Source organism: Saccopteryx leptura, chromosome 4 (assembly GCF_036850995.1).
Source record: "Saccopteryx leptura isolate mSacLep1 chromosome 4, mSacLep1_pri_phased_curated, whole genome shotgun sequence".
Classification (NCBI taxonomy): domain Eukaryota; kingdom Metazoa; phylum Chordata; class Mammalia; order Chiroptera; family Emballonuridae; genus Saccopteryx; species Saccopteryx leptura.
The window spans coordinates 164,190,526-164,334,704 of NC_089506.1; positions in this window are offsets into that span (position 1 = coordinate 164,190,526).

A 144,179-nucleotide genomic window follows, 5' to 3' on the forward strand; every position below is an offset into this window, starting at 1 on the left:
TCTGTTGTCTTTTGCATCTATGACAATGTACCTGATAACATGCCTTTGGAATGTAAGGGTCATCTTTTTCCTTCAGGCCAGACATCCAGAAGGAGCTAACAGACCCCCTCCCTCATTGTTATTGTCATGTGAACCATTAACTGTTAACTGTCTTGTTCCCGTCCATGTAAAAGAAGTTTCAGCACATACAATTTTACTTTTTATCCAATCCCAGAGATTTTCCTGTTTTGCCTTCTCTCACCTCCCTAATCTATCACCAATCAATTTCAAGTAATCCCTTTACGTCTTCCCCTTTGATTCTGATGTATAAAATAAGTAGTGAAACCGCTATTTTCTGAGCAATTTCTCAGTCCATTGAGACTTCCCAACAATTGTCAACAGTTTGGCTCAAATAAATTCATAAAAAATTCTTACATGTTTAGAAGTTGTTTTACATTGACATAGATGTTTGATGGTATCTTACTGTTATTTTAATTGCTATTTCCCCAATGATAGATGATGCGGAGAATTTTTTGTTGCAAAATACTCTAATATTTCTAATCTCTCTTCCTTTCTGTTCCTATCTATCTGTCTCTCTGTCTCTGTTACAAAAAATAAAATTACATAAATAAAAATAATAAAAATTAAAAAGTGTACTTGTAGCAATATTTACCCCAAAATAGTAAAATTTTTGACCCTACAAGTTCTCCAGAAAGCCCTTGTCAATGGGAACCTAGCAGAGAGATTTTAAGGCAGGCCACTAAAAAAAGGATATTGGTTCCTTCAGCTTCCCAAACTAAATTACTTCAAACCTTCAGCAACAGTTCTGAATCTAGCTCATTACTAATAAAGGTAGATAATTCTAATGTTATATTATACTCTGTATGAAATAGATTTTCTTGAAAAATTTAATAAATGCTTTTCTCTCATGAAAAGACCTTCTAGACATCTTTAACTTAACACATTTGTTCTAACAGTTATCTTAAAGTCACTTAAATTTAGATACTCCTGTTATATTATTTAATCTAAGCTGAATGTTAACATAAGTAGAATATTTGAGAAATGTGATGAAACGAGTTATAAGTCATATGTATCACCATAATAATTTCTCATTTTGGAGGATTTCACATAATATCAAGCACTGTCTTCACTTGCAATATCTTAGAACAGATACATTTATTGACAAAATCCTACTTCATCAGGGACATGACCACCACTCTAGATGCCATTTTTTACCAGATTCTGTGTCAACTTTTCTCTTCCCTGAATCTCTCTAACTGAGGTACAGTCCTATGAGGGAGAGAAGAATTAGGTTTTGGAGTCCATAACCACGTAATAGGTCATGGTATCCCATTAGTACACACACATCATGTGCACATAAGTAAGTGTATGGATAATCAAAAGTTTTAAAATTCTTTATAATGATGACCCCATTAACATTCCATTTGAAGTTATCTTTATTTCTAATAAATTTTTAAATATTTTTTATTTCTCATTTTTCTTATTTTCTTATACTAGTCTTGCTTAATGTACTAAATGTTTGCTTCAGGTGCCCATTGCACCAAGCAGCCTGAATAAAACATTAGTAATGAACGTATGATTATAATTACTGATGACTAGGTATTCTGAGGATGGTAAGAGGAGAAATCTCCCAATCTCATAACATGCTGTTCAGGCTGTCATTCATCTAAATGTTCAAGTGTGAAATGAACTGTGAATAAGAACATGGTAACCCAAAAAGGAAATATTAAGGCCATGCCCTCTTTTCCTTTGCCAAAGTCAACAATCACTTGACCCCTGGAAGGAAAGTCATTTCAGTCAACCAGCACCCCAAGGTGTTCTTGAGTGTTCCACATGCATTTACTACTTTAAACCTGGAAACATTTGAGGTTATTCTGTTTTTGCCATTTTTTAGTAGTGCTACTGAAGAGTAACAGTGTTATGTAATGCTAAGAATTCATTCTTCAGAACCCATCTGCCTGGGTTTGAATCCCAGTTCCAAAATTTACTGGTTGTAGGACCTCTCTGGGCTTCCATATCTTCATTTTAACATTGGGATGATAATCACAAACACTTAAAGCATTGCCAAAAACATAGCAAGCATCTAGACAAGATAGGTAATACTGGAGTGAGCGAAGGGGGAAGTGGTAAGAACTTAGGCCTTTGAAGTAGGTTAGGGCCACATCATGCAGAGCTCTGCTATGGAGTTTGGATTTTTTCTAAATATGATATGAAACCATGGCAGATTGCAGGGTTAAATTAGATTATATATGCAAGGTATCTATCTATTATAATGCCTAACATTGAAGGAATATAATCTTAATCATATGGTTAACCCTTAGTATATATATAGAATGAATATATATATATATATATTCATGATATATTCATCTGACACAAAAAAGTCTGGCCAGAAGATGATTACTATAGGACATTTGAGACCAGGAATGTCCGGATTCAAGAGAAAGTCAGTTGGTCAACTCTGAGCCACACATATACAGCTGGAATGACTGATGGCTTATCGAATAGCAGTATCACATGAAGTAGTCATTTATCTGAAGATTCAGGGGTTGGGTTCAGGAAACCTGCCTATTTACTTAAGATTTTTGCCAATCCTAGTACAAGCAAAGGTACATTCTATAATGTGAATGTCTACTCTCTCAATATGAACAGCTCCACAGGATTCCAGGAAAAGTGCTGTTCCTAGTCAATTCATTAACACAAAGTGCCTTGGGAACATACTGGTGTTACTGCTTCTGCAAAGTAAAATTGCATTCCCATTTAACATAAATGTGCCTTATTAAAAAGCAAAAGAATGGCTATTTAGAGTTATGCCAGCTACTAATTAAAAAGAAATTATGAGCCTAGGGCAATCTGAACCTGCTGCACACCAAGTCTCAACAGAAGCAAACTACGCTGAAGGAACCACGGGGTTCCAGAGGCTGGCACTACTCAGCACGAGAAAGGAGAGGTCGCCAGGCTGGGGATTGTGTGAATAAAATATGCCCACATGGTAATAGACACAATCCCTATTCCTGACAAAACCAAATTGTGAAAGTCAGAAAAAAATTTTAAAAAGAAAACACAGCTCTGAGTTGCAATACTTAAAAAAAAATACACATAAGAAATTTTACTATAAAAATTGCATGGAGTCTTCCTAGAATATAAAGCAGACCTTTAGAGCATTTTATATCTGAAGTTACTGAAGAGTTTAGCCTCAGGACCAATCTCACAAGTAAAACTTAGCACTTTGTATTAATATATGACCCAGGATTATGGATTTCCAATAACTAGCAAAGTGTAAGTACAATTGATTCCTGCTAATCTAAAGAATAAACTTCAGTGTCAGAGAAATGTAATCATTAAAGATATTCAAAGACAAACAAATATAATATTATATAGATGAGATGATGTACATATATATTTATCAGTATGACAGTCATCATATTTTGTTAAGTATAAAAACAGGTTATAGATCAGCATGTATTTTATAATCTCCTTTGTTAGAAAATATATTTATTAAAGATTTGCATGAGAGAAAGACTGGAAGGCTACACCTTAAATTATTAACTGATCTTATCTCTTGGAAATGTCATCTGTGTTTTCACTTTATTTTTTTCTGATATATGTGATTTTCCTAATAATAACAATATCACACATATTTATATGGTATAGTTAAAAACTACAAACCTTTACATAAGAATAGACTATTATCAAAATGTTTTGGAAACTTGAATTCTCAGAACAAACAAACAAGTTCACAATAAATTGAAATGCCTAATTGTTGCAGTATGAAAATATCTTGAGAATCCATTTGAGGACACACAGAATGCAGACTCCTCTGTTTCCTACTCCTGTGACTGGGGCCTGGCGCTGAGCTAGAAAGAACTTGCTGTGGGGAAGGTAGTAGCTGGCGGGCAGGACAGCACGCGCATCTGGCAGTCTTGAGGAGAATGCTGTTACTGACAATGCTGGGAAACACACCAAGTGTAAGCCAGGCAAAAAATCTGGACCAAGGCCAGCAATTTTTCTTCCCCTGATATCCGGTGGATGCTAAATTAATACTTGCTGAATGACTTACTATTTAACCAAGATGTAATTGGAGAAACCTTAGACACTGCAACAGATGTACCTCTCTTCCAGTATGCCTTAGAGAGCTCTGTGATTTCACAGGCACCTACCCATGCATGACACAATCACATGCTTTGCATCCCCATATGCACTCGACTCTGAATGACTTAAGTCCGCCTGGTATCAATGAGGCACTGCAAAGTTCTGTCCACATCTTTTAGAACCCGCGTCAGAGTGCTGCTTACATACACAAGCTGCGTTAATCCAGAATTCACGTGCACATTGTTCAAATAGTCATTTCTCCACAAGACAAATTTCTAGTGCAGTCCAGTAATCAAACTCATTTCAGGATTTTGAGAAAGATACTCTAAATGGCTGGCAGTATTTTGCCATTATGGTATGCCTCCTTGACAATTAACTTTGCTTTCTAATTACATGAATTTTTTTGCCTTTCAAGTATAAAAAATACAAAAGTAAAGTGATTTTGAAGAAACAAGACAAGCAATATAGATGTATATATAAAAAAAGGAGCCCTGGCCGGTTGGCTCAGTGGTAGAGCGTCGGCCTGGCATGCAGGAGTCCCGGTTCAATTCCCGGCCAGGGCACACAGGAGAAGCTCCCATCTGCTTCTCCACCCCTCCTCCTCCTCTCCTTCCTCTCTGTCTCTCTCTTCCTCTCCCGCAGCCAAGGCTCCATTGGAGCAAAGTTGGCCCGGGCGCTGAGGATGGCTCTGTGGCTTCTGCCTCAGGCGCTAGAATGGCTCTGATTGTGGCAGAGCGTTGCCCCAGATGAGCAGAGCATCACCCCTGGTGGGCATGCCGGGTGGATCCTGGTCGGGCGCATGTGGAAGTCTGTCTGACTGCCTCCCCGTTTCCAGCTTCAGAAAAATACAATAAATAAATAAATAAATAAATAAATAAATAAATAAATAAATAAATAAATTTTAAAAGGAGTAGAATGTTCCTTCATTGACTCAGGACCACTACTGTACTGTATAAGGTGCCTTTGTGTGAATTTAAAATAGGTACCCCTTTCTCAAGATGAAAAGGAAATGTTAAAAGTAGTGCTTTCTCATGTAACCTTAACAGCCTACATGTTTAGGTGTTGGCTGGCTGTGGTTTGTACCAGGAGCATCAAGGCCAACATCTCCTGGTCAGTGAAACATGTTTTGTGCACTCTCTTTTAATGTTCGTATAAATACTGGGGCCAGGCTGGGCTCTCCTCTACTATCTCAGAACTCAACCAAGAAGCCCAGAATCACCAGATGCTGCCTTCCACGCAGATGCCCACACACTCTCCGGTAAGTTAAATTACCCATGTACGTGATGGATGTTCTCATAGATATGGTACCCTTGACAACCACACACCTTGAACAAATGCATGCAATTACACACCCATTCAATCCTTCTCTACCGCCCCCCCCAACCCCAATCTCGTTCGCCAGAGATAACAGCACTCTATGTGTGTTGGAAATCATTTTTAATTTAGAAGTTAATGGGAAAACTCACTGGAGACTCTCTTTTGTCTATATAAAGTCCCACTGGATCTGCATTAAGGAAATATATGTTCTTTACAATAATCTCTTTGAAAGTTTAAATGCCGCAGTACAATTTCCAGTGGCAGATGTTAACCTGGCTTATTTTTTCCCTGCCTACTTGAAAACACTCTTGCAAACTCAAGGGAAACTTTTCCATTCTATATTCAAATGGCAATAGGGAGATTTTCTAATACATATCTGTATCAAATTCAGTGTGAAATGTGTTTTGTGGAACTTGTGAAAACTCACATTTGAGGTATCTTTTTAAATAGGACCATGTGGAGCACATTTTATACCCACCAGGTTCTTATACTTCATCTCTCTAAATAACAGGATATGGGTTTCAGATTAAATTAAATAAAATGCTGAAGGTCTTCTTTTCATGCATTCCAAAATGCTATTTTCAGTAGGAATACAAGATCTTAACATTACGTTGCATTTCTGTATAAATAAAATAAACTGTGCAGCTAAAACAAAAATGTTTTGTTTTACCGCTCATCCACTAAAACAATAAAACTAGTTTTAGAAATATTCCAAAAATCTAAAGAATTACTGAAGTATAGTCTTTAAAATTCACCTCTAAATGTACGACTATGTATGAAATCCACCCCCCAAATTTTTTGTTGTTTCTGCTTCATTGTTTATTTTGAAATTACCTAATTATCATCAACAGAAAAGTTAGAGCAAAAGTCATTGTGATAATACAATAAAGAGAATCCCCATGTAATTCATTTAAAAGAAAAAAAAACAACATAGGTGATTTTTTTTTCTGGTCACTGGTTCAGAACAAGATTGATACTAGATGAAAGTTTGATGGAGGTCTTTTTTTCCTCTGGCCTCCTCACTAACTGCCCACAGCATTCTTTTCATGATTGTCTTTATCTAGCCCTCATGTTTCTCTAACATTTTTGCCCACGCCCACCCCCTCTTTTCTCAGACTCTGCTTATTCTTTATTTACTGAAGGCCCTAAATTATTCCAGCTAATTTGGTACACTAATTCAGACCGAGGCAACCCTAATGAAAATGCCAAAATGTGTCACTGCTCCAATGTCAATTAAGTTAAACATTTGATTACATTTATCAGCAGCCAAAACTAGTTTTCATTGAAATGGGAGTAATGGGGGGAATTTGGAGTCTTCCAGAAGTCTAACAGGAGAGTGACTGAGGATTAAAAGGCTCTTCAGCTCTCTTGAGTGTATACAATGCGGACCCGTATGCGATTCATACGATTCCTCATGGACACATCCACACTCCTCGCTCCGAAAGGCACTGCTACTTAAACCTCACAGTCAATGATGACTCTTCAGGTGGAAAATGAGATTGAGAATCTCTGTGCATTAAAAATTGGTCCTGCAGACGCAGTCAGTAAAAGAAGGCTGGTTTTCATAGGTTCCATTCAGCCCTGATGAACCCACTCTTTACAAGAGCTCACCAGACACCATTGTGGGTGATAATTAAAATAGGCTGAGCTCCTTTTCTGGCTGTACTCCTAAATTCATAGACATTTGGCAACACCAGTCAAAGCTGGAGGAGCAGTTTACTAAATGATGCCCTCCAGTGGCCTGGATGCAGGAATGGTCCTTCCCTAAGCCCCAAATTTATATCTAGGTATTTCTTTACTCAGTACTTCTTGTTAAATAGAAATAATGGAAATTCCAGTTATTCTTGGAATCCGAATATCAATATTTCCTATTTTACTTCGCTTATTTAAAACTTGTCTAAATCTCAGAGCTAGTAATGTTGTTAAGATAGAAATGGAAAAATTAAAATGCCAGACTCTGTGTATTTAAGGTCTTAGAAAAGACTTATTCTCTTTTTTTTATTTATTTATTTTTTATTTTGTGAGAGGAAGGGAGGCAGAGTGACACTCTCTCACATGCACCTTAATCAGGATCCATCCAGCAAGCTCACTAAGAAGTGATGATCTTCCCATCTGGGGTGTTGCTTTGTTGCTCAGCAACCAAGCTCTTTTTAGTACCTGAGACGCAGGCTATGGAACCATTCTCAGCGCCCAGGGCCAACTTGCTCCAATCGAGCTATGGCTGCAGGAAGGGAAGAGAGAGAGAGAGAGAGAGAGAAAGAGAGAAGTAAGAGGGAGAGGGTTGAAAAAACAGATGGTCACTTCTCCTGTGTGCCCTGACCAGGAATCAAACTCAGGACGTCCACACGCCAGGCCAATGCTCTACCACTGAGCCAACTAGCCATAGCCAAACCTTATTCTTTATTTACCTTTATATTTATAACTGTGACCTCCTCATTTTCTAGTCAATGTAATGAGTAGAATTCAAGCAAGCAAAATCTAGCTGTCAAATAATTAAAATAGAAATTTAGTTGTTTATTTCAGGTTTTAAAAGAACATTAAGGGTTCCCTTTTCTCCACACCCTCACCAGCACTTATTGTGTGTTATTTTGTTAATGAGCGTGATTCTGTCAGGTACAAGGCCGTATCTCATTGTGGTTTTAATTTGCATTTTTCTGATGATTAGTGATGTTGAACATTTTTTCATATGCCTATTGGCCATTTGTATGTCCTCTTTGGAGAAGTGTCTATTCAGTTCTTTTTCCCATTTTTTAATTGAATTGTTTACCTTCCTGATGTTGAGTTTTAGAAGTTCTTTATAAATTTTGGTTATTAACACCTTATCAGATGTATTGGCAAATATTTTCTCCCACTGTATGGGTTGTCATTTTATTTTGTTCATGATGTTTTGGGCTGTGCAAAAGCTTTTGAGTTTGATATAGTCCCATTTGTTCATCCTGTCCTTTATTTCCCTTGCCTGTGGAGATAAATCAGCAAAAATATTGCTACGAGAGATATTGGAGAGTTTACTGCCCATATTTTCTTCCAAGATGTTTATGGTTTCACATATATGTGGAATCTAATGAACAAAGTGAACTGAGGAATGGAATAGAGGCAGAGGTGGGGTCACAGGGACCATAAGGACAGCAGTCAGAGGGAAGGGGGATGAGGGGATGGGATCAGGGAAGGTAAAGGGATTAGTGAAACTATATATACATAACACAGAGATACAGATAATAGGACAGCAAATCCTAGAGAGAAGGGGGAAATGGTTGGAGGGGCAAATGGGGTATAAAAAGAGACACAGGGGTGGGGGGTGAGGGAGTTATATTCAGGGGAACACTTGAATCTGTGTAAACACAATAAATTAAAAATTAATAAAAAATTTAAAAAAAAACATTGAGGGGACCCAGTTTTTAGCTTTCAAGCACACGTTTTTCAAGTGTCTTTTTTTTTGGTCTTTTTCTGAAGTGAGAAGTGGGAAGCAGAGAGATAGACTTCAAGCACCCCACCAGGATCCACCAGGCAAACCCACCAGAGGGCAATGCCCTGCCCATCAGGGGCATTGCTCCATTGCAACTGGAGCCGTTCTAGTACCTGAGGCGAAGGCCATGGAGCCATTTTCAATGCCCGGGCCAACTTTGCTTCAATGGAGCCGTGGCTGTAGGAGGGGAAGAGAGAGAGAGAGAGAGAAAGGATAGGGGGAAGGGTGGAGAAGCAGATGGGCGCTTCTACTGTGTGCCCTGACTGGGAATTGAACTGGAGAAATCCACACACCGGGCCAATGCTCTACCACTGAGCAAACCGGCCAGGGCCTCATGTGTCTTCTTCCAAGACCCATTTCTTTTGTAAACCACATCCACCTGAGAACACCACACCCTACAAACTTCCAGTGTTTGTTTATGTTGTCGTGTTTTATAATTTTATTTAGAAAATTAAATTTAATGCAGTGCATTAATCAATAAGTACATAAGATTCAAGTAAACATTTCTATAGCGTTTGAACTGTTGATTATGTTATATACCCTTCACTCAAAGTCAAATCATTTTTCATCACCTGATATTTATCCCTCTTGACTCCCTCCCCCCACACCCCCAGGGTTGGTTGGTAATACACCTTTTTATTCTGCTCTTTCACAGTTCTCCTCTCTCCCTATTCTCTAGTATATCAATATTCTCTGCCCAGCTTTTCCCCCAAATTCCAAGCCATATTTCTGCTCTGGTTTCAAGCTATCCTTTCCCCTGATTGTGCATTAAAATACATCTAGAAACAAAATATATTCAGTATACACACATATAACCATATATAAATACTCAAACTCAATGCAATAAAAAAGACACAGTCTTTCAGGACACAAATTCAAATCAAGCTCTGTCTTCAAACTTGCTTGTTATATACATGAGCCTTTGGGTCTTAAATAAATTATCAGAATTGTATTATTATTGCATTTACACGACAGTTTTCACTTTTCCAAGTACTTTCTCATGTATCATTCAGTAATACTGTGAGGAGGAAAAGCAGATGCTGTCACCCTGTGAGAGATCAGGCAGCACTTTCACAGAGACATCCTATGACATTTAAGCAGACTCAAACCTTACCATGGAATTTACATCTTTGCCCAGTGGAACTGTTCATTTTAGCTTAACTCTTACGTGGAAGTTACTTTGTTAGTTTTTCTGCAAGGCTAATTATGTCCCACCCATCATCAAGAAAAGGCCATTTAAGGACAAAGCAAATAAGTAAACAAGCCAATCTTGATAAAAAAAACAAAACAACATAACTGTTCTTAGAAAGAAACAGACTACCCAGAAATACCATTTATGTAAATCATGAACCAAGAGTGAACTTTAAGCAAATACATAAGATAATTCTGAGAATATTTATTACCAGCGCCAAATTGTATAGTATACTAAAGGTAGTTTTTCAGAACCAGAATTACCCAAGAATCAAAATAAGGACTAGGCTATACAAGACACAACATTTGACTAAGGCACCTATGGTTATGGGTTTTCCACCAGTCCTTAATAGGGAAAGCACAGACAATTCTATCAGAATTTGAGAGTATATTAATTTTATAAGCAAGCAACTGTACAGGTAACTAGCTCTACTCTATTCTTTTTATTCTATAATGTGAGTTTAGCCATGTTATTTAATGCTTCTCTTCTTATAAAACCCTGAACTAATCAATCATTTGTGTTTACAGATATACTGGTATATCTAAACCAGATAGAATCCTTATTAACCATTCTTTTATTTACCAAAAAATAAAGCCCTCCCAAAATCACCCCTTATATAATATTGTTTTCATGATTATTATTCCTATTTGAATTTGCTGCACATGGCAGGGTAGTAACTATAAATTTATTCAATAAACACTTTATGAAAACTTAATCTGTTCCAGGCTTTCTGCTATGTGCTGGGGATACAGACATGAGCCCCTGCAGAACTTTAGAGACAGACATGTAAACAGCTAATTTATAGCGCAATCTTCTAAATGCTGTTCCTGAACTAATAATAACAATGTTACAGAGTGAGCATAGTTGAGGGTGACAAATAGAAGTGGGAAGTTATAAAATTCTTAAGAAAAAACCCAATATTTCCCTGTTTTATTATAACTATAGCACTTAACAACAGTTTTAATTATTTTGTTCACTTCTTAAGGATAATTTGTAGTCTGTTTCCTACCCCTAGCTTTTAAGGTGCATAAGATAGAGTTATTTTCCTCTTCCTGCTGTCTTCAGTGTCAAAAACAATGCCTGACACAGAGTCAAGTATTATGTGTTGAATCATGTCCCCCCAAAAACTATATGTTTGGAGATCTAATACCTCAGATGACCTTATTCGGAGAAAGGATCATTACAGAGGTAATCAAAATAAAATGGGGTGATTAAGCTGAGCCTAATAACAATCAAATTGTTTAATACAATATGACTAGTGTACTCATAAAAAAAGAAAAAAGAAAATTTGAACACAGTGACAAATACCCATACAGGTATGTTTCTGAAATGAAGAAAGTAGTAAGATGACTGCTTAAAGGAAGTAGAGGAGATGATGGAGACAAAAAATAGTTCTGACTGGACTTTGTGATGAATTGGGTCTTGTAAGTTAGAGAGAATGTTTAATCAAGTACAATTTAGTAATATTAATTCTTATAAGAAATATTAAAATACAGAAGAACAAGTTTTGATTGTCTCTGTGCTTGTGTGGATATGTTTGTGAGAAGTAGAGAGTTTCAGTGTGGGAGAGTTTAGCTATAGATTAGCATCTGCACAATGTCCATATTGATATATCCTGCAAACAATGAAGAATATGGGTCTGAAATCAGGAAGATGTAAATGTACCTATGAGATTCCTCCACATTGTTAATTGTGTCCTTTGCACTTAGGAGAGTTACTAAAAAGAACATACCAGTTGTAGTAGAAGTGGATCAAAAGTGGGTTTTTCTGAGAACAAAACTTGTACAAGAAATAGGAATAGGACTAATGAAAGAACAGCAAGAAGAGGAAAACTGGGAGAAGATGATTCTGTACGATTCAAATGATGAGGGATTTTCAAGAATTTAGGGTTATTAATTGTACCAAACCTTGAAGCTGGGTTATGAAGGATTAGGAATAAAAATATTACTTTAAATTAGATTGTGTGTAGAGTGTTTGAGTCAGAAACCAGCCTGAGATGACTAAGGAGTAGAGGGATTTGAGGAAAGAGAAAACACACTTCTAAAATAAAGTTCTGAGAATTCTAAATGCATTGACTAATAATGTCCAGGCCCAATCCAACAAAGAACCTAAAAATATACAAGCAAAACGGCATACTATCCAATCTGGGGCATATCCCAGAATTTATGAACAATCCCAAAGTGCTTAAAATATACTTGCTCCAGAAAATGCTTCATCAATTTTAATTCAATATGTGAAATGGTTATGTAAATGGATTAGAATTTTGTTTTTCAGCAGTATATATATTTTGCTAATATTCAAATTTAAAAAATTATTTCTTAACTTATAGAGTCTGATTTATCAGCAAAGGCTTTCAAAATATAAGAACTTTTAAGCATGGCATTGGAAAGATAGACTAAAAAGGATCCTAAGTGGTAAAAGTGTTTGCAACATTTTTGCCTGACTTCAGAACAAATTATCTATTACTAAAAAAGTTTCCAATAATAATATTAGACAGTGTGCTCCATGAAGGTAGCAACTTGGTTTATGTAGCATATCATTATATTTCTATAACTTGACAAAAAATCAAATTCAAAGTGGGTTCAAAATAAATATATGGTTAATAATGATAGCTCTTGCCTCAACTACAATGTTTATTCATATGTACCTTCTTATTGGACCTAAACATAGTGAAATTATTTTTTTTTAGAAAGAGTGAGACCAATAAATTTATATGAACTATATTGAAATTAATGTGTATCCAGGCTCATCTAATAAAACAACAGAAAATATAAATGAGTATTTGTAGAAATTTTATTGGTATCACGTTTCAGATAAAGTTTGTTAAAGCAGAACCATGTGAATCTAATTCAATTTTTAAACTTCAAGTTTCAATAAACAACATTAAATGTTACTGCAACAATATCATTCTCAGCACAGTATGACTTCTGCTAACACTGCAGAGAAAGATAACCAAATTTGAGAGTGAAGCAGGTTTGTTTTTATTTTAAGCTTTGTATAAAATCATTTCACCCGATATCCTTAAGATGAAGTTGGTCATTTCAACTGCCAGCTTTTTTCTTCAGCTACAAACTTTGTAGAATACTTTTAACTTCTAACGCCATTGATCAGTGGATGTCATTTCGGCAAAGATGAATTGCACAAAGAGATACTCTTCTAAATATAAATATGAAACAAAATAATAATGACAGATTTAAAATTTTTTAAAGTGTTCAAATTTTATTTTGTACATCTTGGAAATTTCTTCAAAATTGCAGACTAGGAAAACAATTCTTTTTCACTTATACTTAAAAGTAAGAATAAAAATTTGGGGTAGAGGAATAAAAACATCCTTATAATCTTTATTTCAATTCCGCATCATATATAGGTGTCACAATGACAATGAACTACTCCGTGTGAGGTCAGTTGGCAATGGGGGAAGGTCATGTGAGGAACCAGGTCTGGGAACTTTGGCTGGAACTGCCCACACCCATGCCTGCCAAAAGAAACTTCCCAAGAGTCCTTTGAAAAAGAATGACTGTCAGCCAATGAAATTTTGTCACATCATATAAACCCAACCACCCTAACAATGCTATAAATTACCCCCAAACAGGGGAGGCAGCACGACTTCTCTGGCCTGTCTTGCAGACCAGAGAGCCTCATCTGAGATGCGTTCTACTAAATAAAGCTTTTGCTATTTCACACTTGGTGGTTATGCCCTTCTTTCTTCCTCGGTGGGGAAATACCTTACATTTGGTGCCAAAACCCGAGAGGAGCTTGAAATCTGCAAGGGACTGCTTCTCTCCCCTTCCCTTCTGAGAAAGAACCAGGATCTCCGACCTCCTACTCACTTCCTCACATGGTGTGGTAAGTCCCCTGCCTCCAGCCTCCCCTCAGTTCTTTCCACCAAGACTTCCTGTCTGTAATTGCAGCTGCGTCAGGGACCTCTTTTCCGTTCCGAGTGCGTGTGTGCCCGTGGAAACATCCCAGACACTCCCACTCTACCTATCCATCTGGTGGCCAGAGATTGAGTTGTGGGATGCCAATTCTCAACTCTGATCACTCCGAGGGCTGAGGGTGGCCATAGAGGCACAGGAATCTAAACCTGACTCAAAAACACTCCTTGAGTGCCTTATCTGGAATCTCTCCCTCCCTAAAGAAGAAGAAACTGATCTTCTTCTCCGATGTGTCCAGGCCACAGAACCCACTGGATAATCAAAGCAGGTGGCCTCCTGAAGGGACTTTCCATTTTAACACCCTCATCAATTTAACTATTGCCAAGGAACTGGGAAATGGTTGGAGATCCCTTACATTCAGGGCTTCTAACATTTCTGTCCTAACCTCTGTGCCACCTGTCCTAATCTCTGTGCCACCTGTTCTAAGGCACAGGCCCTTTTTGGCCAGAGAAACCTCAGCTAAACCCTTCACTCCTGATCTTTCCTTCTTCACTGACCCCCAACTCTCTCCCCTCCTGCCCGACCCCTGGGGGTGCCCCTCTCTTGGGACCCCTCTCTGGTCCCTCTGTAGACCTCTTCTGTTCGGGTCTCTTCCCTCCAAGAAGCCCCTGCCCTTGCTGGCCAGGAGCCCCTCCATTCTCCGCTGTGTTCTTAAACTCCTCCCCCGTCAGGCCCTCCTCCACTGGCCGTTGGCCTTCATTTGGGTTTTTAGGGCTCCTGACCCCACAGCCCAGCCCCGGTCTTTTTGCAGGAAGGCATGGCCCTGTCCTGCCTCTGGTTCTGGTGTTTTCAGCTGGATCTGGGTGCCAGGCTCCCCAGGAGCCTCCCCCTCTTATTCTCAACCCCCAAACCCCTATTCGAGACCTGGGAGCATGGCATTTTTAAAGTTTTTAATGGTCGCGGCTAGTAGGAAAAGGCTGAGGCTGTTTACCGGGCCCGCATGCAGCAAAAGGTGACACTCCAAACCCAGGCTCTTGTGGCAGCCCTGAGGCTGGCAGATCAACAGGGGCAAGGCATAGAAAGTACCCAGTCCAAGTCCAGACTGCAAAGAGGCTCACTGGGCCCAGCAGTGCCCCTGTCCGAGGCCACCCACTAAACCCTGCCCTGACTGCAAGCAGCCCGATCACTAAAAGGTTGACCCCTGCAGACCCTCCTGTTACTCCTGTCCCTCACACCAGAAACCTGCATCCAGAATGAGTGAAAGCAAGAAGCAATGCTATTCAATGAGACTGGCCCAAGATGGAAGAAAACATCAATGTCCCCTCAATCATCAACAAGAGAAACTGCATAAGGATCTCTCCTCCTACAACCTGCTTAACTCCTAGTGGCAGTCACCCATTCTCACCTGGGCTGCCCCTATCCTAGGTCCTCTTCTAATTATCAACATATTACTCATATTTGCTCCTCTTTTTTAGATTCTTACAGGGATGCATCCACAAAGTTTCTTGAGTCATGGTCAAATAGATGCTCCTACACCCATATATGCAACTCCCCTCTGAGCCACCACCTTCCGACCTCTGCTCCTCACAATGCCCCTAACCAGCAGGAAGTAGCCAGAGGAATAGCAGCGCCCCTATCTAACATAAAAGATCAGAATGTGAGGTCGGTTGGCAATGAGGAAAGGTCACGTGAGGAACTAGGCCCGGGAACTTTGGCTGTAACCGCCCACACCCATGTACACCAAAAGAAACTTCCCAGGAGCCCTTTGAAAAAGAACGATTGTCTGTCAGCCAATGAAATTTTGCCACGTCATATCAACCCAACCACTCTAACAATGCTATAAATTACCCCCAAACAGGGGAGGTGGCACGTCTTCTCTGGCCTGTCTTGCGGACTAAAGAACCTTGTCCAGAATGCACTCTACTAAATAAAGCTTTTGCTGTTCCACACTTGATGGCTATGCCCTTCTTTCTTCCTCAGCAGGGAAAATACCTTACACTCTGGGTCCAGAAGAAAGCTCCAAGAGGCGGAAGGAAGGCAACAGCCCGGTCAGCAGACTGAAGGACTGAAACCCCATCCCCAGCCTGACTCAGATATTTATTAGCCAGTACAAGTAACTCAAGGAAGCAGATAGAAGTTTTCTGGGGGGTGAAATAAAGTTCAAGGAACATGCTGTCTCCTAATCTCTGTTTTGAGAGCCTAAACATTTTGTGTTGCTGAATCTTATCCTGCATTTTTGCTATTTCCAACAGCCACTGTTTCCAGTACAGGTCAGAGAGGCCCCTGGACTCTTGTCCACTCAGAGCTGTTGGCCTAGGGCACCTCTTTGTCTCTAATTGTTATCTTAACTGCATGTTTTTCATAGCATATTCCTACATATAGGCAGAAATGTACCAGGACAGTGAGAATTGTTTATAAAAGAAAGATATGTTACACTTTAATGCTCCAAATGGATCCTAGAAATTGTTAAACTCCTTTTTAAAGCTTTATTTTAAAATAAACAAATAGGACCACCCCAATGAATAAAAAATTTTTTTTAACTCTTTTCAGCATAGAAGAAACATGGGGAAATATATTACAAACTAGGCAAACTCATTCCTTTAAATCAAGAGTTATTAAATAGTTCTCCTCTATTCACACTGACTCATACTTTGTCTTTCCTGTGACATAAACTAGTATTATAGTATTTTCATGAATGGGTACATTAATAGTAATATGGCCATTTATATTCCAACTTCAGCAAACCTCACCTAGAGGAACCTTTGTCTCATTGACTTGATTCATCATTAGTCTAACAGGATTTCAGTTTCACAGTTTTAGTGTCCTATTTAGTTCTGACTTGTAACATCATCACCTTTGCTTAACCTCTCATTGAGGGAAGTCGTATAGTTCCTCTTCTAGATGAAAAAAATGCAAAAAAAAAAATTAATCTTAATTCAGAAAAAATAAGAACGATGTCAAAATGTCCCTTAGAGCCAAAATTTCAGTAGCTTGGGAGTAGTAGCATTATGAAATGACCTAAAAATCTGGTATCAGTGCTTTTCCTCTGGCTTAAATACTGTTTGCTCATGACAGATTTTAAAAAGACTTTGAAGGTCTGAGCTCTTTCTCCTAGTCTTTTAATTTTAAAGACAAATGAGCAATTGACAAATGACTCGGAAAATTTTGCAAATAATTATGGAGATTCCAGTCAAGCAAGCTACATTTTCTTACTCTTCAAAATATGGCTTTCATAAGTAAAAAAACTTTAAGTGCTTATTGTATATATTGTTGCACCCACAAAATCCCTGAAATAATCATAGCTTATAAAACTATGTTGTCAAAATAAAAAAAAAATTACTAAGGTTCCTAAACTTGAAATTACATTAATTTTAGCAGTCATTCAAAGTAGTAATTTAAGTACAGAATTTGAGATAAATGGTTCCATTATTAGATAGATATCTTATTTTAGAAGAGTAAAATGAGAATTCTTGACAAGCCAAGAAATCAATTTTTAAAGTACTATATATGAGATTTTAGATATGCAAGATTGTATACTCAAAAATAAATTGTCCGTGAAGAAGTCCCAGGTTCGATTCCCGACCAGAGCACACAGGAGAAGCGCCCATCTGCTTCTCCACCCCTCCCCCTCTCCTTCCTCTCTGTCTCTCTCTTCCCCTCCCGCAGCGAGGCTCCATTGGAGCAAAGATGGCCCGGGCACTGGGGATGGCTCCTTGGCCTCTGCCCCAGGCGCTGGAATGGCTCTGGTCACAACAGAGCGACGCCCCGGAGGGGCAGAGCATCGCCCCCTGGTGGGCAGAGCATTGCCCCCTGATGGGCGTGCCAGGTGGATCCTGGTCGGGCGCATGCGGGAGTCTGTCTGACTGTCTCTCCCCGTTTCCAGCTTCAGGAAAAAAAAAAAAGAGTAAATAAATAAATAAATTGTCGTGGCCCCTGAAAGTTCATGCCAGTAAAAATAATATTGCACTCACTGGTTTTCATCTTTTAATCTAACATTTCCTAGAGTAAGAGCCTTTTGATTTGAAATATATGGAGATCATTATTGCTACTTCTTCAGTTTTAAAGTGTTGTTTCTCTTCATGTTTCCTTCAGGGTCCTGGATTCTCCCTGAACTACTCATGACTTGGTGGCTTTAGGACTTGTGGTTTTTGGATTGTATGTTCACTCTATAACCCATGTTGGTTGGTCCTCTAAAATCACCAAGTTGATGTGTCACTCAGAGAGTTGAGTGACAAACGCATCAATTTCCAAACAAAGTACCACATTACAACAATGAACAACACAAGTACCACAAAAAATTCAATCTAAACTGGACAGCATAAACCCTACACACAAGCCAAAAAATATCTTCTCAAATATTTATGGTGGCTGACAACCCTAATGAAAAAGTCTCCAAGGGTATGCCCTAAGAGGAGAGAAAAAGTTCAAAGACAATATGCTCAGAAAAATTTCTTATTTCTGGAATAAGGACAGATAACACAAGAAAATGATAAGATAGTATCATGTGGTACAGAATTGTTGCAAAATTATCATGAAAGAACCCTGAGGATTTCATCAGAATAAAATAGAACTGCCACATTTAAAGGGAAGTTAGCCCAGAATGGTTGATTAACACTCAATCAAATGGCTTAGAAGAAACAAATTAAAACACAATCACCTACAGTTACCCAGTGCAGTTACAGAGCATGAACATTCATGAGAAACACAAATGCTCAGTCATTAATGCAGTACATATGGCTATTGGTACTGGACCTATTTTATAAACGAAGGAATGTAGACTTATGCATATTTCAGAACACAGAACTATTAATTGCTAAACCAGACCCAGTCTTTTTCACAGTAAGTTCATCTCTTTTCCTACCTGACCACTTACATTCATTGAATTTCATGAATTAAAAAACTTTCAAAAAATATTTGGAAAGCCACCATAGGATTACTAATGTTTTATTTTTCCAAGCACATTAAAATTAAAACAAAAAGCCTACCTAATAATAATCATCAGTTCACAAAACAAAGAACATTTTACTCTTTATTATTTTTTAATTTTTATTGAATTTATTGGAGTGATAATTGGTTAATAAAATTATATAAGCTTTGAGTACACAATTCCGCAATACAGTATCTGTATATTGTGTGATGTGTTCACCACCAAAAATCAACCAAGTCAAGACAGTTTACTCTTTAAATTGAAAAACTTTATTGTTGATAAATGTTTACTCTTCTTTCTTCCCCATTTCACCACACAATGATAACAAATCTGCGTCAGAATGGAATAGAGCCTATTAAGGAACTCTGCTCTCTGCCACACTGCCTCTCAGTATCACTGCACGGTCTGAGCTAGAATTTTATTATACTTGAATCACCTGCAGGTAAGTTTTTGACCCCTGTAAGGCCAGTGGCTACAGCCGTGGCCATGCAGATTCGCACTGAATTCGGGCAGATGGTAAAGGAAATGTGGAGCTAGAAAATGGTGGGCCATTCCGTTTATTAAAGTCTTAGGCCTGACCTGTGGTGGCGCAGTGGATAAAGCATCAACCTGGAAACACTGAGGTTGCTGGTTCAAAACCCGGGGCTTGCCTGGTCAAGGCACATATGGGAGTTGATGCTTCCTGCTCCTCCCCCTTCTCTCTCTCTCTCTCTCTCTCTCTCTCTCTCTCCTCTCTATAATGAATAAATAAAATCTTTAAAAAAAAATTAAAAAAAAAAGACTAATGATTGATGCTTCTCATCTCTCTTCGTTCCTGTCTGTCCCTATTTATCTGTCTCTGTAAAAAATAAAATAAAATAAAATAAAATAAAGTCTTATAATGGTGGACGAGCAAACAGGCAGGGCAAACTTCTTCCCTTTCTCTCAGGACTCCCAAACCCTGACTCGGTCTCCGGTTCCACAACCCGGACTCATTCTCTGGACTCACCCTCCCAGGCATCCCCAAACTAAAGCAGCGGGCCGCATGCAGCCCCCTGAGGCCATTTATCCGGCCCCCCACCACACTTCCAGAAGGGCCACCTCTTTCATTGGTGGTCAGTGAGAGGAGCACTGTATGTGGCGGCCCTCCAACGGTTTGAGGGACAGTGAACTGGCCCTCTGTGTAAAAAGTTTGGGGACCCCTGCCAGGCCCCCACCAACCTCAGCACTCTCCCCTCTCTCTGCACTCCCCAGCAAAACAGGCTGGGGAAAAAAACCCTTTTCCAGCAAACAATAGCAAACAATCGCTCCTCCCCATGGCCACAGGGGTCTGTAATTTGCAATCTGCTGCCCTGAGAGCAAACACTGCACCCTTTCACAGGCTGCACAGACTTGACGCTGCTCATCGCCAATGCAACAATTAGGCAAAATATAAGCAAGCAAACTTAACACACATATTACAAACTTGAAACACATTGGTTTGCCCCACAATCCCCTTCTAGATTATGTAGCATATATCTTTGATTGTAAGGCACATTTAATATTTTAAATTTTTTAAATTAGGATGTGACTAATAATTTCAGTATACATATTTACCTTCATAATTACTTTTTCTCAAGCTGTTTTTAATTCAGCAATGCATCTTATAGTCATTGATAATATAGTCTTGCACAAATACTGTATGTATTGAATGAACTGACAAAAATATATAAAACATACTTAACAATTCCTAATCCTTGATATCCAGTGATGGGAAAAGAGCAAGCACCCAATAACTACTGAGAACTTGGAAGTAAAATGAAGAGGCAGATTTGTGGGCTTTCGAGATACCTTTGTATGATTCTAATTTAGTAACCAACATCCTCTAAGAAATTGAAGGGTAACAAAAAGCAGTTTGGAATTGAGGTTTTATTTATTTAAGCCTATAAATAACTCTTTTATGTAGGGTATCGGGAAATGATATGTTCGAGTTCATCTAATATTCTGGTTAATAGATTATTATCCTACTTAATTCCACAAATCTATCACTGATTATGAAAAATTAAACCACAATAAAATATACTTAGCACAAAATTAGGTGGAAGTAAAGTATTATCTTTTCTTTGATCACTCAAAATGTACTTTAAAGCCTCATGTTCAATATTATAAAAAAAAAAGTAAGTGCTGTCATGGAGAGGTGCACCAGGTATAACAGAGCTCTTTGCTTCACGGGAAATCAAATGTTTTCTCACAGTTCAGCTTCTTTAATAAATTAATCCAAAATAACATTATAACCATAAAAATAACATGATCTCAAAAATGTGTTATCTTCCAATGTGGTTTCCTTTTTCACATGCTTTTAAGACATATGATATATTTTTGTCCTATTTTTTCCATTAAATATTGCATCATAAATAATATTGATATTTAGTGTCAAAGTTTTGATAATAGTAACTTCAAATGGTTGAATAATATTTCGTTACTTTGACTTACTGTAATTCAAACTTTTCTCAATTGTGAAACATTTTAATTGTGCTGAGATAAACACTTTCCTTTGCTACATATTTCTTCAAAGTACTTATCATTACCTGAAATTATTTGTTGGTTTAATTATTTCTGTATTTCTATTAGAATAGCATTTTGTTGTTGTTGTTGTTGTTTTACAGAGACAGAGAGAGAATCAGAGAGATGGATAGATAGGAACAGACAGACAGAAACGGAGAGAGATGAGAAGCATCAATCATTCGTTTTTTGTTACGACACCTTAGTTGTTCATTGATTGCTTTCTCATATGTGCCTTGGTGCCTTGACCGTGGGCCTTCAGCAGACCAAGTAACCCCTTGCTCGAGTCAGTGACCTTCAGTCCAAGCTGGTGAGCTTTGCTCAAACCAGATGAACCCGCGCTCAAGTTGACGACCTTGGGTTCTCGAACCTGGGTCCTCCGCATCCTAGTCCAACACTCTATCCACTATGCCACTGCCTTGTCAGGCAAATAATGTTCTTATAAGAGCAGGAATCAAGCGTTTCTTGTTCATTGCCAAATCAATAAATGTAGCATAACACCAAGCTGTATCATATGAGCCCATAAAGATTTGTAGATATGTGGAGGAGTAATAAGTCACTGTGTGTTTTGTTTTGTTTTTTGCTTAGGAACAGTTTCCCCAAATATGACTTTAGTTTGGCCTTGATGTTTTTTCTTTTAGTGGCATGAAGTAAGTATACCCGAGTTACAAAGTCCACATAGTAATTCAGAAAGCTGAGTTGTTTTTATTAGGACACTTGGAAAATTCAAAGTTGGAACTGAAAGTGAAATGAGAAAAAGACAGAATGAGAATGGGAATGGTCAAACAGGATTCAGATGTTTACAAAACAAACAAACAAAAATAACCTTGACCCTGGAAGAAACAATAGTGAACAAAATGTCCAGAAAACAAGAGGATCAGAGAATGAAAATTATCAGTGAAAATAAGATATTTACTGCGAGGTTTCTGGGTAGAATTGAAAAATCTAGGGAGGAAAATGGGGAGCCAATATCAAAAATAGAAAAATTTTAGTAAATTAGCTTTGATGAACCCCGAAACCAAGTTAATTATCAGAATCCCCTAGAAACCATTTTTTATTCTTTTTAATAAAAATTTCCCAGCATTGGCTTTGGAAATTCTAATTCAGCATGTCTGGGTTTTGACCTACTAATTTGTATTTTGAACATTTCCCCTGAATATAAATTAAATTCTATATCATCTATTATAGAACACAAAGGATGTATTATAAAAAGAAAAATGAATGCTAACATTTTTGTGGTTTAGTCAGATTTTCCCTAGGTTTATAGATATTTATAAATATTTGGAAATTCTCAAACTATATTTACTTACTTTTATATCTAAATGTCTGAAATACACCTAGATCTTTTATTCAAACTAGATGATATAGCAACTATTAGCATCTAAATAAAGGAATAGTGCCACACAACAATTTGAGTTAGTCTCTTCTTCAGCATGTATTTTTCTGAGCTCCAAGTGGAACACAATCAAGTGTATTCTATTCAATTGACAGAAAAACTATGATGTTATCGCAGTTCATCATCAGACTTTTATAGACTTCTTATTCTATGCATGCAAGTTTCATTAAATTCAACGGGAATCACACCAATGATGGCTTGGTAATACCTGAAAACACTAGTCAAAGTGCCCCAGTATTTGATTGTTTTTATTTTATTGTGTTTTCCAATTTAAGTCATTAAAATAACTTACCATGAAATATGACTGCTTGCCCAGTTCAAAGTTGCTGTTAGTGATAGATTGCTTTTTAATTATCTCTAAAATATCTGACTGATGGGAATGTGATGCTCTAGCACTGAAATCTTCTAGAAAAGGCAGCTCTCACAAGATCCCATTCCTGTTTTATAGATCTATACATTTGGCTTTGCCCCGCGTATACAAACCCCCAACCCCTTAAAAATCTGAAACTTTGTAAAATAGGAATAAGGCTAACATAAGAATTGCTTTTGAATGATGCTAGAGTATATGCTTGGAATCAATACTAAAGGTCCAGCTACATTTCAGGAAATACATATACTCCATGCTTTAAACTATTTTTAGTCATTGTCAGTCACAAATTTTGACATATCTCTTTCATAAAGACTTTATATAAGTAAAAAGCTTATTTGGATGAGAAAAACATATTTAGTACTACAGAGAACAATAAGTATAAGAATTTATAAAGAAATTTTCTCTCAAAACCAGAAAATTTGTCTTCTATTTCTTTTATTTATTTATTTTTTTTAGCAGAGTGACCATAAATAGAATACTTTATATCTCTGAGTCCCAGTTGCCTCATATGTAAAATGGGTGTCATTTCATCTGTCCTACTTAGGCTATGCCAATATAATGAAGATCAAATGGACCAGCGAATGGAAGCATAATAAAAATGCAAAGAGTTGTACAAAATTTAGAAATTGTTATGTTCTATGAAGGCAATATAAATGTCTGGAGTTTTATGGAATTTTTCAATATATTTTCATAGAAGGTTTTATAGTGGCGATTCTCTACAAGAAATTCTGAGATAGATTAAGACATAATGAAAGTGTTTGCACTAACCATGTGTAGTTCATTAAGTTATTCCAGATAGCACCCTAATCATTAGTGTCTTAAATGTAGCAAGGAAGATTGTGATGACAGACATAAATCTACTAGAGATGGTGTTACTTTCCATGGAGTAAATATTCAGCTAACTCTTACTATGGCACAGAACACTTCTATTTATTTGCTTTCTCACCAAAATTTCCTAGTCACATTTAAAATATTAAAGAGTTTTGTTACAAGTATAGTTTGATTGTTTTTTCTTTTTTACAGTAACACATGGTGCAAATTGTTAAACACCCACATCTAGATCATTTAGCACAGAGCACTGAATCACTGTCTTGGCAATAATGAATTAGCTTTCTAGATTAAATCAAATTAATTATATTCTGGTTACATCACGGTGAAGTCATATGACACCACTTTTAATTTGTTTATGCCACGTTACTCATTGCTTAAAAGAAGATCTATGCATTCAGTACTCAGTGGAGAAGGTCGCTTCCATTATACACACATTAACATAGTCATGATTCAAAGATGTTGTTCCTGATGGTTTTATTCCCTCTGTGAGCAAGTTTTGATTTGAGAGGCTTATACCAGTGAAACTTCTTAACTGCATAACTCAAACATTACTATGTGCAAAATTGTAGCAGTTTGTATGCTATAAACTTAAGTTAAACATTATCTATACTGCTTTTAATTCATCGAATACAATAAGAGAAATAAGGAAAGAGTAAATTTATCATAGCTAATATATGACATGAACATCTGCTCATAATAAGCTAGTCAAGATGAGTTTAAATCTTCAGACACAAGGAGAATATAAATGGCCCAAGAGAAGGTATCCAGGCTGATGAATAGACTGCTATAAGAATTTCACTGAGATTTCTTGTTTGTTTGTTTGATTGTTTCATCAGCTGCCAGCCAAAGCTCTCTGCTCTCTTAAATCCCAGGTTCAGACAGTCACACGCCATCTCACAGGCCGCTCCACTCCGTAGGCTAGCTACTGCACACAGTCAAAGTTGCCATGTCGACTTTTTCCCAGTATTCTTCTCTCATTTACATTCCTTTTCAATTTGACTTCTACTCCTTTCTAACCTAAATCCTCTAATCTTATGGAACTTTACCATAAATCAGGGATCCCCAAACTACGGCCCGTGGGCCGCATGCGGCCCCCTGAGGCCATTTATCCGGCCCCCACCGCACTTCCAGAAGGGGCACCTCTTTCATTGGTGGTCAGTGAGAGGAGCATAGTTCCCATTGAAATACTGGTCAGTTTGTTGATTTAAATTGACTTGTTCTTTATTTTAAATATTGTATTTGTTCCCGTTTTGTTTTTTTACTTTAAAATAAGATATGTGCAGTGTGCATAGGGATTTGTTCATAGTTTTTTTATAGTCCAGCCCTCCAGTGGTCTGAGGGACAGTGAACTGGCCCCCTGTGTAAAAAGTTTGGGGACCCCTGCCATAAGTTATTTTCCACCTATTTCTCATTTTTAACAAAGAGGTTAAATATAAATATTTCCATATCAGAAAGCAGCAGGTTCCCATAATTTGATAGACAGCTTTAGCAAGCAAATCTGCTTGTGAACTTCCTCTTTTCATAGCATTCTTCACTCTACCACGACTTCTAAAAGCTAGCTGGAAGCAGAATAGAAGACTTTCAAATTAGACCCATAAGGTTTCAAACTCTGGCAATGTCACTTACTAAGTGTCATGGCTTTGGAGAAGTTGCTTAACTATTCTGAAGTTTGGTTTAGTTATCTGTAAAATAGAGCAAACTTCTACCCCATGAGACAATGGTGAAGACTAAAAGTGATGATATATGTAAAAATAATTAGCATATTACATGATACATACTATGTATGCTTTAGAGTGTTTTCCTTAAATCTGAAGTTAATATTTATGTTTCACTTAGATTGTTCCAGTTCTTTCCAGTGGGATACTGTAAAGCATTCTTGGTAACATATTTCACACTTTTTATTTCAAAAACTACTTCATAATGTATTAGTCAGCTTCTGGTTCATAACAAACAATCCTAAAACTCAGTCACTTAAAATAATAACAAATAATTATTTCTCTGTATTTTTCATACTTTGTTGACTTGTCAGGCTAGTATTCTGGTATAGCCTCATTATCTTAGGGTGGTCTCATTGACATGTTTGGGCCCTCACCTGGAATGGTTGTGATGACTCATTTAGAACAGCTGGTGCCTTTCTCCTCCCAAGGCCTTATCTTCTAGCCCAAATTTCCTCACATCATGGTAAAATATTCCTATCAGAAAAGGAGAGAAACCTCCAACATGTAAGTTACATGAGAGTCACATTTTTAGACACAGAGAAAATGATCAAACAAATACAGTCCTTGAAGCCTGACAACCTTGAGTTAAAATCAGTTACTACTACTTATTCACTGAATTGTCTTGAAAATGCTTTTCTTCCTCTATATAAGTCAATTTTCCTTTTATATGCTGTATATCAATAATAGAAGGTAAATAATAGTTAAACAAGGCAACATATATAATCAATCATTTCAGCACTACACAATTGGTCCAAAAATGTTATTTTTTTCTACCATCACCAGCCCTTTGAGTTTTTTTTGCTACTGCCACCAAGATATTTATTACCCCTCCATTATCTCACAGAAAAGCCCAAGACATCACAAATTTTCTTACCTAAGAGTTAAATATTATTATAGTTATATTATTAGATTAAAATGTATACTTAGAACTATGAAATCCACATACGTAGAACAACAATGTTATCTATCAGTTGGCCCTGGCCGGTTGGCTCAGTGGTAGAGCATTGGCCCAGCATGTGGATGTCCTGGGTTCGATTCCTAGTCAGGGCACACAGGGAAAACGCCCATTAGCTTCTCCACCCTTCCTCCTCTCCTTTCTTTCTATCTCTCTTCTTCCCTCCCACTGTCAAGGCTCCATTGGAGCAAAGTTGGCCTGGGTCCTAAGGATGGCTCCATGGCTTCCCCCTCAGGCACTAGAATGGCTCTGGTTGCAAGAGAGGAATGCCCCAGATGGGTAGAGCATTGCCCCGTAGGGGCATGCCCGGTGTATCTCAGTCAGGCACATGTGGGAGTCTGTCTCTCTGCTTCCCTGCTTCTCACTTCAGAAAAGTACAAAAATAAACAATTTTTTTTAAAAAAGAATGATATCTAGCAGAACTACTTCTATTTAGTTAATACTAAAATTTCCTCTAATTATCAGCTACTCTAAAGCCAGTAGTTCCATATAAAAATTAAAGGCTTAGGGGGCAGAATTAAATGAGTCTAGTTTCCCTAGTACCTTAAAATAAATAGATTTTTAAAACAAACAAGTAAACCATAAAGACTATGTCCAAAATATTTGAAAATTTTTTTATTAAAGTTCTTAAATAAGACATAAAAATTTATATTTTAGAAGATGCAAGATATGTTTAAAAGTATAAATATTATTTACAAATAACAAGATTATTGGGGTATTTTCTGTCAACAGAGAACTTCACAGTTATACATATTAATAGCAAAAAATATATAAATGAGTAATGCTAATTTTAAGAGTATTTAGATATTAGAAATAAAAAATAGAGTTTAGTTCTTTATAATTTCTTTAGAGAGCATGCACTTGTTTTGCCATTATACAGGTAGAGTAAAAGTAGGTTTACAGTTGTAAGTAGCAGAAACACAAGTTTATTTTCATATTATTATTAATTAATTATTGTATCATTTTCCAAATGAACAACTATAAACCTACTTTTGCCTCACTCTGTATATCAGTAATGATGCAAACATTAATGTATTAGACTACTTTATGTCTAGAAACAGTATTAATCTCTTCAAAAGAACACCTGTTTTAGCCTCTACTGGAAAGAAAATTATGGGCTTTTTATTTTACTTTTTAACCCAAAGATGACTTTCTTCTCTTCTTATCTCTCTTCCCTGCCCACTTACCCTCAGAAGAGGAAAAACTAATTTGTTCAGGTCTAGGACACTATTTCACTGTTTAATAGTTGACAGAAAGCAGCAGGTTTCCTGAAAATGGGTTGGAAAACAGAGCCAGATCCTTCAATGTCTTGCTATCTTGTCCTATCCTCTTTGAAGGCTTTGTCCCTCAGGTGTTGTCACTGATATAGATTACACAGCTAAGTGAGAAGTTGTTCAAGTCTTATGCAATAAGGTAAAGACTGTATGGGCCATGAACCTGAGGCAGATACTCTGACATAGCTGACCAGAAGGCTCAACTCATGCTATTTCATTTATCATTGTTCCTGTGTGCATAGCTTCTTCAAGAACACATGAAAAGGAAATGATTGACAAGGTTGTATTTGAACAGTCTCTATTCCTTGACAAGAGCATAATACTGTGCGCCAGCAGGATCTCTCTGGTATTTATCAATATGTATTAGTGACAAGATTTTGGTACTTTAATTAAAAGCAGTTACTTACTAAAATATTATCAGAATATCTAAATAATAAATATTTTTTAATTCTCCTGGAACTCCATCCCATACCAAATGAAAACTAACATAAGTAAATGAGAATCAAAGGAACACACAGATATAACAACAACTGTCCTACTGAAATATTAATGTGAGAATAAAAACTATGTGTGCCAAAGTGTTATATTGCAACCCTGGAAATCTAGAAGAAGGTTAAAATCCCAGATTTTTATAAAGTTCCATCAATGTTACTTGTTTAGCTAGAGACAGGGTTTACAGTGGAAAATGCAGAACAAAACTAACATGCATGAGGCACTGACTGTGGGCAGGCACTATTCTAGAACTTACTTGCATTGTGCCTTTTATTTCTCATTAGTCCGTGAGGCTTAGAAGAGGTTTTGTAACTAAGTCTTTGTGGAGGTTGCAAACAGAAGGTGGTGAAACCAAGATCCAAACCAAGCAGTGGTCTAATTCTATAGTCTATACTCCTAATTACTCCCCTGCGCTGCCTTTGGATGAACATATCTTCCCACCGATAATACTTATTCAATCGTTAAATGTGCTAGAACCTGCTATGTGCAAAACAATCCAATTATTGCTACATAAAGTACAATAATGAGTACGTTATGGTGCCTGTTCTCAAGGAGCTGACAAACCTGTAATGCACTAAAGTATCACAGATTTCTGACATCAAAAATGAATATGCCTATGGAGGTATATATGAGTTATGATAAAGTAAGGTGTGTAAGATATACAAAGAGGAACAGGCTATTGCCTGTTAGAGAGACCTTGGCTAAATTCTCTCCAGAGATTTCCTTCACTGTAAGAAACGATTTGACTTTGGGTGATGGGCAAACAACACAATCAACAGTTCAAATGCTATAGAAATGTTTACCTGAAACCTGTGTGCTCTTATTGATCAATGTCACCCCATTAAATTTAATTTTTTAAATAAAATTTTAAAAAGAGCAAGTAAACAAACAAAAAAAGAAACCAAATCTTAGATCACAAGTTAGATTTTAGTACTATATAAAAATAAGTGACATGATTTTCTCTGTTTGACAGCTACAGGATTGTCAGGAACATTTTTTATGCTGACTAGAGTGAAAAAAAAAAACCCAGCTCATTGCTTTAAATCTAGATGTTTCTACATATGATGACCACATGTGTTTCAAAGTATTTATTAATTAAATGTAAATAAGTAAGATAAAACTATTCACTAGCTACTTGGCTTTGATGAATTGTCATCACCTACTTCTGTTCTCTATAAGTAGATTAAGTACAAAGACTTCAATTCAGTGAATAATTGTTCCACAACTACTGTGTACAAGGCATGGAGTCTGTCTGGTTGCATATCACTAGGACACATGAAGGTAAAATAGGTCAGTGACTGCCTCAGGGAAGATCATACACTAGTCTACAAGGCTTATGAATAAATAGAGTCATTTTAAACATAACCAAAAAAAGAAAGGAGAAAATTTCAAATGGTTGGAATACCATCTGCTTGTGTTCTTTAATCTGGGCTGAAAACTTTAGTAATTGGTATTCACGAGGTCATTCTCAGAGTTCTTTGTTCATCACAAAAAAGAAAAAGCATGATCTGAACTATAATAAGCATGATTCTGGTTATTTGTGTGAACAATGAGTATGCTACTTCATATATAAACATTCTGATTTTCATAATTTGGGCTAAATAAAGTCTGTTATTACTTTTAATGCAGCAGCTTCCCAAGAGTTTGTTTTTGTCTTAGCTCTGTTCTGGGAGTCACGGTCAACACTATGACCACATTATTAGTTCTTTCTGCTTCTCAGTAATTTCTTCCTAGTTATTGAAATTTCTTAACCATTAAAATTTCCATGATAGCTTTTCTTTCTAAATTTGATCTATTGGAATGTTCCAGAGACATGCATCAAAATAATAACAATAAACTCCTTTAAAATAACATTACTTAAATTATATGATCTTTCAACATTTCCAATTTCCCAAATTTATTCAAAAGTTGCTCTAAAAAATTAGTTCAACAGGTGTAACAATATAAACTAATCTAACCTGGGAATTCTGAAGAAGGTATTCCCATAAGTCTGGCAACCAACCATTAAAGAGAATGATTCAGAATTGCAAAAGGCAGAACAAGGGATCACACATGACTCCATGACTAGATTTGTCATTCTGAAATGCCTTGTCTTCATGCTTCTTTCAAAAGAGTGTTAAAAGAAAACTAAATTTACCAGTAGCACTTAAGGCAAGCTGTTTTCTCCTTGGTATGGTGATAGCTAGCTCAGAGCAGTCAACCTATCAATCAATCAATAAGAGAAAGGTAAGAAATGATCACTAGTATTCTATGAAGGGGACATCATCATGCACAAGGGGAACTATAAGCAAATTTTACAGTTTAATAGACAAGCTATTCAAACTTCCCATTGAAACCTATGTTAAGCTTGCTATTAACTGGGAGACAAAAGGATCTGTCTTGTTTGAGTTTCCTCTTTGCTTTCAGGGATTCTAAAAAAGATTATTCTCAACTGGCAAATAGTCTGTAAACAACTATTTTATTGCTGTGAACAACCTATCATTATAATAATTGAGGAAAAATAATACAAAATGATCTGATAAGATAAAATTATAGATACAGACAAAGTAAGCATGTCTAGGTTTTATTTCAGTTTAAGTCATATGTTTTACTTGAATTCTTATATGTCAGCAATTTATTTTCTTATCTTTGACTAAATTAGTAAGGTTCTTGCTTAACTGATTGACTGCTTTGAAGCAGGTAGTTAGCTGAATTTCTACATTACTATTTTATGGAAGAAAGAAGAAAAACATTTTTTGCAAGAAAAAGAAAAATTATTTATTTTTGGGCCAAATTCTACATAGTCTAACCAGCTGGACTCTTGAGAAAGCTCTCTAGGCTAGGTAACATCTCCCTCTAGCTAAGAGTGGGAATCTCTTCATTCTCTTGTGTGTAGAAACCGACTGCAGTTAACCTCAGGCATTTCATAAGGGTAATTATCAACACCCAAACTTTTGTTTGTTTGTTCAGAGAGATAAGGGAGATCACTCACATTTTAATACCTTTCCTGTGGCATTGCACATATTTTTTAACAATATGCACTGGGTATTATAGCATAGAACTAAAGCTCATCTTAGGTTCAACTCAAGTTCCAGGAGCAGTTACATCTTTGATTCTATCATAATGTGGGAATAGAAAAAATTATGAAAAAGCTTTTAAAATAATATTATTAATTAAGACAATAGAAGCAATTTTCACCTCTAATGCAGAGGAAAGTTGTCAATATGACTTTCAATAATCAGATTACCATATATCTTGATGAATACCAACAGGAACATGAGCCTGCATTTTCCTTAACTGACATAGAAACCACTGTGTGTCTTTTAGCTAGACACACTTTCTACACACTCTCTTTATTGTATTGCAAATGTAGATATCTACAAGTAATAAAAATTTAACTTTAAAAAACAGTTCTATAAAATACAAAAGAAAAAGTAAACCACAGAAAATCACTGATTGCTTATGAATGTGTTTGAATCAATACAAGCTATACAAGAGTAAAACCTGAATATGATTGACACATTTGGATATTCTCCTGCCTGACATTTTTCTTCAACCTTCCTTACAGCTGTCTAGAAAGAAAAATGACACCCATTTACACTAAAATTTTCACTGAATGCAGTTGACACTAAATAATGTCAAGGAAAAGAATTAGCTAGAGAGAATTTTAAGACACCCACAGGGAACATTTTACTTAGGAAAGAGGTACCTGAGATCTAGGCCACTAATAATGGAAGTAATTAAAGTGGCACTGAAGTTGCTGAGTATCACAACAAAGTGAAACTATGGAGAGCTTTAAAGTTTAGAAAGCTTTTGACACCAATTAAGGACTGACAGTGTTCATTGTTGTTGTTTTCTTAAATTTCTTTTCTTCATAATTGAAATAAGCTTTTCTGTTTGGCCTTTGACCTAAGATAAGTTTACACTCATCTTAATACAATTAAGTCAGTCAATCTTCTTAGTACTAAGACATCTTTACCAATGAACCGTGGACCAAAAAAGTATACCTCAATGGTCTGCTTGCCACAATAAATCAGTCAAAAATTCTCTAAGATTTGTTTGTGTCAACATATACTTTCTAAAATGTTTATAAAGAGGAAAAATACCTTGAAATTCTATAAGCAATGAACTTAATGAAATTAGAACAATGACAATTTTGCTTTGATACAAAAAGAATCTACTGAGGCAGAAAAACTGATCTCCTGTATACAGGAGCTCCTAAGTGCACATAGTAATTAAAGCATAAGTTCAAGAAGTAAGATGTGCACTCAGCAGACACTAGAACAGGGAGAAATTTTCTTGTAGGTTTGCTTCTGAAAGAATAAGACACTCCATGCTTTTTAAAATAACAAACTTTCACATTTCCAGACAGATTACCTTCATTGTCTCATTAACCATAGATAAATAGGATCTTCCAGAATCTGCTGGATCCCTTTACGTTACTCATATAACACCTAGACGGGGGGGCTCACTGTTTTCCTGCAGCAGCAGCACCACCTGAGTATCTCTAAGAAAACTAGATATGGGGCTCCATCCCTATCTACTGAATCAGAAATTCTCAAGTTGGGACTGAGAAATCTGTATTTCAATAAGCCCATCACAAGAATCTAATGTTATTGAAGTTTGAGACCCACTGACTGAAAAGTAGTTTCTCATCCAAAAGCAAAACCAGATTGCAATAATATGACCAGCTGAGTTCGGAGCTGAGTCAGGTAAGGCTTGGTTATTCTTCCAGTAAATGTCAGCTGGGAATTACCTTGGATACTAATGATTAAGTGGAAATTCATACCCCACTATTTCACTTGCTTTTAGTGTGAGGTAGCTATTTAGGGACTTCTATCACTTATGAACAAAGCATAATTTAAAAGTTTCAATGAGAATTTTCCATTCATAAATAGTGCCTGGCTCATCTAAACTTTTTATATTTTTCTATTAGATAAAAAACCCCAGACACATTAAGTGTTATTATATTTAAATTAATTTGTATGCACTGAACATTCTTTTTATTTAGAGAATTAAATGTAAGGGGGTGACATTGATCAATAAGGTACATACATAAGTTTCAGGTAAATATTTCTATAGCGTTTGAACTGTTGATTATGTTGTGTACCCATCACCAAAGTCAAGTCATATTCTGTCACCATATATTTGTCTCTCTTTACTCCCTTCCCTCCACCCTCCTCCACATCCCTCTCCCCATAGTAACCACTTCACTTTTATTTATTTCCATAAGCCTCAGTTTTATGTCCCACCTATGTGTGAAATTATATAGTTCTTAGTTTTCTGATTTACTTATTTCACTCAGTATAATGTTCTCAGGGTCCATCCATGTTGTTGTAAATGTCACTATGTCATCATTTGTTATGGCTGAATAGTATTTCATTGTATATATATCACATCTTCTTTATCCAATCCTCTATCAAAGACCACTTTGGTTGTTTCCATATCTTGGCCACTATGAATAATGCTGCAATAAACATGGGGGTGCATTTGTCTTTACCTATCAATGTTTTTGAGCCTTTGGGGTAGATACCCAGTGGAGGGATTGCTGCGTCACATGGTAATTCTAGTCTTAATTTTTTAAGGAACCACCATACTTTCTTTCATAATGTTTGTACTAGTTTACATTCCCACCAGCAGTGAATAAGGATTCCTTTTTCTCTACAGCCTCTCCAACATTTGCTATTACCTGTCTTGTTGATAATAATCAATCTAATAGGTATGAGGTGATATTTCATCATATTATAGTTTTGATTTGCATTTTTCTAATAGCTCGTGAAAATGAGCATTTTTTCGTATATCTGTTGGCCATTTGTATGTCTTCTTGGGAGAAGTGTCAGGTAAGGTCCTCTCCCATTTTTTAATTGGATTTTTTGCTTGTTTGTTGCTGAGCTTTGTGAGTTCTTTATATATTTTGTATATTAACTTCTTATTGGAGCTGTTGTTTGCAAATACCATCTCCTCTTCATTTGGCTGCCTATTTGTTTTTTTGTTGTCAGTTTCTTATGCTGTGCAGAGCTTTTTTGTTTGATATAGTCCCATTCATTTATTTTTGCCTTTAGTTCCCTTGCCTTTGGCAAAGGAACTTGCCTTTTGTCAAAATCACAAATTGTTCTCTGCGGACAAGGTCCATGAGTTTAGTACCTATGTTTTCTTCTATGTAATCTATTGTTTCAAAGCTTATATTTAGGTCTTTGATCCATTTTGAATTATTTTTTGTGCAGAGAAACAAACTGTAGTCAAATTTCATTCTTTTGCATGTGGCTTCCCAATTTTCCCAGAACCATTTATTGAAGTGTGTTATTTTCTCCATTGTGTGTTTTGGGCTCCTGTGTCAAAGATTATTTGTCCATATACATGTGGTTTTAGTTTTGAGCTCTTGATTCTGTTCCATTGTTGTATATATTCGTTTTTCTGCCAATACCATGCTGTTTTTTATTATTATTAAGTGAGAAGAGGCAGGGAGGCAGAGAGACAGAACCCCCATCTGGGATCCACCTAGTAAGCCCCCTACCAGGTGATGCTTAGCTCATCTGGGGCTGCTGCTCTGTTGCTCAGCAAGTGAGCTATTTAGCACTGAGGCGAGGCCATGGAGCCATCCTCAGTGTCCAGGGCCAACTTGCTCAAACCATTCTAGCCATGGCTGCAGGAAAGGAAGAAAAAGGGAGAGAAGGGGGATTGAGAGGGGTGAAGAAGCAGATGGCCACTTCTCCTGTCTGCCCCGACCAGGAATCAAACCTAGGAGTTCCACATGCTGGGCCAACACTTTACTACTGAGCCAACTGGCCAGGGTCAATATCATGCTGTTTTGATTAGCTCTGGAGCGTTACTTGAAGTTAGGTAGTGTTATACCTCCAGCTTAATTCTTTTTTCTCAGGATCATTTTAGCTATTCAGGGTTTTTTATGTTTCCATACAAACCTGGTGATTTTTTGTTCTATTTCTTTAAAAAATGACATTGGGATTTTGATGAGGATTGCATTAAATTTGTATATTGCATTGGATAATATGGCCATTTAGCTATGTTGATTTTTCTAATCCATGAACATGGAATATTTTTCCATTTCATTGTGTCTTTTTTAATTTCTTTCAATAATGTTTTGTAGTTTTCAGTATATAGGTCTTTCCCATTCTTTGTTAAGTTTATTCTCAAAGGTATTTATTATTTTGTTGTTTCTATTATAAAAATAATTGTGAACATTCTAAGTCAGCAAGTTATATAGATTTTTCCCCCAAAATCAAAGGCCTAACTCAACAGGTATAGCATTTCTGGCTTTAAAACTATTCCCCAACAGAAATAGAATGATTATTGTTTAATTTAGTTTTTATAGCTGTCACCCTAATAAAACAAGAAGGTATATTATGAGCAGTATTATAAAGAAATTTTGTGATTCCCAAATGGCTTTTTCTTCATAATATTTCCATAATCTTCAAATTCAAGAACTACTTGAGGGAAACACTATATAACAGAAACTATAGAATACTCAATACATTTAGAGGCATGAGTTAGGGTTGCTCCCATCTTAACTACAGAACAGATTTTGGATTGTAGATATAGTACATTATAACAAAATGTGCATCAAGACAGGTGGGAAAGTTTATTATAGGACAGTGCCTCTCAAATAATCATCTTCAGATCAACAGCATTGGCATTTACATGGAAGTTGTTAAAAATGTAAAATTTTCACCCCAGACCTACTGTATCAGATGCTCAGAGGTGGGGTCTAGCACTTAGAAAGTGGGTTTCAACAATCCAGGGAATTCTGTGCTCACTAAAGTTTGAAAATCACTCTTTCAGTGAAGTGATCACTTACACTTTTGTCTTCTAAGACATAATGTAATTTTCTAATGAATTATGATAGCCTATTTTTTTAAGTAAAATGCTTAATTTATGCACTCATTTAGTTTGCATTTACTGACTACTCACTTGATGCCAAGAATTCTGCTAGTCACTGAAGTATACCGATGAAGAAAATAGCCATTGTCCCTGCCCTCACTGAGCATACAAACTGTATTATCTCGTGGAGGAGAAAAACATCATAGACAGTAAAGCACACAAATACTAACTATAAAAGAAGATCGTGCAGCATGTGAAGAGCATGTAGTATAAAGTTAAACAGGCTATGAAGGGAGGAAACTTACTTTAGATAAAGTAATATGTCTATATGAGGAGGTGACTTTTAGGAGGAACAGCAGAAGTGAGGACCACACATCAAGCAAGAGCCTTGAGGATGGGAGAATAAGACGGAGGCTGGGTGTGACTGTGCCCAAGCAAGTAAGAGGGAGAGCAATAAGAAATGAATTTGAAGACTTTTTAAACTCTTTAAAAGAGTTTTAATTTTACACAAGTTGCAAAGGGTAATTTTCAAAGGTCTTTATTAGGTGAGCAGCAACAGCAGATTTCCTTTTCAGATTGCTTTGTTTTGCTAAGGAGGAATGAGCCAGAAGAGAGACATTATGAAGATGAGTCAACCCGTTAGGAAGTTACTGTGATAAAAGTAAACAGACATGATGGCTCAGCTGGAGTAAAGGTAGAAAAGTAGATAAACTTGAAAGTGGAGCCTATATAAATGATACCTAATTCTATTGTCATACTAGAGTTTCTAGATACCAGAGAGATTATTTCCTGTTCACCTTCTCTCCCCTTCTTCTAGTCTATCACCAAGTATTAAAATTCCACATTTAAAAAGGTATCCTTGAAAATGTCCAATTCTAATCCAAGTCACTGTCATTTTTTCCATGGGTTATTACAATGGCATTCTAACAGGCCCCCTTTTTCCACTTTTTTTTTTACCCACATTCCATTCTCTACTCAGAAGCCAGACATTTTCTAAGAATAAAATTAAATCATGCCCTGCTTTGCTTGAAAGGTCCCAATAATTTCCAAATCTACTTTGAATAACACCCAGGTTTCTCTCTTTGTTTTATAAAGCCATACATCATCTAGTCCCTTCCTTTCCCTCTGGCCCACTCCCTTAGAGTCACCACACGACTCATCTTTTTTTTTTTTTTTTTTAAGACTTTACTTCTTGATTTTATGACGGGGAGGGGTGAACAAGATGTATCAACTCAAAGTTGCTTGACTTTATTGTTAATTGGTTGCTTGTCATATGTGCCTTGACCGGGCAAGGCCAGGATTTTGAACTGGTGACCTCAGTATTCCAGGTCAACACCCTATCCACTGTGCCACCACAAGCAAGGCTACTACTCACCTCTTAACTACTACATTCTCCAACACTGTACTCACTAACCATATGTGGCGATTTCAAGTTCAGTTTAAATCCATTAAACTTAAATAAAATATAAAACTCAGTTCTTCATTTACTTTAGTTACATTCTAAGTATCTAAAAGCCACAGGTGGTTAATGGCTACCATATTAAACAGCTCAGAGATTTCTATAATCACACACAGTTATACTAGACAGTGGCACACAAAACATACTAGTTTCTGCCTGCTTCTTGAATATATAAGTTTTGTTCCCACTGCACTCTTTGTATTTGCTCTTCCTTCTCCATGGGTTGCTCTAAAGTTGTTGTTGTTGTTGTGTTTTTTTTTTCATTTACATCTGCATAAACATTATTACTATGGACTAAATGTTATATCCTTCCAACATCCCTATGTTGAAGCCCTAATCCTCAATGTGATAGCATTTGGAACTGGGACTTCTTAGAGGTACTCATGTCATGAGAGTAGAGCCACCTCATAAAGGGATTAGTACTTATAAAAAGAGATACCAGAGAGATGATGTCTCTCTCCACTCTGCAAGGATACAGTCAGACAGCAAGCAGCACCTGCAAACCAGGAAGAGTTTCTTCTCCACACACAGAATCTGCAGATTCCTTGATTCTGGACTTCCTAACATCAAGAACTGTGAGAAAGGAATGTTTGTTGTTTATGTCACTCAGTCTACAGTCACTATCCAGATATTCCTTTTATATGTCCCACTATAAATGTCAGCATAGCAATTTATGGTTATGTCATATTTCTCTTGATCAGGTTTCTTTGTTTATTAATTGCCTGTCTCTCCCACCAGAATTTACACTTTCTGGCACTGAGACTTCATCTGTGTTGTGTTCACTACTGTATCATTTATGGCTAGAGTCTGGCAAGTAATAGGCACTCAGTAAATACTTGTGAAAGGAAGGGAGGCGAAGGGAGGAGAGGGTGGGAATGTGTTGCTGTTCACAGTACACATTGACTTCAATATATTACTTTTTTTTTTTTCTGTATTTTTCTGAAGCTGGAAACGGGGAGAGACAGTCAAACAGACTCCCGCATGCGCCCGACAGGGATCCACCCTGCATGCCCACCAGGGGGCGATGCTCTGCCCCTCCGGGGCATCGCTCTGTTGCGACCAGAGCCACTCTAGCGCCTGGGGCAGAGGCCGAGGAGCCATTCCCAGCGCCCGGGCCATCTTTGCTCCAGTGGAGCCTCGCTGCAGGAGGGGAAGAGAGAGACAGAGAAGAAGGAGAGGGGGAAGGGTGGAGAAGCAGATGGGCGCTTCTCCTGTGTGCCCTGGTCGGGAATTGAACCCAAGACTTCTGCACACCAGGCCGACGCTCTACCACTGAACCAACCGGCCAGGGCCACTATTTTTTTTTTTTTTTAAAAAGCATCTCACTGAAATAAAAAGTGAGTACCAGTACCTTATTTATAAAATAAGAAAGTTATCCTGGCCAGGGATGCAGAGGAACCAGGTTCCACACCCTGAAGTTACTGGTTAGAGCGTGGGGTCACTGATTTGAGTGTGGGATCGTAAACCTGACACCAAGGTCACTGGCTTCAGCAAGGGGTCACTGGCTCAGCTGTAGCCCTTTGGTCAAAGCACATATGAGAAAGCAATCAATGAAGAACTAAGGTCCACAATGAAGAATTGATGCTTCTCATCTCTCTCCCTTCCTGTCTGCCTGTCCCTATCTGTCCTGTCCCTCTGTCTCTCTTGCTAAAAAATAAATAAATAAATTTAGACTGGAGTTAAAAGATGCCTTACAGTTCAAATTCTGTGTTCTTATGAAGATAATAAAGCCAAAAAAATATGCAAGCCTTTTAATATATCTAGAAAATACCTGTTTATGCACTCTTTCTTATTCTGTAAGTTCTGTGATATTTTAACTGAATTTTAAATCATTTTCGTATTGCATAGTCTTAAGCTATCTAAATATTCATGAAATAAAATTCTAACATGCAAATTTAACCACATAATTATAGAGAGAATGATGCTGGAAAGAAAAAGAAACAGCTAGCTCATGGTTAAATTTGAATTTCGGTACACATCTGCATGAGGACATCATCTTAACCACGCCTAATTGACTATTAAACAATTGATCAGATCAAATTAAAACAGTCAAGATCCTCAGATCACTTTGCTCCAGGCATGTCAAGTCATATAAATAGAGCCAAAGAGCCAGAACTCCCGTTAGAAGTTTCTAAGTATGAAAGCCACATCCTTGCTTATTGGTTTATTGTTCAAACACAACAGGTTTACATAGTTGTCCTTTCATGTTTCTGGTCTTCTTTGGAGATAGTTCTACCCAAGAAAATTAAATTCTCTAGGGAGCCTTCTTAGAAGAATACCCATATCATGAAACTCAAAAAGGTCCACTCTGGAGAGACTCCACACAGTTCAATCTCATGAAGATTTCTTCAGCAATTGTAGCTAGGGATTTATCATATTTATTTTTGTGCCAGCCCCAGCGCCTAAAATATTACACTTGTCATTTGAAGAACTACAAATATTTAAGTAATCAATATTTATAAGAAAAACAAAGTGCCTGACCAGGCCATGGCACAGTGGATAGAGTATCAAACTGGGACGCAGAAGAGCTAGGTTTGAAACTCTGAGGTTGCCAGCTTGAGCGCAAGCTCACAAGCCTGAAGCCCAAGGTAGCTGGCTTGAGCAAGGAGTCACTCAGTCTGCTGTAGCCCCCCAGTCAAGGCACATATGAGAAAGCAATGAAGAATTGATACTTCTCACCTCTTTCCCTTCCTGTCTGTCTGTCTCTATCTGTCCCTCTCTCTGTCTTTGTCTCAAAAAAGAAGAAAAGAAAAGGAAAAAACCCCACAAAATAACATACAATTATATTTTCAAATGAAGTCATATAATGTCAATGAAACTTCTGTCCATTTATAAAGCTTCTCTTAATTTTTCATATTCCTTTTAAGCACTCATGAAAGGAGCTCAGAATATTTTCAGAAAGAAATATAGGTGGCATCCTCCAGTACCGTGTCTTCAAATGAAAGTATAGTGATGAGATAATTCTTATCTCCATATCCAAACTGCTGAATAAGTACAAGCTTCAAAAACAGGGCATGGCCCACACTGCCAAAGAGAGCTTATTAATAGAGCATTGTGATACTTGAGATTTACTGCTTATTAAAATGCAAGAAGCCATTACTTCCCCCTAAGAACAAGTTTTGTGAACAGAGATGAACATAGGAAGCTTTTAGCCCATTTCCTGAATCATAAACAAAGAGTGCCATACACAGCAACTGTAGGAGATATAAAGGGGGGCATGTTATATGATCCTTATTGAATTACTCAAAGCCTCAGCGAAGCTCCCTTTAGAAATGACATAAATCAAAGCTAACTGCTTCCATAGAAAAGCAATCAAGTTTTTAAGAGAATAACTTTGTTCTCGAGGTTGCACAGTAAGATTTTCAGGCATCCCCAAACTACGGCCTGGCCCGCGGGCCGCATGTGGCCCCCTGAGGCCATTTATCCGGCCCCCCGCCGCACTTCCAGAAGGGGCACCTCTTTCATTGGTGGTCAGTGAGAGGAGCACTGTATGTGGTGGCCCTCCAACCGTCTGAGGGACAGTGAACTGGCCCCTTGTGTAAAAAGTTTGGGGACCCCTGATTTAGATCCTTGTATTAGGACCTTTGCTACATAGTGTACTTACATAATTATAAAAATTCATCCTGCAACACCACCTGGATAGACTCTCAAGGGAATTATGTTTTTTAGTTTCAAGTTTTGGATACTATATAGAATTATTTCACTATCTACTTTCTCAAAATACACATACACACCCATCCTTCACCTGAATATAGCAAATTAGCATGTTAAGGGTGAGTTCTAGAATTGTTGCATTTTAGTATTATTATCTGCTTTTAAATTAAACCAAAAGAAAATGTATCTTTAGGAACTATAGATGTTTAAAAATATAAAATTATACCCTCTCCAGAATTTCTTATATTAATCAAGGTGGAGTTTCAGAGACTTACTGAGAGATGTCTTTAACTTAAGGGAAAACAATAGTGACTGCCTGGCTAAAAATAATTTGCTGCAAGATGTAAACTTCCTCAGGGCATTCATAAGAAGGCTTTCATTTTCGGTTCTTTCACTGCCTCATGCTCAAATATTCAACAGTGCTCTAGATCTTAAAACACATGCAAATCTTGCACTCTTTTGAAGATGACTTTTACCACTTAAAATACTAATAATTATTTTCTAGAACTGCACATTAAAATAACTAGCTTTTATTTGTTGCTTACTTTTAGAATTTAAGAAAATCAAAATGCCTTCCAAATTTTGTCTTTTTCAGGAAAATAAACGTGAAAAATTGGATACAATTTTTTTTTTAGAAAAATTTCCAAGAATATATTGTCATTTAGTTGAAAAGCATTTTTAGGCTTAGTACTTTTGTGCTTGTTACTGTACTAGATTATGGAAAGTGCCAAAGAACCACAAGACATAGTTTATGGGATCAAGAAGCCTAAAGTTCAGTGAGATAAAATAAAATATAAAAATATGAGAATACTATAAGATAAAGTGTTAAATTCTTTTTTTTATTAGGCAAAAGGTGGAGAGATAGTGAGGCAGATTTCCACATGCACCCTGACTGTAATCCAGGGGTCTCCAAACTTTTTACACAGGGGCCAATTCACTGTCCCTCAGACCGCTGGAGGGCCGGACTATAAAAAAAACAACTATGAACAAATCCCTATGCACACTGCACATGTCTTATTTTAAAGTAAAAAAACAAAACAGAAACAAATACAATATTTAAAACAAAGAACAAGTAAATTTAAATCAACAAACTGACCAGTATTTCAATGGGAACTATGGGCCTGCTTTCGGCTAATGAGATGGTCAATGTGCTCCTCTCACTGAACACCAATGAAAGAAGTGTGGCGGGGGCCAGATAAATGGCCTCAGGGGGCCTCATGCGGCCAGCGGGCCATAGTTTGGGGACCCCTGCTGTAATCATCCAGCTACCCCATCTGGGACCAATGCTCTGAAGCACCATACTATTTTTAGTGCCTGAGGCTGACATGCTTGGACCAACCAAGCTATCCTTAGTGCCTGGGGCCACACTCAAACCAATTGAGCCACTGGCTGTGGGAGGGGAAGAGGGAGAGAAGGGGGAGATGAAGGGGAAGAGAAGCAGATGGTAGTTTGTCCTGTGTGCCCTGACCGGGATTCAAACCCTGTACATCCATACTCCAGGCCAGTGCTCTATCCATTGAGCCACTGGCCAGGGCCAATGTCTTAAATTCTATGGCAAGATTATAGGTGTCTGAGAACTCAGAGACATGGAAAATCAATACAACCTATCAGGGTTGGAGAATTTTGTGAAGAAATTCATCTTAACTTAGGCAGAGTTATTTAGGCTTGAAATGATAAATTGTTCAGAGTAATTGTAAGTTTTTGAGCAGGGAAGCAACAGAGGAAACCAATGCTGGAATAAATTTTATGTGATCTCAGTAGGCAGGATCTCTTAGATAATAATAGAAGGTATGCTAAGTAGAAGCCCAAGACAACACCCCAGGGATAATATGACAAAAGTCTGACCTATTAGGTTGAGGAGAGAAAATTTACACTTGGAAAAAAAATTAATTGATTTGTATAACTTAGTGGAAACAGTAGAGGGGGGTTATTATTTAGAATATATAGTAAATGATATAAAAGCCAGGCACCCATAAAATATAATCACCACTGTCTTTGTTTGTGTTCTGAAAACAGCCTGAGATATGAGAATGGATTTAAATTTTGGGGGGGGGGAGCAATTCTACAGAAGAAAAAGTGAAAAAGTAGTGAGAAAGGTAGGGAAAGGAATAAAGCCAGCAAAGGGTACCTCTAATGGACCTGTTAGCAATGTGGACTAATATTATTAATCCTATTGGGGACTTTCAAGGACACCGTGACTAGTATGTTTCAGAATTTTCTCACCAAAAGCAGAAGAGGCTAGGGAATTCATCCATTGACTTCTATACAATTGGTTGAGGGTCACTACCCGTGGCATCTTCTCTGTACTTCTGAATGGGGCCTACTTATGAGCAGCCTCTTTAGAGAAAGCCCTGAGCAGCAAAGTGAAGAGACTCAGGGTGCAGTCCTGAAGTGCAACACTAGCAATGGCGTATTATAACCACAGCTGCACTGAAATCATGTTGGGACACAATGTCCCTGTGTGAGCAGCTTCTATAATCATACATGCAATGAAATGCCCTTCAAGATACCACATGGAAAGAAGCTGCAGAGAGAGATGGAACTTAGTGATTACTAACTGAATGTCTGGACTCAAAGGTCATTGTGTAGGAATTCAGTATTTTCCTCTGTGAAACTTTGGCTAAGTTACTTCCTTTAAGTTTTTTTCTTCTTACCTAACACCTATTATTGTTATGAGAACTCAATGAATTAATGTATGTAAAATAATTAGCCCAATGAAAAAAAACAAAAAAGTTCTCCCAAAATATTAAGTCTTAGAAATATTTTTTAATTGGAATCCCTGAAAAATTTGCAAAACAATAAAATTTTTGAAAAAGGCCAAACTAGCAGTAATTCTCAGTATATAACACACAAAATTGAAATCAGCGTTTTGATATGCATTTTAATGCCAGTGACAAGATTGCTGATGGCCCTAATTAAGGCACTTAGTAAAGCTCTGAAATAACACTAACAAAGAACGTTGTTAATAGCTGAATATCACCTCATCCAATTAAAATCCTCACTTTCAACAAACTGTAGTAAAGAATCACTCCACAGCCGTTTCTCCCTGTCTCTGATCTCTGGCAAATGCTCTGGTTTCTCTACAGTGTGTTGCTGACAGTGTAACTATGTTCTTTCCAAGAGGGTGAGCTGCCATCAGCACCGACCAGGTTACTGGTTGCTCTATAAACACATGCCATCCTCCTGCCATGAGTTTTCTGACTTTCAGACTTGAAAGATGAATGCTGTTCGTTCCAAATGCATATCAGTTACATCGGGCATACCTACCCGCAGCAGATAGTATTGAGGGAACAAATTTTAAAGATAATAAAAGATCAACTAAAAAAAAATTTGCTTGCATGATCACAGTCAATTTCCACTTCTTCTTTTATTCATTGTAAGTCTCAAAGTCAGTAATTTCTGTACAGGTAGTATAATAGTTCAACTTCAGGAATTGCAGAGAAATATTTATAGGCACATAAAATATTAGGTCCAGAACAGAAATCTATAAAACTTTAGGTCAGAAATGACCTAAGATATCTAGACTTTTCATTATAAAATGGGGAAACAGAGTTCCAAACACATTAAATTATTTGCCAATAGTCACACACTGGTCCCACAATCACATAAAACATACAGACCCCATATGCTTGCTCCTTGTGCCCTCCAAAGGCTCATGCCCCAAGGTGAACCCTAAATTTCTACAGGGCACTGAAGAGCTGTGAACTACATTGAACAAGACCAAACAGCACTAACAATAACAATAATGCCAAGTACTACATCATAAGTTTCGAATAATGATTAAGCTCTGAATATTAGCAGAAAAGACAGCTATGTCTCATATTCATTCCACAAGTACTTATTGTGCGCCAATTATGTCAGGCACTGTAAGATACAGCAGTGAATAAGAAAGTTACAGTCTCTAAAATCTATGTTAATAGTGTTATTTATATAACCATGTCCAAGCCAATTCTTATAATGAGAGCAGGAACAGACAATGCTCATCAAATTCCAAATGGAATGCTCCAATGTGCCTGCTCCTTAGGCTTTTCCAGGCAAATCTGCACAGTCACACAATAGAAAAAAATGATAAAATAATCTTGACAATTAGGTCAAAACTTAAAGTATGAAATATGCTAAATTTGTTTCATATTGGTTGTCTAGGACTACACTAAGTTTAATAATAAAATTTTTGAGAAAAATACACTGTTATTTTTAAGATTATTTCTGAAGTTAAAACCCTGTACAAATAAGAAAAATATATTTTCTTTGATAAAATTAAAATCTAAAATGAAATTTACCTAAGTCTTTCTAAATATATGTATCAATAGTATCAAAACTTTTTAACTTTAAATCAATTATCAGTGTTCAAGTGAGCTCTTTTTCACTAACCACTCATTTTTCTAGATTATTTGTAGAAGTTGTAGTAAGTTATTATATGAATTGTCTTTTCTTCCAGGCAAAAATAATAATAAAAGAAGTCATTAAATATTGCAGGAAAAATCTATGTTAATTTTGACTTTTCTCACCATTCTTTTAAAATGTAAGCAGTCTAAGAATCATTAATGATAGAAGTAATAGTGTTTTGCTTTGTTTTTAATTTTTTATTAATTTTAATTTATTGTGTTTACATGAATTCAAGTGTCCCACAGAATATAACTCCATCACCCCCCACCCTCGTGTCCTCCTTTATAACCTCCTTGTCCCCCTCCTCTCTACAGCCTCCCCCCTTCCCTCTAGGACATGCGCTTCTGCTATCTATATCTCTGTGTTACATATATATAATTTTACAAATCCCTTTACCTTCTCTAATCCCATCCCCTCATTCCCCTTCCCTCTGAACACTGTTCCTCTGGTCCATGTGATCCCACCTCTACTTCTATTCTGTTCCTCTGTTCATTTTGTTCATTAGATTCCACATATAAGTGAGATCATACGATATTTGTCTTTCTCTGCCTGGCTTATTTCACTTACCATAACAGTCTCCAGGTCCATCTATGCTGTCGCAAAAGGAAGGATTTCCCTCTTTTTCAATGGCCGCATAGTATTCCACTGTGTATATGTTCCTCAGATTTTCAATCCACTCATCCATTTACAGACACTTGGGCTGTTTCCAGATCTTGGCTATTGTTACAATGCTACAGTAAACATGGGAGTGTATATCTTCTTTTGAATAAGTGATTTGGTGTTCTTAGGATGGCTGGGTCAAAAGGCAGTTCCCTTTTTTAATTTTTTGAGGAAACCCCATACACTTCTCCACAGTGACTGAACAAGTCTGCATTTCCACCAGCAGTGCAGGAGGGTTCCCTTTTCTCTACACCCTCACCAGCACTTATTATGTGTTATTTTGTTAATGAGCACCATTCTGACAGGTGTGAGGTGGTATCCCACTATGGTTTTAATTTGCATTTCTCTAATGATTAGTGATGTTGAACATTTTTTCATATGCCTGTTGGCCATCTGTATGTCCTCTTTGGAGAAGTGTCTGTTCAGTTCTTTTTCCCATTTTTTAATTGGATTGTTTACCTTCCTGGTGTTGAGTTTTAGAAGTTCTTTATAAATTTTTGTTATTAACCCTTTATCAGACGTATTGGTGAATATGTTCTCCCATTGTGTGGGTTGTCTTTTTATTTTGTTCATATTGTCTTTTGCCGTGCAAAACCTTTTTAGTTTGATATAGTCCTATTTGCTCATCCTGTCCTTTATTTCACTTGCCCATGAAGATAAATCAGCAAAGATATGGCTACGAGAGATGTTGAAGAGTTTACTTCCTATATTTTCTTCCAAGATGCTTATGGTTTCACGGCTTACATTTAAGTCTTTTATTCATTTTGAGTTTATTTTTGTGAATGGTTTAAGTTGGTGGTCTAGTTTCATTTTTTTTGCAGGTAGCTATCCAATTTTCCCAACACCATTTGTTAAAGAGACTGTCTTATTCCACTGTATTCTCTTACCTCCGTTGTCAAATATCAATTGACCATAAAGGTATGGGTTTATTTCTGGGTTTTCCGTTCTGTTCCATTGATCTGTATGCCTGTTCTTATGCTAGCACCAAGCTGTTTTGAGTACAATGGCCTTGTAGTATAACTTGATAGCAGGAAGTATGATACCTCCCACTCTATTCTTTTTTTCAAGATTGCTGAGGTTTTCATATTCTTTTTTGGTTCCATATAAATTTTTGGAATATTTGTTCTATATCTTTGAAGTATGTCATTGGTATTTTAATAGGAATTGCATTGAATTTATAGATTGCTTTGGGTAATATAGACATTTTAATGATGTTTATTCTTCCTATTCATGAACACAGTAATGCTTCCACTTGTTTGTATCATCCTTGATTTTTTTTATCAATGTTTTATAATTATCTACTTCTTTTTTTATTCCTTATTATTTTACCGTTTTATGCATAATTGCCAGTTGTTTCTAAAATAGTGTATATATGGAAATACAAAGAACCTAGAGTGGAAATAATCAATCTTGAAATAAAAAAAAAGAATGAACTGGAGGTTTTATACACCGTGATTTCAACATTTATTAAAACAAAGCTGTATTAATCAAATAAATATGGTATTGGCCTCATGATAAATAGACAAGCAGATAAAAGGAACCAAATACAAATTCCAGAGACAGACTTACACTTCAAAACTACTTAACTTTTGACAAATGTGCCAAAGCAATTTAATAGAGGAAAGAAAGTTTTTGACAAATAGTGCTGGGGTAAAACTGAAATGACCTCATCTCACACAATTTATTGATTTGAGAGAAAGTATAAAGTAAATGTAAAAGCTAACACTCTAATACCTTTAGGATGGAAACAAAAATACTTTATAACTTTGCCTATGCATAGTTCTTATTTTGGAGGGGACAAAACACAGAAAATACAAACTATGAAAGAAAATAATTAATGAAAGTGACAGCACCAAAATATAAAACCCTTGCTCATCAAAGTAAATAGCAAGTCACAGATTAGAAAAAATATTCTTAAAACATGATTTGGAAAAAAAATTATTACCAGAATATATAAAGGATTTAATCAACTTAATAATAAAGACAAAGATTTTTTTTTAATTGGAAAAAAGACTTAACCAGACACTATAGAGAAGGAGGCATCCAATAATCAGATATCACATTCTTAATATTATTAGACATCATGAAAATGCAAATTCAAACAACAGTAAGATATCCCTATGTACTCACTAGAATGACTACTAAAATATTGAGAACACTGAATGTTGGCATAAATGAAGAGAAAATGGAGTTCATATATTACTGGCAGAAATGAAAAATAGTGCAACCATTAAAGAAAAACTATTTGAGAATTTCTTACAAAGTTAAACATGCACCTAAACCTCTGACCCAATAATTTTACTTCAGGCAACTTGCCCCAAAGTTAAAAAACTAAAACCTACAACCAACAAGACATATAAAAGAATGATTGTAGCAACTTTATTCCTAAGAGCAAAAGTTTTGGGGTTTTTTCATAGACTTTAGAGAGGAAGGGAGAGAGAGAAGCATCAACTCGTTCCACTTTGTTGTTCCATTTAGTTATATATTCATTGATCACTTCTCTATGCCCTAACCTGGGGTCTACCAAAACTTCTGGTATACCATGTTGATGTTTTATTCACCAAGCCACGCAACCAGAGTTAAAAAAAATTTTTTTAATGTCCAACTACAAATTGTGGTGTATTCACACAATGGACTACTAGTCAGCAATAAAATGTATAATTTGGTGCTCACAACCACATAGATGAAGCCAGGTATAAAAAAGTGTGTAGTATATGATTTCATTCATACAGTTTTTAGAACAGCTAACTAGATTATAATGATAAAAACCAAAATAGCCATTAGAGCCCTGGCTGGCTAGTTCAGTAGTATAGCATCAGCCTGGCATGTGAAAGTCCCAGGTTCAATTCCCAGCTAGGACACACAGAAGAATCACCCATTTGCTTCTCCACCTTTCCCCCTCTACTTTCTTTCTGTCTCTCTCTTCTCCTCCCTCAGCCAAGGCTCCATTGGAGCAAAGTTGGCCCGGGCACTTAGGATGGCTCCATGGCCTTCGCCTCAGGAACTATAATGGCTCCAGTTGCAAATTGAGCAACGCTCTAGATGGGCAGAGCATTGCCCCCTGGTGGGCATGCAGGTTGCATCCCGGTCAGGTACATGCAGGAGTCTGTCTCTCTGCCTCCCCACTTCTCAATTCAGAAAAATATAAAAAACAAAAAAACAAAGAAAACAGCCATTGTGTCTTTGAGCTTAGGAGGGAGATTGCATAAGAAGGAGACATATTTAAAGATTTTTGTGTGTGTGATAAAAATAACCTATACCTTGATAAAGATGTGGCTTACATAAATATCTTCATTTTCCAAAGTTTATCACATTGTACCTTAAGGTATGTGCATTTTGCTTCATGTCAAATATGTCCCTATTTTTTTAAAAAAAAAAGTAAAAATAAACTCCAATGAATATTAAAGGTCTGATTTTAATAGCTAACATCTTCTAAAAATACATAAAACAAACAAAATAAGATAGTAAGTTTTGGCCCTGGCCAGTTGGCTCAGCGGTACAGCATCGGCCCAATCTGTAAAAGTCCCCAGTTAGATTCCGAGTCAGGACACACAGGAAAAGTGACCATCTGCTTCTTCAACCTTCCCTCTCCCCATCCCCACCCTTTTCTTCCCTTATCACAGCCATGGCTCAAATGGTTCGAGCAAGTTGGACCCAGGCACTGAGATTGGCTTCCTCTCTTCAGGAGCTGAAATAACTCAGTTGCTGAGCAATGGAGCAGTGGCCCCAGATGAGCAGAGCTTATCTTGTAGGGGGCTTGCCAAGTGGACCCCAGCTCGGGTACATGAGGGAGTCTGTCTCTCTGACTCCTTGCCTCACCGCCTCTCACCTAATAAAATTTTTTTTTTTAATATTAAGTTTTTATTTTCCAGCCCAGTATAAAGTATATTTGATCCTTCATTGCCATTCAGTGTTCTGTCTTTAAGGTTGGAAATTATTTTAAAAATGTCTAAATTTTCTTAGTTCCTAGCTTAAGCTATTAGGTGAAATATATTTTAATTTGTTTGTAGCCAAACATAGACTAATTTTTACCTTATGTTCTCAGGCTAAACTTGATACCAAGAAAATAGATTTTAATAATTTAAAATATGACATGCACTTCTGAAATTCTGTGGTTATCTGTTTATTAAAGACACCTTAAACAGTAACCACATTTACTTAACATCTTTTCTTTTCCAAGTACTTCTTCATATCATTATTTGCAAAAATTTACTATATTGTGATTTCAAGTTTAGCCATCTTTGGTCACGCACATGATTTAAGTAACCTTTGGTGGTTCCCTCTGACTGTCTATTCAAAAAAGCAAATTTTGACCTCCTATTTTATGGGCTTTCATTCCTAAAGTCAGAGACCATTTATTCATTCAATGCTACTTTATTTCTGTTACATATTCCAAGGTGTCTGAGGCTGATGAGGAGACTTTTTTAATACAGAACTAAGATTTCTCTGTATAACAAGAACAAATGATAGCATTCATCTAAAAAAGCAAAGTACTTGAATAGTGCAATCTCTGATAAAGAATGGGCAAAAATGGCACTTGAGACCTCTCAATTAGAATATTAGTTCTTGTCCTCTAGAAGAAAAAAGAAATCAGAAGGACATTAGACTGAACAAAATTGAACAGAATGGCCGATAATGAAGAATAAACTGGAAGTTTCTCAAATCAGGATGATGAAGGTGGATGCTAAGAACATGACAAGCTTCAGAGGTAGGCTGCTTAACTAAACCCAGGGTCTGGATCACATGATACACTCTAGGAAGTAGTGCCAATCTAAGCCTCACAGTTTCTCAAGATAGAAAAACTGTTCCCATTTCAGGCTGCAGACACCCAAGAGAAGCTGTTGATGTCAGATGTTCAAGTTGCTATTAGGGCCAAGACCTTAAGCAAAATGAAGTAAAAAGTGAGAAAATTACCTGAATATGTCAGGTCTAAAAAATGTTTGCATGAACTAGCCATAAATTCAGGCAAAGGTATATTTTTGGCTTATGATTAAAAAAAAATAGTTGCCGTCAGCTTTTCCTCTGTGAAATAAGGCAGATGAAAGGATTTGTGAGTCCCTTCTAATTGCTAGAATCTGTGTTTATTGCCTCAATTATCAGAATATTTCAAGCAAAGCTGTTTGGGGTTTGGAATATTTATATAATTACCACAATTTTTCATTTAACATTGCATGTGTGGACACAATCTTAATGATGATTTGTATTCCATTTGGGAACTTTCAGAGTGGTAGGAGTACCCCCAATAAATATTCTCTGTGGAGACCTAAGGCTATGATATATTTACAGGGCTGTCTAGCATAAAAATACAGAGGTTTGAAGGCTATATATATTCTGTGTAATCAAGAGTTAAGAGCTTTGGTGCCAAAATTTCAAATTTAAAATTCAAATAGTCCTCACTTTCTAAAATATCTCCCAAACTGGGGTTTTGAACATCAAGTAGCTTAGTTAAATAAGCAAAAGAAACTTTCTATTTCTGGATGAAATTAAGCCTTTTTTTGATAATTCAGAGAATTATATATCTCAAATCCAAAACTAACATAGAAGCATAAATATTATGATTATGTATTTAATAAAAAAATAGTCTTATGTTCAGAATACTGTAAATCCAGATTAAACATAGTGAACACACAAAGCCAAGAAAAGGACACCTTAAATCTTACTTTAACCAAGCGATTAGTAATCAGTACTTTTACACATACTGCTTTTGTTAAACCAGAAAATCAAATCATCATGAGGTCCCTAATAAGATGGCTATGTAATTACAAGTAGCTCAGAGAGATGCTAGAGGTATCTTTCAATTACCAAAGGAAACTTCTTCAAGACAAGGATCCAACCTTATTCCTCTCTGTATCTCCCACAACACCTTTCCTCACAGGAACTGCTCAATAAATGTTATCCGAGTATCAGGAGAGGGAGCAAATGTCCACCACTGAGAGAGACACTGGCAGACTATTCAAACATGCTCTCCAAAGAAATAGTGAATAAGGTTTGGAATCCAAGATCCTCCCCAGACTCTCCAAATCAGAATTTTCAGAGGAGCCAGGAAATCTGTTTAACAAGCACCCTGTGTGATTTTTATGATTAAGTAACTTGGAAAATAGTACAACGTGATATTGAATGAGGAAAATCACGATAAGATTTCAACATTTTCAAGTCATCATAATTTGGCCCTAGCCTGACTTTCCAATATTAACTTGCCTAATTCTCAATCAAAATCATTTTGTGGCAGTCAGGCTGGTCTACTCACAAAAAGCATGGTGGGTGGAAAGAGTGTGGCATTACTGGAAATATACCTGAGTTTGAATCCTGGTTTATAGCAGTAATAGTTCTGTGATTCTGGCCTCTTAAGTAAACTAGCTTGTTTCTACACTCATGGGTTTGGCTATATTAATGACTAGGACATCCACTGTGCAATCAACGCTTTAATCTTTTCTCTTGTTGCAATGAGAACAACCAATCTAGACCTGACCTGCTCCCTAATGTTAAGCTAGCTACTGATTCTACCTCCACCTTATTTCTTCCTACTGTTGGGAGGCATAATTAAATCACATGCTTAGATTGGTCAATGTTTTCTTTGACACTGGTCATATTAAATAACTTTCTAGTTTAGCTGAAACTATAATTGTGACTCAAAGGACATTGATGTGACCTCCTAGTTCTACAGAGTCATGTTACCTCAGCACTACAACACCAGTTTTTAATTTTCTACACTTGGCACCATTCAGATGCCTGGATTCCAGACTTGGGACAACCATGTAGTTGTAACACAAGAAACATTTCCTACACCAGGAAGTCTCATAATCCTCAAAGCCACAGTCAGTGTCTATATTCACATAATGGATACATGTTTCCTGTAATATTTCGTAGTTTAAATTATGTGCCTTTTTAGTTAACTGTCACAAAATTGAGATTATTAACTTTGCCATAAACAAAAAAAACTTAACCCAGATGGTTTTGAAGAAGAAATCCCAGTACTAAATAAAATCAGTGCCTAATCAGATACCAACTGGGCAAGCCACTTATTTGAACAGATAACCCTTTGTGACTCATAAGTAGATGTGCTTGGGCAAGAAAGTCATCAAATTTGTTGAGATCCAGTAAGATGGAAATAATAATACTAGTATGATTGCTTTGAATAAAGTGCCTGGTGTAGACATTGGCACATAATAGGAAATCTCTAATTGTTAGGTTTTTTCCCCTTCTTTCCTTACCATACCCTGAATATGCTCTGCCTTTTCCTCATGTTTGAAAATTTTTTCATAGCAGGCCCATCTCTTGTCTCGCCTCCATAAGCCTATTCAAATCAATTTAGCCTTCAAGAACCTGGTCACCTCTGCAGCACAACCTCTCTGCCTTTGTCTATTCACTCCGAGTCACAAGAATCCTTCAGTATTCTACATTCATATAATATTATCGTTAGAAAATAAATTCTAACCAAATATTGATATAAATTTCTAAGATATTACATGTGTACGTTTATTCTACTGAAGGCGCTTGAATGGGAAAACACAGTATCATATGTTTCTGTATATCTCCCAAAGACAAGTACTGTACTGTGAGCTGAACACAGTAGGAAAAGTAAATGAACAGTAAACACTCTGACCCACCCCATTCTTAATAGGATTGGAAACACAGTTGCAAAGAGAAGTTTTTTACACCCAACTTAGCTATTTCCTTGTGAAAATCACTAGCACCTTTATCTACACTGAAAACATTGCAGTGTACTTTTAAAAGTTAACACTAAGCTGCTGATGGGAGTAGAAGTTGATACAGCCCTCCCCAACCCCAGTAGGGAAATGAAGCCATACATAGCAAACGTTTTATATATGCACAACTCCTTCGATCTAGCAATTCCATCTTGAGGAACTTCCTCTAACAAAGGAATTACTACTTTGTTTAAAACAAAATGTTTATGGCAGCTTTTTTTTTTTTTAATGGGAAAAATATGGAAAGAGCCTAAAATATCATCAGTATGAAATTGGATGAAATACCTTGCCTCCATTTAAAATGTCAAAAAGGAATACTTAATGACATAAAAATATTTATAGTATCTTATTAGTGTAAGAAGCAGGTTATATAACACTATTACATGATGTTCTCATTATTTTTCAAAAATGCAAATGTATTTATGTTCATAGGGAATAGATGAAATGACAAGGTGAAGACAATAACCACTGGTGTCAAAATTTATGAGTAGAAGTTTTCTTCCCTGTCCGCGTTTTATAATACAAATTCTGTAATTTTTATTTCTTACATTGATACTATGATATTGTAAAAGCAGATTTCATTGAAGAAAATATATGTGAACTATAGAAATGAAAATTTTCCATATTTCTAGTTTCATAGTTCTATAGTTAACAATGCTATTTAGTATGATCAAAATGGTGAAATAAAATTGGTGAAATTCAGATATTGAAGTCATTTAAATGTAATTTTAAATGCTTAAATAATGGCAGTGATATCCTTTAATGTGACGATTAACATATGTCTAGAAAAGGGGAAAGAAAGTGAAATTTAAATCAAGAGATATATAAAGAGGTGCCAAAGAAGAGCATAATATTTCTCCATCTAAACTGTTGCTTAGCAAATTAAAGATTCCCACATGGGGATTGATTTTTGATAGTAGAAAGTCACAACATTGTGATTAACATGCAGTCACCCCTGTACCCTTGTTTTTTTTGAAAATTTTAGTTTTATAAGCTAGATAGATAAAAATAGCATAGCAAATAGGATCAAACAGGTTAGGAGACACCATAAAAAATGTGGTTTATGTTAATATTTTACATTAATTCAACTTGTTAACACATCAATGAAACTAAAAGTATAACAAATAAAAAAAATGTACTTCCCTTCTCTAATACCTAATTGTGTTTTGTATACTTCATGGATGTTCAAAGTTGACTTTGAACACACAAGTCTCCATTTTTTGTAAGGGAAAGCAATGCAGACAAGTTTACCTGAACCGATAGGTAGGGAGAGCTACACCTACCCATCAAAAAATTAATAACAAACAATACAAAATGCAGTAGAGCTTCTTATTGATGTGTGAAGATAAGAACCTAGATCAAGCTAACAGAAAACTGACTATGAAGATCTAGCCATTGGGCTGCAACAATTAGTAAAGAAACTTAAATAGAGGAGCAGACTTAATCTTCTGAGAGAACCCAAATCCTCCAGATGTTGCTGGGTGATTGAATTTGCATGAAATTCTGTGCATATCTGAGAAGGTCATTTTAACAAGATCCTAAGGATGTCAAAATGATTCAGGAAGAATTCAGACATTCTCTATTGAAGCACTTACCAAGTATGGAAGCAGTGTTTCAAAATAAAGAATAAATAAACAGAAATGAAATCCACACACAACTGAGTGAACATTTTTTAATAAACAAAAAATAAAGAAAAAAGTAGAGCATTAAAAAGAAAGAAAATATGCTTTTGGAAAATATTTACTAAGAAAGCAAATTTCAGAAAGCATCTATTCATGTTCTCTTTTAAATTCAAAAAAATATTTGCTCTCTAAAATAAAGATGAATTTAAAATATAAAAAGACAACAGGCTAAAGGGCAAAGAGAACTTTTAGAAAAGAAACTGAATGAAATGTAGCAAGAATGTAAAGATTCTAATGATGCCAGAGCAGAATTAAAATTGCAAAAGGTATTGAAAGAGAAAAAGTATACTGAGGTAAAAGAAAAATTAAAGAATATAAGAGAAACCTGATTAATTTATCAGTTACATTTTATGTACCAGGTAATATATTGTATGACTTTCTGGTATTAATTATCCTGTTAATTTTTTTTAAGTTTTATTAATTTTAATGGAGTGACATCAATAAATCAGGGTACATATGTTCAAAGAAAACATGTCCAGGTAATCTTGTCATTTAATTATGTTGCATACCCATCACCCAAAGTCAGATTGTCCTCCGTCACCTTCCATCTAGTTTTCTTTGTGTCCCTCCCTCTCACCATTTCCTCTCCCTCCCTGTCCTTCCCCCCATAACCACCACACTCTTGTCCATGTCTCTTAGTCTCATTTTTATGTCCCATCTATGTATGGAATCATGCAGTTCTTGTCTTTTTCTAATTTATTTATTTCACTCTGTATAATGTTATCAAGATCCAACATTTTATTGTAAATGAGACAATGTCATCATTTCTTATGGCTGAGTAGTATTCCATAGTATATATGTGCTACATCTTCTTTATCCAGTCATCCATTGAAGGGCTTTTTGGTTGTTTCCATGTCTTGGCCACTGTGAACAATGCTGCAATGAACATGGGGCTACATGTGTCTTTACGTATCAATGTCTCTGAGTTTTGAGGGTATATATCCAGTAGAGGGATTGCTGGGTCATATGGTATTTCTATTTTCAGTTTTTTGAGGAACCACCATATTTTCTTCCATAATGGTTGTACTACTTTACATTCCCACCAACAGTGAATGAGGGTTCCTTTTTCTCCACAGCCTCTCCAACATTTGCTATTACCTGTCTTGTTGATAATAGCTAATCTAACAGGTGTGAGGTAGTATCTCATTGTAGTTTTGATTTGCATTTCTCTAATAACCAATGAAGATAAGCATCTTTTCATATATCTGTTGGCCATTTGTATTTCTTCCTGGGAGAAGTGTCTGTTCATGTCCTCTTCCCATTTTTTATTGCATTGTTTGTTTGTTTGTTGTTGAGTTTTATGAGTTCTTTGTATATTTTGGATATTAGGCCCTTATCTGATTGTTGTTTGAAAATATCATTTCCCATTTAATTGGCTGTCTGTTTATTTTGTTGTCAGTTTCTCTTGCTGAGCAAAAACTTTTTAGTCCTATGTAGTCCCACTCATTTATCTTTGTCTTCACTTCTCTTGCCTTTGGAGCCAAATTCATAAATTACTCTTTAAAACCAAGGTCCATGAATTTAGTACCTATGTCTTCTTCTATGTACTTTATTGTTTCAGGTCTTACATTTAGGTCTTTGATCCATTTTGAATTAATTTTAGTACAAGGGGACAAACTGTAGTCAAGTTTCATTCTTTTGCATGTGGCTTTCCAGTTTTCCCAGCACCATTTGTTGAAGAGGCTTTCTTTTCTCCATTGTGTGTTTTTGGCCCCTTTATCAAAAATTATTTGACCATATATATGTGGTTTTATTTCTAGATTTTCTATTCTGTTCCATTGGTCTGAGTGTCTATTTTTCTGCCAATACCATGCTGTTTTGATTGTCGTGGCTCTATAATATAGTTTGAAGTCAGGTATTGTAATGACTCTAGCTTCATTCTTTTTCCTTAGGATTGCTTTGGCTATTCGCGTTTTTTTATAGTTTCATATAAATATGATAATTTTTTTTCCATTTCTTTAAAAAATGTCATCGGAATTTTGATGGGAATTGCATTAAATTTGTATATTGCATATATTGCTTTGGGTAATATGGCCATTTTGATTATATTTATTCTTCCTATCTAAGAACAAGGAATATTTTTCCATCTCATTGTATCTTTTTCGATTTCCCTTAACAAAACTTTGTAGTTTTTGTTACATAGGTCCTTTACATTCTTTGTTATGTTTATTACTAGGTAATTTTTTATTGTTGTTGTTGCAGCCGTGAAGGGGATTATTTTTTTGAGTTCATTTTCTAATATTTCATTGTTGGCATATAGAAAGCCTATGGACTTTTGTATATTAATTTTGTATCCTGCAACCATACTGTATTGGTTTATTGTTTCTAGTAATCTTTTTGTGGAGTCTTTGGGGTTTTCGATGTATAGGATCATATCAACTGCAAAAAGGGATACCTTTACTTCTTCTTTTCCAATATGGATGCCTTTTATTTCTTTATCTTGTCTGATTGCTCTGGCTAGAACTTCTAGCACCATGTTAAATAAGAGTGGAGAGAGTGGACAACCCTGTCTTGTTACTGATTTAAGGGGGAAAGTCTTCAGTTTTATGCCATTTAATATGATGTTAGCTGATGGTTTATCATACATGGCCATTATCATGTTGAGATATTTTCCTTCTATACCCATTTTGTTGAGTGTCTTAAACATAAAGTTGTGTTGTATTTTATCAAATGCCTTTCTGGCATATATTGATAAGATCATGTAGTTTTTGTTTTTTGTTTTGTAGATATGGTGTATTACATTAACCGTTTTATGTATGTTGAACCATCCTTGAGATTTTTGAATGAATCCCACTTGATCATGATGTATTATTTTTTAATATGTTGTTGTATTCGATTTGCTAGTATTTTGTTTAGTATTTTAGCATCTGTATTCATTAGAGATACTGGTCTGTAGTTTTATTTTTTTGTGCCGTCCTTGCCTGGTTTTGGTATGAGGGTTATGTTGGCCTCATAAAATGTGTTTGGAAGTATTGCTTCTTCTTCAATTTTCTGGAAGACTTTGAGTAGAATAGGAACCAAGTATTCTTTGAATGTTTGATAGAATACACTAGTATAACCATCTAGGCCTGGACTTTTATTTTTGGGGAGGTTTTTAATAGTGTTTTCTATTTCTTCCCTACTAATTGGTCTGTTTAGGCTTTCTGCTTCTTCTTGACTCAGTCTAGGAAGGTTGTATTGTTCTAGAAATTTATCCATTTCTTCTAGATTGTTGAATTTAGTGGCATATAGTTTTTCATAGTATTCTCCAATAATTCTTTGTATATCTATGATATCCATGGTGATTTCTCCTCTTTCATTTTGGATTTTGTTTATAAGAGTCCTTTCTCTTTTTTCCTTGGTGAGTCTTGCCAAGGGTTTGTCAACTTTGTTGATCTTTTCAAAGAACCAGCTCCTTGTTTTATTAATTTTTTCTATAGTTTTTCTGTTCTCTATTGCATTTATTTCTGCTCTGATTTTTATTATCTCCTTTCTTCAGCTGGTTTTGGGTTGTCTTTGTTATTCTTTTTCTAGTTCCTTAAGGTGTGAAGTTAAGTGGTTCACTTAGGTTCTCTCTTGTTTGTTCATATAGGCCTGAAGTGATATAAACTTCCCTGTTATCACTGCATTTGCTGCATCCCATAGATTCTGATATGTCATATTGTCATCTTCATTTGTCTGCATATATCTTTTGATCTCTGCACTTATTTCTTCTTTGACCCATTCATTTTTTAAAAGTATGTTGTTTAGTTTCCACATTTTTGTAGGTTTTTTCTCCTCTTTTCTGCAGCTGAATTCTAGTTTCAAGGCTTTATGATCAGAAAATATGCTTTGTACAATTTCAATTTTTCTGAATTTGCTGATGTTATTTTTGTGGCCCAACATATGGTCAATTCTTGAGAATGTTTCATGTACACTAGAGAAAAATGTATACTCTGTTGCTTTGGGATGAAATGTCCTGTAGATGTTTATCATATCCAGGTGCTCTAGTGTTTTGTTTAAGGCCAATCTATCTTTATTGATTTTCTGTTTGGATGAACGATCTAGAGCCATCAGCGGTGTATTGAGGTCTCCAAGTATGTCTGCATTTTTGTCAGTTTTTGTTTTTAGGTCAATAAGTAACTGTCTCATATATTTTTATGCTCCTTGGTTTGGTGCATATATATTAAGAATTGTTATGTTTTCTTGATTCAATGTCCCCTTAATCATTATGAAATGACCAATTTTGTCTCTGAGAACTTTTGCTGTCTTGTAGTCAGCAATATTAGAAATGAATATCGCTACACCTGCTTTTGTTTGGATATTATTTGCTTGGAGTATTGTTTCACAGTCTTTCACTTTGAATTTGTTTTATCCTTGTTGCTTAGATGTGTTTTTTTTAGGGGGCATACAGTTGGATTTTCTTTTTTAATCCATTCTGCTACTCTGTGTCTTTTTATTGGTGAGTTTAATCCATTTACATGTAGTGTAATTATTGACACTTGTGGGTTCTCTATTGCTATTTTGTAAATTGCTTTTTGTTAGTTTTGTATCTTGTTTGATTCTTCTCTTTTGTTTTTCTATCATTTGTTTTTGTTTTGTTGCATTCCATACTTCTTTCCTCTGTTACTACCTTTTTCAAGTTATGTGCTTCTGTGGTGGTTTTTTCAAGGGTGGTTACTGTTAAGTAATGAAAAGGGTACCTACCATGTTCATTGCAGTACACTATCTTATGAGTGCTTCTGCACTTCATCGTTCTTTGCTACTGTTAATCTCCATCCTCTCCCCTTCTTTTTTGTTTTTGTTTTCACAGTTTAAATTTGGTGTTATTGTGTTCTTGCTGGAGCTTTTACTTGTGGGTTTTTTTTTGTTTTGTTCTTTTACCTGGTTGCAAAACCCCCTTCATTATTTCCTGGAGTGGGGGTTTTCTGATGATAAATTCCTTCATCTTTTCTGTATCTGTGAATGTTTTTATTTCTCCTTCGTATTTGAAGGATAGCTTTGATGGGTATAGTATTCATGGCTGAAGGTTCCTCTCTTTCAGAACTTTAAATATTGGGGTCTACTCTCTTCTCGCTTGTAGAGTTTCTGCTGAGAAATCTGATGATAATCTAATGGGCCTTCCTTTATATGTTCTATTCTTCTTTTCCCTGGCTGCCTTGAGAATTTCTTCTTTGTCCTTCGATTGTGCCAATTTCATTACGATGTGCCTTGAAGTAGGTTTCTTGTGGTTAAGAAAACTTGGTGTTCTGTTTGCTTCTTGAATTTGAGGCTTTAGTTCTTTCCACAGGCTTGGGAAGTTCTCGTCTATTATTTGTTTGAATATGTTCTCCATTCCATTTTCTCTCTCTTCTCCCTCTGATATACCTATTATTCTTATGTTAGTCTTTTTGATAGAGGCAGACAATTTCTGTAGGGCTTTCTCATTTTTTTTAAATTTTTGAGTCTCTTCTCTCTGTTGTGCCTCAAGTTGCTTGTCTTCTATGCCACTAATCCTACCTTCTATCTAGCCTGTTCTATTAGCTAAGCTTGTTACCTCGTTTTTCAGTTCATGAATTGAGTTTTTCATCTCTGTTTGATTTGCTTTTATAGTTTCAATTTCCTTGGTAATATATTCTTTGTGTTCGTTGAGTTGTTTTCTGAGCTCCCTAAATTGCCTTTCTGTGTTTTCTTGGATATCTCTGAGTATTTTTAGGATTTCTATTTTAAATTCTCTGTCATTTAGCTCCAAGGTTTCCAATATATTAAATTTTTTCTCCATAGGTTTTTCCTCATCTATCTGTGGTACATCTCTGTCTTTTGTATCCATGATATATGATTTCCTTTTTCTTAATGGCATCTGAGGGTGGTTTTGTTGATAACACTTTGTTTTCAGTGTGTGGGACTTCTAGATGCTCCAAACATAGATTTTTCTGTCTCTGGTTAAAGAACTTGTTGAAATTTATCAGTAGCGCTCCTCACAGTGCCATTTCTCTGACGTCACTCTATCCTGTTAGTTTTAAAAACAACTTTATAAGAGAAGTGCTATTATTGTATCTCATAATAATGGAAAAACCAAAACTTAGGAAGAAAATGATACCAGAGGATATGGCAGACTAACTAGATAGAAATTATTCTGATAAGTATATAGAAATATTTAATGAAAAACTTCTGAAAGCAGATCTACTAATTAGCACTTTTTAAACTGTGGACTCCAAAAGTGTTTGTAGGATCCAAGATGATGGTGGAGTAGGTGGATGCTACACTCCCCTCCTCCCAAGACCAAACTGGAATTACAACTAAAATACAGAGCAAGCAATTTGAATAACCAACTGAAAACTAGCAAAAGAGAAGTCTTATAGCCAAGGATTTTCAGAAGAAACCGCATCATCTACACTGTAGAAAGTGAGAGCTGTGACAAGGGCAGGCCCCGCTCCCACAGGCTGCAACTGCTATTCTAAGGATTATTTCAGTTGCAGAGCCTCCCTCTGAGAAGTATGGGGTCTCAAGGTCAAGCCTGGCTCCTTGGCACAGAGCCAGAAAGAGGCATCCACACAATAACTAGCTGTGAAAGTCAACATGGTTTCTGTCTGCCAGGGAGAGACAGGATTCTACAAGAGACAAAGGTGCTCTCTTTAAGTGCCAATGCCCCAAATCTTGCTTCAGCAACTCACCCTGGGCTCTGGTGAAAGGAGGGCAGAACAGACTAGTCATGTCAGAAAAGACAGGGCTTTGTGACTCTGGGGAGACTGCTCAAGGGACAGCTGGCAGAATCCTTGTGTTCAATTACTTTTCCACACTGCTGACTTCAAATTTCTGGGGTAGAGCACTCCCTCCATAAGCATCAGCCTGGGGGAAAAACAATGGCCTCACACTCTGGAACCCCTCTTGCCTCACACTGTGGAGCTAGCACCCTGCTGAGGGGTCAGCTACCTGGGCATGGGTATGGAGGTCTGGACAGAATCAAGAGGTTTCTGTGACTGAATTGTGTGACTTTGGAGTGAGAGATATTCCTACAACTTTCCTGTGAACCTGACTGGTGCTGCCCCCTCACAGGAGATCTGCTAGCTCCAGGCTTCCACCTCCTGGCAGCTCTGCCTTCCCAAATATGGGCAGAATCTAGGGCTAACTGACTTATGTGGCTCTGGAGTGGGAGTCATTCTTCCTACTTTCTCCCAAGCCAGACAGGCACCTTCTCCTCACAACAAATTCACTAGCCCCGCCCTCCTAACCATTAACACCTGTGCCCTGATAAATTTGGGCTTCTGGCAGAATCTGTGACAGACTGAATTGTCTGGCTCTAGACAAGGATCATTTTTTCCTCACACAGCCAAATCTTGGTCCGTTTAAGCCTGATGAACTCTGCTGGACACACCCAGATGACTCCTTTTGCATCTGCCCCACATAGAGATGTGCAAGCACCAAGTAGATGGCAGCTAGACTTGGTATACCCTGGGATATTTGCTGAGTAGCCTCAGATACAGCATTTGTATCAAGTTTGAACTTGTATCAGCCTGGTGAAAACCACTCACCCCTATTAGGTGACTGAGAACCTACTTCATGCAACTTAAATACCATCACAGTCTTGTTCAGTAACTTAGCCTACAAGAAGCCAGCAGGAGGAAGCAGGCAGAGGCAAATCTTAGGGTGTCTTGAGACTTTTGCAGACCTAGCCCAGGCTTGGTGCTGGTAAAAGGCAGTCTTGGTACATAGCTTGGTTCTTCTCACTTACTTCCAGGCCCAACAGAGGCAGCCACAAAGTGTAGATTGTTTTGTAGCTTTAAACAGGTAGCCAAGGGCCAGTCACAAGCAGCATCTGATATTGGCCTGCACCAGAATTTCTCCCAAGAGGCCCCAGAATCCACACACCCAGTAGCCCACCTCAGACAACATCAGAGAAGATTCTAATTAGCTTCAAAAATGTGATCTCCAAAGGGAGATCTTGGCAGACACCAGACCGTACTATGGCAAATTCTGCTTCATGTGATCAGCACCTTCACAGCACCTCTTACACTGAGCTATGAGTTGATCATCATAGCCAGCCTGGGGGTTGATCCCACACACAAATTGGCCAATAGAAATTAAGACTCACAACAGAGTGGCCCACATAACCCACATAAGGGACATTTCTGGCATACATATGAAATTAGAAATCAATCGCATACACACAAAAAAGGTTGGTATAATATTTGCAAATCAATAAATATGATTCACTACATTAAAAAATGAAGGATAAAGTTTACATAATCTTATCAATAGATGCAGTAAAAGCGTTTGATAAAATCAGCACCCATTTATGATACAAGCTCTCAAAAAAGTGGGAATAGAGTGAACATACCTCAATGTACTGAAGGCCTTATATGACAAATTCACAGCCAGTATTATATTTAAATGGCAATAACTACAAACATTTCCCTTAAGATTGGGAACAGGACAGTGCTATCTGCTTTCACCACTTTTATTCAACATAGCACTGGAAGTCCTAACCACAGTAATCAGACAAGAAGAAGAAATCAAAGACATCTAAATTGAAAAGAAGTAAAATTTTCATTATTTGTGGATGACATGAGATTTTATATAGAGAATCCTAAAGATTACACCATAAACCTACTAGAACTGATAAATGAATTTTGTAAATTAGTAAATATCCAGAAATCAGTTGCATAAAAAAATAATCCTACTTACAGTTGCATCAAAAATAAATAAAATAAAATACTAGCAATAAATCTAACCAAGAAGGCAAATGGCCTGTAATTGGCTAAGTATAAGCCATGAAAGATCTTATTTGCCAATGATGCATCTGATAAGGTATTAATATCCAAACTTTATAAAAAAAAAACCCATAAAACTCAGCACCATAGAAACAAACAATCCAATTAAAAAGCGGGTAAAGGACTTGAATAGACACTTCTCCAAAGAGGACATACAGATGGCCAATAGACATGAAAAGATGTTCACCACTAGTCATCAGAAAAATGTAAAATAAAATCCAATGGGATATCACCACATACCTGTCAGAAAGGCTATCAGCAGTAAGTCAACCAGCAAGTATTGGTGAAGACGTGAAAAAAAGGAGACCCTCATGCATGGTTTGTGGGAATGCAGATTGGTGCAACAACTATGTAAAGCAATTTGGAGTTACCTCAAAAAATTAAAAATGGAACTGCCTTCTGACCCAGCATTTCTACTTCTGGGAATATTTCAGTGGCTGTCACCATAGTCATGCAGCTTCTCATCAGATTTGGGCAGACAATAAAGGAACTGTGAAGCCAGAAAATGATGGGCCATTTCATTTATTAAAGTCTCATACCAGTGGACAACAACAGGCAAGAGAGACCACTTCTCTTTCTCTCAGGGCTCCCAAGCCCCTCAGCTACCTCTCTCTCTGTCTCTCTGTCTCTCTCTCTGTCTCTCTCTGTGTGTGGATTCTTCTCATAAACAGGCTGGAGCAAAAACAAAAAAAAAAAACCTTCTCAAATAAACAATAGCAAACAATTGTTTGCTATTTGGTTCCTCCCAAGCAGGAAGGCAATCTGCAATTTGCAATCTACCAGCCTGAGAGCAAGCAGCACAGCCTTCCACAGACTACACACATGGCACTACCTAGGCCAATGCAAAATATTAGTGAGCAAACCTAACCATGCTCATTTCACACTTGTTTGCCCAACAATATCTGAAGACTACACACATGGCACTACCTAGGCCAATGCAAAATATTAGTGAGCAAACCTAACCACGCTCATTTCACACTTGTTTGCCCAACAATATCTGAAGAAGTCCAAAACATTAATTCTAAAGAATATATGCACTTTCGCCCTCTGCTTTTGTCCCAGCACTCAGCTCATGTAGAGGTCTGTGACAGACTGGGCTAAAAAAGAAATGAAAATATGCACCCTTATGTTCTTTGCAGTGTTATTTTCACTAGTCAAGATTTGGAAGCAGCCCAAGGGCCCATCAGTAGATGAGTGGGAAAATAAATCTGTGATAGATTTACAGAATGGAATACTTCTTAGCTATAAAAATGAAGGAAATTTTACCTTTTGCAACAGCATGAATAAACCTAGAGATTATTATGCTAAGTGAACTAATCCAGGTAGAGAAAGATACTGTATTTTCCCATGTATGAGATGCTCCCATGTACAAGATGCACCTTAATTTTGGAACCCAAAATTTAAAAAAAAAAGTGTGTTACATAGTTATTGAACTCAAGTTTTATACATCATTAAGTTCATACAACTCATCGCTGTCAAAACTCCCATTCATTAGCTATTCCTCATCTGTATCTGATGACGAATCACTGTCATCATATTGCCTTGTCCTCAGTTCCATCTATGGCATTTGAAATGCCACAACCACTGTATAAGATGTACCCAGTTTTTAGACCCGAAATTCTTCACAAAAGTGTGTGTCTTATACATGGGATACAATTTCACTTATATGTGGAATCTAATGAACAAAATAAACTAACAAACAAAATAGAAATAGACTCATTGATAGATACATAGATACAGCTGTTGCAAAAGAAAGGATTGGGGGGGGTAGGTGAAAAAGGTAAAAGGATTAAGAAAAAAAAAAACAACTTAGGCACAGACAATAGTGTGCTGATTACCATAGGAAGAGGGTGGGGGTGATGGGGCAGTAGAAGAGGGTAAAGGGGAATAAATGGTGTTGGAAGAAATGTGACTGGGGTCTTGACCATGTGCTGTGAACCAGTGTGGCTAGTAATTCCAGGTCCTGAGTGGGAATGCTGTGGAATTAAAAAAATAAACTGAAAGAGAAATAGGATGGGATCATGAGGTCTCTGCAAGCTGATGGCAAGAACAGAGTATGCCCTCCATCCCTAACCCTGCTTTATTTATGGGGCAGAGAAAGTCTGTGCTATATCAAATCAATGATATCTCTGATCACATTTCCAAGGCAACTCAAGAATTCTCCCAAGTGCAAAAAAACCCCACCATACATAACATCTTAACTTCACAAAACAAAGGATAAAAAGAAATCAGCCTCAAGTCTTTCTGTGGGACATGGGGGATAGGATGAGTATAAACAAAACAATCCTGCACCACAGGTAAAATGGAAGTGTAGAAAAAAATAGCCTTTAACAACTTCACTAAGCAAGTGAGGTGGAGGGTTGGGCAGATTGTCAACTTACTGCCAGTTCCCCACACCTCTGTCCTCCAAAAATCTAAACTGCAAAGAACCTGTTGGCTTTCAGTCCCCAACATATTCCCCTTTTCTATTTTTTAACTACAATTCATGTACTATGATTCATACTCATCTGATTTCCCATGTTTCAATTTGGAGGCAAACTGAAAAAATATAAAGTAAACACAAAAAATTAATATAGCCAATGCTAACAGATACAAAAACAAGTGTCTTAATACAATGAAGAAATTAAAGCCTTTTAGATTATCAAGTAAATTCTTAGCTAATACAGCAGGATCTAAAATAGAATCTTTGCAGTTTTAAATGTCCTTATTTTTTTAATGTAATTTCACCAAGTCCATGTTGACACCATCACCGCTCCACGTTATCTGTAAATGCAACCCAACCCAACCCCACTTCAGTCTGAGGACTGTCTCAAGGAGCAGGAGTCACATACATTTAGGAAAAGTCCACATGGCACTGGAGCTGTTGTCACATTTCCACACTATGCAGCTAGCATCCAAGTCTCAATGAACACTGCTTCTAGCACATTAAGCTTTTGTCTCAAGCTTAATGTCAATACTGAATTTCTGGCAATGATTCAGATAGACTAGAAGGGCCATCTGCAGCATGTATGAAGATGGAGCTTCTGTTTTCTTTAATCTGGAGAGATGAAACCAGGGGGCCTTTTCCTGGAGTTTTGCAGCCATGGGGTGGAGAGGAGAACCTTGGGTGGGTGGTAGAGGTAAATTTGTAACAGAAATGGGCAAAAAGGAAAGAGAGAGAGGCTCTGAATTTAGAGAATAGGTCCCGACCTAAAATAGGCATGAGGCATTGAGGCAGGAGGAGAAAAAGGTGTGTAAAGGAGACACTATGTATTAGACAAGGCAGTGGATCCATGGCAAGCAGGGAGGAAAATAAGACCATCAACACTCACAACAGAGATCTTCAAGGGATGAGCAGAACTCAAATATTCAGGCAAGGCAGAGAAAGTGACCCTCATGTCTGTAAGAAATGAGATTGGTTTACCTGCTACTTGGATGGTTACCCTAGGGTCGCCCATGGTGATGTGAGATGGGGCTGATGGCCCTGGACACCTTCAGTCTTCAGTGGCAAGTCCCAGTAGGATGAGCAAGGTTAGGTTAAAGGTAGCTGGGTTATGGCTGGAAGAGGCTGAACCCTCTCTTAGGGGAGCAAGGGGGCTGCCTACCTTACAGTGTCTCTTTTTCCCACAGCAAGGGCAGAGGCTGAGAATCCAGACAGGCTTTAGCCCAATGACCTTCCTTTCCACTCGTGAAGCAGGGCCCTGATGGAGTATTATGAGGCCCCCTGGGGGCATTGGAGCCTTTAAGGGTATATGCCAAGAGCTGGTATTTTGCCTAATCTCTTTGGGCTCTGTCTGCATTTTCCTGTTCCTCTCAATCATCATAGACCTTATAAGCCATGCTCAGAAGATCTCATTGAAGGGTTTTAGGATCCTCCTCTGCCTATATAAACTCTCCATATATCTGTAGCTGAATGGAAAAAGACAAAAGGACAGCGATATCAGCTGGATCAAATGAAGGAGGGTAAGAATTTGCAGGAGAAAGAAGTTTGGAGTGTGCTAAGAGGATTTGATAGATGGAACAAATTTGACAGAGAAAGGGATGAGAGCATAGTAAAATAAGCCTTACATAATTGCTTTTGTGAAATGAGTCTCTCATTCTGGCTCATGGTATCTCACCAAACATTCAGGAACCCACTGAGGAGCCTCAGCAGACCTAGGAAAAACATATACATATCCTCAGCCCCACAAGAGAACAGGGTCTGGCCCTTGCAAGATTCCTGTGAACGGGTCCCTCCATCACACTTCAGGAAAGTCTTTCCTTGTTGGATTCCAGAGTTTCTGGGTCACTGAATGGCCCTGTATATCAGTATTCAAAAATGTTTTAAAGTAAAAAACATGATAAAGATTTGCAGGAGTTCCAGGATAAGACTCCCCTTTTTTTATTTTTTATAATTGACCTTTCAGCATATGCTGGGCAAACTTTATAATGCCTGACCCTGAGGATTTTAAGGAAATACCTGTCTTCAGGTGAATTCCAAAAGTCTGACAAAATATTGTAAATGCTTTTCCAAGTAACACTCACATACCTTTCAAAACATTTCTATTCCATTGACTAACAGGCAAAATCTAGAGAGTACATAAGGCTGAAAAGTCCAGTATGACCTTTGCTATCTTCCCATTGTAAAAAGAAACTTAGAGCTTTGTTAGGGAAATCCACCCTGCTACAAGCCTCCCAGCTCAGTGACTGCCTCATGAGTGAGTCAAAAGAAAAAATAAATTAAAAAAACCCAATGTTGCTTAGCAATAACAGATGCATCAGCTCAACAAAATTAGCAAGTCTTTAGGATCCACATTCCATTCTATGTAAATTTAAATGAGTGCTCCTTACAAGTTCCAGTTTTAAAGCAAAAAATGAAGGGATGAGAGCTGGAATTTCCAATTTTTGCATGCAAGAACTTAATTTAGGCCTTAAAAACAGACACATTCTAGACAACATTAAACAAAGACTAAACAGAAACAAGAATCAGACAAACCAGAGAGAAACCCAGGATTTCAGAGCAAAACCAGATTAAAAAGATACCTGCCTGATTTTAGAGCATTTTTTGACAGAGCGACTAAAGATGGATGAGACTAATCAAAACTTCCTTGAGAAAAATCTTGGCGGCTGCAAGGAAATTTTGTAGACAGATCCATCTCAGGTCCCCCATCCACATTTCCAGGCAAAAAATAGAAAAGAAACAAAATGATAGTTCAGAGGATTATAGCTAAAACATTAAAGAAAATCAGACCATAACAGGAAAAGCTGTAACTTTTCTAAAACCTGAGTCTCTGATTCATTCTTAAATTCCAATAGCTGCTGCAACTGACAGTTCAGGTTGATTATGCTAAGATTTCTCTACCTCAATTTTAGCTGAGCAGCAAACTAAGTTATGGGCCAGGAAGGCTCCATTGTCCATTTCCCTGAGTCACCTGCCTTTTGGCAGTATACTTAGGTTTACATTCATCTGCCCAATGTTTCCCTCTCCTGTAGCATGGCAGAGGTCCAGAGCTTTAGGAGCTGGCTTCCCTTGAAGGGGAGGCTGAGACTGATATCTGGGGGAAGCACGGAAATTTCTAGCAAAATGTCCTAAACCCCTGCATTGGAAACAACATCCATGGACAGAACTACTTCCCTGGCCTCCCTTCTTTTGTTTGTCCTGCCATTTATCAAAGTATTATCCTGGAGGCCTCCCCTGAAATGCTGTGACAATAACCAGAACTTGCATGTATGAAGGCCCAATATCAGTGCATATTCTGATGTAATCCCTTATATCTTGAGCCTTATCTAAAGCTTGTTGGAGTGGGAATCTCCAAAGGTCTGAGACAAAGACCCTGGGAGCAACCCAATAAGCGTAAGAAAGAGCAGAGGGCAGCGGAAGTGCAAAAGTTAAAGCGGTCATAGCTATGGCACCCTCATTATCTCCTGAGTCATCCTCAGACAAGAAGGTTTTCTCATATTTATACCCCTGTTTCTAGCTCACTCTGATCAAATAACAGCTTCTTCTCAAATAAAAACATTTGTACAAAAAGAAAAAGGTCCCTTACTTTTGACACTAAATGTCTCATAATTTATTACTCCTGACTATTCTCTCTCTAAAAACTCTACTCAAAAACTTTCTTTACTGTGCACACTTAGGGAGTTCCATCACCTGCCTTTAGTTTAGTTTTCTCTTCCTCAAGTCCCTGTTTGGGCGCCACTTGCTGTGAACCAGCATGGTTAGTACAATAATTCTAGGTCCTGAGAGGGAATGGTGCGGAATTAAGAAAATAAACTTAAAGAGAAATAGGATGGGATCATGAGGCCTCTGCAAGCTGATGACAATAACAGAGCACACCCTCCACCTATAACCCTGCTTTATTTATGGGACAGAGAAAGTCTTCCCTATATCAAATCAATAATATCTCCAATCACATTTCCAAGGCAACTCAAGAATTCTCCCAAGAGCAGATAAGCTCCACCATACATAACATCTTAACTTCACAAAACAAAGGATAAAAGGAAATCAGCCTCAAGTCTTTCCATGGGACATGGGGGATAGGACGAGTATAAACAATCCAGCACCACAGCTAACATGGAGGTGGAAAAAAATAGCCTTTAGCAACTTCACTAAGCAAGTGAGTTGGGGGTTTGGACAGACTGTCAGCTTACTGCTAGTTCTCCACACCTCTGTCCCTCAAAAATCTAAACTGTTGGCTTTTGGTCCCCAACAAGCATGAGATACAATATACAGATGATGGATTATAGAATTATGAAAACAAACAAACTTTTGAAAGAATAAAGATAAATACCCAAGAGTCAAAAATGAATATAAAAATAAAATAAAAGATGTACTATGTGATGATGCCACAAGAGTCCATGCTGAGTCTCAGAATATAGACTGAATGCTAGTATCTTAGCTCCAATACCTACGCAGGGGCAGGAGACACACAGACTCTGAAGTGTGTATTCTGGTGCTTCAATTTAGTCCCATATCAAGCATGTTGACCAATCTAGGAAAATGGTCAGGATGTTGGCAATGCCATTTGTGGAATGTAAAAATAAATCTGCAAGAATATATAATAACCCAAGCACAGGCCACATATGACTGCCAAATACCAACTTAAACCACCTGAATTGCACAGGAAACTCCAAATAAGAAAATAAGATTAAAAAATGCATAAGGACTTTTGAGTCATCTAAATCACTATAAGTATACAGTATAACTCTTATACCCAGACCTCACTAGATAACTCTATAGTGTTACCAGAAAAAATATAGGATGTCTAGCTATATGTGGATTCTACATAAACAATGTATACACGTATCCCAGATATAACATGTTAAAAGAGAAAACTACACTAAATTTTTATTTTTTTATTTTTTTTAGCACAAGAGAGAGACAGACAGAGACAGACAGGAAGGGAAGAAGGAAGCATCAATTCTTTATTAAGGCACCTTGGTTGTTCATTGATTGCTTTCTCATATGTGCCTTGACTAGCAGATACAGCAGAGTTAGTGACCTGTCAGGCCAGTGGCCTTGGGCTTCAAGCCAGTGATCTTTGAGCTCAAACTAGAGACCATGGGGTCATGTCTGTGACCTCACACTCAAGCTGGCGACCCCATGCTCATGATAGTGACACCGCACTCAAGCTGGATGAGCCCATGATCAAGCTGGCAACCTCAGGGTTTTGAACCTAGGTCCTCAGCATCCCAGGCTGATGCTCTATCCACTGTACCACCACCTGGTTGAGCAAAAACTACACTAAAATTTTTACATGGCATACTTATTCTAAAAAAACAATCCATTGTTATTCTGAAGTTCAGACTTAACTGGACATTCTATATATTGTTTGCTAAATCTAGCCCTACAAAGCTGGAAAATACTCTGATCATAAGCTCACCCACAGCCACATACTGAAAGGGAAAAAAACATGCTACATGAAGAAATAAAACATAAATAGGAGAAGAAGAACAGAGAAAACAAATTCCCAATAATGGAATGGATGATAATAATGACATAATAAATTTTATGCAAGTAAAATGTAAAACTTAGATGAAATAATTATGTCTATTAGCAACACAATTTACCAGACTGACATCAAAAGAAATTTAAAATACAAATGTCCCTATACTAATTAAATAAATTTAATTTCTAAATCAAAAACTTTCTCTAGAAGTAAACCTCAATCCCAAATAGTTTCACTGATACTTTCTATGAAATAGTTAATTAAGAAATAATAGTAATTTTTCTACAAACTTATTTTAAAAATAATGAAAGGAAATGTTTCTCAACATGTTTCAGTCTTGATTGCAAAAGCTAATATATTATAGAAAATCAAATGCTCAACTCTTTTTAAGAGACAAAATCCAGAAGTATACTAATGATACTAAATGAAGACTAGTGGGATTTAGCCATGGAATGTAAGGTTGGTTCAGCATTTTAAAATCAATATGAGGCCTGACCTGTGGTGGCACAGTGGGTAACAACATTGACCTGGAATACTGAGGTCACCAGTTTGAAACCCAGGCTTGCCTGGTCAAGGCACATATGGGAGTTGATGCTTCCTGCTCCTCCCCACTTCTTTTTTCTTTCTCTCTCTCTCTCACTAAAATGAATAAATGAAATCTAAAAACAATCAATATGATTCTTCATTATTTAAAATTAATAAATAAAGACAATTATACTATCTCCACAGAAGCATAAAAATATTTTGAAAAATTTACACCTATTAGCTATAGTTTGATTCATATTAGATGTCTGTATCATAAATATTTCCCTCCTACATTTGGGAACAAAACAAAGATACTCTCACCATATATATAATATATATATTATATATATCATCATATATATAATATATATATTATATATATAAATATATATTTATATTTGACATTATAGTGGAGGACATACTCTCCGTAATATTGAAAAGAAATAAAAAGCATAAAAACATTAGAAAGTCAAATTAAGTCTGTCTTTATTTGCAGATAATATGCCTAGATTTTTTATAATCCACTGACATCTGTCAGTTTGTTGCTGACATATTGGCGTAAACCTAGAATATTATAATTATTACACAATATAAAGATACTGTTTGGAAATATGAAAGCAACTATGAAAAAACTAACAAAATTGGTTAGAGTGATTTTGTTTGGAGTTTGGATTTGTAGACAAAGGAAAGGTAGAAGAAGGGATATTGTTTTCATTATATGCCATTATCTATCTGTTTATTATCTACCTTTTTGGGAGAGTGAAGGGAAAAAAATTTTTCATGAGTCACTCATATTTTAACTCTTCTTAAGAGCAATGCACTGACAGATCTTGGTTCTAAATCATCTTTTAAAAGATGCATTTATAACAAATAGCCTTGTAAATAGAGACAGCAATTCCCTATAAAAGGTTGGCTTACTGCCTGGAAAAAATACCTTCCACTGCAAGAGGCAGCCCCTTTAACTCTTCATTGTACAAGACTCATTCCTTAAGCTCAGATTTCTTTTATTGTAAACAACCAACAGCATATATAGGTAGCATTTTCCTCTCGGTATTCCCTTGAAAAATTGAGGATCGTATACTTGGCACAAAAATAATGCTGCTACTTTGGCTACTGCTATTGCTATGAGTAATGTATTATTATTCTTCATCTCTGACCTGAATTCTTCTGCCAGCATCCAGGAAACTATGGTGGGCTAATTTATAATTTTTGTTTTTTTTGACAGAGAGAGAATCAGAGAGAGGAACAGATAGGGACAGACAGACAAGAAGGGAGATAAAAAGCATCAATTTTTCATTGCAACAGTTTAGTTGTTCATTGATTGCTTTTTCATATGTACCTTGACCATGGGACTACAGCAAACCAAATAATCCCTTGCTCAAGCCAGTGACCTTGGGCTCAAGCTGGTGAGCTTTGCTCAGACCAGATGAGCCCACGCTCAAGCTGGTAACCTCAGGGTTTCAAACCTGAGTCCTCTTGTGTCCCAGCCCTACGCTCTATCCACTGCACCACCGCCTGGTCAGGCATATGGTGGTCTAATCTGTAAACTTGTATAGAGGGTAAAATATCAGGCTCTTCACATTCCTTTATATTCTTACAATACTTTTTATGAATAGTGTATACATTTTAAACTAGAGAAAGTAAATTCAAAAGGTAAAATGTGTTTATCTATCTCAGTTTGGAAAAGGAGACTTCCTATGGATAAAAAACAAAGAAAAGACAAAGTAGAAATAGATTGATTTGATAATATTTTTAATTAATCTACATTATCAACTTCAATCTACAAAATTAAAGAACTTGAGACTATATGGGAAGAAAGGTTTTCCTTGACCTTCTTAGGGTCTCAACTGGGTCAGTAAATTAAACTAACAAAAAAAGCTTAAAAGGAGAAAAGCATACAAATGTATTCTATGTAAGTTTTACATGACAAAGGAACTTTCATTTAAAAAAATAAATAAAGGCCTAAGGAAACAGATATGAGTGTTTTATGCCAGTTTTGATGAAGAGTGGTCAGTGAAGTATCATAGAAATATGATAGCTTAAGTAGTATGAGATAAGTGTAGTGAACTGGGAAAAATTTATGAAGGCCTGTTTGTTAAGATTCTCTGTGGTATCCCTTTGTCTTCAGAGATAAGATTCTAAGATGCTTCTTTTCTTAGAATATTGAGAAGGCACTTCTCACTTGAGGGTTTTTAACCTGCTTCAGGAAAGAAGGGTAAAAGGAACCTCAGAGGGAACTTTCTGTTTCTGCCATTTTCTCAATCTTTTTCATCTTATTCAGTATAACAACGTGCCATATTTTGGGATTTTGAATTTCAAATGCAATTTTTAAATGATAAATACAACCCATTAGAACAAAAGAAAATATACTAATAGTCAATTATTATGTGCAAAATGTTCTACTTAACTAGTAAAAAATTAATTTAAAATTATTGAGATGTTTTTTTATATATTTGGTTAAAAAATAACAAATGAAAGAATAGGAATCAATTTTGCTAAGGTAGCAGAAAAAATAATTCCTCTATAATGCTGAAATAAATTATTCAATGTATTTTGGAGGTAAAATTGAAAATATTTATCAAAAGTTTTAAAAATATTTTTATCTTTTGACTCAATGATTTCAATTACAGAAATCATATTAAAGAAATAAAAAAAGAGAATGATCACAATTTCTCTGCAAAGAGCTAAGTATTAAAAATGTTAATTATAGCGATTCAAATTTGCAAGCATCCTTAATGTCTAACAGTAAGAAATTTATTAAAGAATAGGCTATAGCTACACAATTGTTTGGTCTCTAGCCATTAAAAATCATTCTATAAACTAATATGTTTTGAACAAACATATGTAGAAGGGAAAAAGAATTTCAAAATCTAGTATATACAGATTAACTTTATTTTGTCATGCAAAATTTTATGTAACAATTTGTGACTAATATAAATTAGTTTTCTTATCATATTATAAAGAATGGTATGATCTTTTTTACTTAAAAGCATGTCTGTTGCTTTTATTATAAATTTTTTAAAAATTGTTTTAAAACAAAGTATAAACATGTGAATTCCTTTAGGAATGTATCCTAAAATGTCAGTGAGTTGTACACTCTGATTTATGTATTATCACTCATGTACATTTATTTTATCTATCTGACAAGAGACTGATTAAATTGTATAATAACCTCATAATGAAATCCCAAGCAGATGTTAGATATAGTAGAAAATATTATTATGTAGGAAATTCTTAGTCATATTCAATAAAAGAAAATTATAAAGTAGTATGTGGAGTAAGAAACTATATTTTAACAACAGAAAGAACTATATTAAATATATATAGTTTTCTGTGCATAAAATATTTTAAGTAATTTTAGATTTCTTTCCTTTAACTTTTTTTATTGTCCAGATTTTCTGCAATGATCATACATTGCTTCATATTATAGCAGTAAATCTATTAAGAAGTCCAGAACCAAGGGAGTAGATTTGGGGAGGACAGCTATGTACTATAAAATGGGAAATCTTTAGGAGAATTTATAGAATTTAGTAATCTATTGGACTGAATGGAATGGAGGGAAATAGAGGAATTGATTTGGGTAAAAGTTATCGTTACTTATTTGTTTGTTTCTTTTGATTAGGAGAGCCAGTCATAGTAGCAGATTTTAAAGATAAGATAAACTCCTGGGGTTTTTGTTCAGTTTTGTTTTAAGTTTTTTGAACATCTACGAGGATGCACCCTATAGGCAGGAAAATTGATCAGAGTGCATGTGATAAGTCTGGTAGAATGTCTGATTTGAAAACCAGCAACGTATTGGGGAGAGAAAATATCACCAAATGCATGAAATTATCCGAGGATATTGTAATGTAAGAAAATAGGAAAAGCTAGAAGAGAGTTTCAGAGAACCCCAACAGCTCCATGGGAGACTAGTTGACATGGTAAATATAACTGCATTATTAGTCAGAAAGGTGCACTTTGGAATCAGACAGATCTCAATGCAAGTTTATTATTGACCACCTATCTGGTTTTTGTTAAATTATTCAAACTCTCTATGATGCAGTTCACTCTTTTTTAAGTAGTAATAGTAATACTTGCCTTATAGGATTCTTGAATGTCTTCATTGAGGCAGTAAAAGTAAAGAAAAATAAAGATCTATCAGAAAGAAAAATAATTCCAGGGGAAAAAATGTGTTGAATGGCAAAGAAGGAAATTTCAAGTCCATGGCAGTGGTCAATAGAGTTTAATCCATATTAGATGCTGATTCCAATGGCCTTAGTATTTGGAAAGTCATTTGAGATGTTTGCCATAATAATGACATCAGACATATAATTATATTTTTCTGTAAAAAAAAAAAAAAGTATTCTCACTTTGCTAAAGTTAATTGTCTAAATAAAAATTTTTTTTAAAAAGTATTCTCAACTCCAGCCAGTTGGCTCAGTGGTAGAGTTTTGGCCCAGCACATGGATGTCCTGAGTTTGATTCCTGGTCAGGGCACACAAGAGAAGCAACTATCTTCTTCTCTACCCCTTCCCTTCCTCTCTCTCTCTCTCTCTCTCTCTCTCTCTCTCTCTCTCTCTTTCTCTCTCTCTCTTTCTTTTCCTCCTGTAGCCATGGCTCTGCTGGTTCAACTGCATTGGCTCTGGGTGCTGAGGATGGCTCCCTGGGGCCTCCACCTCAGGTGCTAAAAATAGCTCAGTTGTGAGCATGACTGTAGATGGGCAGAGCATTGGCCCAAGATGGGGCTTGCCAGGTAGATCCCAGTCAGGGCTCATGCAGGATTCTGTCTATCTTCCCTCCTCTCACTTGGAAAAGAAGAGAAAAATTAAAAACAAAAATCACTCTTGCTCTTGCTAGTTGGTTTAGTGGTAGATCCTTGGCCCAGCATGTATAAGTCCCAGGTTCAATTTCTGGTCAGGGCACACAGGAAAAGCAACCATCTGCTTCTCCACCCCTCCCTATCACCTCCCTCTGTCTCTCTCTCTTCCCCTGTCATACCTGTGGCTCTATGGTTCGATCAAAGTTGGCCCCGTGCAGTAAGGATGGCTCTATGGCCTCCCCTCAGGTGATAAAATAGCTGGATTGTTGAGCAATGGAGCAGCAGCCTAGAATGGGCAGAGCTTCACCTGGTAGGGGTCTTGCCAGGTGGATCCTGGTCAGGGTGCATGTGGGAGTCTGTCTCTGCCTCCCTAGTTCTCACTTAATAAAATGAGAAAAGCACTCTCAACAGTTATTAATATTTCCTGAAATTTCATGTTGTAATTTATTTATTCATACAAAAATGAACATGTTAAAATAAAACAAAATTTCTCACTGAACAACTTTAAGTGCAACTATAGGGTAACCTTTCGTGTGTCATTCTGTTCCTTTTCCACCTAACATTACTGGCTAGATCTCCTTCTGAGTATGACTTAACAGTGGTTTCTAAAAGTCTCCAGAATTCTTAGCCAGAAACACATTTGTTGTAGCAAGGCCTCTCTTAAAAACACTGCTATTGTTTCTACTATATCAATATCTCAACAAAATTCATGGTGAGAAAGAGATGTGAGGAATTATCTCTGCAGAAAACTTCTTTCTCTGGGTATTTTAATTTTTATTTTATTTCCTCTTTTACAGAAATGTAGTTGGAAACACTTAGCATCAAAAAGGAATGGAGAAACACTTCACAAAACCAAAAACTAAAATAAAATCTAGTATTTAATGTAGAATAGGAAAATCCAAGGACTAAACCTGGATAAGCAAGAGTAAAGGAGAAAAAAAAAAGATATTTGGGAGCACTGAGGTTCAAAAGTTGGAGCTGCTGCTCAGAGTATCCCAGACCATTGGGGGGAGCAGCAAGTTCCTGCCTGGGGGGCCGAGGAATGCCCAGAAGCTGGCTGGGAGCAAGGAAGCTTTGCAAACATCTTCAAAGTGAGAGAAAGGAGCACTTCGTGTGAGATGAGTTTTCCAAAGCTCTTGAAGCTGTAGTCCCTGCATTTTTGTGTGCTTCTTTGTCATTGGGGTTAGAGAGGCCTAGGAACTGAAAGCAGGAAAGCCAAACTAAAAAGACACACAAAAGCCTATTGTCAGAAGTATCATTTTCAAGCTGAGGGTGAACATAATACATTCATAGAAAGGGAATACCAGCCTAATCATAATGGAAATGGTTATTTCACATTTAAGACCCAGAGAGAGTGTGAAAAGCTAATCCACAGACAATTCACTTTTATCCCACATATTCTTAATTGAAGAGACAGAACGATGCTATTCTTTAAAAAATAAATTGTCCGGCTTATAGACTGTATCTGAGAAATAGCAGTCATTTAAATGAAAATCTATGTTTCATATGACTATGACCGTTCTTTGCAAACTCCAGATAAAAAACAGCAGTCAGGCAGACTCTCAGGTCTTTCAACCTGAAGACAGTTCTAAAATCAAAACAGTAGAAATGGCTTGGGAGTGGGGCTGGAACCTTATTCTGACTCCCCACATTCTTGGTTGTTAAAAAATAAATTCTATTTGTTCCCTGGCATGCATAGTAATTGCTTATATTATGAATTTTTACATTGATATTAATCTATATTTTCAAGTATATTTTTAAAATTTCAACTCTATTAAGTATTATGAGGAACAACATCCACCTTTCATTACAAGAATATTCCCCAAAACACTATCAGGACTTAACGTGGGAAATATATAGCAACAATTGTGTTTTGACACAATGAAACTCTATTAGAATTGACATAGGACTTTTATTCCACCTTTAAATGTCTCCTTTTACATTTTTTTCCCTTTTTGCTGTCAGTATATCTAAAATTTATTTTTGAAATATATATTATTCACTATAAGAGTTTTTATTGATTTTTTAGTTATACTATTTATTTTATTTCTGGTGAAGGAAGTCATCTTTAAAGAACATTTTCAGATATGTCCTTCTTTCTCTAGTGTTCTATTTTTTCCTAAATGTAACCCTTTCATTGTGTTAATAAATAAAAATTCAAAGAGCTTTATTCAAGGGTTTTAGACATTTTTAAAATCTGTCCTATTGTAATAAGAAACCTTGGAGACTCATTGAAATAGCAGCACAGGCACAAGTTTCTTTTTATTATGAAAGATGTTTATGTGAAGAACAAAATAGACAAGAGAAAGTAACTGCTTCAGAATACTTGATGGGCACTTTAATCTTCTATTAATATGCAAATTTTGTTCTTTAGAACCCCAGTAAGAGATTTTTTTTTCCCAATCAGGCTATTTAAAAGTAGTCCTATTCTCCCAAAGGTCCTTCTTGCACAGTCTAAGTGAAACTGTTTTTTATGCTAATTCCCAAGATGTTCTTGTATGCATCATTTTCTTTTGAAATTATATGGAGTTTACTGAACCACATTTGTAAAACATTCCACAGTTGATTTCATTCTAAAGATCTCCTTTAATAGAACTGATTCCCTTGTTGATCTGTGTCATAGAGAATGTTAAAGAAAATCCATTTTAACAACATGGAAGAAATAAGAAAAGGTTGTGGACAGAAATAAAGATACAAGCTTGTGAACAAGAAAAGGACAATTTTTGTTGAGTAATTAACCTCATCAAGAATCTTAGCCTTCTGGAAACTTCTGTGCTGATATTAAAATTGTAAAGTACTTCTTAATAAACATAAATTGCAAGAATAATAACCAAGGTGCATGCCAACAGTCTTTGGGCTTTTAGCAGGGTTTTTTTTAAATCACATTATACTTATTTTTTAATACCTTGCCTTTTCAAAATGACTCTAACTATAACAATGCAATGACAATACCCAATTGGTATAGACATTAGGACCATAGAAGGCCAGTATCCCCAGCCGTTGTGGCCATGCACATGCAGGTTCCCATTAGATTCAGGCAGACTATAAAGAAACAGTGAAGCCAAATAATGGTGGACCATTCCTTTATTCAAGTCTTGCACCAGCCAACAAGCAAACACACAGAGGAAAATACACTTCCTTTTCATTCATTCAGAGCTCACAAAGCCACTGACACATTATCCAGTTCCACAACCAGGAGAATCTTCTCCAGTTCCTCCTAGAATCAAAAGCCTCACCAATCTCAGTGGAGCTCTCAGAAGCCCCTTACTTCTGGTTCCTCATCTGCACTCACTCTCCCTTCTCTGCACAAACGAGCTTCTTCTTTAGCGCCCTGTATTCTCTCTGTAAAACATGGCTTCTCTCTCTTTCTCTGCCATCTTGGCTCCTTTCTCCTCACAAACTGGCTGCTTTCTCTTCAGCCTCTTCCCTTTCCTTCCTTCTCCTCTCTTTCCTTTTAAAACTTTTGTAGCATGAAAACCTCTCCTCCAGCAAACATTAGCAAGACAATGGCCCTTCCCAAGGCAGAAAGGTAATTTGCAATTTCATAGATCACATACCTCGTGCTGCCCAGAGCCATTTTTAACAATAAAAGTGAGCAAACTCAAAAAACATAAATTTTACAAGCTCATTTGCCCAACAGATGAATAATAAAATTATTTTTATATACACTGTCATAAAACAATTTAATTGGGTAAATTTGAAGATCTAATTGGTTTCATTCTAGGATTCATAAATCAGGCAGCATCCAATCTTGAAAAAAAAAAAAAAAAGAACTCCACAGAAAAAGAAAGGTTTTTAAAGGGAGAAGGAGGTGGGACAAGGGAATTATAAATAAAGGGAAGGATTATTCAGGCAAGGTTACCTTCCTTTGGGAGACTGAAGTAGCCTATCAAGTAGATTACCTCCCTCCTGCTGGTCAGGGAATTCCAGACTGACTGGTTAAGAGTACATAACTGCAGTTAGATTAGCTATTAAGTCTCAATTTGCTGATGTGAGGTTTAGGACCTATTATGTTTTTTTTTTTAAGTCATATTGTTCACACACCAACTACATCAGCTACACAGTTCATATTAAAAGAACAAAACATTTTACATTATTTCTTATCATATTAATGAAGGAAGAAGTCTTGACATTTTATCAATATGATATCCAGACTATGGTTTAATTATTTTTCCCAGGGAATAGGCTTTTTATTATTTGTCTACTTTGTTATAGTTATAAAAAATAATATGTGAAAAATATTTTTGAGCAGGTAATATTACTTCTGGACTAGCGAGACTATTCTAACTTTAAAAGGTTTTTGCATTAGTAGAAGTTGTGACCCTCTCCTCCACCCCTCAAAGTCAATCCTTACTTCAGAAATATTGACTCTATTTTTTTTTTTACTTTAAAAGAAATTCAGAGAAAGATATGATTCAGGCAAAAATTCCATCTCACTATTACCTCTTTTTATTTTTTTAGCACAAAAAATGATACCTTTCACCTTATTGCCCAACCCACAAACCTAACAGGGAGTCCAAAGTGCCATTTGTTACCCTAAATATTAAAATCATGCTGAAAGAGAAATTTTACTAACATGGAGGAAAAAAGGGCATGCTTTTCCCTGGCTCTGCTCCTTTTCAAATTAATTTCCCTTTGGCTAAAGTATTTCTCCATCTCTTCCACCTGGCAAAATTTTTCAAGGTCCAAGTCAAATACTTTCTCTGATGAAACTTTCTTTGGGCCTCCTGCTATCATCAGGTAAAATGGATTATTTCATCTGTTAAAAATAAAAGAACAAAAATCAACAACAACCCACTATATCGCTTATATATTTCTCTCCCAGCAGTTAACACACAGACTTCAGATTATTTTGTTTACATACCAGGTCCCTCGAACAAAAGTCTAGACATCTGTCTTATTTTACCTTTTTAATTTTCAGGACATAGTGAAGACTCAATAATTTATGTGCCTAGCCCACTCGACATACTTAGCTACTAAAATGAAGATGTATATATGGGTAAAGTTTTAGGGGTAAGAGTTTATCCTGCTCTCTGTGATGTTTCTTGGCTAAGTTAATCAAAAAATCAGAAGAACTAGTGATGCAATTTTAAAATAAAAAGCCCACTTTCACATTATAAGTATTAAGTAAAGTTCTAGAGATGTTATAGGTTATATGGTGTTATGTTGATTAGAGAGCGAAAAAATCCTTATAGCATTAAAATCTATAGCAACTCCTTCAAAATTTGCTTGTTGAGATCTGGAGAACTATCCTGAAAATACAAAAAAAAATCATTCTTTAGCAATAACAACTGTGGCATATTGATAACCAATATTTTAAAACTCTCTGCAGACTTAACAAACAGTACCAACTGCTTTGGGACTAAGATGCAGTGAAAAGCATGCAACTTTAGCAAGCCGTAGGAACTAACAATAGTCACAACAAAAATCGATGGAGTGGGTTTGAGGATTGGTTTAAAAAAGACAGAGCAGACTGAGTTATTACCACTTGGTGCATTAGGGATAATAGCTGTGCAGACCCTGGATTATAGATACCAGCTCAGCAGAATCTAATCTAGCCCAGAGAGAAATATTTATATACAGTTTATAAGTTTTTTCAAAGGCATAAAGAGTCCACAGTATAGAATTGGAGGGATTTTTTTCCCCATGGATAAAAAAAAAAATTACTATTTCAATTGTTAAGTGGATTACCATTGGGCATTAGAAACCAGTAGCTAGTGAGGCTATTAGCTGATGCCCTGATCAAAATCTTGTCATTATAACTATGTTTCCTGGAATAAATCAGAATAAAGAATTCAGTACGTGGTTCTCAATAGCATCCCTGAGAAAACTTCTACCTGAGATATGACTCAGTAAGGATAAGGGATCTGTCTAATGTATTTAGCAACAGGTAACACTGGCTGTTGTCATTGTCTTTGAAGTTGAAGTAGTTGGCTTTCTGTCAAATTTTAGTCTTCAAAAGTAAGAATTTGTCATATTTGAGTTTTCCAACCATGGCTAAATATAATCCTCCAAGATAGGTGATTCTGCTACTGAAAATTCTGAGAAAATCCATAGGGCCAGCTGAGCAGATGATATTTTTCACTGGTCTTTTTTCAGTAAAACAAATAACCCTTACTTTATGCACTAAGAACCTCTATAGGAAATAAAAATCCGAGTGAATGAGGTAAATTCCTTCCCTGTAGTAATGTGAACAAAAGAAATCAATGACCATAATTTGACATTATTTCTACTGTTTCTTTGGCATTAGATATGTCATTTGTACTATGTGCTCATTTCCACTGAAGCTTAAGGTTAGAAGAATATGCTTATACCTGTGTTCTGAGAAAAAACAGTAATTTCAGAGACAGATTTCTAAGATGAACTTTGCATGTATCAGAGCGCAAATAAACTCATAAAGAGAAGTAATTCCTATTAGAAGTAAGAATTAACCCTAAAATGCAACAAATGACATGATGCAATGTCTTGTTAATGCATCATGTCTTGTTAATATAATACTTGATGTTAATAGCATCAAGTATTATATTTTAAAGATTGGTAAAAATATAACCAGTCATTTGTTAAAGGTATTGATAATACTATTATGTATACCACAATGAATGAGAAATTTTTTAGATAGCTTGTCATTTCCTTTACCGGACAACCAGAGAATTTAATTGCTATTTGTGCTTAGCAAAGTTCAACAGGACAGTTACTGGGGTCAAACTTTCCAGGACCTTTGAAACTAATTACTATGAATTCAAAGGTTTTTCTCTGGAAATCTAAGGAAGTTGCTGATTTATCTATATTTCTCCTTCCTGGCACTTCTTCCTATAAACTAAGGCGGTGTTTTTCAACCAGTGTGCCGCGACACACTAGTGTGCTGTGAGACATGGTCAGGTGTGCCATGGGGAAATTAAACATGGGTCCCCAAACTATGGCCCGTGTGCCAGATATGGCCCGCGGAGGCTATTTATCCTGCCCACCGCCAGCTGCCTCCATCCGAACATGAACATTCCCCTCACAATCCCTCCAGCTATCAGTGACAGGAAGAGTGGAGGCACAAGCGATGAACCAATAGTAGGCCGCCTCTCATCCACACCCAGGAAGGTCCCCGCTCGGGCTGCCACGCACTTGTCATTGTGTGGCCGTGGGGAGTAGTTGAAGCTGCTACTCCTCCCCATGGTCCCGATTTCTAATCCTGGTCAGGACTGGAGGTAAATGTTGCCACCACTAGATGAAGCCTCAGCCTCAGCTGGTTATGTCTATCCTGATGGTGTATATAGATATTTGACCTTTTTCTTTTGAAAAGAGGCCCCCACAGAGGGTGATATGCAATGCATCACAATGCATCACAATGTTATCTAACTTTAAAGCTAAAGTTTGCTGATCTTCCTTTGGACAGTTTTTGGTTATCTGTCGCCAAGGAGTTCCCCATTCTGGCCAACAAAGCTATTTTGACATTGCTTCCATTTTCAACCACATATCTATGTGAGCTGAGCTTCTCAAGCTTGACTGCGATAAAACTAAAAACAGAGAGACTGAGAACTGTTGAGGAAGAGCTTCGTGTGTGTCTTTCTACCATTCCTGCCAGGTTATCCCTTTTGTGTTCATCGAAACAGGCCCAGGTTTCACACTAAATGAGTATAAATATATTTAGAAACTATATTATTAACTATATGTATAATATGTACTGTGTTAGAGTGTCATTTTGTGTCATTTTGGTAGGTGGTGTGCCCCAGGATTTTGTAAATGTAAAAAGTGTGCCGTGGCTCAAAAAAGGTTGAAAATCACTGAGCTAAGGTATTTTATAAGACTATTTTTTTAAATTTCCATCATTTAAATCTAATTATAAACTATACTTGCAATATTACTCCAAATATAAATCTATTTTTTTATTTAATATTGTAATTTAGCTGACTCATAAAAAGACTAACAGGACATTTTTGAAGTGGTATATGCATATTGGGAACTCTTTTTGCTTAAAGCCAGAATTTCTCTTCCCACAGGTAACCACTAACTGTGCCCAGTGGCCTAACTATTGGTTAGTAGTATTACTATCAGACCACTTCATTAGTTAATCAAAAGCACTGTTGAGATGATTGCTCAGAATTTTAGGATCAGGGATATAAATATCTTGTTTTAATTCTACTGGCAAAAGATCGTCTTTTAAACAAATGAGGCTCTTCATCCATTTGATTCCTTTATAACAAGTTTATATATAGCATAGCCAAAGCAGAACTCATTTCCACCATCTCCAAATCCATCTCAAACCATTCCTCCTCTCTTCTCCATTTCAATATGTGGTATCTAATCCAGATAGAATTCATGCATTATTCTTGATTGCCTCTCAGTTTTTACATCCAACCTATGAACACTGTTGGTACCATTACTAGTATATATCATTCCATGGCCTGTGGCAAAGTGGATAGAGCATCATCCCGAGCATCACCAGTTCCATCCTGAGGATCACTGGTTTGATTCCCCAGCTCCATCCCGAAGGCCCTGGCTCAGCCCAGAGATCACCTGTTCATACCCCAGTCAGGGCACATATTAGAATCAATCCATGGGTACATAATTAAATGAAAAAACAAGTTGCTACTTCTCTCTCTTCCATCCCCTCTTAAAAAAAAGAAAAGAAAGAAAGAAAACAAAAAAAGAAAATAAATATATGTATTGTACATATATTCAAGGTAGATAGATATATATCTTGAATCTGTCTTTCATGTTCATATTCATTTCCTATTTTTATACCTCATACCTCATTACTATAATAGTCTGCTATACTTCTTACTTCTACCCCTCCTCTGCCTCCAATATGTTGTTTATACATTGTTGTTTGTGACTTAAAATGCAAATCTTCAAATCTTACTCCACTTTTAAAACCTTTTCTGTAACTTCCCATTGGACCTAGAATAAAATAAAAACTCCTTACATTAGTGCAACATAAAGTACTGTATGTTGCCAGACTGTGGCAGAAGTGCAAAAATTAAGAGTAGGAATTTAGAGATATTTATACTCATTTGAAGGTGCTGTGACATGTACATACGTGATGAGTGAACTTGTTCTGTTGCAAAGATATAGATAGACCAGTTTGTGTAGCCAGAAATCACATGGTGAGTTGTGACTCAATATACATAGGAGTTTTAGACAAAAAAACCCTGTGAACTAATATTTAAAAAGAAATGTATAGTCCTTCACCACAAATAGTTTGAAAAATATCTGCCATGTGTGATCTGGCACCAGCCTCCTCTCCATTCCTTCTCGGGCCACTGGCCTTCTCATTTTCTGTAACGCAGGAATCTTCTGACCCCCGGAACAGTTAATGATCTTCCTCTCATCTATCCTTTGCACTGCTATTCCTTATTTCTGAAATAATTTTTACTTTACCTCATCCCTGATTTGCCATATGTTTATTTCTAGGAGTTGAATTTTTACATTCTTCTCAGAAAAATTCCACATGCTTTTTTCTTTCCAAATGTTCTTTTTCCGATTTTCTCTCATTTTGAAGAACTGTTTCTTTTCATTCGCTTTGACTGTTTTTCTTTCCTGCTTTTTTCTAATGCCCCTTTTTCCTTAGCAGCTGTCTTCTGTACATGCACATGACATGACTTCTCCCATTTTCTGTCTTTGGGCTGGTATATGCCCATTTCGTTCTTCCAGTGTTCTGAAATATAGTGAGCAAAAAGCATATTTCAGCTTTTCCAAAGCTCAGCTCATTTCCAGTAGCAAAACAAGTGGTCTCCTAATTTGCCTTTGTTGCTCTAGTGAAGAGGGAATTTTCAAGAGTATCAAGTGTAAAATAGTCTAGAGTTTGTGGAGGGGGAGAAGCATAGGTTCTTGTATTATGGGGTGGGGTGCTAAAGATAAAACTAGTTAAAAACTCTCAACTCCAGGCAAAGCTATATATTTTATCATTTAATAATATGAAAAGCTAAATGTGTTCCTTTAGTTTTTTATTGCTTTAAAACTTTTATAGTAAATTTGTAGAACTCAAACAATATAGACTGCTGACCTCTAGTTTTGATACATTCAGTCTTCTTCAGGGCCAATCTAATCAAGGCAGACAATAAAATTAAGCCTTGAGGGATATCTGTGTAGAAAGACTTTCTTGTCAATTAGATAGATGGCTTTGACAAAAGATTTGCAATTTATTATTATAGCTGGAAATATGTATTATTAATTGGTCTAAAGTAGTGTTTTTTTCTCAGTTAAACCCACTACTTCAAGACTACCATAAACATTAAGAATCTCAAATATAGTTAAACATAGGCGGAGATTATTTAACATCACATTTTAAAAAAAATTTAGATGCTATAATTCTTGGGGGCTGTAAGAAATTCTAACTATATTTATAGTTCAATAGCAGAAGAGCGCCTGACCTGTGGTGGTGCAGTAGATAAAGCGTAGACCCAGAACAGTGAAGTTGCCGGTTCAAAACCCTAGGATTGCCTGGTCAAAGCATATATGGGCACTTCCTGTTCCTCCCCCCACCCTTCTTTCTCTCTCACATTCTCTCTCTCCCCCTCCACCAATGAATAATAATAAAAAATAGCAAAAAAGCACCCTGGCCGGTTGGCTCAGTAGTAGAGCGTCGGCCTGGTGTGCAGAAGTCCTGGGTTCGATTCCTGACCAGGGCACACAGGAGGGGTGCCCATCTGCTTCTCCACCCTCCCCCTCTCCTTCCTCTCTGTCTTTCTCTTCCCCTCCCGCAGCTGAGGCTCCATTGGAGCAAAAATGGGTGCTGGGGATGGCTCCTTGGCCTCTGCTTCAGGCGCTAGAGTGGCTCTGGTCGCAACAGAGCGATGCCCCGGAGGGGCAGAGCATCGCCCCCTGGTGGGCAGAGCGTCACCCCTGGTGGGCGCATGCGGGAGTCTGTCTGACTGTCTCTCCCCGTTTCCAGCTTCAGAAAAATACCAAAAAAAAAAAAAAAAAAAAATAGCAAAAAAGAAAAATTTTTAATTCTTTATTTTTTAGAAATGTTATTACAGGGAAAAGGATAGCACATGTCCATAAGCATTCAAACTGTTGATTGCTAAACATAGTATTAGAAAGAAAGAAAAAAAAAACAAGGAAAAATAGTATATTTGGATAATCCTTTAATAACAATAACATAATTGTCATTCTACCTATAAAACTCTTTAAGAAATAACCTGTATAGTTTGACCAGTGGTGGCACAGTGAATACAGCATTGACCTGGGATGCTGAGGTCCCAGGTTCTAAACACCAAGATCATTGGCTTGAGTGGAGGATCATCCAGCTTGAGTGCAGGCTCACCAGCACGAGCATGGGGTTGCCAGCTTGAGCATGAGATCATCAACATAATTTCATGGTCTCTGGCTTGAGCTCATGTTTGCTAGCTTGGGCCCAAGGTCACTGGCTTGAAGCCCAAGGTCACAGGCTTGAGCCCAAGGTTGCTGACTTAGCAAGAGGTCACTAGCTCAGCTGAAGCTCCCTGGTCAAGACATGCATGAGAAACAATCAATGAACAAGTAAATTGCCATAGATATGAGTTGGTGCTTCTCATCTCTTGTTCTTCCTATCTCTCTCTTTGTCCTGCCCTCTCTTTCTCTCCTAAAAAAAAAAAAGAAGAAGAAAAAGCAAAGAAAGAAATAACTTGTATCTATATTACACAGCCACAACAATCAAAACAGCATGTATTGGCAGAAAAATAGATACTCAGACCAATGGAACAGAATAGAAAATCCAGAAATAAAACCACATATATATGGTCAAATAATTTTCGATAAAGGGGCCAACAACACACAATGGAGAAAAGAAAGCCTCTTCAACAAATGGTGCTGGGAAAACTGGAAAGCCACATGCAAAAGAATGAAACTCAAATACAGGTTGTCCCCTTGTACTAAAATTAATTCAAAATGAATCAAAGACCTACCTATAAGACCTGAAACAATAAAGTACATAGAAGAAGACATAGGTACTAAATTCATGGACCTTGGTTTTAAAGAGTATTTTATGAATTTGGCTCCAAAGGCAAGAGAAGTGAAGGCAAAAATAAATGAATGGGACTACATCAGACTAAGAAGTTTTTGCTCAGCAAGAGAAACTGACAACAAAATAAACAGACAGCCAACTAACTGGGAAATGATATTTTCAAACAACAATCAGATAAGGGCCTAATATCCAAAATATACAAAGAACTCATAACACTCAACAACAAACAACCCAATAAAAAATGGGAAGAGGACATGTACAGACACTTCTCCCAGGAAGAAATATGAAGGCCAACAGATATATGAAAAGACGCTCATCTTCATTAGTTATTAGAGAAATGCAAATCAAAACTACAATGAAATACCACCTCACACCTGTTAGATTAGCTATTATCAACAAGACAGGTAATAGCAAATGTTGGAGAGGCTGTGGAGAAAAAGGAACCCTCATTCACTATTGGTGGGAATGTAAAGTAGTACAACCATTATGGAAGAAAGTATGGTGGTTCCTCAAAAAACTGAAAATAGAACTACCTGATGACTCAGCAATCCCTCTACTGGGAATATACCCCCAAAACTCGAAGACATTGATATGTAAAGATACATGTAGCCCCATGTTCATTGCAGCATTGTTCACAGTGGCCAAGATATGGAAACAACCAAAAAGCCCTTCAATAGATGACTGGATAAAGAAGATGTGATACATATACATTATGGAATACTACTCAGCCATAAGAAGTGATGACATCGGATCATTTACAACAAAATATTTGGACATTGATAATATTATACAGAGTGAAATAAGTAAATCAGAAAAAACTAAGAACTGCATGATTCTATACATAGGTGGGACATAAAAATGAGACTAAGAGACATGGATAAGAGTGTGGTGGTTATGGGGGGGGAGGAGAAGGAGGGAGAGGGGAAGGATGAGGGGGAGGAGCATAAAGAAAACCAGATAAAAGGTGACGGAGGACAATCTGACTTTGGGTGATGGGTATGCAACATAATTGAATGACAAGATAACCTGAAGATGTTTTCTTTGAACATATATACCCTCATTTATTGACGTCACCCCATTAAAATTAATAAAAATTTATAAAAAAAGAAAGAAAGAAATAACCTGTATCTTCAGTTAGAGGGAATGGGAAAAGAAAGACAATCAATATTTGTCCCAGTTATTACATAACAAGGTCAGTTTGTTATGTTATGAAGCATGTGCCTAAGGTCAGAGGAGGAGTCATTGAAAGCTTGCCCCGTGTTACCCCAAAAGATAAAAACTTCTTGCAAACTGTCCTGTTCTCTCCTTTGTTGGCACCCAGGTCCTACCATCCATTGCATGGACCACTGCAATAATCTCCTCTTTGTCTCCTTACTTTTCTCTCTCTAGGCCATATTCCACTGCATCACATTCATCTATGAAAAATACAAATTGAATACTCTGGTTTCTCTTCAGATCACAAAAATATAAATCGCTCTGCCTGATCCTTCATTATCTTCCCATTGTCCTATATTTTTTCTTTGGCCATAAGAAGGACATAGTATGCACAGTCTGAGGCAACCTCTTTCTCAACTTAATTATCTCCTATTCTTCCCTGGTTCTCTATGTGCCTTTTTGGGGTGGAGGGTTCCTCAAAAAGTTAAAAGAAAAAGAGTAAGATGAAAAGGAAGTTTATTCAGTAGGGGAGGATATTGGAGAGTTTGAGGGGGAAGCATCTGAGAAAAATTCTGTGTCCAAATGGTAACAAACAAAATAGTAACAAACAAAATAGTAACAAAAATAGTAAGTTTGCTATGTATTAAACCAGGGGTCAGGAACCTTTTTGGCTGAGAGAGCCGAGAATGCCACATATTTTAAAATGTAATTCTGTGGGAACCATACAATATGTTTAACACTAAATACAAGTAAATGTGTGCATTTTATGTTAAGATCAACACTTTTAAAGTACAATAAGTCTGAATTCTTTTTAATAATGTTGTTATGCTGTTGCTAACCAGTGATGAATAAAGTACTTCTTACCATTAATGCGACTTCTGGTGCTGTATGGTTTTGCTGATGGCTTTGTAGTCTGGTTGATATGTGGTGAGGTTAAGCTTCATGCAGGCATTGAGACTTCCATCCGTTAAACGTGATCGTAGGTTGGTCTTAACATTCTTTAGATGTGAGAAAGACTGCTCACATGCATACATAGAGCCAAACATTGTCAGTACAGCAATACTGACACCCTGCAGTGTGTGGTATGTGACGGGAAGCGCATTCCAAGTTTTGACAATCAGCTGGTCCGCGGGTTGAAGTTTTTTCATTTCTCCCCACTTGTGTTTGCTCGCCAACTCTGCTTGCTGTCCTGCAAGTCCTTCCAAATCTTCATTCAGTGACTTGAACTTATTTACCCACATGTCTGAGGCCTTCAGGTCAGCAGCTTGTAGCTCAAAATGTCTGATGGAGACACTGGGGATGTAACTCAGGTTGGCGCTGTCCACTGCACACTCATGTGGATGGGTGATGAACTTAAAAAGACAAGTGCACTCACAAAATTCTCCAAAGCGCGCTTTGAATGACCGCAGGAGATTAGATGTGAAGCCCGCTTGCTGCTGGAGATCAAGATGTTGAGCAGGGTCACTTGCTGTGCATGCATCTTTAAACTCTCCCATTTTTTCAAAGAGTAGTAAGCAACCTGTTTCAATGTTCGCAATCAAGAGTTCCAGCTTGTTTTCAAATGCAAACACTGCTTGTTGAAGGGATAAGACTGTATTTCCAATGCCTTGCATTTTCACATTGAGCTGATTCAGATGTTCAGTCATGTCCACAAGATAGTAGAACTTCAGGAGCCACTCAGTGTTAGCTAACTCAGGATGCTTGACGTTTTTCATTTCAAGAAAAGTCTGTATTTCACTCAGACAAGCCGTGAAATGGCTGAGCACCTTCCCTCTTAACAACCAACGCACATTGCTGTGCAGAAGCAGACCAGTATAATTATCCTCAACTTCATCCAGCAGTGTTTTAAACTGGCAATCATTTAAAGCTTGGGCAACAATAAAGTTGACCACCCGAATGACCAGCAATTCATCAAGCTGCTCGCCACACATCTGAGCACAAAGTGCCTCCTAATGTAGGATTCAGTGAAAACTTAGGATGGGTCTCTTTTCATGTTCAAGAAGAAGCGCTATGAATCCTCTGTTTTTCCCCACCATGCACAGAGCACCATCAGTACACAGCGAAATAAGTTGATCCATTGGTAGATTTTTTTCTATAGCGAACTCAGTGAAAGACTTGAATAAATCCTCCCCTCTTGTTGTCTCTTTCATAGGCAAAACAGCAAGACTTTCCTCACATAGTGTGTCACCGACAACAAACCTTGCAATCACGCTGAACTGGGATAAATGGCTTACGTCTGTTGACTCATCCAAAGCGAGAGAAAAGAATGGTGCTGCATTTATGTCTTTCACTTGTGTTGCCTGAGTTTGATTTGTCATCATGATGGTACGATCGTGAACAGTTCTTGCTGACAGAGGCATGTCTTTTATTTGTTTGATTATCTTGTCTTTATCCGAAAAGTCAAAAAGTTCATTGGCAACATCAAGCATGAATGGTTTGGCATACTCCCCATCTGTGAATGGCTTTTCATTTCTCACAATTGCTTAAGCACCAGCAAAGCTAGCCAAATTCCAGTCACCTTGTTGGGTCCAAACACAGTTTTGCTGCTGACTAGCTTGCACTCTGCACCGTAGCTCTTGACATGCTTTCTTCCTGCTGTCCCCCACTGGATATTTCGATGCAAATGTAGTATGGCATGTGTTGAAGTGCCGCTTTATAATTGACTGTTTCAATGATGCAATTTTATCATGCATATTAGACACTCTGAAGAACCTGCTCTCTCCACAAAGGTGAATTCTTCTGTCCATTCCTCTCAAAAGTACGATACTCCTCATCTTTTTTTCTTTTAGCCGTCTTCTTTGTCAAAAGGGTTTATGCAATTAGCTAGCTGACTACTTGATTAAAAGGAGGGAAGTTTACCTCCTGACCTCACAATGACCCATGTACTTTACACATTATCCAAAAAAATTTTGATGTTGTCCCAGAGGATAGCTGTCATTGGTGCCAGCCACCCGTAACCCTAAACATGAGTGGTAGAAAATGAATGGATTATAATACATGAGAATGTTTTATATTTTTAACATTATTATTTTTTTTATTAAGAATTTGTCTGTGAGCCAGATGCACCCATCAAAAGAGCCACATCTGGCTCGTGAGCCATAGGTTTCCAACCCCTGTACTAAGCCATGTTTATCTTCTCTATCATTGAACACTTAGAGACTAACACAGTGCCTGACACATAAGAAATATAGATTCATGAATGAACCAGTGAATTTATTCTAAATTTTCAATAGATAATGAAATGGAAAATCTGGCTCATTCTTTTGTAATTAATTTTCAATGCTCAGTCTATTGAACAAGCAATAAGATATTATTTGCAGAAATCTCAAAATATTCAAAAGAAGTATAAGATGGTGAAAATCAATACTGCTGTCACCTCCCAAAGAATAATCATGACTAACAGTTAGTATATATCCTTGGGAAACTGTACTAGTCAAAAGTTCTTTTTTCCTGCCTTTTTTCCACTATTTAAAAAAAAATACACTATATGCAATTATATGTTCTTCCCATTTCTTGAAACAGCATAATATAGATATTTTCAGGATGGTCATATATATTAAAAATAACTTTCATTAACTAAATAATATTTTCAGATCATTAATTTTAGTTCCAAATAATTTGAAGAAATTCACTAACCCTTCATTCTAGTGCCTCTTTCACACCCTCTTCTACCAGACCTGCTCCCACTGCCAAGACTGTGGTGTCTGACCATGCAGGATGGAAAAGCATTTTTTGTAATGTCTTGATGCATACATTCTTTCTGGAAGGAAACACTTTGGTTGATCTGAACAACCCAGTTTTGGGGAATCACCATATCTCTAGAATGTAGCTCAAACTTTTCCACCTGATATAGAAGAGACTCCCTGACTTCACTGAATTCTCTTAACAGGCAGTGCTTTTTCCCTAGGAAAAGGAGTCGTGGATGAAGCCAAGTTTTCTTCCTTCTGTCTCTCTCTTTGTCCCTCAAAATAAGGAGTTACTACAATACCAGGCAGGACTGTCTCTGTCCTCAGAGTATCATGCTAGATCCTCAGGGAAAGATAGACAAAACAATTACATATTAGAACTCAGATTTTAAGTACAAAAATGTACTGCTTATGTTTATTTATATGAAAAATTTTAGGAATTATCTATTTAACATTAAGGAAAATTGCTTATAAGAACATCAAGTTAAACACAAGAAATATGATTCTAGTTTCAGTAGCTCATAGTATTTAAACTCATAGTATATGGAAATGGATTACCTGACTTTAAACCCTGGATTTACAATTTATTAGCCTTGTAACCTTGGGGGAACTATTTAACCACTCTGTGCTTCAGGTTGTTTTATTTATTTTATCAAGGTGAAATTCATATAACATACAACTAATCATTTTAAAGTGTACAATTTAGTGGCATTTAGTACATTCACAATGCTCTGCAACCATTAACTCTTTCTGGTTAGTTTCATTTGCCTCTATCCTCATCTCCTAACAATCACTAGTGTTCTTTCTAACTTTTTTTTGCCTATTCTGTATAAATCATATAAAGGAATTATATAAGATGTTACTTCTTTCATTTTTTTTTTCTGTATTTTTCTGAAGCCAGAAACGGGGAGAGACAGTCAGACAGACTCCCACATGCGCCCGACCGGGATCCACCCGGCATGCCCACCAGGGGGCGATGCTCTGCCCCTCTGGGGCGTTGCTCTGTTGTGACCAGAGCCACTCTAGTGCCTGGGGCAGAGGCCGAAGAGCCATCCCCAGCGCCAGGGCCATCTTTGCTCCAATGGAGCCTCGGCTGCGGGAGGGGAAGAGAGAGACAGAGAGGAAGGAGAGGGGGAGGGGTGGAGAAGCAGATGGGCGCTTCTCCTGTGTGCCCTGGCCGGGAATCAAACCCGTGACTTCTGCACGCCAGGCTGACGCTCTACCACTGAGCCAACCAGACAGGGCTACTTCTTTCACTTTGCATAATTTTTCAGGTTTACTACATTGTATTATATATTATTGTTTTCATTCCTTTTTATGGCTAATATTTTACTGTATTGATACAGTAAAATTTATTCATTCATGTGTTGAGGGACTTTTTAGTTAATCCAGCAATTTTCAACCAGTGTGCTATAAGAATTTTTAAAATATACAATACTTCACAATTATTCAGGGGCACTGACCTCTTTTCCTTTAGATTGTCTAATAAAAAAAAAAGAAAGAATACACCCAGCATAACAATATCTGTCCTACGTGAATGACAAGTCTTGAACCACAAATATATGTCATATATTAGTGTTGCATCTTACTGTATCACGTTATATAATAAGGTTGCATCTCATTGGTTAATTCATGGTATTAGAAATCCTTATATACAAATAAAGGCATTGATTTTTTTTTTAAAGTCACTTTGGAGCAAAAAAGCGTAGGTAATTACTAATTTTATTTTCTGTAAATCAATTAAAAGTATACCTATTTTTTGTCAGAGTGTCAAAAAATATACTTTTGTGTGTGCCACAGTATTTTAGTAATTAGTTTATGTGTTCCATGAGATAAAAAAAGGCTGAAACTAGCTGGGTTAATCACTTTACAAAGGATAATAGTAGTCTTTATCTTATCGGGTTGTAATAAGGATTAAATTAATTCATATTTATTTAGCATTTCCATTATTGCCTATTTAAGTGTTTCTTAAATTACATAAATGAATTTTATGTAATTTTGAACCAATTATATGTTATACAGTTATTTATATTTTACATATATTGCAACTTCTGGTCATAAATATATCAAATAGTTATTTTCTTAACTATTAGTATTGTTGATGGTTATTTTTTGAGGGTTTGTATGTTTTCAGATTTTATATACAATATAAGAATATAAAAATAATTTCCTTCGTGTAATTTCAGCACTATTTCTATTCATTTAGAGTTAGTGTAACACTTCAAAGAAATATTTTAATAGATGCATGTGCACGTGGAAGTTAAGTATGTTCTTTCAAAACGATATTTGCCTTCCAATTGGCATCTGTCATAAGTAAGATTTGTGCTATATTTTTCTCTGCATCCTCTCTATTCTTGTCTGTTATTATTGGGAGCTAATAACTGGGGAGCCCTGTTATCAAATACCAGATCACCTAGTTTCTTCTGTCATACTTTTGGTCTATGAGGGAATATTGGTGGTACTCCACCATCAGCATGTTAAAAATTGCTGTCACAGAGCCACACTGCAACAGTAGTCATGAGCCATTTCTTTCATAAAGAGGATAGTTGCAGTGACCTTAAACAAGTTTGTATTGACATCAGTTCAACTAGTGTTGAAAAGTGCAAATGAAGCCTGACAGCCACCAGGAGAATGAAAGAAAACAACAGTTGCCCTGGCCTCATCTGTATATGTGTGACCCATGACAGCATGAAGCATCCTTGTACTAATCCTAGGTGCAGATATCAAATGAAAAGGGTCTAGTGTCTTTTTTAGTCAATAGCCTAGTCATTACACCAAATTTTAATCTCCTGTTGAATTAGATTTAGATATAGAAAACAGATATGCTACTTTTCCTTCAGATTGACTCAGTGTGTAAGTTGAGGAAAAAAGACACTGTACTTCAAAACCCCATATTTTAAATAAAGTTTATAGAATAAATTTTCTTCCTGTTGACTTTTGGTCTAGAAAATGAATAGATGTCACTTAATTATGAGGCCTAGCTTTTTATGGTGCCAAATGCTCTATTTTTCATTGTAATAAACAGAACAGCTCAAAGTGATATTCTGTGATGCATGTAAAACAGATTCAATGGCAGCATTTTTTTGTTTTTTATAGTATATTTTAAAATACAAGGTATTAAAAATAATATCTATCATTATCACTTGAGATTATTTTTTATACAAATTTCTGCATGCTTTTTTTTTACGATTTATTCTACCTATAAACATATTTCTACTGGGCCTTGAATATTATGGCTGTTTTATTCTTTACCATGACTACTATGAATAAAGGTAGTGGTGGGATTCATCTGGTTCGCACAGATTCAGCAGAACTAATACCTAATTTTTTGAGTTCAGCGAACTGGTTGTTAAAATGGCACTTGTAATCAGGGTTCTCTCTAAGATGGGTGCCTGGGCAGCTGTCAATGTGGAAATCAGAAATTTACATTTCTTACTCTTTTTTAATGTTCATCTGCACAACAGTGTATTCTAAGCCCCCATAGTAATGTTCATTCTGTCCATAAGTGAAAAAAGTTGCAAGTGAAGATGCCAATCAAAAAGCAATATGGAGGACTCTTCAACCAAGGATCACTGAAGAAGCCACACCGAGACTGGTAGAAAAAGCGAAATGCGGAGAGGGCTGCCCAGCTCCCTGGAGCGAACGGCAGCAGGGAGAAACTCGCGTGGCAGGAAGTGAGTTTAGCAGAGGGGGAAGGGTCCTGAGCCCCAGGAACAAAGTCCCAGCCTGCAGCCTCAGAGCCCAGAAGAGGCGTAAGGACAGTATTTAGCTGGAAACAAGTCAGGATACTGTTTGTGAGGAAGAGACTGATTTCTCAGACCCAGAATCCTTCTTAAAGGGACCGTGCAGAACATCTCTCACACAACCACTTACCCGGGGCTCCTGGGGATGGGGAGAGAGGAGAGGACCAGAGTAACAGGAAGAGAGTGTAATCTAGGAGGCACAGGGATGAGTCACTCCCCAAAGCTGAAGTGAATATTTCCCCTGGAAACAGCAATACCAGCAAAGGGAAGCAGGAGAGCAGCCAAACAAGCTCCCCCATGGCACTCAGAGCAGAGTCACATAGAAGGAGGGAGCTTTTTGGTCTACAGTAGTGAGTCTTAGGGTCCGAGCTGCAACGCCCCACCCACTCGGCTGAGGGCTTGCCGGAGGGCGGGCGGCAGCGGGAGACAAAAACATGGTTCTGCTGGCAGGGGTGGAAGCCAGCTGGTCACCACTGGGCTCAGGTGTGAACTCAATCTTGCCCGGCTGGGGAGAAGGGGGTGTGCAAAAGCGGTCAAGCTCAGCTGCTGGCAGCCTGTAATCCAGCCTGCAGGAGAAGGGTGGGAACCCCGGAAAGGGTGGAGACCAGCCCCTGAGCAAGGGCACAGGAGCACAGCCTTACCCCGCCCGTGCAATCCAGGCTTGCAGTCTGACTTGGTAGCCGGCTCCTCCTGCGAGGGTGGAGCCAAAAGCCCAGAAGAGGCGGAGTTCCACTACTGAGCTGAGCTTGGGCACGCATTTCTGCCCGGTGGTAGAGCCAAGGCTAGCAGCCGTTCCTCAAGCAGGCTCCTCCTGCAAGGGCAGGGCGAAAGCTCGGAAACAGGTAGAGACCCGCAGCTGAGCAAAGGTGCTCACCAATACCCTCAGGACCGAGCATAATGTCACAAACGGGAGTGGGGCAAAGGCCAAGGCCACTAATGCTTGTGAACCCGAGCACGTGATCACAGCCACTCCCGTGAAGAGAAAATGTGGAGGCAGAGAAATACAACACAAATAAACCAAGAGAAATCCCCAGAAAAGGACCTAGGTGAATCAGATATAACCAAATTACCAGATGCAGAGCTTAAAATAACTATTGTTAGGATGCTCAAAGATATTAGAACAACCATAGATGGCCATTACGAAAACCTAAATAAAGAGATAACAAATATAAAAAAGGATATTGAAATAATAAAAAGGAATCAGTCAGAAATGACAAATACAATATCTGAAATAAAGAATACAATGGAAGGAATTAAAAGCAGGATGGATGAAGCAGAGAATCGAATCAGTGAGTTAGAGGACACGATAAATAAAGGCATGGAAGCAGAGCAGAAAAAAGAAAAGAGACTCAAAAAGTCTGAGGAAACTCTAAGAGAGCTCTGTGACAACATGGAGAGAAATAACATCCTCATCATAGGGGTTCCTGAAGAAGAAGAGAAAGAACAAGGGATAGAGACTCTGTTCAAACATATCATAGTGGAAAACTTCCCCCAATTAAGGCAGGAAAACATTTCACATGTTCAGGAAGCACAGAGAACTCCATTAAGGAGAAACCCAAAGAAACCAACACCAACACAAATCATAATTAAAATACCAAAGCTAAATGATAAAGAGAAAATATTAAAAGCTGCTAGAGAAAAAAAGACTATCATCTACAAAGGAACCCCCATAAGGATGACTTCTGACTTCTCAACAGAAACACTTGAGGCCAGAAGGGAATGGCAAGAAATATTCAAAGTAATGCAGAACAAGAACCTACAACCAAGACTACTTTATCCAGCAAGGCTATCATTTAAAATTGAAGGAGAAATAAAAAGCTTTACAGACAAAAAAAAACTCAAGGAATTCACTGCAACTAAACCAAGGCTGCAAGAAATGCTAAGGGACCTGTTGTAAACAGATCAAAGGAAAAAAAGAATATAGCAAAAGAGGAATACAGTTTTAAAGAAAAAAATGGCAATAAACAATTACATATCAGTAATAACCTTAAATGTTAATGGATTAAATGATCCAATCAAGAGACATAGGGTAGCTGCATGGATAAGAAAACAGGACCCATACATATGCTGTCTACAAGGGACACACCTTAAATTAAAAGATGCACACAGACTGAAGATAAAAGGATGGAAAAAAATATTTCCCACAAATGGAAATGAAAAAAAAGCTGGGGTAGCAATACTTATATCAGACAAAATAGACTTTAAAACAAAGACCATAGTTAGAGATAAAGAAGGTCATTACATAATGATAAAGGGAGCAATCCAAAAGGAAGATATAACCATTATAAATATCTACGCACCTAATATAGGAGCACCTAAATATATAAAGCAGACTTTGATGGACTTAAAGAGTGAGATCAACAGCAATACTATAATAGTAGGGGATTTCAATACCCCATTAACATCATTAAATATATCCTCAAGAAAGGAAATTAACAAAGAAACAGCAGACTTGACATATTAGATCAACTTGATTTAATAGATATCTTCAGAACCTTTCACCCTGAAACAGCAGAATATACATTCTTTTCAAGCGCTCATGGTACATTCTCTATAATAGACCACATGTTAGAGCACAAAAGTGGTCTCAACAAATTTAAGAAGATTGAAATCATATTGAGCACTTTCTCTGATCACAATGGCATTAAACTAAAAATCAACCACAACAGAAAAATTGAAAAACATTCAAACACTTGGAAACTAAATAGCATGTTATTAAATAACGAATGGGTTAACATTGAGATCAAAGAAGAAATTAAAAACTTTCTAAAAACAAATGATAATGAGCATACATCAACTCAAAATTTATGGGACACAGCAAAAGCAGTCCTGAGAGGGAAGTTTATAGCACTACAGGCATACCTCAAGAAGCTAGAAAAAGCTCAAATAAACAACTTAACCCTGCATCTAAAAGAACTAGAAAAAGAACAGCAAGTAAAACCCAGAGCTAGTAGAAGGAAGGAAATAATAAAGATCAGAGCAGAAATAAATGACATAGAGGCTAAAGAAACAATACAGAGGATCAATGAAACCAGGAGCTGGTTCTTTGCAAAGGTAAACAAGATTGATGAACCCTTAATGAGACTCACCAAGAAAAAAAGAGAGAGGACTCAAATAAATAAAATTAGAAATGAGAGTGGAGAAATAACAACTGACACAACAGAAATACAAAATATTGTAAGAAAATACTATGAAGAACTGTACGCCAAAAAACTAGACAACCTAGATGAAATGGACAAATTCCTTGAATCATATAATCTTCCAAAAATCAATCTGGAAGAATCAGAAAACCTAAACAGACCAATTACAACAAATGAGATTGAAACAGTTATCAAAAAACTCCCCAAAAAGAAAAGTCCTGGGCCTGATGGCTTCACAAGTGAATTCTACCAAATATTCAAAGAAGAACTAACTCCTATTCTTCTCAAGCTATTTCAAAAAATTCAAGAGGAAGGAAGCCTTCCAAACTCCCTTTATGAGGCGAGCATAATTCTGATTCCAAAACCAGGCAAAGACAATACAAAAAAAGAAAATTATAGGCCAATATTCCTGATGAACTTAGATGCAAAAATCCTCAACAAAATATTAGCAAACCGGATCCAGCAATATATGAAAAAAATCATACACCATGATCAAGTGGGATTTATTCTTGGGAGGCAAGGCTGGTACAATATTTGCAAATCAATCAATGTGATTCATCACATAAACAAAAGAAAGGAGAAAACCCACATGATAATTTCAATAGATGCAGAAAAAGCATTTGATAAAATCCAGCACCCATTCATGATCAAAACTCTCAGCAAAGTGGGAATACAGGGAACATACCTCAACATGATAAAGGCCATCTATGACAAACCCACAGCCAACATCATACTCAATGGGCAAAAATTAAAAGCAATCCCCTTAAGATCAGGAACAAGGCAGGGGTGCCCCCTTTCACCACTCTTATTCAACATAGTTCTGGAAGTCCTAGCCACAGCAATCAGACAAGAAAAAGAAATAAAAGGCATCCGAATTGGAAAAGAAGAAGTAAAACTATTATTATTTGCAGATGATATGACATTGTATATAGAAAACTCTAAAGTCTCAGTCAAAAAACTATTAGACCTGATAAATGAATTCGGCAAGGTGGCAGGATACAAAATCAATACTCAGAAATCAGAGGCATTTTTATACACTAATAATGAACTGTCAGAAAGAGAAATCAAGGAATCAATTCCCTTTACCATTGCAACCAAAAAAATAAAGTACCTAGGAATAAATCTAACCAAGGAGATTAAAGAGTTGTACTCGGAAAATTATAAAACATTGATAAAAGAAATCAGGGAAGATACGAATAAGTGGAGGCATATACCATGCTCATGTTTAGGAAGAATAAACATCATTAAAATGTCTATATTAGCCAAAGCAATTTATAAATTCAATGCAATACCAATTAAAATACCAATGACTTACTTCAAAGATATAGAACACATATTCCAAAAATTTATATCGAACCAAAAGAGAACACGAATAGCCTCAGAAATCTTGAAAAGGAAGAATAAAGCGGGAGGTATCACACTTCCGGATATCAAGTTATATTATAAGGCCATTGTACTCAAAACAGCATGGTACTGGCATAAGAACAGGCACATAGATCAATGGAACAGAACAGAGAACCCAGAAATAAACCCACAGCTCTATGGACAACTGATATTTGACAAAGGAGGTAAGGAAATACAATGGAGTAAAGACAACCTCTTCAACAAATGGTGTTGGGAAAACTGGACAGCTACCTGCAAAAAAATGAAACTAGACCACCAACTTACACCACTCACAAAAATAAACTCAAAATGGATAAAAGACTTAAATGTAAGCCGTGAAACCATAAGCATCTTAGAAGAAAACATAGACAGTAAGCTCTCTGACATCTCTCACAGCAATATATTTGCTGATTTGTCTCCACAGGCAAGTGAAATAAAAGACAGGATAAACAAATGGGACTTTATCGAACTAAAAATCTTCTGCACAGCTAAAGACAATAAGAACAGAATAAAAAGACAAACTACACAATGGGAGAATATATTTGACATTGCGTCTGATAAGGGGTTAATAACCAAAATTTATAAAGAACTTGTAAAGCTTAATACCAGGAAGACAAACAATCCAATCCAAAAATGGGCAAAAGAAATGAATAGACACTTCTCCAAAGAGGACACACAGATGGCCAACAGGCATATGAAAAAATGTTCAACATCACTAATAATTAGAGAAATGCAAATTAAAACCACAATGAGATATCACCTCACACCAGTCAGAATGGCGCTCATCAATAAAACAACACAGAATAAGTGCTGGCGAGGATGTGGAGAAAAGGGAACCCTCCTGCACTGCTGGTGGGAATGCAGACTGGTGCAGCCACTATGGAAAACAGTATGGAGATTCCTCTAGAAATTAAAAATCGAACTGCCTTTTGGCCCAGCTATACCACTGTTAGGAATATACCCCAAGAATACCATAGCACTGTTTGAAAAGAAGAAATGCACCCCCATGTTTATGGCAGCATTGTTCACAATAGCAAAGATCTGGAAACAGCCCAAGTGTCCATCAGAGGACGAGTGGATTAAAAAGCTTTGGTATATATACTATGAAATACTACTCAGCCATAAGAAATGATGACATAGGATCTTTTACAACAACATGGATGGGCCTTGATAACATTATACTGAGCGAAAGAAGTAATTCAGAAAAAACTAAGAACTATATGATTCCATACATAGGTGGGACATAAAGATGAGACTCAGAGACATGGACAACAGTGTTAGGGTTACAGGGTGGGGGGAGGAGAGTGAGGGGGTTGGGGGAGGGAGGGGCACAAAGATCATGGCTTTTCAGCATTTGCCATATTCCCGCTTTAATCTATAGACAGACAGCAAATATTTACTTATGGTGTTTTCACTATAAAGACTGCTGTCTTGCCTGACCTGTGGTAGCACAGTGGATAAAGCATCGACCTGGAAATGCTGAGGTCGCCGGTTCGAAACCCTGGGCTTGCCTGGTCAAGGCACATATGGGAGTTGATGCTTCCAGCTCCTGCCCCTCTCTGTCTCTCTCTCCCTCTCTGTCTCTTTCTCTCCCCTCTAAAAATGAATAAATTAAAAAAAATTAAAATAAAGACTGCTGTCTTAGGGACAAATGCTGATGAACTATTTCAGCAGTTCCTCCTTCTTCAAAGATTTATATGTCAACATGGAGCTCCATGTTTCATAGGACATACTCAAGCTCACTCCATGCTCCCTGGAGCTGTAGCACAAGGGAATGCCCTTTTTTAAAATTTTTTTTTCTCTTTTCTTTTCTTTCTTTTTTTTTTTTTTTGGTTGTATTTTTTCTTTTATTTACTTATTTTTTGTATTTTTCTGAAGGTGGAAATGGGGAGGCAGTTGGACAGACTCCCGCATGCGTCTGACCAGGATCCGCCTGGCATGCCTACCAGGGGTGGATGCTCTGCCCATCTGGGGTGTTGCTCTGTTGCAACCAGAGCCATTCTGGCACCTGGGGCAGAGGCAATGGGGCCATCCTTAGTGCCCGGGGTGGCTTTGCTCCGGGAGCCTTGGCTGCGGGAGGGGAGGGGAGAGACAGGGAGGAGGGAGAGGGGGAGGTGTGGAGAGGTAGATGGGCGCTTCTTCTGTGTGCTCTGACTGGGAATCGAACCCAGGAATCCTGCACACCAGGCCAATGCTCTACCACTGAGCCAACGGCCAGAGCCTAGGAATGCCTTTGTTGATCAAGCTACCCAAAAGAAAATTATATGGAGCAACCATGACAGACCGAGCAAGTCAGTCTCATACTATTCATCACCAGAACGCTGCAGCCCGGTGTAAATAGTTTCAACTTTCTCGGGAAGCAGCATGGCAGATTGGGAAATCCTGTCCAAGGGGTCCTATTCTGCCCCTTCATTTGGAGTTAACCCTCAAGGACCCCTACCAGGACAACTTTGGCAGATGGATGTTACTCATATACCTTCATTTGGCAAACAGTCGTATGTCCACATTACAGTGGATACATATTCCGGATCTATAGTAACCTCAGTTAGGACAGGAGAGGCTGCTAAGCATGCTATAGCTCATTGTCTGTATGCATTGTTCTATTATTGGATTTCCTAAACTGGCTAAACTGAAAATGCTTCTGCATATGGAGAAAAGCATTTACTGTATTTTGTCATGCTTACAATCTTTAAAGTTAAGGTATTATTAAAGAGTACTCAGCAAACACTTTAAGGTGAATTAAAAAAAAAAAATTAAGAGGGGGTAGTCATATCCTGGAACTCCTACGGGTCTACCATATCATGTTTTTTATTTAAAAAAAAAATTTACATTTCTTTGGAATGCTGATGAACAGGAGACACCAAAACTTTTTCGCATGCAAACTACTACCTCCTTTATTAGATCCAGCTAATAACACTGTTTTGTCTTTTTCCAAATAGCTCCAGATATATAAAAAAGATTTATATAGGCAGATGGGGATCCTCAAACCCCTCAGTGAGATCTTCTGAGCATGGCTTTTAAGATACCTAGAGGCAGAAAAAGTCCAATAGAGATCAGGGGAACTACCAGCTTTTAGGATACACCCTTAAAGGCTCCAATGCCCCAAAGGGGTCTCATAGGATGCCATCTGGGTCCTGCTTCAATAGTGGAAAGGAAGGTCATTGAGCTAAAGCCTGCCAGGCTTACATGCCTCTGCTGTGAGGAAACAGGGACACTGGAAGGTAGGCTTCCCCCTCGCTCCTCTAAGGGAGGGTTCAGTCTCTTCCAGCCCTGCTCCAACCACCTATGACCTAACCTTGCCAAGAATGCTGGGGTTTGCCACTGAAGGCTGAAGGTGCCCAGGGCCGTTGGCCCCATCTACGACACTGTGGACGAGCCTAGGGTATTTCTTCCAAGAAGCAGGTAAACTGATCTCATTTGCACAAGGGCCACTTAACTATGTTTTGCCTGAATAGTCAGGTTTTTTATTCTTCCCTCAAAGATCTCTGTTGTGGGTGTTGATAGTTCTATTTTCTGCTGCTTTGCTTAATATATAGTGTTTCCTTTATCCCTCCTACCTCAATGCCCCACTCATATTTCAGGCTGGGACCTACTCCTAATTTAGAGCTCTCTTTCCCCCTTTTTCCAACTTCTATTATAAATCTACCTTTGCCACCCAGCTTAGTGTATCCCAAGGTTCTCTTTACCATGCCACAGTCGCAGAGCTCCAGGGAAAAGCAACCTGGTCTCATCTCTTCAGGCAGAGGAGAACAGAAGCTCCATATCCACGCATGCTGCAAATGGCTTTTCCAGTCTACCTGAACCATTACCAGCTAGAAGCAGTGGTCATTGGGACTTGGACATGAGCTGCAAAGTATAGAATGGTGACAACAATTCCAGTGCCATGCGGACTTTTCCTGAATGTGGACTTTTCCTGGACTCCTACTCCCTGTAACAGCTCCTAACAGACTGAACTGTGGTTGGGTTGCATTTTTCAGGGATTTGGCATGGTGATGGGGCCAACTTGGATTTGGTGAACATGTTAAGGACACTACTCTTTTATGGATTCTTGCTGTATTGGCCAAGAGTTTGCTTAAAGGCTTTTAATCAATGTAAAAGAAATAGAAGACTGGATAAAGAAGATGGGACACATATACACCATGGTATACTATTCAGCTAGAAGAAATGATGACATCGGATCACTTACAGCAGAATGGTGGAATCTTGATAACATTATGCGGAGTGAAATAAGTGAATCAGAAAAAAACAAGAACTGCAGGATTCCATACATTGGTGGGACATAAAAGCAAGACTAAGAGACATGGACAGGAGTGTGGTGGTTATGGGGGGTGAGGGGAGGGAAGGAGGGAGAAGGGAAGGGGGAGGGGGAGGGGTAAAAAGAAAACTGGATAGACTAGAGGGTGACGGAGGACGATCTCTCTTTGGGTGATGGGTATGCAACAGAACTAAATGACAAGATAACCTGGAAATGTTTTCTTTGAATATATGTACCCTGATTTATTGATGTCACCCCATTAAAATAAAAATTTATTTATAAAAAAAAAAAAAAAGCAATATGGAGCCTGACCAGGCGGTGGCACAGTGGGTAGAGCATCGGACTGGGGTGTGGAAGGGCCCAGGTTCGAGACCCCGGGGTCACCAGCTTGAACACAGGCTCATCTGGCTTAAGCAAAAAAAAAAAAAAAAAGCTCACCAGCTTTGCTGGCTCAAACAAGGGGTTACTCAGTCTGCTGAAGGCCTGCGGTCAAGGCACATATGAGAAAGCAATCAATGAACAACTAAGGTGTCGCAACAAAAAAACCTGATGATTGATGCTTTTCATCTCTTTCTGTTCCTGTCTGTCTGTCCCTATCTCTCCGTCTCTCAGACTCTCTCTGTGTCCTTGTAAAAAAAAAAAAAAAAAAAAAAAGCAATATGGAAATATCTTAAAAAATAGTTTTATTGTCCTTTGTCAGGTTATATTTAATATTTTTCCTTTAATATTTTAAAACTCTTTCTTATAACATAATCTAGTTCTGTGTATCTCTTTTATTGTTCTTACTTAAGTATTAAATACATGAAATAATAAACTACCTTTTAGTATTTAATTTTTTTGTACTTAAAATGGTCATTGGGGCAGAAAAGCAGTTGTTAAATTGTTTGAATCCCACCACTGAATAAAAAGTATAAAAAAAGCCACAATGTTGCTGGAACAATTTTATAAAATAATAGAGTTATGTCAGTAATATTACCCCTAAAGAAAAACTGATTTTTTAAAAGAAAACAAGACCCAGTGAAGTGCTACTTTCAGATCAGACAAAATACCCTCTCTCTTTTATTTTAATTAAAATAAATGAAAACAAATTTGGGTTACAGAAGTCTTACCTCACTTCCTATAAAGTCCTTAAGGTAAAGTCTACTATATGATGTCAGGCAAAATTGAGCAAAAGGTTTTATAAATTACACTTCTGGATTTCATGACATGATATTATATCCCACCAGTACAATACTGTATAAAATGGCAGGAAACCACCCTGTCTCCTGGTTCTACCATATACTATTATTATTAGGAACAATGTAATAATTTAAAAACATGGTATTTTAGAGAGGTTCAATGACTTTACCATACCAAAATGTCCCCTGAAAAATAATTTGCTGTTATATTATGTAACACTAGATATATTGAAAACAAAAATGTTTCTTTATATGAATCTAATACTTGTCACAATCTAAATATTTCTAACTCTATGTGAGACAAAAATAAGTTTGTTTAAATTAAATGTATGTGAAATGTTCATTCTAAGTATGATTGAGTTTATGTTATTCCCTGGCTTAAGATCCTCAAATGGCTTTCTTTCACACTAAAAATAAGTATTGTTTGTTTGTTTTTTATTTATTTTCTTTCCTTTTAGAACCAATATATCTTACTCCTGCAAACCACTCTGAATTCATCTTGTACCATCATCCCCTTCATCATTATTCTATGGACACACTAGACTTTCTGATCTTCAACATAATTAGATCTTGCACAGCTAAAAGCCAATGCTAAAGACCACCTAGTTACTATCCTACCACCTTCCCTGATTTTCTTTCTAGACATATCATCAACTGAAAGTATCTTCACTTCCTGAACTAGATTTTAAGAATGAGGATATGGCCTGTCTTCCTTAACTCCTGGCACATAGTAGGTTCTCAAAAATAATATTTGTGCTATAAAAAAACTACATAATGACCAATAAATTTGTATCAAATTTTTCAGAAAATCCTTGCAGTAAGTTTACCCAAGTATGGAATTGAATAGCCATGACAAAAAAGAAGAGAAATGAGGAAACTTCTTGATTAATTTTGACAGATGGTCTTATATTGTCATTGAAAGTCTACACCCATAACTAGGAAAAGTTATTTGGGTACAAAGCCTAGAAAGACACAAGGTCCAAACCTTGGTAGTAACATGACTAGAAAACAAAACACCTTTTATTGCTCCTATGGATATATAGATGAGAAGTGGAAATATTTCCATAAGCCAGTATTTCTTTGGATATAAAAATTACACAATATTCTACTCTCAAAAGTTAGCACTAAAGACTAACACAATAATACTGCAAAAATAATTTCAAGATCTAAGTTGTTTAATATGTATATAAATGGGTACATATATAAATCAGTCAACATTTATTTTCTCAAAATCTAGTTTGTTTATATTCCTAATTTAATATGTAAATATTACACTTATATTTTTAAAAACTGTATAATTAATCTTAAAAAATTAATATTAATCTTAACATAAATACATGGACTTACATATGTCATATAAATTATGACCTTGAACAAGGTAATCTATCTGTATCTGTTTTTTCATCAGCAAAATGTAGATAATAATAAAACTGACTTCATAAGGTCGTCACAAGTATTACCTAAGTTCATACTTGTAGAACACCTAGAAGAGAATGTGAGATAGAGAAAGCAATAAAAATTAGAAAACTATATATATATATATTTCAATTTTAAAAATTGATTTATATTTGTCTACTCCCATTAGGTACAGCTTTTATACCACATATGCAAATAGTAAATATTTGGTTAATGCTTAATGCCTAACCAGTCATACAGTATTTATATTAGAAAGAGAATCATGAAAAGTTAAGAGAAAATGTCTTACAGAAACAAATATAAATAGTTTAATCTACTATTGATAAAATTAACCTATTTATAAAATTAACTCATTCTCAAGAAAAAAAATACTAATGGCATTAATAAAATGCTGAACAGTTGACAAGCATATTCACATACATCAATCACTTAAACTTTATATGTATCATTATGATGACTAAAACTTAAAATGATTATGGTATTTACTCTTGATTACATTTTTAATAAATTCTGACACCATTCCAATTTGTAGCCAGGTGTTGCTGTTGTAACATTTTATATCTCCTTATATTTCACTGAAGAAAATGTAAAAGGATTATATTCCAACTATATATTATTTTATTGTTTGAATAAATACTTTTTAAGCACTTACTATGTGTCAGGCATTATTCTAGGTACAGAAAATACAGTAGTTCTTTTTTTTAAGAGTTAAAATTCTCTATCCTGGTACAGCTTATATACTATACATTCTAGTGCAGGAGACAAATACTAAAAAAGGTAAGTAAAATATAGAGTCTTTAGTTAGTAGTAAATGCTATATAGAGTAAGTAAAACAGAAGAAAGAGCTAAGATGTGCCAGGAAATAGGCTGTTGCAATTTTAATAAGGTGTTCAATTGAGTGTGTAGGGAAAGCCTCAGTGAGAAGCCTGCAGAATGAAACTAGTCTTGTGAGCGACTGTGGCTATCTTGAAGAAGCTCATTTCAGGTTAAGAGTAAACTCACAATGAAGAGTGTGGGCATTTTTAAGGACACAAGTAGACTGAAGCCAAAGGAGTGAGGGTGAAGTAAGAGAAAAGTCACAAAGGTAGTAGGAAACCAGATTGTTGCTGATTTTATAGGTCATAAACCACTGGTTATTTTCCAAGTTAGCAGCAATCAAGTGTAGAATTCTATACAAAAGAGTAGCCTGATTTCACTATGGCTCAAAAAGAAGACAATATGACTCCTGTTTCTAAATTGATTGAGATAGAGGAAACTAGGTAAAGAATAAAGTCAAAAGTAGAGAAATTAGTATTAGAAGACACTGCAGTAATACCTGAAAAAATACCTGAAAATGATGACAGTGTCTTGGTCCATGAGAGTAGCAGAGAAAGTGTTGAGAATACTTACATTCTGAATATATTTAGAAGGTAAAGTCAGTAGAATTTGATGATCAACAGGATATGAAATGTAAAAGAAAGAATGGAATCAAGGATAATTTGAAAGCCTTAGGCCTTAACCCCTAGAAGAATGAATTGCTATTAACAAAACTGGGGCAGCCTTCTAGAAGGGATTAGTTTGAGTGGAGAAATGGATGAGATAAGGTGTTGTTGATTGTAGATATGTAGTTTGAAATTCATATTAGATATTCAAGTAAAGGTGGCAGTTAAATATCTAATCTACAAATTTAGGAAAAAAGTTCAGGCTAAAATGATAAATATATATAATGTGTATATATATAGTATATACTATATTTATGTAAATAAATAAATATTTGTGACTTAGACTAGATGAGAGCAAAAGAAATGGAAGGCTGGAAGAGGACCAAGGCCAAAAGGAGAAGAAGGAATCAATAAATTGCTTTACTTCACAATTGATGTAAGTGAAACTTAGAGGACAATGGGAAATCAGTAAGTCAAATTTATACAATGAGATGTTTATGGTTTGTAAAAAAAAATGAGAGCTATGTTGCTCAATCTTAAACCCCCCATTCTCACTATTTATCTAGGGTTCATAGGCAAAATGGCAAAAGAATCAATTTAACAATGGGCAGTATTTATGGAAAAGATGAAAATGTTATTATATTGACACAGCCTTTGATTAAATAACTTAAAACTGCTCTTCATGTCATGCTGAATGCAAATAAGTGGGAGCTGTGATTAATTTTAATCAAGGGTGTGGCTAAGAGATAATATTTAAGGGTACCTGTAAATACTGAAGAGCAGGACTCTTTCCTCTGCCTATTTGGAAAGACCAGTCTTAGAGATTTCCTTTATCTAAAGAATAAAGCTTAAATTTGTTCCAAATTATGATTGAGTTTAACTATACATTTATTTTACTTATTTTGGACAAGAATCAAAAGTATGGCATCAAGAAACTGGCCTCAGATTATTTTTTTTTAAATAATCACTCTTGTAACCCATATGCTTGCTACTTGCCAAAATCCCCCTCACGCTTCTTTAAGATGTTATTTTTATTTATTAAATAATGTTTTTAATTAAAACATAATTCTGATGAGATTAAGAGACTTGTGTTCTTTCTTCCTAAATTAAAACGGTTTATTTGTGAAGGTTTATATGGTAGTGGTACCAACTGAGAAAGGGGAAAATAGTGAGAAAGAATAGCTGTGCAAGAAAAGGAAGTGTAAAGATTTTATTTAAGAAAGTAAAAGTATTCTCTTGAATATAAGTTTTTTCATACCACAGTATTTTTTTTTCTTTTAACCTGGTTTCTATTTAATCATTCAAGTCCAATAAAAACAGAGAAGGAACAGGTACAACCACAAAAATATAGGCTGAATATTTAGCAGTGATTCCTTCTTTAAGCATAGGCACACATATATTTTTGTCTTATTTATATCAGTGATGATCAATTTATAATCAGTGTGCCACCTACACGCTGACAGAAACAAGCCAAAAAGTAAAGATATCTCTCTATATGATTGCTTCACGAATGGGTCCTGAACATTGCCACTGCCGTTGATAAAACTTTTAATAGCATAGCAATATGTAACTCTCTTCAAGTTCAAATTGCTAAAAGATATTTGTCAGCATATAACAAAATTCAAAAACTTAACCTGACCAGGCAGTGGTGCAGTGAAAAGATGTGTCCGCCTGGGATGCTGAGGACCCAAGTTTGAAACTGTGAGATCACCAGCTTGAGCACAGGGTTGCCAGCTTGAGTGGGGGATCATAGCCATGAGCCCATGGTCACTGGTTTCAGCAAGGGGTCACTGGCTCAGCTGGAGCCCCCTGGTCAAGGCATATGATAAAGCAATCAATGAACAAGTAAAGTGCCACAATTATGAGTTGATGTTTCTCATCTCTCTACCTTTCTGTCTGTCTGTCCCTTTCTGTCCCTCTGTCTCTCTCTCAAAACAAACAAAATTAAAGATAACTGGGAATAAAATGGTTCTCTAAAAGAAGAAATTTTCTGGGGTCTCAGTTTATCCTTATATTCAATATTCTCACTCATATATTGTTGTCTGAAAACAAATCATAGGGTTTCTGTCATTATGCCTTGTTCCATAATATAATAGATAATCAAGGAGATAAAAAATTAAATATGAAGTGTCCAAATTTATCAACACCAAAAAGTAAAATCTTATTTTAATACAAAAGGAGAAAAGGGTGGAATATATTGTACATTTTTTTCTAAATCAACACAGGCACATTTAATTTATAAAGACTGGTACTTGGGGAAGAATGCCATTCATTTCTCATAAGTTATACAACGAGTCAATGGCAGGTGTTAAACATGAGAAAGAGATAAAAAATCTTCAAAGCAATAACAGACACATGAAACACATCCCAAAGGGAAATAAGAGAGCCACGGGAAAGAAATGAAGTGAAGTGAATACAACCTCACAACTCATGCAAATCCCTCAGGAATGCTCCTAATATGAACTGTTAAAGCCATGTGTTTAACATTTGATAAATCTAAGTCCTTATTTGTCAGACAGGGAAGCTCCAGGCACAGTAAGCATTAACGTGATCCCATAAAGGCATCATATTGTCTGTCTTTGTATTTCATTGCAAAATGACTTTGCAAACATGTACATCGGATCTCGCTTCTATGGTTCATTATGAGTTAAATAAATAGAAGGCCTTCATATTTCAATACTAAGTTTGATGAGTTCATTCTTTTAAAAGACGGCTATTGAACTATATCAAGGCCACTTCTACATAATGGAAATATCAGAAACAATCACCTCCATACTTTGTTCCACACATCTTTTTTTTTTTTAACTCAATCAACAAGTCATATCTAAAAATGTTCAATGAGAAAACAAACTTCTCTACTATCTTCATAGCAGCTATGTTGCTAAGCACATGTTTTACCCCACTGATAAAAATAAAAATTGAAAGATGGATAGTAGGATTATGGTGTGATAAAAATATATAGAACTTAGAAAGCCGACATGTGGAACTTGTTCTAGCTCTTTCATTAAGTGGTGTTGGGCAAGTTATAGTCTTTTATTAGACTTCATCTTTTCAATTATAAAATAAAATTGTTGTATAAATATCTTTAAGACTTACCCATGTTTAACACTATATTTCTAAATATTCCAAGCTACTGCTAAGCACAAAGATAATCAACCAAGACTATAAATCCCAGTATGCCTGGTCTGTTTATCATCCATCCCTGCCTGAGCACTTATTGTGTGCCAGGCACTGTGGAAAAATCTTAAAGTATTTACTCATTTAATCCTCATAACAACTATATGAGAAATTGTTATCATTCTGCCCAATGTTTTATAGATGAGAAAACTTAGAGAAGTTAGTTTGTCATAAACTGTATATTGAATCCAGTATAATAATCCATCAAAACTATTGTCTACTGCCTCCTAGTCAAATGAGGGCAAAGAACAAAAATCAATACTTTCAAAAAAGACAAAGCTCAACTAAGTTCTTTGAAATAGCCCAATTAAGAAATAAAATAATAAAGCATCTTATTTGGAAGTTGCAAAAGCAAAATTGATTCCACAAAATCAGGAAATACTGACATGGATTAATTCCCATTTTGAATATTGTTCGTCAGCCTAATCTGTCTCTAAACTCAAGCTCTCTCCTATAGCATTTACACTTCTCCTCTTACTAGAATTCTGTCAGTGTGTAAAACATCAGCTCAACATAAAAATGTATAAGATCAAGAACAAAAACTACCCATGATATGAGTACCCCAAGTTTTACCTTGCCTCAGTTCTTTTCCAGGAGGCACCAAATTCCAAGATTGTTCTAGCTGAGGATGCTTCACTTCCCAGAGACATTATCAATCTGGAAGACTTACTTGCACCAGAGTTTATTTTTATTTTTAAGGATGAACCTAGAATTTTATTTCAAAGAGCACTTTATTTAAAATATGGTTATTTAAATAGAATCAATTATGGTACAAATTTTACAAACCACGTCCAGGAAGTGAAGGAAAAAAGCACAGTTGAGAAATTTACTGAAAAAAATCATTTCTTTACTTGGGGAACACGTTATGGAAACCTTCCCTTCATGAAACAGTCTGAGATTATAATCTGAAATCCAAAGAACCAAGACAGTGCTTTTTGGAGACTTTTAAAGTTAGTATCCCTTTCCTTTAAAATATTTCACTGGGCTTTCCAAATAGTAAGAAAATGCTTGTATAGTGATTTATATGGTATTTTCCACCTTAACAGCTGGACTCTTTATGTTTGTAGTATTGCCATGTGGAACACTGTTTAATGCAATGGCATTTTAGAAGTCCTGGAAACAGGATGTTCACTTAAGGACTGTATAGAACATGTTACAAATTTGAAATATGAAAAGGAAAGGAATTCAGTTGCAAAGAGCCTGAAACCTGAATCCACAAGCTTTTCTAACACTTTTTAATGCAGTCAAAGGGGGATGAGAAATGTTCATTCTTCCAACTGTCAGCAAACATATGTATGAAGCTTAACTGGCTTCATAACACCCACAGGGCTTTTTCTTCTGCTTTAGCTTCATTTTCCAACAGGTTTGAAGAATCAGTAATATTTTTAAACAACCACTCTCAACAAATCCCTTCTTTATTTTAAAAAAAAAGGGATGTATATATTTTGATTAGCATATGTAATCTTTAAGATACTCTGAATGCCTAATTTATTTATATTTAGCTATTTTTCTAATTTGTACAAAAAATTGTAATATAAGTTGAACAGATTAAGTGCAAAATATGTTTTGATCATCAGAAATAATTTTATTTGTTTAAACAAAATAAGAAATATTCCATATTATCAATTACTAATTTAAAATAATTAATACAGTAATAATTATTTTAATTAACACTTAAGAATAAATAATGACTTTGTTGCTTAAGAACTATAAGAAGTAACCACTAGAATTAAAAGTAGAAAACAGCTTAGTCTCAAATGAGTATTTTTCTTAATATTAAAACTATGTACAGGACAGATTATGTGAATGCAAAATTAAAAATTAAACAACTTTCAGCTTTCAGATTTAAAAAGCCCAAAAGATAAAAAAATATTAGTATTAATATCCAAGTTTAATTACTTGCTTTAATTATGTTTAATCATTTGTATCATGAACTATATGAAAAGAAATCCAATATTTTTGGATCATATGTTGGAAGTAATTGAAAATATAACATAAATAACCTATCTAGATTTTTTTTGTTGACTTTTTTTAAAGATTCAACAGTATATATAGAAGGCATGAAATGGCTAAAGAAGATCTCTTAAACTATGTATTTTTATAAAATAGCAGACATACGGCTAACTTGATCTGAGAATGATTTCAGCTTCAACTTCTTTCAAAATTGATTACCAACTGGGATATAGGTTAATTAATAAAAAGAGTAACAGAATTATTTATTCAAATCCAAATTTGTGATTTGTGTCATGGATTTGCACATGTTAAAAGGAAGATTGAAATATAGAGAGCAGTGACTCATTTATACACATAAACATTACACCAAATCTCAAAAAAATTTTCAATAACAAAATTTTTATTCCTTTTTGTGATTACTTCAATAGTATGCCCAAAGTCAAAGCGGATAGTATTCTAATACCCAGCTCTGTGTCCTCCTTTCATCTCTGCAATCATCCTATAAACCAAGTGATCAAAACAGAACAAAAAATGGCATATAATGTTTACATATATTAAGAGAAAGTGGTTATAGATGTGTTAGGAGAGAAGAGGGATTCCTTTCACAATATTAAAAATCTGACATAATTTTAAGTTTCAAGTTAATTACAATTTACATATTTATTCATTCTTTCATTCAACAAGTAATTGAATACCCCTTATGTGCTGGTACTGTCCTAGGTATTTAAGAATGGGGCCAAGGGTTTTATGGATAATGGCTTTGCTATTAAAACTCTGTATTATAGTGTGAAAATCAATAAGCAAATATATATAAGATAATTTCAGATAGTTGTAAGAGTTCTGAAGACATTAAAACAGAGAAATGTGATAATGAATTGATTAAAATGATGCCAATTGAACAGGAAACATGTCTATGAAAAGTTTATATTTGAGCTGAAACCTAGATGATGAGAAGATAAAGTCATGTAAATATTTGTTGTGGACAAGTCCTGCTGGGGGTGAGGACAACAGAGACACAGAGACTCGACTCCGGGGACCAAGTTCAGTGACACAGATCCACTTTATTCAGGAAGTAAGCTAGCTTATATACACAGGTTTAGCCTATAGGGTGTTACAGCAAGTCCTTCATAGCCAATGGCTGAAAAGATTAGGGAGCTGCCTGGTTAGCACTGAGTCACTTCCTATAGCGGGTGAGCTCCCTTCCTGGGTATGGCTAGGTGCTGGAGTGTTCTCACAGCATTGCATCAGCCACAGCTGTTAGGAATGCACTCTGTGCTCCACCCACATCTCCCCTTTCTCTTTTAATTAAGGCTAATTGGACTTGATGAATGACAGCTTGCTGTTGTTGTAGCTTCTGAATGCTACGCATTATGCAATGAAACCCTAGTAGAACTAAAACAACTATAATACCTATTACACTACATACTAATAGATTAGCTGTATTAAACAATGAGGCAAGCTTCTGTAATGTTTGACTAGTTAGAAAATAGAATGGGGGTCTTAAACAGGGGATTCCTTCTAGGGGTCAGGATGTCATTTCCCTCCCATTGTGTTACAGAGACCTTCTAGGTGCCATTAAACACAGTTCCATTTTGATCGTAAAAAATGGACATAGGTCCATGCACACCCCTTTCCAACAAAGGTGCCAGCATCCAAACACAGAATGGATGGCTTGCCGTGGGCTGCATACTGCATATGGTTGCAAAACACGTTACACAAATTACAACAACATGACAAATCATACAATTTCAACAATTACAAAGGTACATTTCAGCAGTCTCTGAGCACTTTGCCAAAAGCACAAAATTTCCTCAGCCTTCTTTCTAGCCATGGGAAAAGCTTCCTGGGGCAGAGGAAGGGCCTCCAGCTAAGCCGTGCCCTACCCTCATCAGGGTATTTCACATTGTACAAAGTCCGTAAGTCCACACAACAAAGGAACCAGTGCTCACTCAGGTTGTAGTCCAGGAAATTATTCCATGCATATGAGGCCTCAGCCATGCCCCTCATCCCTGCCATCCTGGCAGGTCTTACACTGTCCCAAAGAGGAGCATGTGGCAATGGCAGTCAGCATTTCCATCTCTGCTCTGGAGGGCATGATGGCATTCACCCCTATGTCCCAAAATGTCAGCGAACCCACCAGCAGCTTAGCAGGCACTCCCTGCCATTCCAGCCGCCACTCGGCCATGCAAGCCTGGCTTCCATTTATCCTCCCACCATGGCTGCCACCGTTTACTTTCTGGAGTCTACGAATAGCCACTCCGGCCCAATTCTCCTCATCCTCCAAAGATGAACTAAAAACACCAGCTTGTGCTGCCAGGCTCAAGCCCCGGGCTTCCACTGCCTGCGTCTGGGAGTCAGCGGTTACTATACCACACACAAGCAAGAACAGAGCACCAGGGCCTGGGAGCCCATCAGGGGCAATTCTCTGGGCCCGCCCTGCCAAAGCCTCCACATACCCCAGGTGATGGGGCGTGCACACCAGCCATGAGGTCTTCTTCTGGAGTGCTGAGGACCTCCTCCCCTCAGGCATAGTCAGTGTGGAGAAGGCCAGGGCTGTGGCTTTGGACAGGTGAAGACTGAACCACTTAGTGGGTGCCCAAGAAACAATGTCAAGCAGGTTGGGTGGTTCCTGGGATCCAAACTGGCTGAAAAACACAAGCACAACCTCTGCCTTGCATTAGAAGAGGGTGTGATCCCCACCACTGTGCCATGGCTGGGTCCTTCCAGCATCATTTCAGAGAGAGGGGCGGGGGAGAGAGAGAGCGAGATACAGAAAAATAGACAAGACAGACAGATAGAAAGAAAAAAGACACATGGGGACGTATAGGCTGGCCCATGGGTCTGCAGCAGGAACACATGTTGGAGAAAATGGTGTCTGAGAGGCTGGGGTGGGGCACTGAGTCCCAGCAGGGAATGCGGAAGTAGTGACTTCTGCTTTTTCCGGCCACAGAGCTGATGGTGCAGTTAGCAATTCGGTTGGTTTCATTTCTGTGCGTTCAGCTGCAAGTCCATCAAACTCGGAGGCTCAACTACTTTTCTCCTCAGTGTAGGGGGGCAAATAGGGAGGTAAGGGCTCCCCAGAGAGAGAGGCAGCCTGCTATATCTTTGGCACTGGCGGAGGGTCCCCAGCAGGAGCACCAGTCAGGCAGGTTGTATTGCCAATAAGGCAGGAGTGAAGCTGAGAGGGAAGGTTTGTCCTTCATGTACTTCGACCAAATGGACGCACCGGAAAGCTCAGGCCCAAGTATCCGGGTCCCAAAGAGGCACGTCAGGGAGCCAAGCATTGAAACCAGAGAGGATCTCCCAGCAGGTACAGAGATCTTTTTTTTTTTTTAATTTTTTTTAAAATTTTATTTATTTATTTTTTACAGAGACAGAGAGTGAGTCAGAGAGAGGGATAGACAGGGACAGACAGACAGGAACAAAGAGAGATGAGAAGCATCAATCATTAGTTTTTCATTGCGCGTTGCAACACCTTAGTTGTTCATTGCTTTCTCATACGTGCCTTGACTGTGGGCCTTCAGCAGACTGAGTAACCCCTTGCTGGAGCCAGCGACCTTGGGTTCAAGCATGTGGGCTCAAACCAGATGAGCCCGCATTCAAGCTGGCGACCTCAGGGTCTCGAACCTGGGTCCTCTGCATCCCAGTCCGATGCTCTATCCACTGTGCCACCGCCTGGTCAGGCCAGAGATCCTTTTCAAAACTTTAACTCGCCTACTCTGCAATACGGTGTGCAGGGCTTGAGCCTGCGGGGCTCGAGTGGGGGAGAAGGTTTCCCATTGAAGAGGGTCACTCACCCGTCCCTTGGATGCTGGTTAGGTCCCTGCTCAATGTTGGGCGCCAGTTGTGGACAAGTCCTGCTGGGGGTGAGGATGATGGAGACGCAGAGACCCGACTCCGGGGACCAGGTTCAGTGACACAGATCCACTTTATTCAGGAAGTAAGCTAGCTTATATACACAGGTTCAGCCTATAGGGTGTTACAGCTTGTCCTTCATAGCCAATGGCTAAAAGATTAGGGAGCTGCCTGGTTAGCACTGAGTCACTTCCTTATAGCGGGCAAGCTCCCTTCCTGGGTATGGCTAGGAGGGTTGCAGGTGCTGGAGTGTTCTCACAGCATTGCATCAAGCCATAGCTGTTAGGAATGCACTCTGTGCTCCACCCACACCCTGTACTATAGTGTGAAAATCAATAAGCAAATATATATAAGATAATTTCAGATAGTTGTAAAAGTTCTGAAGACATTAAAACAGAGAAATGTGAAAATGAATTGATTAAAATGATGCCAGTTAATTGAACAGGAAACATGTCTATGGAAAGGTTATATTTGAGCTGAAACCTAGATGATGATCATGTAAATATTTTGGAAAGCATTCTACCCAGCAGGGATAGCAAACATAAAGGCTCTTTTGCATGGTGAACCATGTTTAAGAAACAGAAAGATCATGTTTGTGGAAGCATAATACATAAGGCAGAAAGTATGAGGTGACAGTATCAAGTCAGAAAAATAGGCATGTGGTGCTCCTACTTATGGTTGGACATTCTATCTGAATGGTGCTTCTTTAAAATTTTAAACAGCACAACTACACAATAGTATATCTTGAAGAAAAAGCTGGAAATTCAGATTCAGTCCTGACTAGAGCTCCTTTCTACTACCGTAGATGTGGAAACTTCATGAGTTCTTATACCAGACCAAAGCATCAGGAAGATCCCAAAATTTCTCAGGGATCTATTAATGTTATTTACCACTGATAAACATATTGATCCAGTGTATCTTTACAATTGATGACTCAAGAGTTTCTGTGCTGTACTTGGGAGTAGGAATTTTTCCTATGCTGGGAACCAGTATGCCTAGAATCCAGCCTCCTGGGTATTTCCTTCTGAGTGTTACCAAGTTTCCATGTGCTGCCATGAATCAGACAAACTATAGACTATTATTCTCCCTCCACTCTAAGGGTACGTGAATGTCTCCTTTTTGTTTATCGTTGTCAGTGGACTAACAATGAAGTTTCTATTTTCTTAGATTTGTATATTTCAGTTTTTTATTATTACTCAAACCAGAAGTTTCTGATACAACTTAAAATGTCATCTCAAATATAAATATATTATTCAAATTTATCATGAAAATTTATATATATATATATATATATATTCAAAGTCTCAGAACACACAAATAATATGGATTATATGTAAATTGTTACTAAATAAAATATATTTGAATTTTATGGTAAAGTCAGTGAAGTTTTAAATTGCACCTAGATGTGAGTTATTATAATTTTTTAATATTTTATTTTTATTTGTTTTTCTTTTTTATTGCTTTTATTGGGGTGGCACTAGTTAATACAATTATATAAGATTCAGGTGTACAGTTCTATAATGCAGCATCTGTATATTGTGTTGTGTGTTCATCACCCCAAGTTAAGTCTTCTTCCATCACCTTATATCCCCTTCTCCTCTCCTCTACCTGCCTCTACCCTACTTTCCCTCTTTTGTGTGTATGAGTTTTGTCTTTTTCCTTCTTTCTTTTTTTTTACTTAATCCCTTCAATTTTGTCACTCAACCTGGCAAGCCGCCTCCTCTCTGATTTTTAAAAGTATTTTTTAAATTATAAAAGGCCATACAGTAATCACATGTAAAACTTAGAAAGTACAAAAGAAATAAGAAAATAAGAATCAAGGTGAATTCCAACAAATAGAGATGAGTATTCATAACAATATTTTATAATTCTTTGCTGATGTTTTGTACATCTACATATTACTAGATGGGAACCACTAATGTCTAACCTATTACTTGCTTTAAACATTCAATCATTACAGAAAACAATTCCAATTAATTGAAAATTCTTCAAAACCTTAATGTTAATATATATAGTATACTGCATTGTATGATTGTACCATAAATTTTAAAAATCTCTTTACTAAACATAAAATTAATTTCCAATTTCTTCTTTTACGAAAAATAATGCAATAAATAAAATAAGTAGATTGAATGTTTTATATTATTTTATAAGAATTCTTAAAAGTGGAATTACTAGATACTGACTGTTTTCCCTTTCTCAATATGTATTGCTAAATAGCAATCTACAAGTGTTAATTCATCCACCTTTCTACAGAGTATAAGGATGGACATAGACAAAAAAGACTATTAAATTTTACTGGTATCAGTTTGTGTAATTTGGACTTCTTTACTACAGAGGCTGAAACTATTTTCTTATATTTCTAGTCTGGAAAGGGCACCCTTTTGCTCTTCCCATTATCTTTTAACCTAGAACATTTAACGAAGAGCTGGCTAGACTGAGAAATGGCTGCGGAGATAGCCCTTACTAAGAACAATAAAGATAAAATATAGAAGGAAACTGGAATATTGATAATATAAGGAATCTGCCACACCAATCTTGGACTTTTTTCCTCTGCTCATCTTTTGCAGGAATGAACTAATAAATAAAATTTTACCTTTGCTCAAGTTATTTTTATGTTTTAACTTTATATACAGCTGGACATAATTACTAACTTAACTAGAAAGGTTGACTGTAATATACATTTTGGGGGGAGGCTGAGAGTGAGACAGAGAGACGGACAGATAAGAAGGGGGATTATGAGAAGCATCAGTTCTTCATTGTGGCACTTTAGTTGTTCATTGATTGTTTTCTCATATGTGCCTTGACGGGGGTGAGGGGCTCCAGTAGAGCCAGTGACCCCTAGGTCAAGCCAGCAACCTTAAGCTCAAGTCATTGACCTTGGGCTTCAAGCCAGCAACCTTTGGAATCAAGCCAGCGACTATGGGGTCATGTCTATGATCCCATGCTCAAGCCGCCACCCCCACACTCAAGCTGGTGAGCCTGTGCTCAGGCTGGCAACCTTGGAATTTCAAACCTGGGTCCTCTGAGTCCCAGGCCGGCACTCTATCCACTGCATCACCACCTGGTCAAACTAATATAGTTATTTTTGAAATGATACAAGATAATAACCTTTATAGTATAATTTTATTTTTGTAAAGACACATGGAGAGAGATAGTAATTTATACTAAGATGTTGAAAAAAGGGTGATTCAATTCTTACCTGTTTATTTTTCCTTATTTTTTATAACATATGATTTAACTTAGAAAAACATGTTATCTTTATAATATTTAACCTTTCTATCAAAGAACACACATTTCTCTATTTACTCCATTCTTTAATACCTATCATATAAATGAATAATTTGCTTCATATGCTCCTACCATATTATCTTACTGATTTTTTCTTCACTATTTTATGTTACTTAAATTAATGAGAAACATCTTCTATGAAACATTTTCTTCTATTTTTAGTGTATAGAAAACCTGTGTATTTATTTTGTATCTTGCCATTTTACAGAATTCTTCTATGAATTATAGAGTATGTTAAAAAGTTTTCAGTTAATATAAGCAAATTATATAAAAATTATATTTTGTCTTTCTCAGACAATCATATTTATTATTTTTGTTTAAATAATATTACATTGGCCAACATTATTATGGAAAATATTAAAAAGTAATAATTACATGCATATTGCACTTTTACTCATTTCAATAAAAATAACCTCTACATTTTATAATTAATTATCACAGTAGATCTGGACATAAAGGAGTTTATATACTGATGTATGTAATATTATTCTAAAAATGCTAATATTATTAGTAGTCTTATACTCTCTTATGTACTATGTTGAGCAAAAGTAGGTTAAAATAATAAATAATACAATAACTAATAAATAATAATGTAAAAGTAAACTCTGTTTTGTGCACTGACAACTATAAACCTACTTTTGCCAACCCTTGTATGTTGTTATTATTCTGTAGCCTTAGTTACAGTGGTGGGATTCAGCTGGTTCGCACAGGTTCAGCAGAACCAATACCTAATTTTTTGTTGAGTTCGGTGTACCAGTTGTTAAAATAGCCCTTGTAATCAGGGTTCTCTCTAAAGTGGGAGCCTGGGCAGCCGCCCAATGTGGAAATCACAAATTTATATTCCTTATTCTTTTTTAATGTTCATCTGCACAACAGTGATTCTAAGTGCCTGTAGTAATAATGTTCATTGCATCAATAAGTGAAAATAATTGCAAGTGAAGATGCCAATCAAGAAGCAATATGAAAATATCTTAAATAAGAGTTTTATTGTTCTTTGTCAGGTATTATTTAATATTTTTTCATTAATATTTTAAAACTTTTTTATAACAGTCTAGTTTTATGTATCTATTTTATTCTTATTTAAGTATTAAATGCATGAAATAATAAACTACCTTCTAAAAAACTATTGTTTTTTTACACTTAAAACAGTTATTGGGGCGAGAACTGGTTGTTAAATTACTTGAATCATACTACTGCTTAGTTATCTAAATTTTAAGTTATAGAGTTCTTAAAAATTAGTATTGTAGAATTGTAACAAATGTCATTCCAATAAATTCAATAAAATTTTTTATATAAATAAAAATAAAGCTCAGTTTGAAAAAAAATAGTAGGTAACATTGATATGATTCTCTCAGTCATTCTTAACACACTGCCTAAATTAATTTATTTAATTACCACAATAAAACTCTGAGGTACATACTATTATTATGCACATTTTATAAATGAGGAAACAAAAGTTTCCATACAAAGGCTATATGTCTATCAAAATTCTATTAATCTATTAAAATTATCTATTGAAGAGACATCTATTAAAATTCTCATATGGTTTCTTTTGCTTCTACTGTTTATGCAGTTATCACAGATAAGAGAACTAAAATTAATTGCATTTTGGTGATAAAGGTTACTTGGCCTGGATGAATACTTCTGCCAGTGTTTTCTCTTATTCAATTTAGAATTTTTGTGTCTATGCTAATATACAAAATTATTCTTTAAGTCTTTTGTAATTGCTTCTTTTTTCTGGTTTGGGTATCATGATAATTATCCATCTTTTATCTGGTCTTTTGATATAGCTAATATTTCCTTAACACTCTACAAATGCAGTTTTGATTTCTCTTTTAATTCAAGATTTATTTATAAAAATGATTTTAAATTTCAGAATGGTTATAAATAGGAATCAATTAGTAGCTGAGCAGAAAGTTACTTGCTTGGTTGTTTAAGCTGCTACTAATAAAGGTCATTTATATCACATTATAAGCTGAAAATACTGACTAAAAAACTACTTTCTAGATGAATCAAGATTTTTTTAAAGCCTCATTTTAATCATTATAACTATGCTAATAATCGACTTATAGAATACTAAATTATATCATTTGCACATATGCATTTTTATATCATGCCAAATATATTTAGTATAGTTTTATAGCCTTATATGAAATCTCAAAGTTTGTTTATGTTTACATGTTTCTATGACTTTATTTTTTACCCTTTCACCTATGAAAGATAAGAGAACATTGTTAATATCTGTTAAAACAACTGTATCTTTATGAATTAATGTCTTTTTATGTATTATCAGTTATAAAATCCATAATTCTGTCTTAATTATAGATTGTGTGTTTTACAAACATAAAATTACCTTTTTGTCATATTTGCATTTTAGTCATCAACCAAGCTACTCTATATATTTCATTTTTCTAATAAATTTTCAACATTATTATATTTCTAAACATGTGTATAATTCAGTGTTAGTTTTCTAATTTAAATAGCACATAGTAGCCAATTTTTTCTTAATCCAACACTTCAGGTTTTAACTTTACATAATATCGTTGAACCAGTTAGCATTTAGGTAACTGATATGTCAATTCTTTTTTTCTTTTTAATTGATTTTTGAGAAAGAGACAAGAACATTGGTCTGCTCTTCTATGTGACCTGACCAGGGATTGTACTGGTGAACTTTTGTGCTTCTGAGCAACACTATGTAGAGGTTCAAACATTAAGATTCTCAACAAATCAGATAGAGAATCTGAAAAATAGGGAAATCTGGGAACACTAATCATTTGACTTTTAAAATGCAATTAGTACTCATTTTTCTTCCCAGACAGAATGTGATTGAGTAGATTTTCTACTATCCACTATGGAGCATCTAATCTGTGAGGCAAGATTTTTTTTTTTTTTTACCATGCAGCTTTAGAGAAGATTAAGTGCTTATACATGAGTTAGGCCAGGGGTCGGGAACCTTTTTCACTTAGAGAGCCATAAACGCCACATATTTTAAAATGTAATTCTGTGAGAGCCATACAACGACCCATGTACATTATGCATTATCCAATAAAAATTTGGTGTGTCCCAGAGGACAGCTGTCATTGGCTCCAGCCACCCACAACCATGAACATGAGTGGTAGGAAATGAATGGATTGTAATACATGAGAATGTTTTATATTTTTAACGTTATTATTTTTTTATTAAAGATTTGTCTGTGAGCCAGATGCAGCCATCAAAAGAGCCACTTCTGGCTCGTGAGCCATAGGTTCTCGACCCCTGGGTTAGGCCTTTGGCTCCAGGACAAATTCTTGCTCTGGGCAATAACCAAAGTTGATGGAGACTTATGTGGCATGAGCCATAGCACCTATTAACCAAAAAATTTACAGAAGTTGCTTTTCTTAGAGCACTGTGGATGTGGTAAACAGGGCCTTTTAGGTCTCTCTTGGCACACCTCTTCTTGACCTCTTCATTTTGATTCACCTCTAGGCACCTCTTACATACTTAGTTTAGTTTATATCTTTATTAGTCACAATCTCATTATTTTCTTCCTTGCTGTGGGTATACTACTTACCTGTTCTGTAGACCCCATAGATTAAAAAAAAAAAGAAAAGTTTGGGAATTTCTGACCTATAACAATAAGCAATCACAAGACTGATCGATTATATTTACTGTATTTCTTTTTGAATCTATGTAACTTTATTCCTTAACATTTCACAACCAAGGTTGTGATCCAAGAAAAATAAAGAATTATAAAATTACCTGTTAAATGTACTAGGAACTAAGAAAATGTAAGTGTAAATATCAACTCCAATTTAAATAAGCTTAGATTGCTGTGACTGGATAGCTGAACTTCTGTGTATAACTGCCCGGATTTATGGCTCTAGCTATGTGACATGAGGTCCACATTTCCATAAAGGACCATGGACTTCTATAGAGCAGCAAGATGCCTCTTCTGAAAGGAAACTAAAGGTGCTTGTTTTATAAAAATAAATGTTGAGCCAAATGTTCATCTTTTATTATTCTCCCATAGGGATTTTACAAAATGAGAATCTGGCATTTATTAGCAGGTCATTTAGAGGTCGGTGGCTGTGGGAACCCAGACTCTTTGTCTGCATTTTATCTTCACCATATGATTTTGGAATGAGGATTTAAGTCTCATAAAGTACAATATGTCATGAATATTTAATAATTACATTTTTAAAATAACAAATTAAATCAGCTGTCTGTTATAATTCTATACTATCAATAAAAGCCTGTTTAATTCTTCATTAAGTGTTTTAAAAATACTTTTTGGTTTGTGCACTCATTAGTTATGGGTAATACACATGTGTGTATGTCTGTGTGTACACACGTACATGCCTATATAACAATATGTCCTGAATGAATTCAATTATTGAACATAATTTTAACATTTGTCTCTTTGGTTGGATAATTGAATATACAAGTAATTTAAATTCTATGTAAAATTTTTAAATGGCTTTATAATAGATAATTAAAATGCAGATGTAAAATGTATTTGCTAATCTGCTAGAAAATTGATAAATCTCTAAAATATTCCAACCTAAGATATTCAGCCAAGTCTATCACTCTAAAGTGGAAAGAAAAGTCCATTGTTAGAACAGTTCATTTAAAGGAATTAGAATTAGTCTATTTGAACTTGATGCTGCATTTTATGCAACCTGAGAATGTGTGATTCCTAATGTCTGATAGCTTTAACAAAAGTAACTCAGAAGTAGAGAAAATGTTAAGGCAATCTACAAGTAAACATGAAATGGCACCTTGATAAAAACACAATGCTTGGGATCCAAAAAGGAGCTTCTGAGTTCTGTTTTTTGCCATTTATTGTGCAAGTCACAACCTCTCTTGGTCCTAATTTCTTCTTCTTTTAAATGGTTTTTGGAATAATGTGTATAACACATGTCTGTAAATCTGCTACTTGGCCCCTTGTTCACAGAGCCCCTGGCACTCTGACCTCCTTGTGGCTCAAAAACACCAAGCGCCTCCAGCCCAGGGCCTCAGAAAGGCTGTTCCCACTTCCTGGAATGCTCCTTCCCCCAATCACCATATGGACAGCTGCCTCTCTTCCTGCTAGTCTGTCTAAAAATTCCCTCAGGCCCATGCCCCAGCTCTACAGAAAGCCAGAAAAGCAGGTAGCCAGTGTCGTCACTCTTCATATGGGAGATTGGCTCTGCCTCCATCCAGGATCCAAAAGATACATAATTCCTTTGAGTAGACAAAATATTAACTTCCACTGTAGGTTTCAAGATTCTGCAAAATCTTCAGACAATTACCACTCCACATGATGAGTAAACTCAGAAATTTCTAAGAAATGAGTAACAGTCCCTCTAGAGACATCAAACAATAATAAACTAGATCCATTAAATTCTTCCCTTGAGTAAATTAGTTACTTTGTATGTCAGGAAATATTTTAATCTGTTTGGATAACAGCAAAGAAAACTTATTGAGCACAAATTACATGTTAAACAGTTTGATTCGTATATATTATTTCTATCCTTTATACAATGCTTCTGGTTATATTATCTCTACTTTATAGATGGGGAAACTGAGGTGGAAAGAGATAAAAATAATTGCCATATGGAACCGTAGTTTCTGTTCTTCAATTAGTCACTTATCGAGTACTTACCATGTGTTTCCAGTTGCAAGCGTATTTTCTCCTTCACTAAATTTTTCCCACATTCATCATATCAATGGGTACATCAAGAAATGTAAAAATAATCAGAAAAGAGAAAAATAAAAGACAATAATTTGGTAAGATCAAATTTGATTAGAGAATTGTTTTAATATTTTGTTTCTTCATTTTCCGTGACATTTTTTTTCATTTTTATTCCAGTTTTTTAACTTATTTCAATTTTATACTTCAATGCCTCAAATCCATTAGGTAAGAAGTTTATTTCAATAAGCTATTTGGGCCCTAGCTGGTTTGCTCAGTGGATAGAACATCAGCCCAGCGTATAAATATCGTGGATTCAATTCTGGGTCAGGACACACAGAAGCAACCATCTGCTTCTCTTCCTTTTCCTCCCCACCCCCTTCCCCTTCTGCAGCCAGTGGCTTGATTGGTTCTAGCATCACCACGGGCACTGAGGATAGCTTGGTTGGTCAGAGTGCATCAGTCTCAGGCACTAAAAATTGCTTGGTTGATTTGAGCATTGGCCATAGATGGGGGTTACTGAATGGATCTCAGTCAGGGCATCAGTGAGAGTCTGTCTCACTGTCTCCCATTCTGTCATTTAAAAAATAATTAATAAATAAAATAAACTATTTGGTTACTAAGCTATAAACTATGCAAGACATTAAATCAAAGTTTATATTAAAACATAAGCCCTGGTTAGTTGGCTCAGAGGCAGAATGTCAATCTGGTGTGTGGAAGTCCCAGGTTTGATTCTCGGTTAGGGCACACAGGAGAAGCAACCTTCTGCTTCTCCATCCCTCTCCCTTTCCTTTTCTCTCTCTCTCTCTTTCTCTCTCTCTCTCTCTCTCTCCCCTCCCCTCCCACAGTCAAGGCTCAAATAGTTCAAGCAATTTGGCCCCGGGCACTGAGGATGGCCCCAAGGCCTCACCTCAAGTGCTGAAAAAACTTTGTTCAGAGCACGGGTCAGGAACCTATGGCTTGAGAGCCAGATGTGGCTCTTTTGATGGCTGCATCTGGCTTGCAGGCAAATCTTTAATAAAAAAAATAATGTTAAAAATATAAAACATTCTCATGTATTACAATCCATTCATTTCCTATAGCTCATGTTCATGGTTGTGGTGGCTGGAGCCAATGACAGCTGTCCTCCGGGACAACACCAAATTTTTATTTGTATTGTAACATACACGGTTCATTGTATGGCTGTCATGGAATTGCATTTTAAACTATGTGGCGTTCATGGCTCTCTCAGCCAAAATGGTTCCCGACCCCTAGTTCAGAGCAACAGAGCAATGGCCCCCGATGTGCAGAACATTGCTCCCTTGTGGGCTTACCAGGTGGATCCTGGTAGGGGTACATGTGGGAGTCTGTCTTTCTGCCTGCCTGCCTGCCTGCCTCCCTGCCTCTTACTTAATAAAATAAAATAATAGTACTAGTTTTATATCCCTATAAGTGTAAAATATAACAGGATTAAAAAATATTTGTATATTCTGGCAAGTAGGTGATAGCATGAGAACACTGTTTTTAGAGTCAAAATGGCTTTGCATCAAATCAAACGCCAAAAGATATTTCTGTATAAAATAAATGAAATAATGCTGACTTTGTAGGATTACTGCAAGTATTTCATGAGACCATATATGTAAAATAATTAGCACGGTCTAACACATAGTAGGCACTTTGTCATAAAGATGTCTGATATGTTCTTGTGTGGCAATGATGGCATGTTCAGGATCCTGAAACTATTATTAAGCAGCAAATGCCACTATATGCCTTTCATGTTCCATACATCTACTCTGTTAAAGTAGGACAGTCTGATCCATTAGTTGTTTTGTTTGCCTAGAATCCTTTGTTCCTTCTTTGGGGACCAGCATTCTAATGTTCTTCAGGGTAGTATCGCTCTACCACTCCCAGTCTATGCTTCTCAGATGGGTCAGTCCACTCCTTCTTGCTTTGAAGGCATATGGCCCAAAATGAGTGATTCAAGAATGACCATGTGATCCTAGCAGGATCAGTGACCCCAGGACTTCTGCTAGAATGAATAGTAAAGAAACACTGTTTCCACTGAATTGTTAAACTGGTAAGATGAAAACCTGGCGCCCTCATGGGCTACAATGAAAGGAGAATTTATCTTTTGATACTAACAGGAGTAAAGGTGATAGAGAGAAACTGGTATTTGCTGGCACCTTTTAGGTTTCAGGATCCAGTTGTGTCTGAAGACAAACTACCTCTCACTTTTTCAATTATATAAATGAATCTAATGTGGCACACTTTTTAAATGGCCCTCAAAAATCCAATTTTAGCAATATAAATTTAGGAAATTAGCAATAATCCTGCTTTCCCTTATTCATGCTTCTGTGTTATCTCTTCCCCTCGAGTGTGGGTTAATGACTTGCTTCTAATGAACAGAATAAAGCATAAGGGATGGGTGTCAATTCCATGACTAGTTTACAAAAGACTGACTTCTGTCTTAATGGAATACTCTGTCTATTGCCATCAAGGCTTGCCCACTCTGAAGAAGCGATCTGTCCTGTGAGTGAGGCCAAGCACTGAGTAACTAAGGCAATCACTGGGCAACAGCAAGGGAGGAGTTGAGGCAGTCAGCCCAAGGAGCTGAAGGCTGTCATCATCACCCACTGAAGGATGTTGGAATGCTGCCTCAAGCAGCCCTGCTTTTCCATAGCCACAGAGTCAGAACCCAATTCCCTACATCCGGCAGTGACCTAGAGGCCAGAAGCCATGTACTGGGACACTGACCGGGGCTGGGGGTAGCTTCAGTGAGGATTAGAAATTGCTAGAACAGTGGTGTAAGCCAGACCCTGTCCTCACAAGTGCCGAATAGAAGGCATCTGGCAACCAGGGCACCCAGGTGTCTCCCATCGCGCCTCTCGGCCCACCTCCGCCTGATTCCCGAGATCACGCGATAGCGGCTTCTTTGGGAAGAATGTCCAAGGCGGCGCCTCAGGCCTGTTCTCTGCCTTTTCTTTGCTGGCCCTGGTGCTTCGCTCCTTCTAGTCCACCCTCTTCCTGACCTCTATCTGCACCCAGACATACTCCCTGAACACCCCCTCCTTCACCACATACATACATACATACATACATACATACATACATACATACATACATAATACATACATACAAATCCTTCACCTTCTAACGTTCAGAAGAAATGGGCTGGCACCCAGGTGAGGGACCACGAAGTGGAGAGCCCAGGTAAGTTGTGCCCATATTCGCGACCCACAGAATACATGAGTGTTCTTTTAGAAAGGTATGTTTTGGGGCATCTATTAAATAGTAATAGATAACTAACACAATTCGTTTAAGTCACTCGGAATTGGACTTCTTTCTCTAGTGTTTGAAAGATTATAAACAATTAACCTTGGAAGTCCTTTCCATGGGTAAGAAAGGAGCAGCATTAAGCAAAGATGAACTTTGAGTTGCAGACCCAGTAACCTTTTAACTGTTTAAATAAGTTACACAGCGGGAATTCTTATCAGGAATACTTTAATTCCTCATTCTTCACTTTAACCACAAAGGAGATAATCTTTAAACAACACAAGTCTTTTAAAAGCTTAGGAATAACTTAAATTCACTCAACAGTTAAGTACTTTAAAAACTTTCTGGAAAATATGTAGGAACTAGCAAAGGTGAGAAGTTCTCTCAGAAGAGTTTAAAAATATATGTATTTCCCTAAGGAGTATTGAAAGACTGAGTAGGGGAAAGACTGAACAAGTTTTAGAGATAAAAAATGTAAATTCAGGTGTTTGGGTGTTGTTTTTTTCTCTCACAGAATCAGAAAATCACTAGATAATGGACTGAAAATAACTTGTTTGATGCTGGGGACATTTTGATGTAGGGAACTTATCAAGACTACATATGATAAAGTGGAAATAGCACCTCAGCTGAAACATGTATATGAAGCAAATGTTTAACTACAACAAGCTGTAGGTCATATTTCAAGTCCTTACCACCAACAGGGACCTTAAAAATGTTTTAACTCAATCAAAATATTTTATAGATGAGGAAACTGAGGCCCAGAATAGTTATATTACTTTTTCAATATCAAGTAGTTAGTAAATGCAGAGCAAGGATTGTTTTACCTTTGAACTCCAGTTTTATCTCTTTTAGAAATAATTACAGCTATATTTTGCAGATATTTATAATTATAGTGTCATAAGAGGATTGAAGGTGAGGACCACAGAATTCTCAACATTCTACCAGCACATTATCAGCCTTGTCCTAACAAAGTGCCTTAAAAATCAATCCAAGCAGGAAGCTTGGACTGATTGTTTGTCTTACTCTAACCTATCACCAAACCAGCCCTATCATGCAGCTATAGGATTCAGTCTGGAAGTTCTGAAAACACAATAATAGTTTTTTTATGACTGGCTGTAAAGCCAGTTGCCACTGCCACCATCATATCCGCCTGGCCCATGCAGGTTCGCATTTGATTCGGGACAGACAGTAATGAAACAACGGAGCCACGAACTGGTGAGCCATTACCTTTTCCTAGCTTGCACCCGGCGGGCAAGTAAAAACACACACTGGGCTCCAAAACATACTTATTCAGTGCTCACAAAGCTACTGAGTTGTCCGAGTTTCCTAGAATCAAAGGTTTCTAGCTCACTAGCCTTATTCACCTCTGTTCCCCATCTCCTTCTCTCTGCACAAACTCTGCACAAACTGGCTTCTCCTTCAGAACTCCGCCATCTTGGCTGCTTCCCCTGGCCTCCTCCATGTGGCCTTTCTCTACTGTCCTCTAGCATGGGCTCCTCCTAGAATGTAATCACTCTTCTCCCGGAACAACATGATCTCTTTTCCTTTTAAAACCTTTTGGCGCGAAAGCCCTCCCCCAACACATATTAACATAATCAGTCCCATCCCAAGCAATCCCCTGGGCCAGGGGCTAACACGTGGGCAGCGCCATCTTTAAAAAAGTGAGCATAATATATTTCATCTGCCCAACACTGGCCCATTATGACAGATTGTGCCAATTCAGGTCAGAGCCCATGCCATACTGATGATGAGAAAGATATTTTGAGTACCCTCCTTGACTCCATTTCTGTACATCTCAGTCATCATAATAGACCCTAGGCCTCAGATAGTCCTTTATGCCTCAGGGTCCCTCTTTCTAAGGCTTTGGTTAGTTCTTGATCTGGCACAATTTCTTTTTATTTTTTTACCTTTTTTTTTGTTGTTGTTATTTATTCATTTTAGAGAGGGGGAAGAGAAAGAGAAGGGGGTGAGGAGCAGGAAGCAACAACTCTCATATGAGCCTTGACCTGGCAAACCCAGGGTTTCCAGCCAGCAACCTCAGTGTTCTAGTTCGACACTTTATCCACTGCACCACCACAGGTCATACTGAAGTTTCTTCTTAATCTTTCATAATTAATCCACCACAAAAACAGTTCATTATTCTTTCCTTCTTAAATAATCAAAATCATCTAGCTATTCTAAAGTACATACCACTAGAAAAAAAAAAACAACCCTCCCCCTCTGTTGTAGTCATCTTTCATCCTCTTAATCATCCCTGGTCACTCCCTCTTGTACTTACCTCCATGCTAAAACAACCAAAAACCCTATTGTTCATCATTTTAATTATAATCCCTTCCCTGCGTATAGCTTCTACTCCTTTCTTCTCTCTCTATCTTACTCTGACAATAGATGATTCTGGGAGAACTCATCTCACAATTTACTCTTTATTTACCCAAGAGTTGAACATAACTAGATAAAACCATAACCATGCTATGCTGACTGATCACACTTTAAATTTATAATCACAAATTATGAAAAGACTCTCAACCATTGCACTCCCTCAGCCAATTCACTCTCTTACCTTCCAATATGTTTATAAACAGTGAGAAGCGATATGTCATATATCGGCATTACCAAATTTACTAACATAAAATAAGCTTCTGTACCCAAGTAATATGATTTGCTCCTTTTCCAAAGGATGAATTATTTATACTCTTAGCTAAATGCAATCCCTTTGCTCATTTAATCCCATTCTCTCTCCTCTACTTAAAAATTGTGTTCCTATTAGTCCCTCATCCCCTATTTCTCATGGAGGATCTTTATTTTCTTCTCTCCTGAATCATTCCTATTAGCATGTAAAGAAACTGAAATATTTTCATCTAAAAATTTTAAAAAGCCTGACTGCATAGCTTAGGCACCTTTTATCAGTCATTTTTACTGAAATATGCCTTTCAAACTCCTTAAAAGATCTGTGTGTATACTCTTTGTCAACTTTCTTACTTCACAAAGACCCTCACCCCCAAACTTTTCTCAGCTACATTCATCAAGGTCATGCCTCTATATCGCCAACCAGTGGTCAAGCCTTTGTTCTTATTACTCTGCCAACAAGACTTGACATTGTTGATCACCCTCTCCTTCTGGAAACAGTTTCTTTAATGGGCTACCAAGACAACATAATTTCTTGATTTTTCTCCTACTTCAAGGTCAACTCCTTTTTTCTCTCATTTGCCCAATCCCTTTCCTCTCTTTATTATCTAAATGTTAGAGTGCTCCAGAGTCTCTTCTTATCATTTCCTTCCTCAACACTCACTTCACAAGGGATCTCAACTAATCCCAAAGCTTAAAATGATATCTATAGCTGGACAATTCCCAAAAATATATTTCTAGCCTTAACACTCCTCTGAACTCCAGATAACTAGGAGTTCAGCTGATTATGACCTTTCATTTTACTTGTTTATTAGGCACCCCAAGCTTAATAGCCAACCAACTTTTAATTTCCCCTGCCCCAGATTCTTTTACATCTTGGTAAATAGCACCATAACTATATAGGCAGTTGTGAGATGTTCGCATTTTATAAATTCACATAAATTGAGGGTACATGGACCAGCTATTGTATGGTTATTCATCTAAATAGACACATGCGGGCAGGGGGAGAGAGAGAAAGAACAATTTCATAGCCAAGAATAACCAAAAATTGACTCACTTTTTTACTGAGTACTTCTGCTTTCATTGCTGACTTAGTAACATAGACAAAATTACTCTTCCACAAAGAAATGTAATAAATAGGAGTCTGAAGGCACTGGAGAGGAACATAATCAGGTCTTGAGGAGCCAGGATTCTAGAAAGAAGGGTAATGCATTGGAATGAGCTCGGAATCACTACAGTCTTTTCTCTCCAGGCATTTATTGAATTGAAGTGTAGGGCGTAGCAATCAAACAGGAAGTTGGCGGCATACTTACTTGCTGGAGAGACAGAAAATAAAGTTCAGGACTCTCAAGGGAATTACTATTCAATAGGCCAATGTTCCAGGGGGGATAAAATGAACTTCAAAAGAAGTAAAACTGTATTTCTGTATGCCATTTCCTCTCAAATCACTTGACTGATCCTAACCTGTAAATCTGCACAGGTCAGCAAACCAAGCAACATGTGGTTAATTATAGGCTAAAAAGCTAAACAGGTATCCTGGAAGTTTCACAAAGCTGGAGAGGCAAAAATTGAAGTTCAGTGCTAGTCAAGATGGAGGCACTCTTACAATCACTCTAGGCTTTCCTTTGAGACCCTGAAGGATTGGGCACTCGCTACCAGTAAGAAAAAATCAGAAATAGGCAAGTCCCTAAGGGAAAATTATAAATAGACAGGTCCCCAAATTCAGCTGCCCCTCAACTAATGGGATATGCCCATACTATGTATGCCTGTCAGAAGAAATTCAAGTCCTCTCTGGAGGAAGAGATCATTGAAGAGCCTCCGTGACTTGTCCTAGACAATATCTTGGAATCAAGAAAGAAATTATCAGGAAGGGCAGAAAACAAGACGTGAGAGGACTGAAAACCAACAGAAAAAAAAAAGAGAGAGATAATCTAGGTATTGAGTTATCAGGTAAAAGCTTTAAAAGAACCATGATTATATGATCAAACAAAATAAACATAAATATGGAAAATTTCAAAATAATCTGAATCTATACAAGATAATCAAATGGGCATTCTAGAAACAAAAAACACAATATCAAATTAATAGATAATTTAATAGCGGACAAGATACAATTGAAGTGGGGTTCCTATGCTGGATTATACAAAGGAGTAGGAAACATTCAAATTGAAGGCCAAGTATGAAAAAATATGGAAAACATAGAACTGCTCAAAGGAGCATGCTTTAAATAATAAAAAGCTCTAGCAGGTGACCAGAAGAAGAGAAAGAGAATGGATAAGATGAAATATCTGGAGAGATATTACTAATAATTTTTAATTTAATGAAGTAATATCAAAACAGAGTCAAGGAACTCTGCTAACCAAAGGAAAATAAACCACCTCAAAGCACAAAACTGTAAAACTGATGAAAAGCAAAGACAAAGAGTAACACTTAAGAGAAGCTGGAGAAGGACAGTGTTACCTTAAAAGCAGGAAACAATAGAAAACAGAAGAGTGAAAAACCATATTTAAAATGGTGAAAAAAAAAAGTAATTACTAAGTTGAACATTTTTACCTAGAGAACATGAGTTTCAGAAATAAATATGAACCCTCATAGACCGTTGGTGGGAAAGTAAATTGGTACAATTTAGAAAAATAGTATGGAGGGTCCTCAAAAATATTAAAAGTGAAACTGCCATATGATCTAGCAATTTCTCTTCTGGATATATATGCTAATAAATTGAAATCAGAATGTTCGATAGATACCTGAACTCCTGTAGTCATTAAACCATTAGTCACAATAGCCAAGATATGGAAATAACTTGAATGCTCATTGATCAGTGAATGAATAACAAAAATGTGGTATATACTTACAATAAAATATTATTGAGTCTTTAAAAAGAAGGAAATCCTGCCATTTTCATCAACATGGATGGACCTAGAGAATATTATACAAAAATGTGAAAAATAGATAAGTCAGTCAAATACGGTATGATCTCACTAATATACCAAATCTAAATAGTCAAACTCACAAAAGTAGAGAGCAGAATCATGATTAATAGAAGCTGGGGGAAGGACCATAATGGGAGGTGATGGTCAAATGATTCATTTATACAACATAAGTAAGTTCTGGAAATCTACTTATAGCATGGTGCCTATAGCCAATAACACTGTATTATATACAAAACTTTACTAAGAAGGTAAGTCTATGTTAAATGTTTTACCATAAAAATAGTTATTTTAATTATAATAAAGAGGGAAGTAGGAAACCTTTGGAGGTGATGAATAGGTTTGTGGCCCTGATGATAGTTATAGTTTCATGGATGTAAACTTCTTCCCAAAACTCATATAATGAACATGTACATTAAGTGTGAACAGCTTTATGTATTCAGTTATTCCTCAATTAAATGGCTTATTTAAAAAATTAAAACAAAAGAAAGGTAATTTAAGCCGTTTTCTGAAAAACCAAAGCTAAGAAAATTCACAGTAAAAGACCTGGCAGAGAGAAAGATTAAAGGGAGTTCTTCAGGATAAAAGCAAGTAATATCAGATTGAAACACAGGTAATAAAGGAAGAAAGGCAGAGACCAAAAAGCGTAAATGTGTGAGCAAATCTAAGGTAATCTTTACTATTTACAGCAATAATAACACTATTGTCTAGGATTTAAAATATTTGACCACAGTATTACAAAGGGCTGATGGTGGGAGGAGTGAGAGATGGAATTCAAGTATTAAAATGTTACAGGCCCTCTACATGTCCAGAAAGTGAATATATTTAAGGTATATTCTGATAGTTCAAGGATACCTGTGATAACTCAATGGTAACCATTAAAATAATAATAAAATAATTCTAACAAAAGGGGAAAATTAAATAAGGAAATAAAAAACTTGGATAAACCAAGAGCAGATAAGAAAAAAGAAGAAATCCTGACCTGTGGTGGCGCAGTGGATAAAGCGTCGACCTGGAATGCTGAGGTCGCCAGTTCAAAACCCTGGGTTTGTCTGGTCAAGGCACATATGGGAGTTGATGCTTCCAGCTCCTCCTCCCTTTCTCTCTCTCTCTCTCTCTCTCTCTCTCTCTCTCTCTCTCTCTCTCTCTCTCATTTTCTCTCCTCTCTAAAATGAATAAATAAATTTTTTTTTTTTTAAAAAGAAGCAATGGAACAAAAAAGAATAATATATACATGGTAGATTTAAACTCAATTTCTTACTGGAATCTCTTGAAAAACATCAAATAATTTCCAATTTGTAACCAGTATATTCCTTATGGTCCTCTATTCTCTCTCTCTCTCTCTCTCTCTCTCTCTCTCTCTTTTTTTTTTTTTTTACATAAACAGAGAGAGTCAGAGAGAGGGATAGATAGGAACAGACAGACAGGAATGGAGAGAAATGAGAAGCATCAATCATTAGTTTTTCATTGCAACACCTTAGTTGTTCATTGATTGCTTTCTCATATGTGCCTTGACCGTGGGACTACAGCAGACTGAGTAAACCCTTGCTCAAGCCAGCAACGTTGGGTCAAAGCTGGTGAGCTTTGCTCAAACCAGATGAGCCCGCGCTCAAGCTGGCAACCTCAGGGTCTTGAACCTGGGTCCTTTCCGATGCTCTGTCCACTGCACCATAGCCTGGTCAGGCGATGTCCTCTATTCTCATCAGTCTCTCCATCTCCTATATACCCTGCCACCAGGCTAAGATTTCCTTCTCTCCTTCAACTCAAAAACCATTTTTCTAATAATTTTACCTCTTAAGTTTTGAATTATGGACAGAATGTAAATAATACAGGGTGGGGGAAATGTAGATATACAGTTGTTCACCTGAAAATAATTAATAATAATACAAAAATAAATTGGTTCATGTACTCACAACTGTAAACCTACTTTGCCAAACTCTGTATATGAACAGATATAATCAAATTAAAACAGCATACTTGCAGAAGTACAGAAGTAAAAAGAAGAAAACATTTACAACTCCCCCACCCCTGCGTTTTTAACCCCCTTTCCCTCCATGACTTATGATGCATGTTGCATTCTTGCTTTCTTTACTTTAGGAAAAGAAACGTGCCCTTTAACTACGCTCCTGGCCAACAAAGGAGAACTCTCAACCTGAACCAACAAGTAAGACTCTGCCTTCTTTTTTGGCAGGGGGTGGGGATAAGGAGGAGCGTGGCTGGAAACATTTATAATATATTTTTTTTAATTTTTCTGAAGTTGGAAACAGGGAGGCAGTCAGACAGACTCCTGCATGCGCCCGACCGGGATCCACCCGGCATTCCCACCAGGCGGCGATGCTCCGCCCATCCAGGGTGCTGCTCTGTTGCAACCAGGGCCATTCTAGTGCCTGAGGCAGAGGCCATGGAGCCATCCTCAGCACCTGGGCCAACTTTGCTCCAATGGAGCCTTGGCTGTGGGAGGGGAAGAGAGAGACAGAGAGGAAGGAGAGGGGGAGGGGTGGAGAAGCTGATGGGCGCTTCTCCTGTGTGCCCTGGCTGAGAATCGAACCTGGGACTCCTACATGCCAGGCCGACGCTCTACCATTGAGCCAACCTGCCAAGGCCTCCTTTATCCATATTTTTAAAAGTGGAATAAAGTAACTAAAAAGTTATATAAAATCATTTCTATGTTCTCTGACGTCAAGAGAACATTAATTTTCAAATCAGACTCCTGGGTGGGACTCTGGACTTTGCCTTGACTAATTGTCTGGCCTTGGGTAAGTGAGCCCATACTTCAGAATCTTCTTTTCTTCATCTGTAAAATGGAGGCAATGTAACAATTGAAGTGAGAATTTCCAAAAGAGATCTATAAAATACTGTGCCTAAATTGTATTATGTGTCCAATAAACTTTAGCTCTGCTTCCCCTGTATAGGTTGGTCAGTGTTTATTTTCATAATTGAACTAAGTAGATATGATTTTTAAATTTCATTTGTGAGGTCCAGGCTAGCAGAGCTCACACGATCCTCTGCTTCTCCTCCATCTGTCTGCCAACTGACATTCTTTGTTGCTAATCTAAGACGAAGCCATATGTTTTCCGTATGGGAGACTCTTTCCTGCCCAGGTGGGGAAGCAGACACAATGATCTAATAAGTCTTTGCTGTCTCACTAGGGCAAGTCTTGGGAAAACTTCCAAACATTGAGAGGTTCTTATGAGACATCACAAGCTTGGGTGACTATGTTGTTCATCAAAAAAATTTTTTTTACTTTTCTTTTTCCTCCCAAGATCCCCAAACCATGTTTCAATCCTGTCATTACCTGTTTCCTTGTCTCTGTTTAGTCTGGCAGACAGGTTGAGACTCTGAAAAGTCTCAACATGGGATGTCTGTGTGGTGTCAAGGATGGTATAGATGAAAAGTGGATATTAAGAGCTGGAAGACTGTGTTAAGAGGCTGTGATCTACAAATCCCAAACCTGTAGCACCCCAGCCAAAGGAAGTGTGCCCCTTTGAAAAAGGAGGTAAAAGGTCATCATATAGTCAGGTGCTACTGGGTGTTTAGAGTGGAATGTCGCCATACTAGACCAGAAGTAAAATGTGTATGCTGAAGTTAAAAAAAGGCAGGAAAATATAGTAGTTGAAAGTACAGACGAATCTGCAAAAAGAAAACAAAATTATATTCAGAATTACATCAAAAAGAAAAAACAGTAAATTTAGAAGTAAATATTTACATGTTAATAATGCTCTGGTTTCACTGAGGCATAAGTAAGCTGTGTAACCCAGAATGTTGATACAACAGTGTCAGATTGGGAGAGAAATCACTGACAAACTCTTGCTATTTTAATGAAAACGTGGTTTTCAGTTTCTGTTTTCAGAATATTACACTCATTTTTAAAAAAATTGAAAGCTCATGTTTAATTATGTGGAGTTAATTTAATTAATATCTACATTCAGCAAAACTTGGGGCATAATAACCATCAAAGCCATTGATTTCAGAATTAAAATAGTTTTGAGTAACTAAATGGCCTTCTCTTTCTGTCTAGTTGCCTTCTACTTTCTAAATGTTTTAATTAATTCAATTGTTGTGGCCCACACTATGACCTGGGTAAACTGCCTAAGATCTCTGAGCCTCAATTTCCTCATCCACAACATAGCAATTAAAATCTCTGCCAGCTAATTGTCTCATAGGGAGTGTAATAGTAAAGGCATTTTTACAAAGTGTTTTACTTCTTATGAAGAATTACACTAAGACATTTATTATCATACAGAACAAGCAGGGATTTATATATTCATTTAATTGGCCCCCTGCAAAGGGTGTGACAAGTCTGACCTCAAACCATGGGACCTCACTATGGATATGCACCGTGATTTGGATCTGTTTGCTCTATGCTAACTGGTCAATATACCATCATTAATAATATGCCTCAGAGAAATGATTTCTTTAGCTAGAACTAAAAAGGTTCGTTTCTCAAGGGGAAGATACCAAAGAGGAAGCTCACCAAAACCTTCACCTCCCTGCATGCACAAACCTGTCCGAGGATACTTCCCATCATTATTCCCAGCTCTTTCTATCATACACTAGCTTGCATTTTGCCACCACTTCAAAGAAATATGCAATTAACGAGAGCACATAATTAGTGTTTATGCTGTTCTAGCACATCTTGATGCTTCTCACAGGTAGAGACAAGCAGTACATGTTTGAGACCTGCATCCAGGACTTAATACTTTTCATTTAGACATCTCCAAAAAGGAAAATCAACAGAAAGGTGTCTGCAGTGTATCCATCAACTTATGCCTCTAAATTTATCTGAGGCTCTGTTTTTTAAACATTCATATGACTATTCACTAGTATAGTAATAAAACTTACTTCTGCATTCGGTAGGGAACTCAGTATGTTTACCATATACATGAACTTGCTTGGTTCTACCCAGCAGGTCTCTACAAGGATAAAAAAAAAAAATGAAAGAGATCTGATATTATGAAAGTATTTCATTTCTTTCCCAAATTAGTTCTCCTTCTGGACGATAATGCTGGATAGTTATCCATGTAATACTTTCATTATAACAGAATGGAGAAGAATTGCATTATCCTCAAAAGAGATATGAACTGGAAAGGTCATTTTTGTGATAATAGAATTCATCAAGGAGACTGAACAGACACTAGGAGAGATTCACAAAAGATGTCATTTTCTTTCTCTGTCTGATTTTCTTTTTCTTCTGATTATCAAAAGACCTTTGTTCTTTACAAAAAGTATATAGTTTAATTCACCTGGAACTAAGCTTTAAGTTTATCATTGGCCTTACTAAAAAGATATTAGGCATTCTGGTCTAACCACGAATTACACTGGGTCATCAAGAGGACCTGAATATTTAACATTTAGCAAAGAGGGCTCTCCATCATGTTTGATTTCTAACCATTTATATTCCAAAAATAGCTTTTCTTTTCCAGACATGAAAGAATTACTTTGTGGGGAGGTCCTAATCTCTAGGGTTTTAAATTTACCTCAGATCTTTCAGGTTCTACATTTAATATCAGTCTTAAACCTTGAGGCCTGCATCTCACTTTTAACTTATGGAATTTCAAATATAATCAAAAACAACTTAAGTATGTCTTGAAGAGCTTTCATGGGGCTCTTATAAATTATTTTTCAAAAGTACAGGTTTTCATAGTTATTGGCAAAGCTCAATTAAGTTTTACTAAAAACTAAACAACCTATACATATTTGAGGTAGGTTCTCCATTCTTTTCTGTTTCCAACCCACAACCTCCCTCAGTTCTGACATCTGTTCTATTAAACCTACCTAGCTGTATAACCTTAAGAAGATAATCTAATGTCCTCAGCTCTCAGTTTCTTCACATCTAAAATAAGTAGGATAATTCTGGCCCTACCTATGTCAGAAATTTGCAGGAAATTACTGAGATTATCTGTGTAAAATTTGAGGGTAAAATGTAAATTGTGGCATAAAGTGCTATCCTTATTTTGCTTCCTCTCTTCCTGCCTTCCTTCCTTTTTTCTTTCCTTCCTTTTTTGAGATCAGAACCCCATTTTCTCCAGTCCCCAAACTATCACTTTTTAATAAAAAAAGAACTGAGCTCTATGGCCTTCCCACTCTCATGTTCTCAGGTCAAGGGGAAATTTTTCTCGGCACTTCAGGGAAATATTTCTGGAGACATTTTTGCTGTGAATAGGACAAACCTCTTATGCCCTGCAATTGCCAGCCTGATTTAGAAGCTTTGCAATGTCCAAGCAATGCCAGAGATATCTACATACTGAGTCAGGGTAGGTTCACAGGGGCGAGTTTGGGCAAAAGAAAGATGCCAAGGAATGCATACCTCTGCCAGCCATCTACTTCTCAGTCTCAACGCTCAAAGACAAAGACAACTTCAATGCCACATTCTAGAAATACCGAACATGCTGCCCAGAACGCTGCCCTGCTGCTC